Source organism: Candoia aspera, chromosome 11 (genome assembly GCF_035149785.1).
Source record: "Candoia aspera isolate rCanAsp1 chromosome 11, rCanAsp1.hap2, whole genome shotgun sequence".
In the NCBI taxonomy this organism is placed as follows: Eukaryota; Metazoa; Chordata; class Lepidosauria; order Squamata; family Boidae; genus Candoia; species Candoia aspera.
This window is the reverse complement of record NC_086163.1, coordinates 5855689-5996731: the sequence shown is the minus strand read 5'-3', so window position 1 is coordinate 5996731 and position 141043 is coordinate 5855689. Positions and strand designations below refer to the sequence as shown.

General features: G+C 45.0%; 6 protein-coding genes across 7 annotated transcripts; 3 read left to right on the top strand and 3 right to left on the bottom strand.

Annotated features, from left to right (window-relative positions):
* Positions 1 to 3541: 3541 nt before the first annotated feature.
* LOC134504004 (metallothionein-like) lies at positions 3542 to 6563 on the bottom strand. Its single transcript, XM_063313000.1, has 3 exons — positions 6458 to 6563; positions 4718 to 4783; positions 3542 to 3775 (listed from the first exon to the last, which is right to left on the bottom strand). The coding sequence occupies exons 1-3, from the start codon at positions 6486 to 6488 to the stop codon at positions 3681 to 3683; spliced, it is 192 nt and encodes a 63-aa protein (XP_063169070.1). The 5' UTR covers positions 6489 to 6563; the 3' UTR covers positions 3542 to 3680.
* An 11608-nt stretch (positions 6564 to 18171) lies between these two features.
* Positions 18172 to 22185, bottom strand: LOC134503871 (metallothionein-1). Its single transcript, XM_063312802.1, has 3 exons — positions 22106 to 22185; positions 21584 to 21649; positions 18172 to 18744 (listed from the first exon to the last, which is right to left on the bottom strand). The coding sequence occupies exons 1-3, from the start codon at positions 22134 to 22136 to the stop codon at positions 18650 to 18652; spliced, it is 192 nt and encodes a 63-aa protein (XP_063168872.1). The 5' UTR covers positions 22137 to 22185; the 3' UTR covers positions 18172 to 18649.
* A 22572-nt stretch (positions 22186 to 44757) lies between these two features.
* On the top strand, positions 44758 to 77034 carry BBS2 (Bardet-Biedl syndrome 2). 2 transcript variants are annotated; one of them, XM_063312960.1, is made up of 17 exons: positions 44758 to 44933; positions 47920 to 48147; positions 51248 to 51373; positions 53801 to 53863; positions 55460 to 55537; positions 61408 to 61512; positions 62711 to 62797; positions 64062 to 64197; positions 65567 to 65706; positions 67158 to 67305; positions 68463 to 68634; positions 70146 to 70275; positions 71416 to 71547; positions 72465 to 72602; positions 73509 to 73621; positions 74824 to 74972; positions 76430 to 77034. In XM_063312960.1, the coding sequence occupies exons 1-17, from the start codon at positions 44817 to 44819 to the stop codon at positions 76534 to 76536; spliced, it is 2169 nt and encodes a 722-aa protein (XP_063169030.1). In that variant the 5' UTR covers positions 44758 to 44816; the 3' UTR covers positions 76537 to 77034. The 2 variants fall into 2 exon arrangements, with proteins under 2 accessions (XP_063169030.1, XP_063169031.1); XM_063312961.1 differs by lacking the exon at positions 51248 to 51373 and having other exon boundaries at positions 44759 to 44933.
* A 108-nt stretch (positions 77035 to 77142) lies between these two features.
* Positions 77143 to 89062, bottom strand: OGFOD1 (2-oxoglutarate and iron dependent oxygenase domain containing 1). Its single transcript, XM_063312963.1, has 13 exons — positions 88870 to 89062; positions 88045 to 88190; positions 87344 to 87390; positions 86408 to 86508; positions 86058 to 86174; positions 84373 to 84464; positions 83363 to 83491; positions 82808 to 82921; positions 81612 to 81691; positions 80607 to 80872; positions 79441 to 79557; positions 78802 to 78860; positions 77143 to 77796 (listed from the first exon to the last, which is right to left on the bottom strand). Exons 1-13 carry the CDS (start codon positions 89045 to 89047, stop codon positions 77635 to 77637), a joined length of 1608 nt encoding a protein of 535 aa, XP_063169033.1. The 5' UTR covers positions 89048 to 89062; the 3' UTR covers positions 77143 to 77634.
* A 551-nt stretch (positions 89063 to 89613) lies between these two features.
* Positions 89614 to 103001, top strand: NUDT21 (nudix hydrolase 21). The gene is made up of 7 exons (XM_063312927.1): positions 89614 to 89843; positions 93002 to 93202; positions 97633 to 97696; positions 100344 to 100433; positions 100689 to 100764; positions 101616 to 101730; positions 102724 to 103001. Exons 1-7 carry the CDS (start codon positions 89728 to 89730, stop codon positions 102743 to 102745), a joined length of 684 nt encoding a protein of 227 aa, XP_063168997.1. The 5' UTR covers positions 89614 to 89727; the 3' UTR covers positions 102746 to 103001.
* A 5523-nt stretch (positions 103002 to 108524) lies between these two features.
* Positions 108525 to 140127, top strand: AMFR (autocrine motility factor receptor). The gene is made up of 14 exons (XM_063313234.1): positions 108525 to 108832; positions 117150 to 117242; positions 117588 to 117752; positions 119767 to 119919; positions 122284 to 122324; positions 124252 to 124384; positions 126065 to 126207; positions 126858 to 126968; positions 128890 to 129080; positions 131749 to 131852; positions 133793 to 133927; positions 134795 to 134878; positions 137438 to 137626; positions 138551 to 140127. Exons 1-14 carry the CDS (start codon positions 108614 to 108616, stop codon positions 138689 to 138691), a joined length of 1902 nt encoding a protein of 633 aa, XP_063169304.1. The 5' UTR covers positions 108525 to 108613; the 3' UTR covers positions 138692 to 140127.
* Positions 140128 to 141043: the final 916 nt, after the last annotated feature.

Genomic DNA, 141043 nt, shown 5'->3' with positions numbered 1-141043 from the left:
GGGGGTAGTTGAGAGGTCCAGGCATCATCCCAACCATTGAACTGAATAGAGATTATAGGTGGATAATAGTTGAGGTGCTGGGCTGGCATCAGAGGGAGCTTGGTTGAAGTCCACCTTCATCCATGGAAGCTCAGGGGAGGACTTCGGGCCAAAGAATTTCAGCCCAGACTAACTCACAGGGTTGTCAGAGAAAAACGTGAGGATGTAAGGCACCTTGGGCTTCTGAAGAGGAGGTGGGACATAAATCCAGTCAATGAATGCACACTTCCCTCTGCCCTGCGGGGGCCACGTTTCCCATGACAAGAGTTCTTTTTCAAGCTCATCATTTGTTCAAAGCAGAGCCAATATGCTGGAGAGTTTGGATATTTATTTATTTGTATTTTGAATTCCGTTACCACCCATCTCACTCAAAATGGATGCTAAGCTATTTGAGAGCCAGTTTGGTCTAGTGGTTAAGGCAACAGGCTAGAAACCAGGAGACTGTGAGTTCTAGTCCCGCCTTGGGCATGAAAGCCGGCTGGGTGACCTTGGGCCAGTCCCTCTCTCTCAGCCCAAGAGCCAATCAGGCGTAGTAGGAGAGTTCTAGTCCCGCCTTAGGCGTGAAAGCCGGCTGGGTGACCTTGGGCCAGTCCCTCTCTCTCAGCCCAAGAGCCAATCAGGCGTAGTAGGAGAGTTCTAGTCCCGCCGTAGGCGTGAAAGCCGGCTGGGTGACCTTGGGCCAGTCCCTCTCTCTCAGCCCAAGAGCCAATCAGGCGTAGTAGGAGAGTTCTAGTCCCGCCGTAGGCGTGAAAGCCGGCTGGGTGACCTTGGGCCAGTCCCTCTCTCTCAGCCCAAGAGCCAATCAGGCGTAGTAGGAGAGTTCTAGTCCCGCCTTAGGCGTGAAAGCCGGCTGGGTGACCTTGGGCCGGTCCCTCTCTCTCAGCCCAACCCACCTCACAGGGTTGTTGTTGTGGGGGGAAATAGGAGGAGGAAGGAGTATTAGGTATGTTCCCCGCCTTGAGTTATTTATAAAAATAATAAAGGCGGGATATAAAATAAATAAATTTGGTCTCCATCATGGAACAGAACGCCAACCTCTAGCTACCAGTAATTTTGCTGATACACAAAGGCTGTGGAATCTTTTAAAACATTTTTTTTTTAATCCGGTCAATCACATCTGATTCTCAGAGACTGCCTGGAAAAGTCCCTGCAGTTTTCTTGGCATGTTTTTTGGAAGTGGTTTGCCATTGCCTCCTTCCTAGGGCTGAGAGAGGGACTGGCCCAAGGAAACCCAGCTGGCTTCGTGCCTAAGGCAGAACTAGAATTCACGGTCTCCCGGTTTCTAGCCTGATGCCTTAACCACGACACCAAACTGGCTCTTAAAACATTTTAGGTTTTGTTTATCCTATTGGGTCGCTGGTCAATGACTGTAGTACTGTTTGAAGTTAATTTTTATTTGGTCTTGTGCAATTGAAAAGCCAAAGTTAAGCAGTCCAATCCCCAAGCAGCCATTTGGGAATCAGATGGTGGTCTCAGCAGAGCTAACAGTTTCACCAGAGTTGTTCACACTACTGGGATCTTCTTCACTTCTACAGATAGTCCTCACTTAATGACCACAATTGGGACCAGAATTTCAGTTGCCAAGTGAAACAGTCATTAAGTGAATCTGACCTGATTTTATGACCTTTCATGTGGTGGACTTTAAGTGAATCACCATGGTCATTAAGCAAACCATGTAGCCATTGCAAATCATGTGGTTCCCCATTGATTTTGCTTGCCAGAAGCCAGGCAGGCAGGTCAAAAATGGCAATCACGTGACCACAGCATGCTGCGACCTTCATAAATGCAAACCAGCTGCCAAGCACCCAAATTGTGATCACGTGACTGCAGGGACCCTGCGATGGTTCTAAGTGTGAGCACTGGTTGTAAGTCATTTTTTCAGCACCATCGTTCCAAACGGTCACTAAACAAATGGTTATTAAGTGAGGACTACCTGTTTTTCGGAGTCCCAGAATCTTCCCTCTAACCTATTTCCTCTGAATGCAATTTTTTCTCCCTTCCCCATCACCCCCTTTCTAGCAAAGCCATAACCTTTTTTATTTCAGCTGTTCAACCAAGAATGCAGTTCTGCTATTTCCCCAATTTCAGATCAGTTGCTTTATTTCAGCAAAAAAATCTGAAGGCCTCTGGTAGTGCCTTTTGTGACTAACAAATTGTATTGAAAGGTGTAAGGTTTCATGAGCTCAGCTCGCTTTATCAGATGCTTTGTTTCGGCAGAAATTTGCAAAGGGGGAAATGATGGCTTTCCCAAAAAGCTCTTCTCTGAGATGCTTCCTGAATTTTGAGACCCTAAAAATCATTTCCCCGCCTTCACAGGAAAGGGAAATAAAAAATACCATGGCTTGCTACCCCATAACAATTCTCTACTGGGGAAAGAAACCTAATCTGACAGAGGCAATGGGTGATTCCACAACTCACATTTGAACCGAGATGGGAAATTTAAATGTGTTTGCAAAGACGGGACAGTTATAATTACCAAAAAAAAGAAAGAAATGCTAGTGCACTAATTTATGGCTTTCAACTTTCCTTTTCAAACTGCAAAGAAAACTTCTATAACACTTGGCTGGCCTTATTTTCATAGATTAAGTCCACACGTGGTGTGGATTCAAAAGCAAGCAAGCCACTTTGCAAATGATCTAGGTCATAATGTTTAACAAACCCCCCATGATCTATTCTGAAGACTCTCCAGAGAGTTGTATTGCAGGGAATGACCTCCTTTGTCAGGGTCAGCCTCGCTCCGCAATAAGACACAGACTCACTTAATGGGTATTAAGGATTTCTGGTTTATTGGAAGGATAGCTGACAGAACGAAAAATGGGAACGGGGGTGGTGGTGCGGAGGTGCCCCTTTTATACCCTCTTGTAGTGCCCCGGGCTCCCCCACCCTGCATTGTCCCGATCCCTCTTGATGGGACCCTTGATGGCTGCCTGGGCGTTTTCCCGGTGTCTTCCTCTGTCTCCCAGCGTCGGTTGTGTCCTCCGGGGCACCAGGTGCGGCTTATCTTTGTTCCTCCGACGTCCTTCTTTTCAGCTGCCTATGGGTCCATGGGTGTGGGTGCTTTTGGGTGCTTGTGTTAATCCCTAGTTTGATTATCTCCTTCCTCTATTTCTTAATGATCATGATCTACGTTGTGAGGCTCTTTGTGCCTTGCAACGAGGTCATGACATCCTTTAGGTAAAGGTTTCCCTTGACGTAAAGTCCAGTCGTGTCCGACTCTAGGGGGCGGTGCTCATCTCCGTTTCTAAGCCTTGGAGCCGGCATTGTCATAGACACTTCCGGGTCATGTGGCCAGCATGACGACTCGGAACGCCGTTACCTTCCCGCCGAAGCGGTACCTATTGATCTACTCACATTTGCATGTTTTCGAACTGCTAGGTGAGCAGGAGCTGGGACTAGCAACGGGAGCTCACCCCGCCGCGCGGTTTCGAACCGCCAACCTTCCGATCGACAGCTCAGACCAGATTAATAACTTGGAGAAGCCCACTCCCACAATCAAAACCCAACAGGCTTTATTTGTCTGAAGTCAGCTTTATTTTCATGCTCTCTGGCTGGAAGCCATTACAAGAGATTCACTGTAGCCTGAACAATCATCTGTACTTAACAGCAGATTTAGCATATTTACAGGGAAGGGCTGCAAATGTTCAAGGACAGCAGCTGCATTTGTTCAAAGAAGGGTCTTTGCAGACACAGCCTTTACTGCATTTGCTGCAGCTCGCAGGGCAGCAGGAACAGCAGCCTGGAAGGATTCAGAATAATAGGAGGTTAAGTAATGGGAGAAAATGGGTAGAGCAAAATCTTAAGCAGGGCAGAGAAGAAATTGGCAAGGCACAGCGAGTCTGCACAAAGGCACAGGACAGCTTTGGGAATTGAGTTCCAATCATGAATAGCTTAGCAGATGGAAACCACTTGGAATACAAATCCACACTGTGAAAGAGGTTACTGTGGTTCACAAAAGCTTTCATGCCTGCAAACTTGGAATTACTTTGCATGGTTTTTAAAGATCTGTCAGAAGCCTTCCCACTTTATCTTTTGATGTCAGGCGCTTGCAAGCTTAGTACAGATTGCACGGGTGTGCAAAAACTCAAGCCTCTGAATTGGTTTTTCCAAATTGGGCAACCAGATAAAGATAGATGCTTCCAAATCAATTCAGATGCTTGGTGTAGGCATAGAATTGGTTTTCTAGATCAGACTGGAAGTCTGAAACTGAACTGATTTGGTTCTCACATCCAATCTGGATTAGACTGACTTTCCAACTGACAGCCAGATTTTGCCCCATTTACACACCCCAATAAAATGTTCAACCAAGAAATATTTTATTACAACGTCAATATCCATAAAACCTCCTTAGGTTGATCCAAGACAAGACATCATCCTTGCTCAGAATAACTCTGTAGAATAAATGCGTAGTATTAAACCTAAACTACACAGTAATTGCATATTCTAACTGAGTACTCCACAGATCAATTATATGAATTGAAACATTAACACCTTCAAGAGCACCCATGCTACCCAAACCCATGCACATTTATTCAGGATAGTCCCATTGACTCCATGGGAGTTGCTTGGGATTACATTGCAAGTCTTGTGTCAAATCAGATGACTTACAATGTCCCCTCTTTGCAAAATCGTGACCATTGGATTTTAATCCCAACCTGATTTTCTGGAAAATAAGACTTACTTTTTTTGCATGAAGTACATTTGCAATTTTTGCATTTGCAGGCTCCATCACATGAACAAGAGCCACCTGCAATGTAACAGGAAGGGGAAAGAAGAAATAAATGTCACTGCTTGAGGGGACACATCACTAACCCCCAAAACATGCCTGTGATTCAACCCCTTTCACTAAGAATGGGTTATCTCCATATACAGGAATGGTTTTTAAAACTCTTCCCAATGATCTTTTTTGCCAGCTTTCCAGGACAATTTTAACATTCCTCTTTCCCTTGGATGCTGCACATATATTAAGCATGCATTATCCATTCCCTTTGTCTTACAGATTAAAACCGAAATGAAATTTTCCTTCTGAATGTTAAGAATTAGCATTATGGAGTATGCTAAGCTCTTAAGACTTGTAACAGCTCAAGCTTGCCATTAAGATGTAGTGTGGATCACACCTCAGTAAAACAACGTGAGCTGCTTTGGGTTGGGGCAGGGGGAAGTTGCTAGTTTCATTCAAGGACCCAAGCTGACTTTCTAGGGAAGCCCCTGAGATTTCACCCAGCTTTCAGGAGACTAAGTCAGGGCGACCAGAGAAGTGGATAGACTTGTAGAAAATCAAGTTATTTCCTCAAAGGAATTATTTGGAAAGAGGACAGACAGATTCAGGGCAACCTCTCTTCATTTCCCAGTGAGTTTTAGTCATGCACTTGCAGAAAAGGCCAAGTTGCGGCTAACTTAGAAACAGGAAAACCAATTTCCCACCGAGAACAGCTGAACTGCAAGGAGACTAGGGAAATATGCATTGTTTTATCCTGCCTGGAGGCATCTGAGATTTTTTTTTCCTTTGAAAAATTAGAAATTTGAGTAAGTGTCCCTAACAAGATGGAGTTGCAAATAGCTCTTAAAGCAAAAACGTTTGAAGCCTTAGATTGTGTTAAAGGGCTGTAAATATTTTGGCAAGAAGTATGTAACGTTGCAGTGTAGAAAAGTGCCAGTTTGGTAAATGTAACTACAGCAGCGTGGTACAGAAAAAGGAAATTTCTGGGCACAGTAGCATCTTAAACCAGGACTGGGAAGCTTTTTTCTTTCTCTCCCTGGCTCTGGAGCTTCAACAGTGCACCCAAAGCAGCTTTTCAAAATTAGATCCGTGTGCCTGTCCCAGGAGCCAGAGAAACAGAGAGAAGGCCCCTTGTAGTTGCATAACTCAATGTTAAGCCATGATTTAACCATGGTTTAATATAGAGACTACCAATGGGTGGTAGCCAGAACTAAACACACTACAACACAGCTTATAGCGCGCATTGCCCGCCTAGTATCCGGCAGCTGCCCTGAATATACAAGCTCCTGCCCGTGAGTTGGGGGAGAGGGGGCTAAAACCCCAGTTCGAGACGGCAGCGACGCCCAGAAATCGTTCCCGGGCCCCTGGGAGAAGCGAATGGTCTCTCTTGGAGCGTGAAGGATGCTGAGAAACGTCAGTTCTTCCTTCCCACCCGGTGGCGGTCTGGCGAGGCTCATTCCCCGGGGCTTTCCAGCCAGAGCAAAGAAACCGCGGAGAAAAAGGGTTAGTTCCGCGGCATTAAGCGCGCATCGCCTGCGCTGAATCGTGGCTTACTCACTGAACCCAGCCGGTTCCCCTGCAAAACCTGGTTTCTAAACGGCGGTGACTAGTCCCAGGCAATGCAACCCCCCCGCCGCCCGCAGGCGCCCCGCATCGGGGTCCAGCGCTCGTGGGAAAGCAGGAGTCGGGAGCGAGGCTTACCGGTGGCGCAGCCGCAATCCTGAGGATCCATCCCGGGGAGAGAAAAGCGCGGGCAGCAGGAGGCAGAAGAGACACGGACGCTCCAGGGCTGCCCTGCCGCCGGCTTTTTATTCCGGCCGCGAGGTCAGCGAGGCGCGTGCAAAGCGCCCGCCCCCTCCCTCTCCCCTGCGCACGGGCCGCCGCGGGGGCGGGGAGATGGGCGCAAAGGGCCGTTCCGCGCCGCGCGCAAAGCCCGGAACTCGCCCCTTGCTTGCAAGCGGGCGCCCTTGGGCGCCCGCCTGCCCGCCGAGGAGCTGCGTGCCCCACGGGAAGCGACGGCGAACAGGTGGCCCCGGGCGACCCGCGGCCAAAGGCGGTGGGGGAAGCAGAGGCGGGCTGCCTTCGCACGCCACGCAGAGCCACCCCACAGCTAAAACCAGTTTACCCCAGTGGAGCGAATGTAGGCGCTGGGGGGGGGGTGTCACTGGTTCCGAGGGGGGTCTGAGCGACCTCCAGGCAGCCGTTGCGGGGTCGCGCCCCCACCCACGCCTGCCCTGGCTCCCCACTCTCCGCCGCTGGAAGGACACGGGTGGCCCGCGACTTGTGCGGCGTTGACTTGGGACCAGGTATCCTGGATTGGAAAAGCAGTACCCCGCGTGGGTGTTTCCTCCCGTGTAACCTCTCACCAGGTTGAATGGAGCCTTCTGCCAGGTCCATGGGGAAGATTCCTGCCCCCCCCCCCCCGCACCACATTGGGAATGTCCATCTCGCCCGGAGTTTTATGGCAGGATCCAGGCAGGAGGGCTTCCCTGTTCAGACCAGAGCAAAGTTTAAATTCATCTTATTTTATTTGTGGATTAAGATTATCAATCCTGGCTTTGTTCTTGAGGTCTCTGGTTTTTTTTCTTGATCGCAACAACCCTGTGAGGTAAGTTGGACCAAATCATTCAGGGAGCTTCCATGCTGAGCATGGATGAACCTCACTGCTCCTAGACAGTAATTTAATTTAATTAGGACTTGCTGGTTCCTAATTAAAATTAAATCTAATATTGCTTCTCTGCATCATGGATTTAATCATTTCCCCTCAGTACCCCACCTAAGCTAGCCAGCCTTAGATGGTCTCAAGAAAGCTGAGCAGGGTTGGACTTACAGTAATAAGGGCTTGGATGGGAGACCACCAGGGAATCTGAGGCTGTGGCCTCAGATTTTTAAAACATTTTTAAATTATTATTTTAGACCATTTAAACATTTAAAAAAAGAAATCCCGGAAAAAAACAGTGCCAAACCATGCCTGTGTTGCTTTTATTAATTGATTTATTTTACAAGTTTTTTAAAAAGAAGACATACACAAACAACATGGAAAAGAAACAAACAAAAAACCCTAAAAAGCCACAAGAGAAAGCAATATCAAACTAAATGAAAAGGGGAAAAAACAACATGACAAACTATCCATGCATTTTGCATACCCCTCGAATATGAAACAATAATTCAACGTTTCTAAATTAAAGAGCATAAATAATAATACTCTCTTGTTGAACCATGTCATGAAGTTGGTGCCAAACATACATAGTTTTTGACAAGTAGGTAAAGTTGCCTTTAAAAAAAAAAGGATAAATTATACGTCTTTTAAATCTAGTCGCTAATATCAGGAATAATACTACTTTGGTAGTTTCTCAAAGGAATTCAGCCCTGTCCCAGGATATTTTATCTCCCCAAAAGTTGGAATCTGATTAATTTTGAGGAGTTGGGGGTCTACTGGGCCTGGAGTATTTTTGCCAAGAAAAAGGAAAAAGCCTTGAGATGATGAATAGATGGACTGATTGATGAATTGATTTGGTTTGGTGACAGAAGAACTGACACCTCAGTCTTGCTGGCCAGAAATACAGTGTGCCCATTGCCATCTTTCCAGGTCATGCTGTTACATTACAGCAGGGTGCAAATATTCCCTTTTCTCATTCAAAGTGGATGCTGCAACCGGTAGAGCGGTGTGCAGCCTTTAAGCCCTCCCCTTTTTGCACATGACAATACAAACACACAACGCCCACCTCCGGAAACAGTGCAGTGTGCAAAAGAGCCACGTGGGTTGATGCTGAGTCAAGGGTGAGTCAGCAAACAAAACTGTAAGAAGTTGGAGCGAAGAACAACCGCACACAGGGCACGTTTGTTACAGACTAGGCGTCCTGAATTCCAGAAGGATATCGCTTTAATTTTCAGATTGGACTCCCTGTGTTTTACTTATTTTATTTACATGCCCCTCTTCCTTGGGGGAATCACTGAGCCGTGTGGGGAGATGAAATCACTCCATTTCATACGGCATTCAAAATGACAACACCAATAGTTAAACCGCTATTAAAACCTTAAGTGTGCTTGCACAGCACACTTAACTTGGTTACTGAGTTACCCCCTTTCTGGATTGGTGCAATAGTTATTGAAAGCATGCTGGGTCCTCACAATCTGCTAAGCCACTAAAGCAGGGTTTCTCAACCAGAGTTTCGTGGCACCCAGGGCCACAACTGGGGGGGCAACCGGGGCATGTGTCCCAGGCGCCGCGTTGGTGGGGAGCCAAAATGAGCGCTGGGGGGGGGGCGCCAAAATGGGCACGGAATCCATGTTTGCCCCGGGTGACACAGACCCTAGTTGCGGCCCTGACGGCACCCTCGGGTTCCGCGAGAGGTCCCTAAGGGTTCCCTGGGAGATCACGACTTATTTTAAAAAATATTTCAAATTCAGGCAACTTGACATTAAAGAGGTAAGTTTCATTCTTTATTTTTAGTTTAGGAACACTGTTAATGCATAGATATAGGCCTACCCATGAAACAAATATAATAATTTTGTAACTTCTGGCCTCTATTTGAGCCAGAATGTGCAGGGGTTCTGCGAGGCTTGAAAAATATTTCAAGGGTTCCTCCAGGGTCAAAAGGTTGAGAAAGGCTGCACTAAAGTATTAAGCAATGTTACAACTAACCAAACATAGTAAATTGTGTGAATGCAGCTGTTGGTCTTTAATTTGGTTAAGCACATTGCATAAACCCAGGATAAAACTTTATGGAAATTTGAATCGTTGTCCCTTAACAAATAAAATGATATTCAGGGTCTTTTTTTTACATGTTTTAGGACCAGATTGTCTATTTTCTCTTCTCACCCAGTCACAACTCTTACTTCCAACTCCAGGTTTAGTAGCTGGATATTATGCATTTATCTTAAGATGTGTTTTTTAATTTCGTGTCTGTGCCTTGCCTAACTTCCTTTTTATGCAAACTGCTCAGTATCGTTTGGTTTTATGCAAGAAAGGTGGGGAAAGGAGATAAGGGTTTACTTCAGCTCCTCTGAAAGCTAAGCAGAGTCAGACCTAGTTAGACCTCGGATGGGAAGGCAGAGCTATCCTGGAAAGTCAACACCAAAAACCTCAGGAAAAAATGGCAAACCATTTCTGTCCTGCTTCCAAGAGGACACATGGACCCCCAATTTCATTTAAAAGGCTACCTGACTTGTACTACCAATTCATAGTCTGCCTGTTGCATTGGGCCAAAGAACTGCCCCCCCCCCAGCACACATACATTAAAATGGAAAGTAACACTGTAATGGAATGTGGGAAAGCCCTTGGGAGACTGGGCCAAGAGATGCTGCCCAGGGAATGGTCAGATAAGAGACAGCACAGCCCACAGCTGCATACTGGGCAGGGCAAGAGGCTTAGGAGGGACCCTCCCTAGTTTCTCAGGCTGTAAAGGAGATGGGGGAGATGAGACTGAAGGGGAGGGTGATGTAATGGTACGTGGGAAAGACCTTGGGAGACTGGGCCAAGAGACGCTGCCAAGGGAACGGTCAGATAAGAGACAGCACAGCCCATGGCTAGACAGTGGGCAGGGCAAAAGGCTCAGAAGGGACCCTCCCTAGTTTCTCTGGCAGTAAAGGAGACGGGAGGATTGAACTTTCAGACTGGCAAGATTCTGTCAATGGAGCTTTACAATAAAGTAGAATTAGCTCATCTGGTTGTGATTTCTATCTGGTTTACCCCGCAAGGTGGACATCAGTCTTGCAAGTCTGAAAGTATAGTTCTCTCCTCCGTCTCCTTTACTGCTCAAGAAACTAGGGAGGGTCTCTTCTGAGCCTCTTTCTCTGCCCATTATGCAGCTGCGGGCTATGCTGACTCTTATCCAACCATTCCCTTGGCAGCGTCTCTTTGCTCCATCTCCCAAGGTCATTCCCACATACCATTACACACTTCCTGCAGCTGATACAAACTTTGGACATCATAATACAGTTGTTCACTGTCATTGTGCCATGAGCCAGGAGAGTTTTTAAGAGAGAAAAGAAAAAAGGTAGGGCCAGAGCAGGAATCCAGGAGGTCTCCTCCCTTTGTCTTCCAATTTGGCATCTCCATCCTGGAGCCCTTTTGTGGAAGTAAGAAAGATTGATTCAGCTCATTGGGGTTATCTTTATATGGGGCCCACCTGCATTGGGGCAATCAACCTCAGACTTCCTGGAGGTGATGGGGATTGTAGTCCAACGTGTGTGGAAGGCAACAGTTTGAGGAAGGTGGACTTCACAACATACAGTAAGCCCACAACCAACCAGCCAGACTGTGGTTTAGTCTAATGTGTGTAGAAGGGGCTGAGAATGTGAAGCTCTGACATTAGAAATTAGGGTTTAAAGAGAGAACCAGCACTGAAATAGGGGTGTCCATGGGGAGGAGGTCAGAAAAGGCAAGATGGCAGCCACAGCTGTGTGGCCAAAGCCACTTTTTATGCACGTAAAAAGGGGTGGGGCTTCCGTCGCACGGTTTTGGCCATCTGGATTATTTTGACTCCCACTCTATGGACACCCTTGAGTCTCCTGAAAATGCTTTCCATATTACGACAAGGATGATGAATCATATTTTAGGAAGAGGATTTTTTTGTGGCAAAGAGTTGTACCAAAGCTTTCAGAGGAAAGAGGATGGCTGTTAAATGCAGACACCTTGTCCTGAAATCAAAACTGCTTAGCAAAACCCTTGCTCCATGGCTTGCGGAACAAGCATGAAGAACATTGGCAGTAGTCAACCAACATGCTAAACCTGCAGCTTGAGGGGAATATTTTGGGGATAACTACTAGGAATTTGATTGTGCAATGGGTAGCTAGAATGTGCGGCATGTGCTGCTCCAGAAGGTACAGAAAGTTCTTGCAACTGATTCATAATTTGTTCAAGGAGAAGGTGGGAACAAGGAGTAGGCTGACCATACATCCCATTTTGAACGGGACAGTCCCGTTTTTTTAACCTTTCCAGACCATCCCGTCGTTTTAATATAAATGTCCATTTTGTCTTGTTTTCTTAAAAACCTTACTCAAAAATGTGAAAGTTTATTTATTTATTTATTATTCACATTTCTATCACAAGTTCCCACGAACCTGTCAGAAGGCAGTCTGACTTTGAGTGGAAGGAGGGGGAGCTCAGCAGAAATGGCGGGAAAAAAGCCGCAGAGCTCAACCCGGCAGGAAACCTAAAAAGAAAAAAGGATCAGCTGATAGGCGGTGATCAAAGGGCGAGCCGATTGGCTCCTGCCTTGAAACGGCGGGAAGAAAAGAATGTAAAAGCACGGCCAGAGGAGGAACGGCTTGTCGGAGACAACTGTTCACCAGACTCTCCAGCCCAGCCTTGCCTCTTGCAGACGAAGGAATCCAAAGATTCCCAGCCCGAGAAAACTGGAGAAGTTCCTGCCTGCCCATCCAGCCCGTCGCCCAGCCCTGTCCCGTTTTGCCATCCCAACGTCCCGTTTTGGTCTCAAGGAAATATGGTCAGCCTAACAAGGAGGGAGTGGGGACTCAGCCTCTTCTTATTAGGAAAGGACCACCAGCACAGAAAACTCTGGTATATCTGCTCTACAAGGATTAGATTCTGGCTTAAAAGTTTAGACCCTTTTTGGCAACCAAGAAAGGGAGGGAGGAAGAGGGAAGATGTGTGTGTGGATAGGAGAAGAACTTCCTGAATGAAAATCCAAACAAATCACCATTCCTGCATGGAGAGCTTACATTTTCCCCAAAGGTAACCCCACTGTCTTTCTCTCCTGGTGACCTCAAGCCCCCAAGATGACTTTAGGGTTCCCCGATCCCTATGTGTGAAATTGGAAGAGGGATGGTCTTTTAAAAAAAAAACACCTCCAAGCACAGGGGCAGATGTATTGCTTCTGGTGTGAAAAAAAACTTCAGAAAAAGAGTTGATTCTTTTCCACTGGGCGGAGGGGAGATCCAGCAGTTTGTGTTGACGAAGTCACATAGCTGAGCTGAAAAGACACACGCTGGCGCTCGGCGCCACTGGGTTTGCTCTGGAAAGGAATGATCCCCGCAGACTTGGGATTATCGGTGTTTTTCAAACTTGGCAACTTTAAGATGGGCGGACTTCAACTCCCAGAACTCCCTTAATAAAGGAATTATTAATTCTTAACATTATTATTAAGTAATATTAATAAATAATAATAATAAGGGACTTCTTAATAAGCGGAAGCAGGGGTTGGTTTAGTAGATTATGTGAAGCCAGCCACTTGGGTTTTATTTTAACAACCTTGTTTAAACAAACCGTGACTTAGGGCAGTGTTTCTCAACCTCGGTAACTTTATGAAGTGTGGACTTCAACTCCCAGAATTCCCCAGCCAGCAATTCTGGGAGTTGAAGTCCACATGTCTTAAAGTTGGCAAGGTTGAGAAACACTGACTTAGGGTGATGCATGAAGCAAATAGGAAACTGGAGGTGCGCAGTCTTCCATAACTTAGGCTGATTATAACAAGACGCAGAATTGGATGGATCAGGGTAGTGCTCAGGATAGTCCCATTCACACATATCTACAGCACGGTCTGGGTGGGGAAGATTCCAGATAAATTGCCTTTGCTCCAGACGGTGTCAGTTCTGCAGCAGGAAGGGAGCTGCTCCCCTGTTTATCATTAGGGCAGCCTTCTGCAAACTGGATCCCTCCAGGGCAGTGTTTCTCAACCTTGGTAGCTTGAAGATGGGTGGACTTCAACTCCCAGAATTCCCCGGCCAGCCAAACACTGCTCCAGGGAAATGGGACTGGTGCTTCCGTATGTAGCCGAGCCATTGAGGATGATGGAAATTAAATGTCCCTTGCATCTAGTAGGGAGCAGATAAAGAAAGGTTGCTGAGGTTGGATTAACTCCTTGTGCTAAGCCATGATCTAGTTTGTCGGTTCCGACGTGGTCTGTTTGGCCAACCCTACTGAAGGTGGTTGCTTCAATAGACAACATTTACACTGAGCAAGTGTAAACATTTACACTACATACTCTCTGGGGGTGGGTAGCAGAGATTATTGGAAAATGCATCTATTTTGGCTATGAGAAGGAGAGAAATACAAACTAATGTTCTCCCAGCTTTATCATTCAAAAGGCACTGGGTAGCAGTACTATTTTGTTCCTTTAGATTTTTTTTTCCTGATATGAAAAAAGACAAGCTAAGTGGTGAAAAACATAATAGAAAACACGAACATCTGTAAAAGTCCATGAATGTGGTGGGATACTTCCACAATAGCCCTTCACCTGAAAGAACCTCAAGCTGAGCCAGATATCTTTTGGATCACAGGTTAGATTTTTTCTCAATGTGGCAAATGTCCTAATTCAACAAGTTTCCCTTTGCAGGATGCCAGGAAAAGGGAAAAGCCTCAGTGAGAAATCTCTGCTTCTGCACAGTCTCTAACCACCCACCCACTTGGCCCACCAGGTTAAAACATGGCTTACTTCAGCACAAAGGCCACCTCTTAATAAGCAAATCTTCTCAGTATCTGAAAAAAAAAAGTGTGCCATTTTGAGATTAGGAAAGAATCTTCAGTGTCGTCTTTTCTGCAAAATCTATAGAAGTAATTCTGTTTTGAGAGGGAACTCCCCCTTGTTCTCTTTTCTTTGTTCTTGAGGGCATCAAAGCTAGGGCAGAAATCCTGCAAGATCTGATCGCTCGTATCAAGCTTTTCTGGCTAGGTAGGTCTTGCATGTGAAAGGTGAAAGGCTAAAGGTCCCCTGTGCAAGCACCGAGTCATGTCTGACCCTTTGGGGGGTCACTGCTTTGGTGACGTTTTCTTGGCAGACTATGGCGGGGTGATTTGCCGTTGCCTTCCCCGGTCGTCACCTTCCCCAGCAAGCCGGATACTCATTTTACCAACCTCGGAAGAATGGAAGGCTGAAGGGTGGAAGGTCTTGCATATCTTTCCTATATTTTAAGGGTTGTGATTCTCACATAAACAACACAGAGTTCTGTGGCACCTGAAAACCCAATAACTTTTATTGTACCATAAAACTCTGTGGTTTTGCTGCAAAAGCCTTACATGGTAATTTCACCAGAACCTTGATTTTCAGATGTTCATTCCGTCAGAAGCATCTGGGATGCAGCAGCCTGGGAATCAAATTTGAGGGATGCTGTATGGGGGTGGAGGTCTCCTCTGTGGTGAAGAATATCAAGGAAAAGATCTTTGAAGAGAATGCAAGACAGCAACTGTATGTTGTTAGAAACCCACGTTTGGGGAGGCTATACAGCCTGGCTGATACTTGGATGGGAGGCTACCCTGGAATCCCATGGCTGTAGAAACAGCACCTGGGAAGAAGGTAAGGCAAAGTACTTCTATACTGTTGCCATGAAAACTTCATGGACCTTTTCATGTCAAAGGAGACCTTGCTTTTCTACTTTCTAATCAAATTAGATGTATGGCATTTCTAAGCTCTGCCAGCTCAGAGGTGATTATTTCCAAAAAGCAGAGAGAAACCAACCAGGAGATTATGGTCCTGGAGCTGAAAGCAGAATGAACCTTATATGCTGAAAAAAAATAGTGATGATAGGAAAGAGGTGTTTTATGACACAGCAGATCACAAACTAGCCAGACATACTGGAATCTAGTAGCAGGCAAACCCAGCGTGCTTAACTTATAATTGGGTTGCACAGTGCACTTAATCAGGTTAGTTAAAGAAGTAATAGCTGAATTTGCACAACAGGTTGGTTAGTTTTTAGTGGCTTAGTTGATGTTATGCAAAATCCCACCCCCTCAAGTAAAGCTGGATTGTGGTTCAGTCTCTTGCGCAAACTCAGAAAATGGATCAGTTCAGTAACAAAGCAAAGTATGTTGTGTGACCACAACCTGTAAGTCATGTAAAGGCAAGAAACTGAGTTAAATTCATAAACCATGTATTTAACAAGCAAGGTCAGTATCGAAATTGAAAGACCATCTACCCCTTTATGAGGTTGCCCATCGGAAGGATTAAGCTATATTTGAGATTTACTCATTTGGTGGCCACCTGAAATGTTGAAGTGCAATTTGAGGATATTCAGTTGATTGTAATCTCATCTAATGAAATAAAAAAATAAATTCTGACTCTTTGTGACCAGATGGACATCATTTCTCCAGGAATGGCTATCACTGGTTATTTCTTTGAAGTCTTATAAGGTGCTGCTTGTATCATTAGTGATAGTATCTGGCCACCTTGTCTTCTGACATGCTCTTTTTTGTTTGCCTCCAATTTTTCCAAGTATCAAGGTCTTCTCCAGTAACTCTTGTCTTTTAGATTACAGTATGTGTCCCAAATATCTTAGTTTTAGCTCATTCTTAGTGTTTCCAGTGAGCAGTCTGATTTTACTTCATCTAAAACTGAATGATTTGTTCTTCTCGCAGTTCAGCATATCCTTAACAATTTTCTCAAGCATCACAATTCAGAGGCATCAGGTTTTCTTTGTTAGCCTTTCTGATGGTCCAGCTTTCACAGTTAGATGTTAAAAATAGTAAAGCCATTGCCTTGGCGATACGTACCTTTATTGATAGTGTGATGTCTCTGCATTTCCATATTTTACTTAGATTTGTCATAGTCCTTCACCTAAGTGGCAGACATCTCTTTATTTTATGGCTACAGTCACCATCCCTGCGAATGTTTATGCCTAGGAAGATAAAATCATTTACTATTTGAACTTTTCTCTGCCTGTTTACACTGGGTTGGCTTCCCCTGTTGACATAACCATTTTTTTTTCATATTGAGCACCAAGCCAGCTTTTGCACTCTTTTTTCACCTTAAACCAAAGATTTCTTAAATTTTTCTTGTCTGGCCATCCAAACATTTGTTTGTTTGTTTGTTTGTTTGAATTTATTAGCTGCCCAACTCCAATGCTAATATCATCAGCACTGCTGCTGTTACTGACATTTCCCCCTGCAATTTGAAGTGCTATTTCTATTTCTTCTTGTCCAGTATTTTTCAGTTAAATAAAGTTAAATGAATAAGGGGACAATATATTTTGAACCATTCAATTGCTCAATCTTCCATTCTAACTGATACTTCCTGGTTATCACAATTTTTTCAAGAGGCAGGTGAGATGTTTTGGTACACACCCGTATTTTCAAGGGCTATCCAAAATCTGTTGTGGTCTACACAATCAAAAGCCTTTGTACAACCAATATGCACCTTTTTAGAATTTCCCTGTCTTTTCTAGTATCCACTGGACATCAGCAATGTGATCTCAGGTGTTCCTATCTATTCTGAATCCACCTTGTAGACCTCATTCTATATATCATTGAAGTATGGCTTTCAAACACATGAGCATTTTTTTCCTAGTATGTGAAAATACATAAACTGTTTGGTATATAGAACATTCTTCAGCACTGCCCTTTTTCATATTGTAATGTTCTATCATTTGGGAGTTGGACATGACTGGGACCAGCGGAGGCAACACATTTGACTGAAAATTCAGAATTCAACCTTGGTTAGGCTTGTGTCTTCAGTCTGTTGTAGAAAATGTTCAATAATTTAAAAAAAAAACCCACGAAACTGGCATACTGGAAAATAGAGTGGAAGATTCTCACACTTTTCCCCACGCACACTTCTGGGCTGACGTACTGCTCACAGGCATTTTTAGGAGACAAAAAATGGGAGTTTGGAAGGGCAGCCCCTGACCTGGTTGGGGTGGGGGGGAAACCAAGATAAGCTGTGGGCCTCAAGGACTGTCTTGGAAATCCATTCACCAATTGACCTAATGGTGAATGGGGTTTTTAATGGGCATCCCTGTGATGGATTACAGTAATGTAGCTGGTTCTCAGGAAGAAGGGAGCACATTCCAAGGAAGAGGGCAAGATAAGAGAAAACAGCCCAGAGCTCAAACGTGGTAAGACTAAGAGGTTCAGAGAAGCCACGCCCTAGAGCCTTCCCAGGTTATTTCCCCTTCGGTTAGGTAGAGTAGCTTGAGTCTGGCAAGATTCTGTCTCTACGGTGTGAGCAAATAAAGAACTGAAGTTTGGCTGGATTGATCCTCTGTCATTCTTAGGCTGGGCATGACATCCCTGACATAAACAGGATCTGCAGGTAGGTAGGTCAAAAAAGTCCAGGTGGTGGCTACAACTGTGTGTTGGAAGCCCCACCCCTTTATGTGCATCACAACCCACATAAAAAAGGGGCAGAGCTTCGATCGCATGGCCATGACCACCATCTTGACTTTTCTGACCTCCCATGGACACCCTTGCCTGACACCAGCAGCCCAGTCCAGTTCTCAAAAGTCCAAACGTGCTCTAGCCCCAAAATATTGCACCCCCCTCCCATATCTGCATGGCTATGTACAGGTAGGAGCCTGCTAACTACTCCAGAGTCCTAAGACACCGTTTGGAAATTATTCGCTTTACATTTTTAGTAACAGCTCTTTCAATGCATCCCCCCCATATTTCTATCCATGAAGGCAGCTAAGCAACCAATTCACAGTGTGGTTTACTAGGAATGAAGCCAGTGGACACCTTTTAGGTATTTAAAATCATTTTATTTTTAGACTGGAGTTAGTATCTTGCAATCGGCTGCCTAAAATTCTGATATCTGAAATATAGCAATAATACAGAGTGGATTCTGTACTGGAGCTCAGCATCTTACACCCACCAGCGCCCCCTGCTGGTCACTTTGAGAAAGCAAATACCAAAACACCAACAATACTGCTTACATCAGTGTTGCTCAACCTCAGGAACTTGATGTGAAGACTTCAACTCCCAGAATTCCCCAGCCAGCCATGTTGGCTGGGGAATTCTGGGAGTTGAAGTCCACACATCTTCAAGTTCCCGAGGTTGAGAAACCCTGACCTATATACACACTTGGCTTTATTACTTTCAGCGTAGTTTATGTTCATAAGTATCAGTGAGTAGACACAATAGCAAAAATATAAAAGGACACGACAATTACATTTCTGCAGGCAAATATACAGATTTTCAAGGCTGCCAAAGCCAGCCCTGCTTCACTTGCAGCAGCTGCATTTCGTTGCAGGGGGCCCTTTGCAAATACAGCCCTGGGCACACTTGGCACAGCCCACCGGGCAGCAGGAGCAGCAACCTAAAAAGGGAATGGAAAATGTCAATATCCCATCCCAGCTCACCTGGAGGAAGAGATCTGAACGAAGAGGTGCAGATGCTGGATTCCCAGCCATGAAGCCCAAATTCCATGATGCTTGAACCAACATTGTACGATTTTGGCATCATGGGCTGTGAACCCGGGCACTACGGTTAGTCAAAACATGCTGGGGTGCAAAAGGTACGTCTCACAGACCAAAGGTAGACCACCAATGCTAAGCTTGTACAGGTCCCAGGATGAGTGGGGCAATACAAAAAATATTTAGGCGGCTTATGGGACAAAAGTGTGTCTTCGTGTGGAGTCCTTGGTGCTCTCTGAGCCTCGTTGTTTCCTTGCAGACGTTTCGTCGCCCGACTAGGCAACACCTTCAGTGTGGCATCTCCAGTGCCACTAGGCAACATCTTCCTAGTTGGGCAGTGAAAGATCTGCAGGTAAACCACCAAGCTCAGAGAGCACCAAGGACTCCACCGTTCAAACATGAGCTGCAGAGATTCTCTTTGAGTGTGTCTTACTGTTTGCAAAAGTGCTCTACACTGTTTGATCCCTTAACAAACCTGAAAGTGTTATCCCACTGGGATCCTAACCACACCTACCTACACACACACACACACACAATTTTATTAGAGTTTACAAATGCAAAGATGAGGGAATCGGAGACTTGTCTAGATGGCTCCGCTATTGAGGTGGATGGACTCATTCTCTCTCTGCTTGGGGTCTGTATCGATTTTAGTTTTAATTAATCTCTAGTTCAGTGCTGATTTTTATATTTTTAAACACCTGTTTTATATCTGCACTGCTTTTTACTGATTTTTGCATGCCGCCCAGAGTCCCTTCTTGTGAGATGGGCGGCTATCTAAATCTGATTAACAAAGAAATACAGTAAATAAAAGACTAATACAAACTAAAAAAGAAAATAGAAAGAAGAACAAGAAGAAAAAGAGAAGTGCAAAAAGGGAGAAAAAGAAAGAAAAAAGAAGAAAAGGGGGGAAAAGGATATATAAAAGATGACACAGCCCCTCCCTCCAGACAAGTATAAACCATTTCAGTAACTTAACACCTACTCTAGTATAAAAGAAGAAAAACCCTAATCCTAACCCCAACCACACCCACTTTTGGACTGTGGCCCTTGGCATGCCCTGAGGGGCCCAATGGGTGACCCTTACTCCAGGCGAAGGCTTGCATCTCTGGTGATATACAGCGTGGTATCTTACACAAGTCAATCCTGTTGTGGTTTACTCAAACCAAGTTTAGGCAAATCGTGGGGGGGTGTGATGTGCTCCCGTACCGTAAATCCGTCTCATGAAGTTTATGGTGTGTTGGATCTGGGAGGCTTCAATTTAAGTTCTACCAGAAGCACAGCCTTACCATAGAAATTAAGTAACGTGTAATTATCTCTGAGTTGACTTCGAGCAGTGTTTCTCAACTGTGGGAACTTGAAGATCTGTGGACTTCAGCTCCCAGAATTCCCCAGCCAGCCTGGCTGGCTGGGGAATTCTGGGAGCTGAAGTCCACAGATCTTCAAGTTCCCACGGTTGAGAAACACTGACTTAGAACAACCACATTCTGGCTCCGGGGTGGAAGAGGGTGAATTAATAGGACTGGACAACACTCTGAATGCAGCTGCCAAAAGGTGTTTCGGAGCATGAATAGAGCACCTTTTTCTGACTCTTTGAAAGAAGCCTTCAGGGGTTGAAGGCAGGTGTTCCATTACCCTGATCATGCTCTACAGCCCTGTTCTAGAATTGAATCTGAAGCATGGCAGAACCCTCAATTATTAAAACTGCATTGCATTCTTATTCCTTCTGCTATAGCTGGGTGTTATGTCCTCTACCCCTTTCCCACAGGAATGGGGTATTTTCGGTGCCTTCAGATCAGGGCTGACTCCTGCCAACTGCCTGGATGAGTCCCTGTAGTTTTCTTGGCAAGGTTTTTCAGAAGTGGTTTGCCCTTGCCTCCTTCCTGGGGCTGAGAAAGTGACCGGCCCAAGGTCACCCAGCTGGCTTCGTGCCCAAGGCAGGACTAGAACTCTCATACCACACCTGATTGGCTCTTGGGCTGAGAGAGAGTGACCGGCCCAAGGTCACCCAGCTGGCTTTGTGCCCAAGGTGGGACTAGAACTCCCAGTCTCCCGGTTTCTAGCCTGGTGACTTCAGCAGGACGCCAACCTGGCTCCCAGGAATGTCCTGTCTCATTAATTCTGGCAGCAAATCTTTTGAGTTCTGAACAGCAGAGCCACCCACTTCGTGGTAAAGAGAAGAGCAGAACTTTTGCCATCACAGTATGCACTCGCAGTTCACAGGACATTTAATCAGGAAAAAGCCAGCGCCTGCATTTGTGCCACGTCCTAGCCTGGTTTTAACTTCAGTTAGACTTTCAGCAGCTTGGCACGCTTAGCCCCCTTGGGTGAGTTTATGATTCTTCATATCCTGTGCTCTCCAAAACGGTTGCTTTAATTCAGGAACTAAATTAAGCAGATTGTCCACCACCAGCAATGAAAAGCTGACCGTTTTCTTAAGTAACAGGTGGTTACGAATCTGGGTGTCTGCGATAGACAACTTTGGAACATAACTAAGGCAAAAAGTCTTCTATGAGGAACGGAACAGTCGGACCTGTCTTTGACAGCCTGGTATGTTGTGGGAATTGTTCCGGGCACCATACAATGCAGGAGATTAAGTTAACTGAGTAAATGATGGTCAGCTGACCTACTGGTAAGTATGTTGTGTGAACGCAGCCGGCGCACACGTAAAAAACACAAGACCGCAGGCTGGGAGGAGGTGAGGAAACAAAGCATTTAGGAAGCCAACGGCAGTGCCGTACTCACTTTTTCTGCAGGACTTGCATTTGCAGTTTTTGCACTGGCAGTTGTTCCCGCACGAGCACACCCCACCTGCAAAAGGGGAAAGACACAGGATCAGCTGCCAAGCACACCAGCCCAGAGCAACGCGCTTGGCACCCACGGCGACCCCACGGCCTTCCAGCCTTGGCAAGCCGCGCCGCCAAGCCAACGCCAGGAGGATTCGACGGGAGGCTCCACGTCGCGCGAGCCAGGATCCCCGGGCGAACGCCACTTCTGCACGATCCCCCCAGCTCCAGCTCCGCTGCAGGGCCCCAACTTCTGGAAGGCGACCGAGGAAGCAGAGCAGGGGAGCGTCTTTGCGGGTCTCCCCTGGCTAAGAGCGCGGAGGAAAGCCACCAGCCGCCGAGCGCCCCATCGCCACGCGTCTTGAACGTGAGAACGCAGCCCCGGGAAGGAAAGGGGGGCCCGCGAGAAGAGGGAGGGGAGCCGGGGCCCCTCTCTCCGCAAGCGGGGGAAGGAGCGAGGGGAGGCGAGGCGGAGCCGCACCGCTGGAGCACGAGCAGTCTTGGGAATCCATGAGGGCGCCTTGGGCTCGGGTGCTGCGAAGGAGGAGGCTCAGGCGAAGGTAGGCAGTCAGTGAGCCGCGGAGCCGCGGCGGCCGCTATTTATGGCCCGCGGGGAGCGGGTGCAAAAGCCGCCCCGCCCGGTGCGCCCGGCGCCCGCCCCCGAAACGCAGCCGCCGCGGCTCGCCGGGCTGGGAGGCTGAGAGCGCTAGCCCTGCGGCGCCGGATGCACCTGCCGCGGACGGGCGCCGGGCAGAGTCTCCGCGCTTCCCAGCCCGAGCGCGAGGCCGGACGGGTGGGTGGGTGGGTGGGTGGGCGGGCAAAGCAGCAGGTCTTCCCGCCCCCCGCCCCCGCGCTTCTGGACCCTCGCAAAGGCGCGAGGAGGGCCCCCCGGGGATGCCAGACCGCGACGTCTTGAATTAGCCACGATCTGGCTCGTTAGGCAGTTCTGTTTCAGCTTGGAAGTTGGGTCGAATACTCTCTGGGCGCGTGCAGAGCGCTGTTGAAGTTAGACAGGCGGCTGGCATGAGGAAGACAGGGATTCTCAGCCCCGCTGGGCTTCCCCAGCCGCCCAGATCTGCTTTTCCTGTTATCGATCCGTTTTCCCCCAAGCCGAAAATACGCAGTATGTTTAGTTGGGGTTTAGCCATAAGTGAACTCAGCCACTGTGGTTTGTACACCGTTGTCTGAATCTAGCCACCGCAACTAATTCAAGAGATTATAGTGGGGGCTCAGGGATGATAAAGGCAGGAGGGCAGCCACCATCGTGGGACTGCCGACCTGCTCTTTTTCTGTGCATTGTGTGCAACACACCTAACAAGAAGTGGAGTCTGCTCACGTGGGTGCAGCCCCATCTTGATTTTTGGACCCACGGGAGGCCCCTGCAGTATAGTTCATTATAGCTGAGCTTGGGATCTTTATTTCTCTCAGGGTGATGGAGGGTGGGATGGGATACAGGACCATCCTTTACTGATTTCTTTTTAAAAAGACCTATCGGAGTCCTGAACAAGGAAATGATTGGAAAAGCCCTTGGAATAAAGATAGGGGACTATTTATTATTTTTTAAAATTCAGTCAATTGTGTCTGATTCTCGGAGACTGCCTGGACAAGTCCCTGCAGTTTTCTTAGCCAGGTTTTTCAGAAGTGGCTTGCCCTTGCCTCCTTCCTGGGGCTGATACTTGAACGTCATTTTCATCCATGTGGCTGTGGGGTTTAACAGAAAATATTTCCCAGCTCTAAAAGTAGCAAATCAGTCTGGAACTTCTGTATATGCCACTCTTCTCCACTTTATGCCCCCCAGAAGGGTTGGGACTACAGCTCCCCAAATTCCCAGCTTCTGTGGAAAACTATTGTGCTAGTTAGGAATTCTGGGTGTTAGACCAAGAAGTTTGCTCCTCACCCAGGACAGATAAGAGAAAGAAACCTGTAGCTGAGTTCACACAACATGTGAGAAGCCGCCTTTAAGCAAAAATGGATGAATTGAACTTTGAATCACCTGCTTGCATGTTAGCCAAGCTCCATGGCTTCTGTGTCATCACAGCCTGAAACATCTGGCTTTTTGGCAATTACAAGTCAAGGTTTCCAGAAACCAGACCAAATTGGGGTGGGGTGGGGGAGGGAAGGAATGTCATATGTGAAATCACTATGGCATATAATGAATGCCCATGCTGAGAGAGGGATGAATGGGCGGATGGATAGACTGATGGATAAACAGGGATGTTTTGAGAGGTTGTCTGAACTGACCTACAACTGGTCTGACTTAAAAAATTTGTGAGCAAGGCAGTGGTGGCTGGATTCCCGAATCTGAAAAATAGGATACACAAGAAATACTTTGAAGTTGGCTCCTGTAAGCTGAGTTGATCATTTTCCAGATAAATGAATATAAGATTGCTGGAAAGTCATTAGTTGCTATTAAATTATCTTAAGGGTTCAAAGAGGCAATGGCTTTAAACCTACAACATGCGAAGCTAAGGTTTCTTTAACAATGATTTGTTGGTTGAACAACTTACCATTGGCTGGGTTCATGCACATGTTAAAACTGAACTATGATTTACAACCACAAAGTCTAGGTTGGTACAACATTAGGCCAGAAAGAAGCAAAAGACATTTTAATTTAACATGTCTTGTAAATCCAGCTACAGATTCGGTTTTTCCCTGTGCCTGGTGACCTTGATCAGTGTGTACTGATGCCCACCTCACAAAAGATGAGCTAGTGATTGGGTTCATCCAACAGTCTAGCTTGGGCTAAAATTGGGTTGGATAGTTGTGGTCTAGAGGATTGTGGGAAATGTAGCCATTGTTCTAGCAGGTAGTGTGAACCAAGCTATCATGTTATACCATGGTTTAGTTGTTTGTGCATAACATGCTTCATCAGCCTGCATTGTGTGAAACCAGCCATTGGGGGAAAAAATGGCCTTGAACATCACCAGCAGCTTCAGAAACATCTGAGTAAGAAGTGTAGTAAATAATGAGTATCTACCTGAGACATTTGTCTTTAAAGATCCCCTTCTTTTGATGAGGCACTCTTATGCATAGTAGTAGTAGTAGTAGTAGTAATAATAATAATAACAACAATAATAATAATAATAGCAGCTTAGAACAGCTTACGTCCTGCAGAAGATTAATCTTATTAAAGAACAACACCTGCCAGTCCCAGGCCCTTGGGAAGAACTTGCTAGGTGGAGAGAAATGCTAAATCCAGTCTAAACATCTGGCTGACTGTGTGACCAACCGTAATAGCAATAACTTATTTTACTAGTGGAAATGTAAAACAAAGAGAGACAAAGCAGAGATGTGATGCCTGGGTCTCTTAGCGACTGTTTCCTTAAATGTACTGTATGTCTTTAACCTTCTGGATTCAGCAGTCCTGAAAATTAGGACAGCAAACTTTAGTAGGAGACTAAACTTCATGGCTCACCCAGTTTGGAGGTTGTGACTTAAGCCACAGAGTGAATGAATGGTCAGCCTGACATGAATCTCGGACATACATCTGGATTTTTTGCTTTCAGATCACAGGGCCTGAACTGGTGCGACTTCTGTGGTTTCCCTTTTGCGGGCAAAACCTGGAAGTCCTGCTAATTTATTTGTGTTAATTGCCAAGCGTTCTCAGTAGCAGGCTGGCCATTAGGACTTAGTAATTACCATTCAGTGGGCAAGGAGAAGTAACTCTTTGATAAGCTGAATAACTTCTGTGTCCCTTCTTCACAGCAGGGGTTTGGACCCCAGAGAAGGTCGGTGCACACAGGGCTGTCAGGGAATGATGTCATGTTATCATAGTAAAGGTAAAGGTTTCCCTTGACATTAAGTCCAGTCGTGTCTGGCTCTAGGGGGCGGTGCTCAACTCCGTTTCAAAGCCGAAGAGCCGGCGTTTGTCCGAAGACACTTCCATGGTCATGTGGCCGGCATGACTAAATGGAACACCATTACCTGCCCGCCAAAGCTGTACCTATTAATCTACTCACATTGGCATGTTTTCGAACTGCTAGGTGGGCAGGAGCTGGGACTAGCAATGGGAGCTCACCCCGTCACGTGGATTTGAACTGCCAACCTTTTGATCAGCAAGCTCAGCAGCTCAGCGGTGTAACCCGCAGCGCCACCGCGTCCCTTTCATGTTATCATATAAATTATGAAATTTGCATCATTGGTGGAATGATCTTATGACATGTATGATGTCATCATGGCTAATGATATACAGTCTTTTCTTTTGTATGTGTGTAAACTGCCCAGTAACTGTCATTCTCTTAGTGAGATAGATTAAAAGCATAAGCTACAAGTAAAAATGAATTTGATTGATTGATTGATTGATATAGCTGCCCATCCCACATATGTGATTTGTAGCAAACACCAGAAAACAGTACAGGAAAAAATCTGAATGGTTAATCAAGCTCAGGGTTCTAAAAGTCCTTGAACACTTTGCTAAAAGGTAAAGGAGGATGAATCACCAAGCTGCTTTTCATAACTCACTTTTCCTCCATGGTTCTCTCCCACATTTATTATCCACACAACAATCCTGAGATTTGGCAGTGGGGCAAGTCAGCGGGAAGAAAGTGACTAGCTAAAGTCAACCAGTGATTATCATGGTTGGGATGTGTGTGTGGAAGATAGCTCTTTCCAGTCTGTGGCCAGTGGTAATAGAAAATCTTGCCGGCTAGGGACTTCTGGGAGTTGAAGTCCACCCATCATAAAGGGGCCAAGGGTGAGACACATTGACCTAGACTGAGAAGTCAGAAGAAAATCTGGAAAAAGGCAGAGGCAAATCCAAGGGGGGTCTGCAGGATATGGTCAAGAAGGTGGTGGTGTGGTTGAAACAGCTGTTTTTCTTGACTTTTTGACCATACCCTACAGACACCCCTGGGTTTACCTCGGCCTCTTTCCAGATTTTCTTTCATCGAAAGAATGTTTTTCACCCCCAAAATTCATACAGTATCCAGGACGTTACCAGGAGCTGAGCATGAGACAATCTTTATTAATTCATTACATCTAGAAAGTGCCAAGTTGGGAAACATGATTAAAACAAGAGCCAGATGAAACTCTGCTTCTGATTCATGGGAAATTCAGGCTGTTAATTATCTTCTTGACTGCATAGTAATTAATAGTTAATTGTCATTGGTGCATCTCAGCACCTGCTTTGGGCCTGTCTTGGGCAGATTTCAAACGAGGACATGACCAAGGAAAATAACACCCATTCACTCAGCAATACAGTCCTTTCCAGTACAGATTGTAGGTTTACTGGGGCTTTCTCTGCACCGGCTTTCAGTTTTAACAGTCTCCAAAGAACCATCGTGGTTCCTTTGAGCCATATTAACTCTGGTGGATGCTGGACAGCTCCAAAGTCTCAAAGAAGTTGTTAACAATCTATTGAATTTGGCTGAAATTTTAAAAGAGGGCAGACAACCATTTTTAGCTGGTGGACACATTTGGAGTTTTAAGGAGATATTGTGGACACTCTCATAAAATAAGTACTGCAGCTGAACACTGCAGAAACTGGCTACAGTGGTGAACATGACCAGCTGCAAAAATCAATTGACCAAATTTTTCTTCAGCCCAAGGGCTAATTTCCTTCCTCCTTCCCCCTTCCCACCCTCCCCTTTCCTTCCTTTCCTCCCTCCCTCCCTCCCTCCCTCCTTTCCCCTTTGCATTTTCTTTTTCTGGGCAGATGGACATATTTCTGCACAAAGCACTGTGTTTTAACCATCCACCCTTTCTATTTTCTAAAATACTAGTGAGATGTCTTTGGAAATTTGATGGTAGAGCTAAAGCCTTGTTTTTTTTACTTTACTTTACTTTTTATTTTTATTTTTATAAATAATTCAAGGCAAGGTGGGGAACATACCTAATACTCCTTCCTTCTCCTATTTTCTCCACAACAACAACCCTGTGAGGTGAGTTGGGCTGAGAGAAAGTGACTGGCCCAGGATCACCCAGCCTGTTTTCATGCCTCAGGCGGGACTAGAACTCACAGACTCCTAGTTTCTAGCCCATTGCCTTAACCACTAGGCCAAACTGGCTCTTTTATTATCTGATATTTTTTATTATCTGATATTTTTTATTATCTGATATTCTGGTTTTGCAGAATATCAGCCTTTCATTCATTTTTTTTTTGACATTAATAAAAAAAAAGTCCTGTAGGATTTCAAGGAGGAACATCCCGACCTACAATTTATGGCATTTTGTAGCTTCCTGGTGGAGATCCAGCCTTCCCCACCAGATACATTGGAATTATAAATTCTAATAAATTTATTAAATAAATTTAATAAAGTTATTTATTAGAATAAATAACTAAATAAATTACCATTGAGAATGGTGACAAGGAATTCTGGGAATTAAAATTTAGCACATCCAGGCAGGATCAGGCTGGGAAAAGCTGCAGAAGGGTGAAAGTAACTGGGAAAGTTTTTCTCAAATTAAGAGAAAATTAATTTCTTGCTTGTTCACTTTGCCAGTGAAATTAATTAAGCAATCATGCCTCATTGGCAAATCTTCATACCAAAAACCTATTTTCCCACTGAAGTTTAGATTATGTAAACAGAGCCAATGGATGACTCACTAATTTGGGGCATGAAAACAATACTCCCTATATTTGGATCCCATTCTGTTCTAGAGGGCATGGGCTCCAGAAGAAAAATCAGGAGTATATTTATTCTCAGCTGTAGCATGGCCGCCTTACCCCATTTTGAAGGGGTACCAACCAAATACCCTAAGGTAAGGGTTAACCTTGATCACTGGGTGGAGTAGAAGCAACATAAATCTATACCTAAATCATTTCCGGAGTCTGCAGTTACCTAACCACATTAATGTGTCTTCCTTCTGCTGTTTGTTGTAATCTACTGGAGAGTTTCAGGCCATTTTTTTACTTGGGTTACCCCTTCAAAATTGTTCTTGGATGATTTTCCTTGGTTTAGGCTCTTCTCATTTTGAACTGCTGATTTAGGAACATAACTTCCTGTGTACCTGGATATTGTTCCCACCTCCAGTGGCTATAGCAGTGTTTCTCAACCTTGGCTACTTTCAGATATGTGGACTTCAGCTCCCAGAATTCCCCAGCCAGCCATGCTGGCTGGGGAATTCTGGGAGCTGAAGTCCACATATCTGAAAGTTGCCAAGGTTGAGAAACACTGGGCTCTAGGGACTGTGCTGTGGATCCTTGATTCGAATCTTGCCCCACTATGAACTCATTAACAGGCTTCAAGGAATAGGCCAATATGAGTTGGGTTGCAAATCCCAGATGGCCCCCCGATGGCCCCAAAGAGGTCCTGTTTCTCTCTGCTGCCATCTAACAGTCATCCTGCTTCCTTGCCAAGCAAGCCATTTTCTTTCAGCCTCAACCTGCCCATCTCCAAAGAGAACAATAATTACTTCCTTTCTTTGTGTATTTATATGTGCGAGATGTCCGTAAAACACCTTTTCTAGTGGTTGTGCGATTCCTCAAAGGCGATACAATCAAAATACAGAGATCTAAAAACCTGATAGTTCAAAAGATACTGTAGAACCAGAAATGCAAATACTTTGCATTAAAGACACAGCTTTATTTTAAAGGCTGTGTTAACCTCGAGAAGCATGCCAGGAGCCAGCCGTGCTGCAAAGAGGAACAAGGTTTAAGGCAAAAACTTGACTGGATTGAAACATAAAGTTAGGTAAACTGAAACAAAATATAGTTCATGTGCAGACAACCTTTCTCAAACTTGTGCCTTCCAGAGGTGCTGGATTTCAGTTCCCAGAACTAGCTATGGCAGGGCCATAGATTGGGGAAGATTGATCTGGAGTGTGACACACCTAATAAGCACGTGGTCTCAAGACCCTGGTTCAAACAATGGCAAGAGTGTTACTTTTGGCTTTCTACACCAATCTTTGCCAAGGCCCTGAGCAAGAGAGGGAAACCTGTGAATTCTCCGACATTGCTGAAGCAGCCTTCTCCAGAGGCGCCAGCATTAACCATGCTGGTTGGGATTGCTGGGAGCTATTGGACAGGAACATCTGAAAGTTGAGATGTTGGGAGTTATTGGACAGGAACATCTGAAAGTTGGAGGCTTCCACCCCTGAACAGGTGGCTGCAACATTTTGGAGGTGGCTTTCTTCAGGGCAGTGAGAGGAGATAACTGGAGCACCTCCGGCCCTTGGAAGTAGTCATTGTCAAGATCTCTGAAGCTGTGCCCTTGATGCTACAGTCAGGGAGTTTCATTTGAGAAAGTTGTTCTGCCCCAAGTCATACCTTGGAGGTATCTGTAGGTTTCCAGTCTCCTCACCAAGGCCATCAATGTGGGTAATTTCTCCGTTCATGATACACATGCTCAAGACAGTAGAGGAATGTTTGGCTGGGCCCTCCAGTAACGATCCCAACTGTAATTAGCAAGTCTGTGTTTGGGCCTGTCTGAAAGATGAAAGGGGTTTGCTTCCCTTTGATGTCAGTGGTAACTCTTCTAAATGTGAATATAAAGTACATCAATGGGATAAGACATGGGAAGGGATGTGGGGAGTCCAACTGTTGCCTCCCTTCCTCCCCTCCCATTGATTATAGAAGGAATGCCAACACTGAAAACAGGGCCGGATCCAGGCCAAGTGATGCCCTAAGTACAACCCAACAATGGTGCCCCTTGACAGAAGCGAAATTCTCATGCCATGAGATGGAAACAAAGGTGATACCTGAAGACACCTCCAGGCCAAACTTTTATACCTTAGTCACCCAGTTATGCCAAAGAAAATGTTTTTTTTAACAATGCAGATTAAAATTGAACAGGGCAGAGCAGGACAATTACAAAAAAATTGACTAAAGCCAAGTGTGGCAATGGAAGAGTTAAGGGCATGATAGTTAGGGAGAAGAAACTCCGTGGTGCCCCCCTTCCCTTGGTGCTCTAGTCACGGGCTTATTTTGCTTAATGTTTAATCCAGGGCTGACTGAAAAGTCCTCAAGTTGACAAAAGGAACCCAGATTTAATCAAAAGTTCCATCTTGGGGCCACTGTGTTCTTAACTCTGAAGGCAGCTGGCAGAATGTGTCAAGGAAACCATCTTAAGAATATCAGATGTTAAATAAGTTGGCATTTGGAAGGCATTGTTGAACGATATAACGATTCAGGAGTGGGGCAGGTTGAAGTATGTCACCGAATGATTTTTGGGTCAAGAACACAGAGCAGCTGTGACTAATCCATTTAGTAATAACCATTCCAAAGTGATTCCCAGTTGGACTGGTAACTGGATCAAATGGACATTGTTGTATAGCTGGGCAGATTTCAGGCCACTGACCTACTTTGTTCTTTTGAGAATCCCAGGATCGGATCCAGCACCTGGATATAAAAATTAGGCTGCGTTCATGCAATAAGTTAAGTCTGGGTTTACTGAATTTCTTGTGTTTGTGCAACACAATGAATTATAAATTCACCATTCTGGTGGGGTTCATGCAACAGAGAAGACTAGTCAATCACTTCTGAGTCTAATATGTTAAAACAGTTCCCTTTTTCCTCCGTCGGCTTGGAGCCCCCAGATAGGTTGAATTTCACATAAATTCCAGTGTGTGTTGACAACACTTCAGGGGGAGAAGGGGAACCCCAACTGTTCTCCCTGAAGTGTGGCTTTCTGCTGTCAGGGTCAGTCTTGCTTCGCAATAAGACACAGACTCACTTAATGGGTATGAAGGATTTCTGGTTTATTGGAATGATGGCTGACAGAACGAAAAACAGGAACGGGGTGTGTGGTGTGGAGGTGCCCATTTTATACCCTCTTGTATGACCCCGGGCTCCTCCACCCTTCATTGTCCCAATCCCTCTTGATGGGACCCTTGATTGCTGCCTGGGCGTTTTCCCGGTGTCTTCTCTTGTCTTCTCGATTCTGGTGTGTCCTCCAGGGCACCAGGTGCGGCTTATCTCTGTTCATCCGATGTCCTTCTTTTCAGCTGCATATGGGTCCATGGGTGTGGGTGCTTTGGGTGCTTGTTTTAATCCCTGTTTTGATTATCTTCTTCCTCTATTCCTTGATGATCATGATCTACGTTGTGAGGCTCTTTGTGCCTTGCAACGAGGTCATGACATGCTGCCCCCCAAAGATGTCTTTATGGTGCTGGTTTCTCTGGGTATGCCTCGTGGAATTGTCTAGTTAGTTGTCTCGCCATGACATGTTGTGCCTGGACCCACTCTGGGTGTGAGAAATGTTTCCATTTAACGAGGTATTGCAGCTTACCTCTTTGTTTTCTTGAGTCCAGTATCTCTTGTACTTCAAAATGTTGTTGGTTGTCTATCATTACGGGTGGAGGCGGAGGTTCTTCCGTATGCCATTTGGATGTGCTTGTTGGTTTCAGTAGTGCACAGTGGAATACTGGGTGGACCCGTCTCAAGTTGTGGGGCAGTTCCAGTTTGAAAGTAACTGGGTTGATTACCTGTGTGATTTTGAAGGGTCCAATGAATTTCGGTGCCAGTTTCTTCGAGGGTTGTGAGGTTTTTATGAACTTAGTGGAGAGGTAGACCCTATCTCCCACTTTGTAGTTCGGTGCCTCTGCCCTGTGGTTGTCCGCATATTTTTTGTACGTGGTTTGTGCGTCTGCTAGGGCCGTTTGGATGATTGGCCAGGTTGTTGCCAGCTGTGCCGCCCAGTCATCTGGTGAGCAGGGCGGGGTCTCTGGTTGCGGCAGTTCTGGTATCGGTACAAAGTCCCTTCTGTAGACCACCTTAAATGGGGTGTGGCCAGTGCTCTGATGTACCGCATTATTATAGGCCACCTCTGCAAAAGGTAGTAGGTCTACCCAGTTGTCCTGTTGATAATTTATGAATGCCCTCAGGAACTGTTCAAGTGTTGAGTTTAGGATCTCTGTAGATCCATCCGTGTGTGGATGCCACGCAGTGGACAGTGCTTGCTTAGTCCCGATTAGGTTTAAAAATTCCCGCCAAAACTTTGACGTGAATTGTGTGCCTCTGTTGGTCACCAACCTGCAGGGGCCGCCGTGGATCCTGTATATATGTGTTAGGAACAAGCGTGCCAGTTGTTGTGCGGAGGGGATTGTTGCACACGGGATGAAGTGTGCCTGCTTTGAGAAATAGTCTTTTACCACCCATATCACTGTTTTCCTTTGGCTGGGTGGGAGGTCCACAATAAAATCCATGGAAATTTCCTCCCATGGGCGGGAGGGGCTGGCTACTGGCTGTAACAGCCCTTGGGGTTTCCCCCCTTTCCGTTTGGTGGTGGCACATGTAGGGCAGTTGGCCACGTAGTCTTTCATGTCTTTTCTCAGGTTTGGCCACCAAAATTGCCTCCTCGTTAGGTGAAGGGTTTTTACGAACCCAAAATGTCCCGCAGTCTTGTCATCGTGCGATCTGTGTAAGATTTCCCCCCGCAGTGATTCTGGCACGTACAAGGCTTTCTCTTTCCAGGTGATGCTGTCCTTGACAGATACATGGTGTTGGTTGTTTTGCAACCATGTATCTGTTTGTAGTGCTTGTGTGAGTCTTTGTTGCCAGTTCAGTGAAATTGAACGCCGGCTCCGATCGTTCCCTGTCGTTCGTGCTGCCGTGCGCTGGTTCCTTGTCTGGCTGCGCGTGACCGCTGGGCAGCCCAGCTGTTTCTCGGTTCATACTGTCCCCACGATGTCGGAGGCTTGCGTGTCGTCCTGTGGCCGTCGGGAGAGGGCATCCGCCAGGAAGTTCTTCTTGCCCGGTATGAATTTCAGGATGAAATTGAACCGGCTGAAGAACTGAGCCCAACGCACCTGCTTCGGGCTGAGCCGTTTTGGCGTGCTGAGTGCCTCCAGGTTCTTGTGGTCCGTCCAGACCTCGAAGGGGCAGGTGGCCCCTTCCAGCAGGTGCCTCCACATTTCCAGAGCTGTCTTTACTGCGAACGCCTCCTTTTCTCATATGTGCCATCTCTGCTCTGTTTCGGAGAATTTGCGGGAAAGGTAGGCGCAGGGTTTTAGGTGGTTGTCTGAGTCCTTTTGAAGCAGGATGGCTCCGATGGAAAAGTCGGAGGCATCTGCCTGCACCACAAAAGGCTTGGTGGGGTCGGGGTGTTGTAGCACTGGCTCAGCTGTAAAGAGGTTTTTTAGTCTCTTGAATGCCGTTTGACAATCAGCTGTCCAGTTTAGCAGCGCCCCGGGTTTCTTGATTTGCGCGTGTCCCCCAAGCCCTTAGTCTTAAGTAGGTTAGTTAGGGGTAAAATAGTCTCTGCCAGCCTTGGCGTGAACCCCCTGTAGAAGTTAGTGAATCCGAGGAGGCTTTGAAGTTGTCCCCTCGTGCGTGGGCACTCCCACGCCAGTATGGCTTGGACCTTGCTTGGGTCCATTTCTATTCCTTTAGCTGAAATCCTATACCCTAGATAGTCAATTTGTTTCTTGTGAAACTCGCACTTGGAGAGCTTGGCAAACAGCTCTGCCTTGCGGAGTTTCCTGAGCACTTCTTTTACCAAGCGTTCGTGCTCACGTTCCGTTTCCATGTAGATTAATACATCGTCGAGGTAAACCAAAACCCCCTTAAAAAGGTGGTCACGCAGGACCTCATTAATTAACTACATAAATACCCCCGGTGCTCCTGCCAGTCCAAATGGGAGCACCTTATATTGAAACGCCCCCAATGGGCAGTTGAAAGCAGTTTTCCACTCATCCCCCTCCCGTATCCGAATGCGGTAATAGGCTTCCCTTATGTCCAGTTTAGAGAATACCTTACCCTTTGCCAGGTGGGACAAGATGTCCTTTATTAAGGGTAGGGGGTATTTATTTGAAATGCTTGCTGCGTTTAATCCGCGGTAGTCTGTACAGAGCCGCAGTGACCCATCCTTTTTCTCACGAAAGAGGACTGGCGCTCCCACTGGAGAGTTTGCAGGCTCGATAAAACCCCTTGCCAAGTTTTTGTCCACAAAGTCCCTTAATGCTGCCAGCTCCCGCTGGGTCATGGCATATATTTTGGGTTTGGGTAGGGGTACCCCCGGGACCAGTTCAATGGTACAGTCCGTTTTCCTGTGGGGGGGGAGTTTGTCCGCCTCTTTCTCGCCGAAGACGTCGGCGAAGTCCGCGTATTTGGTTGGCAGTCCCTCTGGCAGTGCCGTCTCTCTGTGCTCTGCAGTCGTCGTTGCCCCCCCCATGGCGGCTCGGGGGACCCGGTTCCCTGAAGGTGCTTGATAACGCCCGTCAGCAAACTTAATCTCTCTGGTTTTCCAGTTGATGACTGGGTTTTGCTGCACGAGCCATGGGATCCCTAGTATGAGTAGGGGTTGCCCCACCGGTGCCACGATGAAAGCCAATTTTTCCTCATGGCTGCCGAGCCTTAGCGCGGTTTCTCCGGTGTATTGGGTGACCGGGCCCCCTCCCGCTGCCGATCCGTCGAGCTGCGTGAACACCAAATGGTGCTGAAGTGGATAGCAGCGGAGGTTAAGTGCGGCTGCCAGGTCTGGGTGCATTAGGCTTTTGGAGCAGCCAGAGTCAATTAGTGCCCAGATCTTTTCAGTCTTATCCCCATGGGTGAGGGTGGCATGGACATAGAGGGTGGGGCATTCCTCACTCACCCCTTTGTCGTTGCGCCTGTCACTGTTCTCCACCTGTCCTTCGTCGCCCCTTAGGCCAGGTGGTTGTCGTTTCCCGTCGGCTTGTCGGGGTTGCTTCCCTCCTCCTCTGAGCTGTAGGGGAAGTGTCTGGCTCAGTACTCCCCCTTCGCTGCTGGTCGCTTTCTGGGTGCTGGGGTTGGTGCGGTTGGTGCCCTCCTCGTGCTCTCTCTGGGTGTCGCTTTGGGGCATGCTGCTGCCTTATGGTCTTCCTCGCCGCACATGAAGCACTGCCCTTTGGCGAAGCGCCGGTCCTGTTCCTCCTTCCATGGTTGGGGTCTCGGCTTCCCCTGCCTTGCAGCTGTGCGTGGGGGTCTTGCTGCCTCCATCTGCTGCGCTTCCTTCTTGGCATGGAGGAATGTGTCGTGGGTGTCCTCCGCTTCCCCCGCCAGCCAGATCCATTCGGTCAGGGAGTTGGGATTGTTGCGGCAGAGTGCCCACCGGAGAACGTTTAAGTTAAGTCCTTGTTTAAATTTCTCAATCAGAGTTGATTGAGACCAGGTGTCCACTTTTCCGGCTAGGGCTTGGAACTCCATGGCATACTCTGCCACGGAGCGCTGGCTTTGTCTGAGTGTTTTCAGCACCCTTTTAGCTCTTTCTTGCTCCAGGGGGTCCCTGAAGTGCAGCTCCAGCGCCTGCAGGAATTCTGTGCTGTCCTGCAGCGCCCGGGCGCCTGATTGGCACAGCTGGACATACCAATCGGCAGCCCGACCTTTTAACTTTATGGCCAAGGCATTCACTTTGCCCCTTTCAGTTCTGAAGCAGGGACCCCATTCTTCGAGGTAATACGTCGTGTTCGTCAGGAAAAATGAGAGTTTGGAGGGGTCCCCGTCAAACTTTATGCCAAGGTCCTTGGCAGCTGTTCTGGTTTGGTTCCCGGCCCCCTCTGAGCCGTGCAGCGTGCTCCCCGGGGGCTGATGCGGGTCGGATTGTCTCCAGTCCTCTTGCGGTATCCGTGTCTCTCTCTGGGTCTCCTCGCAAGTTAGTTGACCCGTCGCCCGGGGGGGGGGGTGGGACATTCTCGATCGGGTGGGCTCCTGGAGCCGGGCTCCGCTGTCGCCGCCGCCGAGGTCGTCCCGCCGTCTCTCGTCCGGATGTGCCTCCGACTGGCGGGTGAGCTCCTGGGGTCGGGCTCCGCCGTAGTCACCGCCGTCCGCTGGGTATCCGCTCCGTCTCTCGTCCAGGTGCGCCTCCGGTCGTCGGGTGGGCTCCTTGGGCCGGGCTCCCCCGTCGCCGCCGCCGCGCTCGCCCCGCCGTCTCTCATTCGGGTGTGCCTCCGCGCTGCTGCCGCCGCGGGGTCCCTGCGCTGCCGTCAGCTGTTGTAGCATCAGCCGTATCGCCTGCACCCCCTCCTCCAGCGCGTTGAGCCTCGCCGCTGTCTGCGGACCGCCGCTGGTGCGCTCGCCATTCTGCTTGCCCTCGCTGTTGGCCATCGTGGAGGACGGACCTTCCCTTGGTCCCTCCGGGGTGCCAGGCGCTTCCTCGGCTTCGTGCGCCCTGGTTGGCGGTTCGTCTCGCGCTTCCTCCGGGGTCGCCTGCGAGCCTGGAGAGGGTCCCCTCATCTCGCCCCTGGTGGCCCGCGGGCTCCGGGGTGGTTCCCTCCCCCTCCGCTTCCCCCGAGCTGGATCCCATACTTACTGGGGCGTTACACCGCCCTGACCTCAGCCACATCCCGCCCAAGGGGAGCGGGGCTTCGTCGCCAGGTGCCGAGGGGTTGTGCTGCCTCACTCCGTGAGTTTCCATACCTAGCTGGGTCCCTCACATGCTTGGTGGATAGGTGTTAGGTAAAAAAATTTTTGGGGGGTTCCCGTTTTTATGTCAGGGTCAGTCTCGCTTCACAATAAGACACAGACTCACTTAATGGGTATTAAGGATTTCTGGTTTATTGGAATGATGGCTGACAGAACGAAAAACGGGAACGGGGTGTGTGGTGTGGAGGTGCCCATTTTATACCCTCTTGTATGACCCCGGGCTCCTCCACCCTTCATTGTCCCAATCCCTCTTGATGGGACCCTTGATTGCTGCCTGGGCGTTTTCCCGGTGTCTTCTCTTGTCTTCTCGATTCTGGTGTGTCCTCCAGGGCACCAGGTGCGGCTTATCTCTGTTCATCCGATGTCCTTCTTTTCAGCTGCATATGGGTCCATGGGTGTGGGTGCTTTGGGTGCTTGTTTTAATCCCTGTTTTGATTATCTTCTTCCTCTATTCCTTGATGATCATGATCTACGTTGTGAGGCTCTTTGTGCCTTGCAATGAGGTCATGACATCTGCTCAGACTGAAAACCTTGCAGTAAAAAGATTAAATTGGTGCTACATGTTTTTTTTTTTACATTGCATGATATTTAATGTGTGACGGTCTTTGGAAGCTGTTGCCACATAAAAAATAAGGAACGCCAAATGAATTGGGACTCATTCAGGTAGGGCACGAATTGGCAACATGGGCTCTTGGGCACCAATGAACCAGTGGACATCTCCTTTGGTGCCTCCTAGGCTCCATGTTCCACCTTGTTATTGTTTGATTCTTATAATTAAACTTATAATTAAAACAAGAGCAGAGTACTAGCCTCCAATTGTCATCTCTTTTCAGGAAGATCTCTAGCCCTACAGAGTCCCATAGTTAGATCATAGAACTGGCAAATTGCTCCAAAACGCAGAGCGTTGTTTGGGAGTGTGCCCAGAAGAAAGACCAAGGTAGAGTCGCTCCTAAGGCGTAGCCTCACCATTTGGCCTCTAGGAAGTGGGTGCCTGTTGGCATGAAGAAGGTGAGCCTTCTTCCCAGAACAGCCATTTTGACAGAGTGCCCCTAACATGTTCCAAAAATTCCAGATGTGTCCACTGGGCCCAAAAGTTGGAGGGTCCCTAAGTAGAGTTTCATCAAGTTTAGCAGTCGTTTTCTTTTGGGAAGAGAGATTGGACCACAGCTGAGTACTGTCATGACTTTCCATCTTGATATTAAGGTTCTTGTGGTTTTAAGAGCCATTTCTTTGAGATCATGCTCTCTGTCAGGTGAGAAGAACCGAAACCCACAAAACCTCCTTTCTTCTGACTAATATCTGCCCTGAGGTTGCCAAGCCTTGCAGAACAGGAGATTGGTATTACATTTTTTGCTGCTTGGTAATTTTCTGAATTAGAGTCAAGCCTTTGACAGAGCCAACAAAATAAAAGTTCGTAGTGCTAAGCAGATGCTTGTCTGTGCTTGTAAGAGCCAGACACTTTTGTATCAAGAAGAAAAAACTCAAGACAGAGCGTGGAATAAACGATGTCTTAATAAGGGACACAGGTTGGGCTTTCACAACACACCACACTTGGTTACTAAATTGATTGACCTATTTTCTACGTTCAGACAAGCCACTGAAACATAAACTAGCCAGACAAGTGGGGATCGCCTCCATGCTATAAAACAGTAACCTTAACTGAGATTAAAAACGATCAGGTTCAGCTTGTTGTGTGCAAATGCAGCCCAGTAGATCTTTAACTAACCTGGTTAAACATGTTGGGCCACTGTATGAATAATACATACAAGCTGAAGGTTTTGACACAGAATAACCTTTTCACAAAATACCAACTGAAGCACAGTTCGTTCGTTCTCTTCATAATTGCGCTCCATCTTTCTTTGAAAGAGCTTGGAAAGAGGAACGATCGTTTTAAGCCAGTGTTTCTCAACCTAGGCAACTTCCAGGGGTGTGGACTTCAACTCCCAACTTTTTCAGCAGTGACCTTCTGGCTGGGGAATTCTGGGAAGTGAAGTCTGCATACCTGGAGGTTGCTCTGCTTGGGATAACACCACTTTAATCCATGTGCACTGATGCCGAGACTAAATCCAGTGTGTGTCCACCATTCTGTATTCTTATGTCTCCATTTTGCATCATTAGGTCCAACCAGGGAATGAGTTAGAGAAGATGGCTGTTCTGGTCCAAAAGTCTTTGGAAGTGATTCAGTTTTCTGGGTTTGTATAAGACATAGAGGCATACATTAACTAAATGTGTGTGTGTGTGAGAGAGAGAGAGAGAGAGATTAAAGCACTTAAGAAAATAATTAAGCTTAGTTTGTAATATGAATGCAACCACAAGGTTTGTAACTTATCTGGCTGAGCGTGGTGTGTGATCATGCAGCCAATAATCACTCCCTATTTGCAATTTTGGCACTGTCTGCTGTATAAGAATTAAGCCTATCACTTGTTGCTGGTACAGCAGAAGAAGGTTGGCAGGATACCAGCTTCTCATGTCAGTTATGTCAAACCTGCCCTGTCTGCTGCCCCCCTGCCCATCTCTGAGGAGAGATATCTGATGAGTGAAAGTTGATTGGTCTATAGGGCAATGATTTTATATGCTTTTAATTCCATGTGAATCCCCATTTTCCCTTTTATTTGAGCACTCTCCTCCTCCAGGTGAGGATTGAGAGGAAGTATATGCTATCTCTTTCGTGCACAGTGATTTTAGATTCTTAGATGGCTTGCAATTATGCGCTCCTGCAGGACCAAGGCTGTAGAATCATCCTGATGAACAGCTTACTATCTTAACCATTACATGCTGCCAGACCTCACTCAGAAGGGAGTGAAAAATCTCAGCAAGCAATCCCATGTTCTAGGCACCACAAACAAGCATTTCTTGTCTGGTATCTCTGCATGCGTCCTGGATGCTGCATCAGCCAGTTCGTGGGTCTGACCAGGAATGGAAAGCGGGAAGACTAGTCAGAGTTACATCCTGCGCACTGTGCTGTGCTCTATTGTTGCAGCACATCCCTTGAGGCCTAAAATTACTTTCTGTAAAAGTGGCCCCAAAACTTTGGTACGGAAAGCTGCATAAACACAAAAGGAGCTTTTTGCCAGGGAGTATTGGGTGGTCTTTAAATCTGTGATTGTTTTTATAGATCCTTTGGCTTGGTTTGGAAATCTCTTTGGTAAAGAAACCAAATGCTGGTAAACAAAAAAAATGTGAATAATGCCAGAAAACTTCACCCGTTTTAATGGGGAAACTAAAATGATGTGTTCCAGATATTGTGGCTTCATCACGCCCAAATGCTCTGAAGCATGGCGGGGTAACAGGAGTCTGCCTGGAATCAGAAGGGAGACGTTTCACTGTTTCTAATAGATGGTGGAACAAACAGACCATATGGTACATCAATTTTGTCTCAAAGGTGGGCTTTTGTGTTAAAACAACAGCAAAAGCAGAAAACCCTAAGTGGATTTTGGAGGAAAGTGCACTTGAGGAAAATGTGCATCATTAATTGTTACATCATCTTTGCTTAATCTCCTTTCTCCAGTAAAATGCCCGGGTGTCCATTTTATCATAGTACAGGAGTCTATCTTGTTGCTAGCAATATCTGATTTGTTGAGCTCAGTTAGCAGCACCAAAGTGATCCTGGCTGACCTTGTAAAGCTAAGCAAATTCGGTCCTGGTGAGTTCATGAACAAGAATCAGGAAATCCCAGGCTACCTGCAAGATGCAGACGTCAAAAAACAGTCCAGAACCCACTTCTGTGTCATGCCAAGAAAACTGCCTGGGGGAGTCACATTTGACTTGGCGTTCAACTTCAGAATTATGTATGTTTCATCAGACTTACCGAGTGACAAGGTATGGACTTCATGGGTGCCTGTTCTACTTATGGCATGGTGAAATGTCCACTTTCTAGCAGTTTGGGTGTAGGTCTTGGGCTCTCTGAGGCCTTAGGAAATGAGATTTACCCTGTTCTGTAGTACATCTGAAATGGTAACTTTTGTGGAAATGCGTGGGATTTCTGTTCATTCAGCTATTTCCAATGGAGTAGCAAAGTTAATTTTGCAGCAAAACCAGGAAAGAGCTTTATAAAGAGTTAAACCAACTTGTGTCCACCAGATAAGGTGGGATTACTAAATCTCATTTCCTTTTTCAGGAGAAAATGTGTGATGGTGGCAGATCTGGAATGGGTCTCATGCCCACTTTTGGCTGGCTGCTATTCACAGTACATGTCCTTGCATTCATAAGGCTGGAAACATCTATGTCAGTCCATTTCTTGGTACAGACAAAATGCACCTAAGAATATCCTTTCACTTGGTGTTTTTCCCACAATCAAGCTGGCTGGGAACTATGGAACAGATATCCCACACATCTGGAAGACATCACGTTCAGGAAGGCAGGTTTACAAGAGCACAGGATACCTTTCACAACAGAAGTCACTTTCTATGCTTACTATTGCAATTTAACAGTAAATTGCATCATTATTACTTGATGTTAGTGGCTGGAGTCATATTCTTCGACTACTCTTCACAGGGGGCCAGCTTTATACCCTTTAACTCTGATGTACATTCATGCGCGTATGTGTGAATACACAGACACATTATAATACACACATATAGGCTATAAGACTGTCATTTACATTATGACAAAAAATTAGGACTGTCATGACAATAATTACAGTCTACAGTCCTCAGAGATGGCAGCATCTAAATTACAACAATATGTTTGATTACAAAAAGCCAGTTTTGGCAAAGAAATGGAATATTTTATCACCTACTTTCCGCAGGAATTGTTGCAGACAAGCAGAACAAGAAATGCCACTGTGCCAAAGCTAGTGAAACTCGCTGTTGGGTTGTTTTATCTCCTGAAAAATCTCCATCATCTGGAGGGAAAAAAAAAAGACGATAAACAGGCTTCTCCAGAGGTAATCAAACTGAATTAAGTATGAAGAAAAATACTTGTTGGAGATACTAAGATGGAGAAGCATTTCCTGTGATGACCTTCACGTGGTCTAAATTAGGTCAATGTGGCTAGGAAATGAATTTTAAATTGTTCACCAAAGATGGTGAGGATGTTTTTTTTTCAGAGTTTTTTTTTAATTAACTAAATAAAAAAACAAAGAAAAAGAGTACACAAAATTATAAAAGGAAAAAAAAAGCTGAAAAAGAAACAAAACCATACAAGCGTACAAAATGTGTATACATTATATCATACAGTGTATGTATTATACTGCATATTATTATTATAACATACATCATAGCAATTCTCATATTGATGGTGGGGATCCAAATAGGAAGTCTGGCAGTGCACACACGCCTCTCAGAGTAAATTTTATGGAATAGTGTCGGAATTATTCAGAGTATAACTTAATGTTTCAGCTAAAGCAGAAGAGAATAAACCCAAGAGAGGTTTTCCTCATAAACCTCAGATTACTCTACGGCTGTTTTGGTGCATTATTCTATAAACTATAATGTTGTCTTTTTTAGTTGAGTTTAGCATGTTATGTGAATCTCAGCTCCCCTGGTTTTGGATTTAATGTGATGTATATATCTAGCCTGGTGTTTCTCAATCTTGGCAACTTTAAGAGGTGTGGACTTCAATTCCCAGAATTCCCCAGTGAGCATGGCTGGCTGGGGAATTCTGGGAGCTGAAGTCCACACCTTTTAACGTTGCCAAGGTTGAGAAACACTAACCTAGCCTATTAAACTATAGTTAAGCAAACTATGGCTTAGTATAACATGTAGTATAACATGTAAACCAGGCTAAGTTTCTAGTTGAGAAGGACTGAAGAAACTTCTTGATGGATGGTTCACAGTGCTAAAAATCAAACAGCAATTTGGATTTTTTTCCTTTGAGTGATTTTTTTTTCTATTATGAAAAGAACACAGAAGCAGCAGTGAAAAAGACAGGAGGTGTTGGGTTTTGTTGACCCCATTAACATTCTGCAAATGAGGTAACTGCATAATAAAAACCTCATTGAGAAGGGTTTTTGCTTCTGAGTAATGTTAAAAACATCAAGAGTCAACCCAAACTTAATTAATTCAGGGCTTAGATGCCATCACGACCAACCAGATGCTTCCAAGATGGCCACCAACAAGCCAGGAATGGGAGATCATCTTCCTGCGTGGGTTCCCGGGCAGGTGACATCACTTCTGATGCTGCAATTAATATGTATGCATCCTGAGTGTAGCTGCTAATAACTTTCTCCTCTACAAGACAATAATCTCCTTTTAAACTCCTCTGGCTTTGATGTTCCCATCTCTCAGAAACTGATGAGCAAGCCTCACCTTTAATTTAGCAGGCCTGCTCCCCATCGACATTTGCAAAACTTTAATGTAATGCTACCCTAGCTGCATCATGCTGTTTTAAGCCCTGTGGAGTAATGCATGGGGGGAATGGCTCAGGAATATTCACACTGCGCAAGCTGAAGGTTCTAGCTACAATTATTAACCCTTCTCTTCCATACAAGTTTAATTAATTATTATTATTAATAATTTCTTAAAAGACTAGGGAGGGAGGAATGGTAAGATCTCTGCTGGAGACTCTATAGCAGGAATAATACACCTTTATCTCCTTGTCCTACCCCAGAACCCTTAATTAGTGGTGATACTGGCTGGGGCTGCTGGGAGTTGCAGATCAAAAGCATCTGATGATGGGTCCTGTATTCCTTTCTTTCCCTTGAGCAGTGTTTCTCAAACTTGGCCGTTTTAAGATGCGTGAACTCAACTCCCAGAATTCCCCAGCCAGCATCACCAGTCTAGCCTGATCTCAAAGACCTGTTTAGCACTTGGATGGGGGACTATAATCCAGTGTTTCTCAACTTTGGCCACTTTAAGATGTGTGGGCTTCAATTCCCAGAATTCCCCAGCCAGCATGCTGGCTGGGGAATTCTGGGAGTTGAAGCCTACACATCTTAAAATGGCCAAGGTTGAGAAACACTGCCCCAAAGACTTTCTACTTATCAAAGGAAACAATGCTGGTCTAGGGTTAGCCTTCAGCTCTAGGATTCCATGGTGGTCTCCCATCCACATACTTACCAGCCTGATGCTGCTACTCCCATCTGCTGAATCTTTTGATACCCTTGAATTCTACACAGACATAACCATATAGCTTTTGGTAATAACACGTAACAATTGGCGATGTTTGCACTTCTTAGTCTGGCCTACAGTCCTTCAGTCCAAGCATCCACCATGCCTTACTCAACTCTAAATCAACCAGGGCTAGTTGAGTCCTGTCACTTTGGGGGCTCTCTGGGGGTCTTCCTGGATGCAACAATGTACTTTTCTTGGCAGCAGAACACAAGTGGCTTGCCATTGTCTTCTTCTGGGAGGTTTCTCCCAGTGCACCCTAGATCTGTAGAATTTCCTGGTGGTGCTCCATCGGAGTTCTATCCAGCTCTAGCCATGCTCAACTTTCTCAAGCTCAGCTACAGGCTGTCCTCTGGTGAGGACAGTGCAAAAGCTCTGGCTCAAAAGCTCCTGCAGGTGATGCACAGAGTGGGTTGACCTAGTATTTGGGAAAGGGGATTGCTGTGGGATTTCCATGTGGCCTCCTATCCCAGCAGCTCCCACGCTGGACCCTGCCCAATCAGGACGTTGCTCCCTGCAGAGAAACAACCCCAACCGGTGCCTTCAAAACGACAAATCAAGAGCAGACCAGTTAAATTCCCTGCACTGGGGATACTGAACTGTTTAAACGTGGAGGGTGGAGGGGGCTAAATCCATCTCCATCTTCTCTGGGCTGCGGTGGGGGAGCCGCCATGCCCGCGCCCGGACTACAGCGCCCATCCTCCTCGGCAGGCGCTGTAGTCGGGCGGGCGGCGGGTGGGTATTGTTTTCGTCCCCGCGCGCCCGCGAGGGAGGCCGCTTTCCTCCAGGCCTCGGCTTACGGCCTGCTACGGTTTCCGTAGCAACGGCTCCTTCCCTCGCTTGCGGGCCGCCCGAAGAGGCCCAGGCCGGCCTCCGCCGATTCCGCCATGCTGGTGCCGGTCTTCAGCCTGAAGCTCAGCCACAAGATCCTGCCCCGCGGCGTGGCGCTGGGCAGGTACGACGGGACCCACCCGTGCCTGACAGCGGCCACGCACGCCGGCAAGGTAGCCCGACTCGACCCGCGGGGCTGGGGCGCATGGGAGGGGGAGTCCCCGGCCTTTGGCGGGCGCCCGCGGGCCCGCCGCCGTTTCCCGGGCGGGGGACGCGCGTGGCGTTTCGGGGGGGTGTTATGTCGGGGGTAGCGCCCCCCCAGGTGGGTTTGTATTGACTACTCATTCCTGAATAAATAAATATAACTTCTATGGTTATGCAAATTACAGTATAAATTTTACCAAAGGCATACAGTATTGTTTTCATTTTTATGTATCTTTGTATTTTATAAAAGGCATAGATTGTTTTGTTTTTATTTTTTAATTTGTATGAAAAAATGCATGCATTGTATAAAATGCATGTTTCGGTTTTATTTTATATATTTTATTTAAAAGACATAGATTTGTTTTTATTATTGTTTGTTTAAATTTATCTTTGTATTTTATAAAAGACCCAGAGGAGGGGTTTTTGTTTGCCCAAATGTGCAAGGTGGCTGGGCTTTGAAAAATGCCAAACCTGGGTTCTCAAGGATGTGAATGCCCTGGCATCACGTTCCCATGTGCGTATTACACAGATGGGTGTCAGGGACCAGAGGTCCCGTGTCCCATTCAGAGATTTCCTCTCCAGAGAGGAGGAAGAGAGCTGGGGTAGTTCTTGGGGGTAAAACTTGGTGTCTGGCAGCATCTTTTCTGAGTAACAGATTTTATGAAAAGGTTGTCAGCTGATGCCTTTTAATAAAATGCATGAGTCGGAAAAGGTGCTATCAGATTCCTGCTGTTTTGCTCTCTGAACATGCTACGCATCCTTATGGGGTTGCACATTTTATCGATTGATTGATTTAAAAGGCTTATATGGCCACTCATCTTGGGAGACACAACTCTGGGAGGCCAACAGCAATAATAAAAACACAATAAAACAATCTAGCAAACAAAAAACCCGGGGCTAGTCAACAACACGTGTCCAACTATACAGTCCCCTGGACTCCAACATTATTTAGCCTTTTAACAAAGCATCCTTAAGAGGCAAAAACATTAATGATCCCTTAAAATAGGGACTATCTCCATTAAATAGGGCCAGCTGAAATGCACGTCCTTGTGTAAAGGAAGAATGTCTCGGGATATGGGCATGGTCTATTCCCTGACCTGAGTAAGTTTCTTTTGCAAAGAGTCCAGCATGTGGCAAACCAGAAGTATCTTGGCCCAACTGCTTTCTGTGAAGTGCTTGTATGTGATGGGGTGGGTTGACCCTGATGAATGACTGTGTGTCGGTGTTGACTCTTAGTGACCACATAAAGCTTTTCTCCATGTTGATCTGTCCCTGACCTGGGCCTTGTCTTCCAACAGTACTGTAACTGAGTCCATGCACCTTGCTGCTGCTTCTGTTCGTCGTCTTCTTTTTCCTTCCACCTTTCCCAGCATTATAGACTTCTCCAGAGAGCTGAGTCTTTGTATTATGTATCCGAGATGGATGGATGGATGTACCATCAATAGGAGATTGCATGGATAGACCTCTTTCATGATGATCTGTCTCCATCCTGGCCCTTCCGGTCTTCCAGTGGTGCACCCATTGCTATTGTAATTAAGTCCGTCCCCCTTGTCCTCTTCTCTTCCCTTCCACCTTTCCCAGCATTAGAGCCTTCTCCAGAGAGCTGGGTCTTTGCATAATGTGTTTGAACTAGGATAATTTGAGCCTGGTTGACCCTGTTATGCACGTATTAATGCTTACATGCTTCCTTCAGGTGTCGATGCAGCAGCGATGCCTTTGGACCCCAGTCACTCTAGCATAGAGTGTTTTGTGCTTGTGGACTTCCCACTGAGCCATCTGGTTGAGCATCTTAGGAAAGAGAATGCCAGATCACAAAGGCCTTTGATCTGATTCAGCTTGAAAAAGCACAGAAACCCTAGATGATCATGAATCGGGGACCAGAATTTTCCAAAAAAGATACAGCTCATAATCCAGTCCCACTGAAATTCTTGGTGTAAACCTGCCTTCCCATGGTAGTGATGGCAGATCACATACATGCAAGGAACCCATTGCATATAATTCAGAAATATATGTGAAATGTAGGTGATGGAGACTGGAAAGTTACTCATCTAGTCCTAAGAGTTTTTATCTTTTATGGCCTGTGTGGAGATCTGAGTAATCTAATGCCTGATTTGCTGGTGATCCCACCAAAGATTCCTGTTAGGTGTTCCCAGAATTGGCTACATTGGGAGGCTACGCTGGGGGAATTAAAGCCTTCCTTCTCTCTGAGTAAGTGTGATCAAGATAGAGTCTCCGATGTTTGTCCCCGGTTCTCCAGCTGATGGCTAATCAGGAAATTGATGAGAGATGTGGGTTGTGGTCAGCCTTCTCCAGTTTCAGTTTCCAGAATTCTCAGGGATGGCCATGCTGCTTGAGGAATTTTGGGAGATGAAGTCCACACATCTGGAGAGTACCCCTGTTGGCAAAGGCTGCTGCTTTTTAAAATTCACATTAAAGGTGTTTGCGGGGATGGTCAACCGTGTCAAGACAGTGCCAGTGGGCAATGACTCTTTCCTCTCTCTTCCATGTGTCTGAGGCAGGCAAGAAACATTTCAAAGGGGCAAAGCTTTGATTGGTTGTACCTGCCATCTTGACCTGTTGACTGCAGAAACCCCTGGTTCTCATATCACCTGCATCTTTGTCATCTGCTGTGGGCCTCAGTGATGCCCACAGAGGTAGACAGTATTCCTCAAAGAGAAGTTATCTACTGAATACTCCTTTGACCTGCAACCCAACCCTTCATCCCAGTAGATGAAGCCATACCTATGGACACCGAGAGATTGTCCTCCTCCGGAGGATTTCTCCTACAAGGATCAGCAGTTTGCTACACAGCCACTGGCAGGTGGGGATACCTGATGTATAGGAATAAATTGGAGTCCAAATTATTTTGGAATTATTTGTGATTTGTGGATCTTACCATGAAAGACTTTTACTGATGCTGTTGCTATCATCCAATGCTTTGCTTAATATTGACAGGTTTTTATTCACAATCCTCATGGACGTGACCAGCGCGTCAATACAAACCGCTTGGTACTTAGTACCCAGGATGCGGATATTTCTTTGCTGAACATCAATGAGGCTATCAGCTGTTTGACTGCAGGGATGCTGAACCCTGGTCTTGGCTGTGATTCCCTCCTGGTTGGCACACGGACCAGTTTGTTGGCATATGACGTACACAACAATGCTGACTTGTTTTATACGGGGGTAAGTTCATTTTTCTTCTTTTTCCCCATGATTGCACCTCAACAGCTGATTTTTTAAACTAATGGGATGGAGCTCAAATACACCATAACTGACTTCTTCCTTAAAGTTTCCTTCTTTCCATCCCACATAACTTGTATACGGGAAATCCCTGATGTTTTGCAAAAGATGTGGAGACTTCACAGAGGTATCCACCAGTATTTATTAGTGAAATGACTTCTGTATGGTGCCACTTGAGCCAATGAAACGACATTTTCATTGTCTCACACAGCATCGTTCTGAAATCCTTTCACCAATATGGGGACATGTTTCTCAATGTAGACTTTGTTCTTGAAAGCCACCTTCTAAAATGAGAACAGATCTTCACCTAAAATGTTCCTCACCGATCGTTGTAGGAAAACAATGAATCATGGGCAAACCAATTCAAAAGAGACATCCAGCATTATTGGTTGCCCTACTGAGAAGCTTCAGAATATTGTAGTCTTTCTCCTGTGAAACCAGCCTACAGTCTCTCCTTCAGAATATAAAACCCTCTGAAGTCCTTGGTGCTCTCTGAGCTTGGCAGTTTGCTTGCAGACGTTTCACGGCCCGAATAGGGAACATCATCAGTGCTGGTGAGTGTGGGGTTTGCTGCCTGTTTATATACAGTGGCTTGCCCTGCCAGTGTTGGTGGGGGAGTGGTTTTCTCCTTGGTAGTTCCTTGATTGGGGTATTGTTTTCTGCCTGATTGTTTGCCTGGTGTTAATCCTTGCTTATCTGCTTGTTGCCTGCTGGAGAGCATGGTCTTTTTGTTTCCTTCTTAGCCTTTTTATTATGTCCTTTGAATGGTGTGCAAATATGGTTTATCTCTACGTGCCTATTGATGATTGATTTGTCTGAATGCCAGGCTTCCAGGAATTCCCTAGCGTTTTTGGATTTAGCTTGGTCTGGCAGGGCAAGCTACTGTATATAAACAGGCAGCAAACTCCGCACTCCTTCACACTGATGATGTTAGCTATTTGGGTCATGAAATGTCTGCAAGCCACCCACCAAGCTCAGAGAGCACCAAGGACTCCACAGTTCATCCCTGAGCTCCCGAGATTCTCTTCTATTGGATAAAACTCTCTGTCCTGTGAAACCAGCCTACGTTGCAGGCAATGTAAGATTGAGTCCCTTACTCGTTCAGTGGTGGAATTTGTTATGAATTGGCTAAGTTCTGCAACTATACTAAAATAGATTCTTGGATCAGAATTAGAGACTCTATCACGGCTCTTGCCTGCTTGGAGGTGCCCAGTTAATAGCATGGAACTCCTTGTGAACTAATTTTAGTTCTCTTTTAGCGATGTGAAATAGCTTTTGAGCGCTATTGGAGAACTAAGGGAAGGACTGATACCCTGATTACAATGTTTTATAGCTCCATCCACAACATACCTGGAATTGTGAGCTTTGCAAACGGAACACGTATTTCCCTCGACTCGATAATATCCCTCCCCAGACGTAACATGGCAATAGCTGTGTTTTCAACTATTCTTAATATAGCAGAGATCAGGAATGACACTACATTCACACAATGAAAAGTCCATGAGAGTTTTTCTCTATTTTTTTGGGTGAGCAGGTACTATGGCTGCCTTCTTGGCTTAAACAATTCATCATTGTTTTTTATGTTAAAGCAGTAAACAGCCAATATGTTTTAGATGTTTAAAGACCCTAAAGATTCAGCTTTTATTATACATGGCTAACTATAATCTAGATGTTACAATTTTCTTTGAAATTTATTATTGCCGTGTTCTAGATGAAAGTTTTATCTGTGTTTGGAGGAACTAGCAATCTATCTATTATGTGTTCTAATTACTTATATTTGGGATGCCCTAATATTACTTTATGGAACAAAATCTGAAGTGGCATGGTACAATCCCAAGTTTATATGATACATATTTTCTGTCCTGAAAATGTTCCACATGACTTTGGTTGGAATCAGGGAAGTTAGGATTTGTTTTTATCTTTTCAATTTATAATTTAATGTTAAGTGCACACCAGTTGATTTGGCATCATTAGTAGAGGACAACTTTAAATCAACTTGGAATAAGTCACCGGAAGACTTTTTGTCTGAGTTTGTTTTTGATTTGGGCTTTGCATTGCTCAAAGAGCCATTAAGCGTTTGATCCGGGATTGTGTCTTCAGAGGGACAACAGCTAATTTTCTAGTCCCTTACATGAAAGAAACATTAATGATAGTTTTGTTCCTGCCAATTTCTTCTCCCATATTACAGTGGCAAAATACCGTTGAGCTTTTATTTTGGCCTGATTAAATGCCTTACCGCCAGCCTTGCTAATAGGCAATTATCAAACTTTTGACCAGTTTGTGTGAGAGTAAAGGTGGAAATGATATGTTACATTCTTTTCCCATTCCTGTTTTACAATATTTTTGCCTTTGTAAAGAAATCTTCCAGGCAGGGCAATAGAATGTAACATGTTTAACCTTCTTCCAGACCCAAGCCTGAGCATTTCCTGTAGCATAGCTATGTGATTAACTTCCATCCACAGACTGATGGTCTGTAAGCAGTAAGAAATAACGTGCTACATAGTAGGCTTTGGAAAGGTGAAGGTGTTTGTTTATTTGCTACATTATGTTATGTTTATTTTCAAAAATAGTCTCTGAAGCATTCTGCTCTAGTAAATGTGGAGAAAGTCTGAATGCTCCAATTTATCCCACAGTTTTTTTTTTCCCCTGGGTACATTTATTTGCAGGGACGTGGTGGCGCTGCGGGTTAAACCGCTGAGCTTGCCGATAGGAAGGTCGGCGGTTCGAATCCGCGTGACGGGGTGAGCTCCCGTTGCTAGTCCCAGCTCCTGCCCACCTAGCAGTTCGAAAACATGCAAATGTGAGTAGATTAATAGGTACCGCTTCGGCGGGCAGGTAACAGCGTTCCGTTTAGTCATGCCCGCCACATGACCACGGAGGAAGTGTCTTCGGACAAACGCCGGCTCTTTGGCTTTGAAACAGAGATGAGCACCGCCCCCTAGAGTCGGACACGACTGGACTTAATGTCAAGGGAAACCTCTACCTTTACCTACATTTGTTTGAAGGTAAGGAGTTACTTGATTTCTCTGTTGTCTCCCTGTAGGTTCCTGATGGAGCAAACTCCGTAGTCCTAGGAACACTGGGAGACATTTCCTCCCCCCTTGCAATTATTGGCGGAAACTGTTCCCTGCAGGGCTTTAATTATGAAGGAAAAGACCTGTTCTGGACGGTGAGAGTGCATATATTATAGGGTACTTTTTGTACCCATAGTTTTATTTATCTTCTTAACAAAACCTATAATTATTTCAGTATTATAAATGGAGCTCACTGATCATTTCAAGATTGTACATGGAGTGCTGTGGCTAAAAAAACTTGCCAGGGCTTGTGGGATTTTATAGCCAGGCAGGGTGGAGGGTTGCTTTGATAGTCCTTGCCCATCCAGGGCTCCCGATCTTTGGAGTCTTAGTCTTGTGAAGGGCGTTTTGCTCAGGGTTTTCTCTGTAGAGCAAGGACAGGAGAGACAGAGAGACAGGTGTCAAAGATACGTTGAGAGGTTCAGTGTTATGTGAGTCTTTAGACTTTTTCTGAATGAATTGCATCTTCAAAAGGACACAGGTATAATAATACTTTGTATTCCTCAAAGGTAGTGGTCTTGCAGTAGTCAATTTTTTAACTGCTGGAGAACACACACACAAAATGATGGGCCCAGGCCACAACAGGATAGAGCAGGAATGTAATCAAATTAAGACTTTCAGCCTACTTCTAAGGTTTTGTTTTCTCCTCAGTCCACCTGAGGTTTAACACATGAAAAATCTGATGCCAAAAGAGACCTCTGGAGCTTTGTCAAAAAAAGATGCTCGGAAGCTAAGGCTGGTTACTCTTACTGTGTTACATGGTGCTCCTTCCTGACTTCCTGAATTATTCCCTAGCCAAAGAGTGCTCTGATCTACTTGTCCTAGGATACCCAGTGATGGGGTTCACACAGCATGCGAGGCTAGGCTAAAATGGGGTTGGAAATGTGCAGTCCAGTGGAAAACCCAGCCATTGCTTTAGCAGTTTTGTGTACCAGGACATCGCATTAAGCCGTATCATGGGTTATTTGCTTGTTATGAGAGCACAAAAATTAATGGAGGTTTGGTATGTGGCGTGAACCTAAACAGATTTTGCCCTGGAAGTATTGAGTTTGGCAGCCCCTTGTAGTTGGGCTGCAAGAAACTCCCTAGAGCAGTGTTCCTCAACCTTGGCAACTCTAAGCTGTGCGGACTTCAACTCCCAGAATTCCCCAGCCAGCTTTGCTGTTTGAGATGAGGCCCTCTTCTTTTGAGGTACTCACTGTGGGTTTATTTATCAATCAAATTTATAAGGCCACCTGCTTCTGTAGCAACTCTGGGTGATGTTTGGGAAAGAGAAAGTAACATTCAATAGAATACTTACAGCATACTAAAGTATATAAAAAGGCTTGGGGCCACAGACTGGGTATGTTTTCAGATTCTGTTCTCTAGTTACAGATAACATTACTCAGGTTATGATCATGTTTTTCTGCACAAATCACAGATTTGAAGGAGCCTTCTAGCCCCAGAGTGGGGAAGACGTACTTCCTGTGCTGATGAATTTGTGTTCTGAACCCTTTTGTTTCCAGTTTGGGCACAACAGCATTGGAAGCTTCTCTGTGAATGCCCGTTCAGTACAGCTGATGGGTTGCTTGTGAATTTTACAAGAGGGCTCAACAACTAGAGTTCAGGGAGGGGGTCACAAATCCAACCCTCCCTGAATAGCCTTCACCTTCTTCCTTTGTGCTCAGCTGCTTTCAGTAGATAAAGAGTTGTTTGAGAAGCTTTATTTAAGCACTACTCCCTTATGTGTTTCCCTTGATGCATTTCAGTATTTGGCCTTCCTTGCGTCTTTGCACAAATTTTCTTGAACTGCTGAAGAGTAAAACCTTAAGACCACCTCAGTAGCTATGAATCTGAGTGTGGTTAACCAAGACTTTTTCTGCATCTTGGAATCAGAAGCTCCATTTGAGAATTGCCTCGGAGAGGGAGTGTTAGGCTTGTGGGGGTTTCCAGATGGAAAGCCCTTCCCATCGAGAATCAAAAGACAGTGTTAGGGTTAAACCAGCAAATGTTCATCCTTGTATGATAGCCAGAGTACATTACAAGTGATGAAAAGATTTATTTATATACATACATACATACATACATACATATATATATTGGCTGAAAGGCAACTTAATAAAGTGCACTCTAAGACAAAAAAAAAAGAATCAAAAGAAAGGGGAGCTATTCCATTTTTCCTCCTTAGCAGATTTTTGCAGGCAGAAGAGGCAGCATTGGGAAAGCACAGGAGAGTTTCACAGGCAGGATATCATCTCCTGGGCCCGATTTAAAATTTTTTGAAGAACCAGAATGATTTTCATTTTAAAGATTGACCTAGAGTCACCCTTCGTTTATGCATTTTTAAAGCCCTTGCTTAGTTTGAAATATGGATTCAGTCGCAAATTAGTTGTTGACCAAGGCATGGAATTATCTTGATAGTGTATACCAAATACTTAGCATCATTTAAAAATGTTCTGATAAATTATTTCTCTTTTAGTTATTATAAACAATTCCTGTGAGGTTAAACTAAGAAATGCTGATTAAAAAAAATATAATTACAGGTCACTGGCGACAATGTTCGTGCTCTAGCCCTCTGTGACTTCGATGGTGATGGGAAAAAAGAGGTATGTCTTTGGCAAGTGGTATCTGTGTGAGCTTATATTTCCGTTGCACACACACACACACACTTATATTTCCATTAGCAGTGATCTTGATAATTTAAGGACTATGATTACTGGACTTAGAGCATGGTACGGTACACCTGTAGTAGATCTTGAATCTGGTTTGAGTTTCTCCTGTCTTTTTTTTCCCCCCCTTCCAAGTGACCTGTGGGAATTGCTAGCTATTCTCTGAACATGCTGAAAATTACAAAGAGGTGTTCCAGATTTGTAATGTCCTCGAATAGCGATTGCTAATAAACAGGAGAAGGGTATCTTTGTGCTCACGTCCTGCTTGGGGCTAACGATGTGCACCTTGTTGGCTGCTCTTGGACAAAATTGCGGGTCAGAGACCTTCAGTTGGAGCCCTCACAGTTTTTATTGAATTCCATTTTAGACACTCCAGGGCTTACTGGTGGGAACTGTTTGGGCTTGAAGATGGGCTTGGAAAATATATGCGCCCGTATTGGAGCAGATGAGTTTTTGGAGGATACATTTATTAATGCTTTTACATTTTCAACAAAAGAAAATATCAAAGTGCCGAAGTCATTAGAAGAAGCTCCCTGAATGGAAACCCGTAAGGTCTTCTAAGTTCAGTCCAAGCATAGAGCCTCCTTGGCTTTGGCTTCAGCCCATGTGTGCAATCCCTCCTTTCTTTGAGGAGCCAGAGCGAATTCTGAAGTTCCCCTTTCATGTATGTCCCTGGAGACATTCCTGGTTGGGCTACTTTGGATGACATGTCTTAAGGGCTTTCCCAGCCCAGCCTCCTCCCAAAGCAGGAATGCAAGGCAACTTGCTGGAAGGGCCATGCATGTAAGGGCAAAGAACTGCTCTCATGTGCCCCGAGGCAAGGGGTGCTGATCCTTTTAATCCAAAACCATATGCTGCATACCCTAAACCAGCGTTTCTCAACCTTGGCAACTTTAAGATGTCTGGACCAACACCCAGAATTCCCTAGCTAGCATGCTGACTGGGGAATTCTGGGAGTTGAAGTCCACATGTTCTAAAGTTGCCAAGGTTGAGAAACACTGCCCTAAGTTATATTTACTCTTGTGATGTGCAACTTGGAAGTTAGAACTGAAATTTCATTTGGGATATACTTCAACAATTGTTGAACTTGAAGGATAGGTCAACCAAGACGGTTTCCCTTGGTTTCCTAAATCATAAATTGGGCTGCCAAATAACCTAATCATGAGGTAACAACTTCTTGACTTTATCTTCAGCACTTTGTAAAATGTATTTTAGTGTGCTGAATTGAAGCTGTGAGCTAGGCAGCCTTCTTCTCCTGATGCTCTCCAAGTGGTTTTGGCTTCAAGTGCCATCATTCCTGGCCATAAATGACTGGTACGTCTAGAGATCGACAAGCGAGATCATGTTAACATTTCTTCTGTTAGTGAAAGTAAAAGGCCCACTGAAGAAAAAGGGCTGAATGTGGTCTTCATTTGGTCAGATTTCTTGACATGGGCTCTAGGACTATTTTGGCAGCTAGAAAGCAAATGAATGGAAATAAAATATGGTCTGTTAGATGTTTGATGGCCTCTCTCTCCCCCTTCTCCCCAACAGCTTCTCGTCGGGTCCGAGGATTTTGATATTAGGGTTTTTAAAGAAGATGAGATTGTGGCAGAAATGTCTGAGACTGAGGTAAGGGGGAAGATTAAATACTAAAATTATCTTTATGCGGTGCAGTGATTCAATTTAGATAGAAAGGTTGGAGAAACATGAAGTTCTGATGTTTTGGAATCTTTTTGACCACACAACAGACTTCAGATAGATGAAAACCACATTTTGTCACTCAGCATATTCTAAAGTTTCCTCTAGGCCTGCTTTGCTGTTCTCTTTTTTTCCTGGTAGCCAAACTCCTTTTGACAGGTTTAGGGAAACTGGACGTAAATCAAATAGTTTCACTCCATGCCAAATGAGGTGCGTGGGAAAGTGGGTTCAGAAGAAAGAGATGATAATGGCGGCAATAACCCTTTTGATGTACACCGGAGTGCAGTGATGCCGCCTTGTCCAGAAGATCTTCTGCCTTCCTCCAGTCTGTTAAGGCTCACCCAAAAGGAGTTCTGAAAAGGGAATAACTAGTTTTACAGAGGAAATGCAGAGAACAACTTCAAAATGGAGCAGAGTGAAATTCAGGGAGAAAACATCTAGAGTTTGCTTTCTTTGTTGTGACATTGAGTGGCCCTAATAAAGGAATATAGAAACGAACTTTCTTTTTACAATCATCCTTGTTTTAGTGATGGGTTTTTCCATCCAGTGTTAGGGAGTGGGAACAGTATTTGGCTATTATTATTATTATTATTATTATTATTAATATAATAACTAGATTTACCATATCCACCCATTCCAGTGAACTCTAGGCAGCTTACAAAATCTAATTAATAATTAAAACAATTAAAAATATGAACAAAATGGAACAAGACAGTCCGGACTAAGAATGGCCATTAAAACCAAGCACGTTCCCCGCCCCCCCCCCAGCGCATTAACTTCACACCAGGCTAGATATATTAGGGGTAATGCAGCTGCTGGGTTGGCCACAGCTGTCTCAGTGCCCTTCAAGATGTTGTGAAGGGAAGGTGTATACCAAAGACCTGAACTGGAGGCCCAGGAGATAAGGCTTATTAGGGCATGCCCCTGAGTCCCACAGCTCGAGGGTTGGTTCCTCACCCAACACCTGCAACCCTGAATTCTTTTGGCACATCAAGGCAAAAGACTCCGGTGGGTCAGAAACGAAGACTATGGCGGTAGGCTGTTAAACGTTGCCCTCTTGGGTGGCAGAACCCCAAGAGCATCTCTAAGGAGATATAATGCAGGAAGCCCCTTGCACCAATTGCTGCCCAAGCTCTGCTCTGCTCTGCTGTCTCTTTGCCGAGCAGAGAGATCATTCCTTTGGTCTTTCCCTCATTTACTTTTGCTCCTGTTCTCCATCCCTGCCTGGTGCAGTCCCTTCTTCCTTCTCCTGCCTTGCGCAGAGGCTGGCTTCCTTGTTCACTGCCCTCCCTCCTCTTCACCTTTATTTATTTTTATTTTATTTTTTAAATTTCTATCACCGCCCATCTCTCCCGAATAGGGGACTCTGGGTGGTTTACAATAAAATCACAATTAAAACATATAAATTACAAATTACAATATAAATAGATTATATTTATATTGTAAAGCAGGGTGGCCAGACTCTTCCGTCCTCCTCAGCTGCCCTCTTTCCTCCCCCCTTAGACAACCCCAGCCTCCTGGCACATCTTGCCAGGCAGCCTCCTTAGCACCTCAACCTGCTGTTGTGGGCCACAGAAAATACCTTGGAGACCACAAGTTTGGGACCCCAGGTTTAGAGCCGCAGCGTTCAACATTTTGGGGGCCAAGGGCTGTGCTGGGCTTTCTGTAGCGTGATGGGAAGAGTACTCCAGAGAGAGGCAGGGCCAGTTCAGCCATTAAATTGGATTTAACTGAATTACATTAAGCTTGATTAAAATTAATTTAGGTGAATTATGTATTGTCAGTGTGATTACTCATTTTCTTTTCTGTGACATTCAAATTTACAGTTTGGTAGCAACTTTGGAGGGCCTCCGCGAGCTGCACCGAGGGCTTTAGGGCTGTGTGTGGCCTGGGGCCTCAGATTGTGCATCCTTGGTTTAGAGATTCAACCTGCTATTCATATTCTGCAGGTTTATTAGGACAGACAGTGATGTAGCAGCACGATGTGCTATTGCTACAGAGAGACAGCTCTTATGACAAAGGGCAAAGGAGTCTAAATGGTCCAGTTCTGATCCTGCCACAAACTGTATTTAGAATGAGGATGGGGGCTTAAGGTGATTCAAGAAGTCCGCTATGGGAAAAAGTCTGCTATTGGAAGTGGGGTAGCTGCGGGTTAAACTGCTGAGCTGCTGAGCTTGCCGATCGGAAGGTCGTTGGTTCGAATCTGCGTGACGGGGTGAGCTCCTGTGGCTAGTCCCAGCTCCTGCCAACCTAGCAGTTTGAAAACATGCAAATGTGAGTAGATTAATAGGCACCGCTTCGGCGGGCAGGTAACGGCGTTCCGTGTAGTCATGCCGGCCACATGACCACGGAAGTGTCTTCGGACAAATGCTGGCTCTTCGGCTTTGAAACGGAGATGAGCACCGCCCTCTAGAGTCGGACACGACTGGACTTCATGTCAAGGGAAACCTTTACCTTAAAAGTATTTTAACTCTTTAAAACAACTTTAAAAGCAGTTAGGAAAACTCGGAGATGACATTACTATGCAGTGGTGGGAAAATCATGCCCTATTTCCTATCCAGTTAGTAACAGGGTGACTGTATGGGCAGCATAATGGCCAAAATCTGCTGGAGGTCTCTGCTGGCTGGGCCTATTAGAGTCACTGAAAGAGGACTTGCGTTCCTTGTCTTAGGGTTTGGGCTGGAGAAGGGCCAGATGGATTCTGTCCAGCGTCCTTGGCAGGGAAGAAGGCTCTGTTATTTATTGATGTACATTTTATAGACCATCCTGTATTAACAGTCCTCTGTACAAATTCCTTGTAAAATGTGAAAACCATAAATCATGAAAATAAAATGTAAAGTCAGCAGCCAAGGGGAATGCTGGTGCAATGTGTCTAAATAGTACTAAATATGTAGGGAAAATGGGAAATAAGCTTTCTGTTTAATGCTGAAAAGAACGTAACGGAGCGCCAGTGAAGTTCTTTGAGCTGCAGTCAAGATGCCCATTCTGGAAAGATTGTCTCTTGGACCTATTGTGAGCAGAGCTGGCAAAGGCCCCAGGAGAGAATATAGGGATCGAGAGACGTGTTCTGTCTGTACGGGAGGAGAGGCAGTCTTAAAAACGAATACCTCCATGAGCTGGTAAACCACTGTCCTCTCTTTGTATTGTGGATTGGAGAATTTTCCAGACTATCTTCAAAAGCATCCTCTGCGGCTCACCAGAACAATCCAAGTGAGAGGTTATCAGAATGTGGATAACTGCAGCTCTCCCTCTCTAGATGGGATCATGGTTGTTAACTCAGTCTAACATAATGAGATGCTGGGAGGTGAGACCCTCCAACTGGTAACCTGGGAGGAGCAGGAGGCAGATTTCTCCACAATCGGCTTCCCATCTGGGAGACACGCCACACACTGAATCCCAGGTTCATGGACTTTTCTTATGCAACCTGTTACTATATCCAGTCACTGACTGCAAAGAAGTTGCATTCCTCCATCTCTGTCTCTTAGCAAAGGCCATTCCCCAAGGTGACTAAGACAGTGTCTGCTCCAAGACCAAGGAAAACCATTCATTCATTCATTCATTCATTTTTCAAATTTCTATCACCGCCCGTCTCTCCCGAAAAGGGGACTCTGGGCGGTTTACAATAAAAGCAAAATAGATGTAGAATCCGTTTTATTTAACAATGTTTACAGTAGAGGGGTTCAGTTCAGGGATTGTTGATGTGCAGGTTCCTCAGCACGATGCAAAAGTGGGATAAGGCAAACCTCTTGGGCAGTTTCTGCAGAAGAAGCTTCTGAAGACTGCTTGCTCCAAACTTCAACATCCATCATCCTCACTCACTTGGTCATGGGGCTTGTGTGCCAAAGCTAATCAGAAACATGCGGGGTGTACATAATTTCCCCTCTCTGGCATCCACACGCTGCAGATCTTAGCATCCTCTATGTTCCACTTTTTTCAACAGGTATTCAGGTATCTAGAAACATTGATATGGTGCTTGGTGACATATTTAGCATCATGTGTGAATAGGAAACACGTCGTTTCTCGGATTGAACATTGTTTGCAGTTCTTACTGAGTTTACTTTTACTACGACTGTCCCCAGTCTCAGCCATAAAAGCTGGTGGTCAGCCTTGCCAATGAGACCATAATGATGCAGGTTCACAGAAAATATGGCTTGCTCGGTGCCTCGCATGTGTTTGAATTAGGGATGACCTGTAAAAGAGCGAGAGAGGAAGAACCAATTCATTAAAAGCTTTCCCACCTGATACCAGGACCCACAGGGATCTTCTGCATGCAAGTAGGGTCCCCCTTTTCGGGGGAGATGGGCAGTGATAAAATTTGAAAAAATAAAGTAAAACCATCTTTGCTAACCTGACGCTTTCTGGTTGTTGTGGGCCTGCAGTGCCAGGAGTTCCCAGCCGCAGCTGTGACTGAAGTAGAGATGAGAACAAATCTGTTCATTGATGGAATCTTGGCTTTAAACACACTATGGTAGAAATAGTGCCTTTCTGGGAATCATTTGGCTCTGTTGTTATTATTTAATTACAGCATGGAATATCATTCCTGTCCCAACATGCTCTTTTGATGCCAACTCCAATCACTTTGCCAGAGGTATTTTTTTCCAGGGGGAAAAATATTATTTTTGGGGAGGGGAGAATTCCCACCATTACTTTTATGGGTTCCATTTTATTCCCTGAGAAACAGTTTGAGTACGTTTGATAATGCTCGTAATACTTTTCCTCACGCATGAAAGAGGGCTTGGCACATGTGCTTTATTTTATTTTTTGTTGACATTCTGAGATCCACCCATTGGTGCCTAGGGCAAAAAGTATATTCCTGAGGTACGTTAATTACATAGTACTGAGGCTAGGAATTAGTTCTATGTATCAGATCTAAATAGACTTTGCAGTCTTTCTCAGTGACCCCAAACTTATAGCTGTAATATATTTTAGGACAAAAAAGTTACCTTGTCCTTAAACAGTTGAGACTCAAGAAGTTGGGCTGATTTGTTTCGAACCAGAAGATCCAGATTAGTCTTTTCACCTCTCAGCTAAAAATCCTCTTAAAAAGAAAAGGGTTAGATGCATTATTTTCTTACCAGGAAGACCGTTTTCTTGCCAGGAAGACCATGCAAAAGCAGCTGAGTATAGCTTTTCTTGAAAGTAAAAATAGATCTCAGAGTTTTCTGTGCATCTTAGATGAGAGCAGGCAGACAGCTGGATTTGGCCCAGGGCTCACCTCTGCCCAGCAGGCACCTCAAAAACTTCCCTCTTCTGGGCTGCCCCTCCTCAGCTGCTCCCGGTTGCATTGGTTCTTGTGCAGCCACTTCCTGGCAATTGAAATGTGGAAGAAAATCTTGGGCTGCTTCCAGATTGGGGGCTTTTAGTGCTATCAAAAAAGATTAGGCAGTGTTCTCACTCCCCCCTGCCCCTTTTCCATGGATTTTTGTAGGTAAGAAAAATAGGGGAGAAGGCAGTGGGGAAAACATTGGTGCAAAATGAATGGAGACCTCAACACCTGGAGCCCCTGTAAAGTTTTGTGGATGAGGCCAGGTGAGCTGTGCCATAAAAAATTCATCTCAGAGTCTTCCCCATCCTTAGCTGGATATGGCATCAGCCAAGTCTTTTTGGTCCAGGAGTTGATACTGGTATGGTGGATGTTATTGAGACTGGGCACTTGCCAAACCAGGCCTATTTAATGGGCATGGATACTGTACTGCCAGTATCTGTCTGATTTAGCCGAAGGCAGTTTTATTCCATAGAAATAGTTTGGTTTATTATTTAGTTTGACAATGGTTGTTAACCTTTCTTCCTTCCTTTTCTAGACCATCACTGCACTGACTCCAATGAGGACCACTCACTTTGGCTATGCCCTTGCTAACGGCACAGTGGGCATTTATAACCAGGCGGCGCGCTACTGGAGAATCAAAGTTAGTATGATCCAGTTGAAGATGTCAGGACAGCCTGGAATATCCAGCACCAAGAAACATACAGTATATTTGGCTTTGCTGGGTGTCTGCAGAGGGGGGCCAAAAGTGTCCAGACGGCAGCCACAACCATGGAATTGGAAGTCTCGCCCCCCCCTCCTTTACATGCATCATAGAACTTTGATCACCTGGTTATAGTTGCCATCTACCTCTTTTTTAGCATTCCGGTAACGTGGAGCTGCCACTGTTTCATCTCCTCCTCCTCCTCCTCCATTCAACTTCGATACTGCCCAATTCCACTCGGGCAATGCTGTATAGATAGACCAGTGTTTCTCAACCTTGGCAACTTGAAGGTGGTGGACTTCAACGCCCAGAATTCCCCAGCCAGCCATGCTGGCTGGGGAATTCTGGGCGTTGAAGTCCACCACCTTCAAGTTGCCAAGGTTGAGAAACACTGATATAGACACAGAGACCTCGAATGTGTGTGCTGGAAAGGATCTTTTAGTCCATCTAGTTCATCCTTCACATTGATTAGACCAAAAGGTTGCTTCTTCCTGGGCCTTTCAAGCACAGGTGGTCTAACGTCCACCTGTCCACTTCTAGACCACGTTGGCACAATGTGCTTAATTTGGCTGCCAGATCAACCCATTTTCCAAGTTCAGTGCAGGTACGTTTTACACTGAGCTCTACAACACTCTATTCAAGGTTACAATTAATCAGGCATTGCATGTTAGGCAGATGTAGCCCTGTGCTCTTCAACCGACTTGGTTAAGTGTTGTGTAAACCCCAGCCATTGTCTTGTTCCACGTAACATCCTAGACTTGTTTTCTTTGCTGAGAACTTGGTCGTCTTTTGTCGGACAACCGGTAGCTATGAACAAGCTGAATATCCGACTCGAGTGGTACAGGATATCCATTTGAGACAAAAACCTCATCTGTTGGGGGAAAATAAGAGCCACTTTTTCATGTTTTTCCTAGTGTCCAAGGTACTTCATTCTTGCTGCAACTCTATAGGACAGCTGCTGTTAACAAGGAGAGGTTCTTTAACTCATGGTTAGCGTCAAGACTAAATCTAGAGTCATACAGTTTATCATCTTGATCAGGCTCCTGTGTCAGCATCGCTCCACTAGATGTGGGAAAGGGCTAGGGTTAGCACCAAGAAAGGACCTGCCTGCTACTCATAGATGCACTTTTCTCCCCAGTCTAAAAATCAGGCGATGAGCATCCATGCCTTTGATATCAACTCTGACGGCGTCTGTGAGCTCATAACTGGCTGGTCCAGCGGGAAGGTAAGAATTAAGAAGAAGGCACTTAACCCTCTCCCCTACTCTCTCTCATCAGGGTTACGCTGCTGGCCTGGTTTAGAATTCTGCTCTTGGAATAAATCAGTGGCTGCCACCAGAACAAATGAACCACGTTAGACACGCTTAGCTTGGATATTTTCTTAAAATTGCTTTGTCTTTTTTCAGAGTTTGCATGTGTGTGTTACAGATCATGTAAAAGCAGCTGTTGAAATAAATAGAAGGAAAAGAAGGATTAGGTTGTGAACTAGCTGATGTTCCGGATGGCTCACAGCTTGGCCTGACTTAGAAGTTTTACATAAAACGTATTTTCTTTTAAAGTATTTTTTTTCTCCGCAAATTAATAAAAGGATATTTCTTAAAGGCTGTACTTTGTTGAAGTGCAGGTGGTCCTCATGTAATGTCCACTCATTCGGTGACTATTCAGAGTTATGATGGAGCTGAACGAGGGGTACTTACGACCAGTCCTCGTAGTTGCAGCGGTCACAGCATCCCACAGTCACACGATTGCCATTTGTAACCTTAACTGCCGGCTTCTGACAGTGTCAGTGGGGAAGCCAGCAGGAGGTTGCAGATGGTGATAACGTGACTGTGGGATGCTGTGACTGTGCGGGATTCGCCTAACTATGGCAGCTTGGAGTGCCGGAGCGGCTATTGTAAATTGGCGCAGTCACGTGATCTCTTCGCTGTGGCGTTCGCGGTCCCAATGACCATCGTTAAGCCAGGACTACCTACATATATGTATACGTATACGTATAAATATTTGTGCCTTTGAGTCAGTGTTGACTCCTGGCAACCGCCTGGACAAGTCTCTGCAGTTTTTCTTGGCAAGATTCTGGAAGTGGTTTGCCCTTGCCGCCTCCTTCCGAGGGCTCAGAGAGGGACAAGGTCACCCGGCTGGCTTCATGCCTAAGGCGGGACTAGAACTCGCAGTCTCTTGGTTTCTGGCCTGATGCCTTAACCACTACACCCGCTGGCTCTCATTTTGTGGAAGTAAGCCTATTTAATTCAGGAGGGCTTTTTTTCTGAGTAATCCTATATAGGTGTAGCATGCCCTCTGTTGAACTAGGACGAGGGCAATCCAAGTCCAATCCATCATCAGCCATGCTTGCTTTCCTAGCCCACCCTGCCCCACGGGGATAAAGAGCGTATCCCTGTGTGAGCTGCCTTGAGTTCCTGGAGGAAAATCATTGCAGTTGAACTTTGGCCTTTCCCCCTTTTAACGCTCTCTTGGGGAACGTCCGTGTTGCAGATCGATGCACGCAGCGATCGAACTGGAGAAGTGATTTTCAAGGACAACTTTGCTTCTTCGGTGGCGGGAATTGTGCAGGGAGATTACAGAATGGATGGAAATACACAGTTAATCTGCTGCTCGGTGGATGGTGAAGGTATGGTCATCAAAACTCCTTTGCAAGTTCAAGGCCTTTCATGAGTGGGAACAGTGTGAGTGGCTGAATGAAAGCAGAAATATTCTGCTGCTCCTGCAGCCCTCGCTTATCAAGGCTGATCTTTCAAGCCCTGCCTAACACAGGCATCTAGGGGTGAAATCAAATAGATGAAGGGGTATGAAAAATTTCCAGAATGGGACATACCAACTCAGATAGTCCTAACTTCAGAATCAACAGTTCTGTGTGTTCCAGAAGCAGCCCAGTCTTGAAAGAGGCCCATTCTGACTCTTCTGGAATAGTCAGAATGAGCCAGTTTTGATGTCATCAAAACATTTTGAGGTTGGAACGTTCGGTGATAAAGCGTTTTCCACACTCCTAAAACAGAATTAATTCCAGACCTGGCCAAATGTTGCTCTTCTATAAGCCATCAGCCATGTTTTCTGGATTCCATATATTTTTATACCTCCGGCACAGAGCTGCAGAGTGTAGTGTGTCCAACCTGGCCAAGGCAAAAGCCCGACAAAATTTCAGAATTGGAATTGAAGTGAGATAAGCATTCAGTGGTGTTTATGTCCAAGTGGAGATGGCTCTGTGGAATCCCTAAGCCAGATGTTCCCTTGCTGCTCTCTCTCTAGGGAATCAAGGAAGGTATATATTTATCCCATTCTACAGGACTACCCTGGTAGAGAGCACAATGTCTGTCTGTCACTTCAGGACCGACATCTCTTTCCAGCTTGCCTGATTTTGGGCTACCGTTTGTTGTATCCACCCTACCTACGGTTGACATTTAGCACAAATTTTGGTGATTGCCACTGCTATTTGTACTACAGTTACTGTAATAATGTATTTTATGTAATTTTATTGCATTTTTAAAATGTTATTAATAATTACAGGTCTGTGTATTTTATTGTTATGCTTTCTGGCCCAAATTAATCCACAGTTCCCATTGCAGTCGAAGTGGCTTTTATCACTACTTCTCCCCCTGATTTCAATCAGATCTAAATTCAGATAACGCTGTCTGACTCTATCCCAACGTGCTTAAGAAGGCAAGCATTTAAAATAAAATACATTACCAAGTTGAGGGTGACTTGCTTGGATTTTGTCTTTTAACTGGTGTCTTTCTGTTTCTCTGTGTGTGTCCGTGTACACAAGTGTTTATTATATATTAGAGTTCTTGTTGAACTTCAGCAGGATGAATAATAATCTGGAAGTCAAACTGTAGAACTGGCCTTTAATCTCACAAGACCAACACTTTGCTTCATTGGTTTGGATTGGACCGGTATATCCTACAAACGGTTGCTATTGTGTGCTTAGACCAGGCTAAATTTGGTGTCCCAAGAGCATACTTCTGGGCTTTGTTTTTATACAGTGCGAGGATACCTGCCGGGCAGCCAAGAGATGAAGGGAAAGCTGATGGACACAAGTGTGGAGCAAGATCTGATTCGAGAGCTTAGTCAGAAGAAACAAAACTTGCTACTTGAATTACGCAACTATGAAGAAAATTCAAAGGTAATTTATATAAAGCTGGAGAATCTAGAATTGATCTTGGCCTATGGTGAAGCGAGCAAGTCAAGCTTCAACGGTTGGGTTTTAGAAGTTCAGGAGTTAAAGAAAACATTGCTTCCTGCTTTATTTTGTCCTTATTCTATTTTGCAGATGAAGAATTAAGGTTAAACAAAAAAGATAGACTAAGCAGTAATTTCTTAGCTGATTGGGACAATTGCTTTGCTGGGATATGCATCTTAAACTTGGATTGACATTTTGTGAAAGAAAGGAAGTAAAAAACATGATCCATATGATCCAGCAATAAAGGGCTTCAGAACTAATAACAATAACAAGAGACAGATCTATACAACTGACCCCACCATCTTTTAACAGATGCTAACATTGAGTCCTTCCAGGATGTTTTACAGATCACCATACAGGTAGTTCTCGCTTAACAACCGTTCGTTTAGTGACCATCTGGAGTTATGATGGCACTGAAAAAACCGACTTATGACCATTCCTCACATTTATGACTGTGGCAGTGTCCCTGTGGTCACATGATTTGAGTGCTTGGCAACCAACATGCATTTACAACAGTTGCAACGTCCCACAGTCATGTGATCGCCATTTTTGACTGTCCCAGCTGGCTTCTGATAAGCAAAATCAATAGGGAACTGCGTGATTCGCTTAACAACCACACGGTTTGCTTAATGACCATGTGATTCACTTAATGGCCGCCGCAAAAATGGTCGTAAAATTGGGTCCGGATTCGCTTAATGACCTCAGCTTAGGGACCTACATTCTGGTCCCAGTTGTGGTCATTAAGCGAGGACTACCCGTACAAGATCTCATGAAGGAGTCAATTTCCCTTTGGAAAAGCTTCCTCAGTTATTTTGCCTTCTGGGAATTTGGAGTGATCTTAGATCCTGGTTATTGTGTGTGTTTATGGACATTACGTTTTATCTGTGCTTGGAAACGCAGTGTAATAAAAAAGGAGATTGTTCATTCAGTCTAATTGGGAGGGGAGAAGACAGAAGAGTCCCAGGAGAGAGAGTGTATTTTAAAAAACCAAGACTCTTGTTACTCCCATTGCTGTCTGGGGGCATTACAACGAAAGGGGTTGGGGGTGGAGTGGGGAGACCCTTCCCTTTCCAATAGTCAGCTGACCCTATTTGACTGGTTGGCATCCGAGTCACAAGTGAAAATGGAACAATTTTTTCTTTCTCTGTAAAATAGGAATATTGATAGAGAAGAGCAATTTACATCATGCATTAAGAAATGCACATATGGGTATCTTTGGTAGGTAACAAGAATAAACATTTGGGCCTGAATTCAGAACTTCCTGTCTCAGTGAAAGCGAAGTACAAAAACATTTTGCCAGTGCTAATGGAAAGCTTTTACGATTAGCGGACCCAATTTTATTTTACGTATGCATCGTCCATGATTTCGAATAAGGTCTGAATTTTGTTGTACAGCAGGTGGAGTTGAACACTCAGGTGAATGAGATGGATGGGCAGAGGGGTGTGATCCCAGCGAACACGCAGCTCCAGACGACAATGTCGGTCAGCCTGGGGTCGGAAACTGAATCTGCTCACGTGGAACTGTGCATTTCCACATCCAATGGTAAGTCAGGATGAGCAGCAAAAGTTCTTGTAGTCCTTGACTTATGACCATTTGTTTAGCGACCGTTCAAAGTTACAATGGTGCTGAAGAAAGTGACTTATGAACGGTCCTTGTACTTATGACCATTGCAGCATCCCTGCGGTCACGTGATCAAAATTCAGGAGCTTTGCAACCGGCATGTATTTATGACAGTTGCAGTGTCCCAAGGCCATGTGATTGCCATTTACGACCTTCCCAGCTGGCTTCTGACAAGCAAAGTCAATGGTGAACTGTGTGATTCACTTAACAGCCGTGTGATTCACTTAATGACTGTGGCAAAAAAGGTTGTCAAATTGGGTTTGGTCACATGATGCCTTGCTTAATGACCACACTGCTTAGCGATGAATTTTCTGGTCCCTATTGTGGTCATAAGTTGAGGACTATCTTTATAATCTCTGTACCTCTTGGCTGTGAGCGCCTGAGGAAGATGTTTCCTTTGATGTGAATCAGGCATTTGCTTCCTCCACTGAGCTTTCTGCCTGATCTTTTTAAGAACCTGAGCATTTCACTGGCCAGAGGAATGCAGCTGGGCCAGGGGGACTTCTGTTATTTAGTTATCATATGCGAAGAATAGTCCACACGTCAAATATAAGGGTCAGCATCTCATGGCAAAATACCTGAGCAGATCCATAGCACACTTGAGGCCGCAAGTGAAATGTCAGGTTGGTTTCCTCCGGTGGTGGCGGCGGTGATGATTTTGGCTTCTTTCCTGTCCTGTCTGAGCCCTTTGCAGTCCCGGAGAAAAGTTCTTTAAATGAAGAAACACCTTCATCTCTAAAGTGCTGTGATTGCTTCTCCTCGGTGCTCGCCACGAACCTTCGGTATGGCGGCTCCCACCTGGTACGGTGCGTGTCCTTCTGGCCGTCCTCTCTAGCCAGCCTCTGGGTCATGGCATCAGAGTGGTCCGGGGAGCTTTACAGTGGTCAAACATTACGCCTTCGTGACATCCAAATATTCCATCAGGTTCTAATGGACGGTTGCCGTTGGCGGAATTTCCTCCGTCGGTGCTGGGCTGTCAAGGTTGCCGTAAACTTTTGTCCTCCGCTTCAGTGGATTTTGAAAGCCATATGAGAAACTCAGTGAAGCTCGTGAAGAGGGAATGTCTTTTTTTGTTTAAGATACCATTATCCGGGCGGTGCTGATCTTTGCTGAGGGCATCTTTGAAGGCGAGAGTCACGTGATCCATCCCAGTCCTCAGCATCTCTCAAGCAACGTCAAAGTCCCACTCTCTCCCCCGAAAGACGTTCCAGTTGAGCTGAACATCAAAGCGTTTGTGGGATACAAGAATAGGTAAGGGCTTGGCAGGTTTCCCATAAATGGCCCTGTTCCCAGGCCCTTTGATGGGCTGAGGCACGTTTCCTCCTGGGCTTTATTTTAGAAGCAGGGATCCTGAATTATGGGGGAGAAGTTGGGAGAAAGAGAATGCGTCGAGAACTAGATGGTATTCGATAACCTCTAAGCCCTTGGGCCTTTTTTCGAGTCAGCAAGTGCCAGCATTTTGCATTCAGCAGTTTTTTCATGTTTTGAAGAAACAGACCTATTTCTGTGTTTGTAGATACTGCGGAGCCAGGATCCTCAGGCTGTTCATTGTGTGCGAATGGGTTGAAATTTCATATTTGGCTTGCAGTGGTACAGGAAATGAACACATCTGTGCATACAGCTAAATTATGCGGTAGGCTGTTTTTTCCAACCTGGGTGCCTTCCATATGTACAGAGGTCAATTCTTGGATGTCTCAGGAAGCAGAGTGGGTCTATAGCGGTAGGCAGAAATGCTGGTACTTAGTTGGAAGGATCTTGGAGGGAAAATTCCTCCAGATCTAGAACAGGGTTTCTCAACCGTAGCGACTTTTAAGAGATGTGGACTTCAATTCCCAGAATTCCCCAGCCAGCAAGCTGGGAATTCTGGGAGTTGAAGTCCACACCTCTTAAAAGTTGTCAAGATTGGGAAACACTGATCTAGAATATTATACTCCTCATCCCAGATGGATGGACGGTTAAAAGTTGAAACCAGCAGCTTTAGTTGAGTCTGCCTAGCACATTTCTCCTTCCCTTCCACTACCTGTCATTTCCAAAATCTTTTGCATTCTGGGGAGTCCAGGTAAGTACATTTAAAAACCCTTCCACAGTTAAAATAGTAGTCTCATTTGAAATACTGTCTTTAAATGAGAACCTAATTTGAACTTAATAGCCTTTAATGAAGAGATATAAAATGTTTTGCTTGGTCTTTCCATTTGCATGTGTGCATTTTTTTTTAGCACAATCTTGGCGGTAGAAGGAAGAATCAGGCATACAGAATATTGGGAAATTTATAGGAGTTGGAAGAAACTTTTTAGGAAGGTAGATAAAGAGCTGCAAAAGGAATGAAACCAGGTTCTCCCATCTGCATCTGGAAACTGCTAGCTGCTCTGGGCCTTGAATGTACCCATCTATTGTACTTTTAAGCATCTGCAGTCACTCATGAGGCCCAGAAACATGCTTTATTTTTAAACAAGAGCTCAAGTTTCCAGAGACATCTTTTTTAAAAAAATTACTTGATAGCATTAAGCCATCTGTGGCTGTGTGTGCATGAGGGATGTTTTGCATAGTAATGTGAAGATGGGTAGAACACTAAAAAGGAGAAAATAAAATGGAGGTGATTTTTTTTTTCATTTTTTTCCCCACTCTGTGAATGCAAAATGATTGATAGGACCAGGACGTCATAGAAGGAATCATGGCTTGCTTAGATAACCTTAACATGAATGCAGATGATTAAGGATGCATCCGTTAAGCTGCCTTGATTATTTTGTTTGATGCCTTCCCAGCACGCAGTTCCATGTTTTTGAGCTGTCGCGGCAACTCCCTCGCTTCTCCATGTATTCAGTGTGCAGCCCAGACTCTGTGGCCAGGCCTCTGAGCTTTGTGAAGTTCACTCTTGGCGAGAGGGTGCAGATGGTAAGTCTTTGGCTCTCTCCTCTCTTTTTTATCTTGGTTGTAGCAAAGGTTTCATTTGGTAATTCCATCGGAGGAGAGCAGCCAGCAATGTAGCATCTGATGCTTGCTCTTTAACACAAGGGCAGTATTTGTGTGCCTGGTGTCTCTATTAACCAGGAGTTGTTTCAGTGAATTAGTAGAGGCTTCTGCTGCCTGTTAACCAAAGCTTTGAGCTTATAGTTGGTAGCAGAGGGAGAAATGCAGAAGGGGGCAGAAATAGAAGCAGGCCTAAGGAGAAGGACATGGGGTGGAGGTGAGCTAACTTTGAATGTAAATCCTATATATTCTTGTAATAAATACAAGAACAAATGAAAGCAATAGGCAAGGAGGGAGAACAACCCTTCTTTTTGTTGCCTACTATTTACTCCTTCCTTACTCTGAAGGGAAACATTAGGTTTTGCTTGGCTATGGTAGTGAGGAGGCACCAAAATGCAGTGCATGGCAGGCATTGAGCCCCCTCCAAAGGAATGTGCTGCCTATTTCTCCTTAAACCAGAGCCAACTCCATCCTTGCTTCTACCACTCCACAGCTGGCAAGGTGGAAAAACTGTACATCTGGCTCTTAATATCAGAGGTGGCCCATGGGCAGCAGTTGTCCTCAGTGGACAAGCATCAAACTTGCTGGATCTGTTTTTTTTTAATTAGAATCCTATGTTCACCAGCTAGAATACTCGAATCATGGTTTACCAGCTATAGATAGGAGCTGTTACAACAATAGTACCTCCTGTCTCTCAGACTTCTTAAACCCAGGATACAGGTACTCCTCATTTAGTGACTGCCTCATTTAATGACTGTTCACAGTTACAACAGTAATGAATAAGTAATTTTATGACCAATCCTTGCATTTATGACCTTCGCAGGTCTGTAAAGCAAAGGAAAACTGAACTGAGATCTTAAGCATAGTTGCGGTTTCACTTAGTGACCGCTTCACTTAATGACTGAGTTGCCATTCCCAATTGTGGTCACTAAACGAGGACTGCCTGTGGTTGCATGTGTGTTTCCTATATGTGTTTGTGTAGGGCATCAGCTGCAGATCACCAAAGATTTATCAGGGCGTTGCAACCTGTTCTCAAAACTCACCCTTGTGAATTTATGCTTCAAGGTCATCATGTGGCTAAAACAAAGCTTCCTGTTACCAGAGGATGTGGAGATACAGAATGAGTCCTTTGAAGTCTGCTTTACCTCCCTGCGTGACACAGGGCAGCTGCGCATCCAAATGCATTCCGGTGGAGAGGTACTGCTTTCTTGTGTCATTACCTTGCAATTAGGCTGGGAATGGGCCTTTTCTTGGTCTCCTTGGGGGAATCAGAATTCACCCAGGAGACCAGGCAAGAAAGGTTTGCTGGCAAGACGGCCATTTCCATTCTGGCATACCGATTTGCCACAAACGATGAGTGCAGAGGTTGCAAAGTTGTTGTGGTTATTTTGATTAAGGTGTCACTCTGCTTGGAGGCATTGGCTCGGATATATACTTTTACAAGTTACGGCCTCTTCCTTTTATGTAACTCTTTGGATTTTTGAAGCGCGTTCTTGGAATAATGCAAGAAGGATTTAAGTTAGAGGCAGGCTGGTCCTCATCCAAGGTGACTTTCAGTGGATGAGTTTCCTTGCTTGTGAAAACCTCTAGCCTTTCTCACTCTGTTTTTTGAAACTCTTTTAAGTAATCCATATCCCAATCTCTTGATTCTAAAGGCAGCTTACAAGAGATTTGCTCTCATATATACACATACTCCAGTCCTTAGTCTCCTGTCCTATGAGCAGGAACAGAGTATGGTTCTCTTAGAGCAGTGTTTCTCAACCCTGGCAACTTGAAGAGGTGTGGACTTCAACTCCCAGAATTCCCCAGCCAGCATGGCATTGCCAAGGTTGAGAAACACTGTCTTAGAGGAAGGAAGCTGTTCCTAATGGCACCAAATGGCATGGCTGATAGCAGTGAACAGTCTCTGCTTCTCATCAGCCTTGTAGGCCCAGGGCTGCTGCTGTAAGCCATTACATGCTAGTTTCCTCACAACAGATTCTCATTCCAGGTTAGCTCTTGGGCTGTCCTAGCTTGGCTTCAGGAGTGTTAAGGCTCTTTAAACATCAACTTCTGCCGTTGTCATGAGTTTGGGGAAAATCTGAGGCTTATTTTTTGTCTTTTCTGGCTATTAGATCTCCATTAACACTGATAACATTGACCTGGCTGGTGACATCATCCAGTCAATGGCCTCATTTTGGGCAATTGAAGACTTGCAGGTTGAAGCAGATTTCCCTGTGTATTTTGAGGAGGTGCGCCAGGCCTTGGCTGTGGTAAGTGAGCGAGCAAGGCTTCTCAAACGTATCTGGGGTACCGATAGAAGAGAGTATCTGTAGCTCAGGGTTGAATTGTGGAGTTCTTGGTGCTCTCTGAGCTTGGTGGGTGGCTTGCAGATGTTTATATACTGTATAGTAACTTGGCCTGCCAGGCAGCAAACCGCACACTCCCTCGCACTGATAATGATACCTAGTTGGGCCATGAAATGCCCGCAAGCAGCAGCCAAGCTCAGAGAGCACCAAGGACTCCCTATCTGGGATACCTCAGTGTGATGGACTGGCATTACCTAGATAGATGGAAATGAGCAGGAGCAAAGGAGATCCATGAATTTGGTGGGCCACAGGCAAGAGATCTTTTCGGGGGCTTTGAAATAGTGAACTATGACCAACTGGTCTGTCTAGGACTTTCCTAAAAAAGCACCACTCTCAGATTATTTCTCTTTCAGCAGATCAGGCCATCTTCTCTTGGAAGAGATTCCTTCTTTCAGGGCTGCACAGGCTAATTGTCTCTCCGCTGATGGAATTTATGCTGCGTTTCAGACGAACTTGTAACAGGAGAACCGAGTTGTCAACAACAGTGCTTTTAAGCTAGAGATCCATTCAACAAAATTACTTTTTTTGTTTGGATCCGAATTACCCAGCCATGGGGTTTGGAGTGCTAATGATTTTGGAAATGGATGTCTGTGGTGACAGGTGGAGTCCCGGACCCACAAAATCTCAAGGGAATATTAGGCCAGGAGGTCCTTTTAATGTTCCAAGGAGTGACTCCGTAACGTTAGGACTTCAGGGATCCCAGGCAGTTCAGGGACTCCCTTTGGTTTCCAGGAAACCAAATGTGTAAGTCCCGGGTCTGCCCAGCACTTATTATGGGTGTCTTAAATTGTGGATGTTTCTCCTACATAGGTGGACAGTTCTCATGCGGTTTGTCAGAAGCTCACAGCCACCCTGGCTGACAGCTCCGGTCTCATCCGCAGCATGTTGGTTCAAGCAGAAGATTCACGCCTCATGGGAGACTGGTGAGTGTTTTCAGAGAATAATACTGATTGGCCAGAACAAAACTGCTACTTGATCAAAACAAAACGAGACTAGAAGCCAGGCTTCAGATGCACTATGGGGAAAGCTCCTGAACTGAATTGCAGCGGGACAGATACTTGACACCTAGTACAGGTAGTCCTCGTTTAGCTACTGCCTTGTTTAGTGACCGTTTGCAGTTATGACGGGGATAAAAAAATAACTTTAGGACCAATCCTCGCATTTATGACCTTCGCAGGTCTGTAAAGCAAAGGAAAGCTGAAGTAAGATCATAAACACACATGTGGTTTCACTTAGTGATCGCTTCACTGAATGACCGAGTTGCCAGTCCCAATTGTTGTTGCTGAATGACGACTACCTGCATTGTATTAAAAAGCAGCATTTATTAGTCTATGGTTAGTGCCCAAGATATTTATGTTTTTTTGTATTCTCCTACAAATAAATCTATTGCTGTGAAACATTTGCCAGCGTTAGAGATGGGATGGGATAGTTCTTTTAGGAAGGGCAAAATAGGCACCTAGAACGATGGTCGCACTCTCAGAGACACATTTGAATCAGATCTCTGGATGCATCTGTGTGAAAATGTAATGTAATGATTAATTATCCTAATATATTTTCAAGATGAAGCAAATCCCTGATCCAGGATGCTGTCGCAGACTGGCAGTTAGGTGCAGGTACAGTTGTGTTACAGTTATACAAACAAGTTGCTCTGAGCGAGATGGGGGGTGACGAAATATGAAATATCAACCAACCAACCAACCAACCAACCAGCCTCCAAATATAAGAATTCTTGTCACATAATCCTGTCCTCGGCCCATAATTACTTTTTCATTGTGACAGCAAGCACTTTTGTGCTAGTTACTCGAAACTCTGCAAGATGTTGGAAAGGAAATCATGACTCCCCTTAAGAAGTTCTCTTTCCTTCAGAAAGCCCAAAATGAAGGCCAGTAAAGAGGGGAGGGAGAAGATGCAGGACCCAGGAAGTTGCGAAGAGCCTCACATACTAAAATGCCAAGAGATGCAAGCGTCCAGCAGCAGGCTGTGCTGCCCTTCCATCTCCTTCTCCAGAACATCCAGATTTTGTGACTAACAGGAGCCTGAGGAATGCTCGTCTTGGATCCGTTGCATGCCAAGTCACAACGAAATAGCTTTTGACGTCGTTCTTCATTTTTGTTTACCCCTACAGGAGAAATATGAAGAAGCGGTATATGGAATTGTATGACCTCAACAGGGATTTGTTGTCTCAGTACAAGATTCGCTGTACCAATCACACCAAGCTCTTAAATAACCTCAAAGCAATAAATCAGGCCATCCAACGAGCAGGAAATCTCCGAGGTAGGTCCTGAGGGAGGGATGCAGAGGATTATTTGTCACTTAAATATCATGCCACTTTGAGGTTTAAAAAGAAGCGTATGCTTAAGGGAATTATAACTTGGAAAGAGATAGGTGTGTGAATTTTGAGTGTGGATGCTCAGTTCTTGGGCTTTTGCAAGCATTCAGCTGAATGCAGAGAAATCTTTATACCAGGTAGAAAATATACTCTCCCGGTCATTTGGCTGGAGGTCTAAAGGGGAGTTAGGCCTGCATTTCCTTGAACTTGGGGAAAGCTCTCTGCGTGATCAGTTCCCAGATAAAGGCCAGTGGTCCTGTGGAAAGCTCTACTCACATGCTTATGTTGAGTCCAAATGCAGGAGGTGCTGCTTCCTACGTTATTAAAACCTTAACAGGAGAATGAAGATGTGCTGGCAGTTCTAATTATTTTGAGTTGCCGCTGATGGGAAAAAGCGGTCCAGCTGAAAGCTGCCAATAAAATCATTGCTTTGGTTTGGGGAAGAGTAAATGAGCATTCATTTGGCACGGATTCCTTAGAGAAGTAATATTTTGGAAAGCAGGAGCTTTTCTCCTAAGGCACAGTCCTGTAGGACAGGGTTCCTCGACCTTGGCAACTCTAAGCTGTGTGGACTTCAACTACATGGCTGGGGAATTCTGGGAGTTGAAGTCCGCACAGCTTGGAGTTGCCAAGGTCGAGGAACCCTGCTGTAGGAGAAACAAAAACTGCCACAAGAAAGAAAATGGTTCTGCTGCGCTGGGCCTTTCTTATAGGGAAGGGAGGCAGTTTGAGGATCCTGTTGCCGAGAGAGGCCTTTGTATTACACGCTACGAATCACAATCTGGACTACTTTGGTCCCAATTTGCAGCTCAGCAGAGTTCAGTCCTCCCCCTCCTAGCAGGACATAAAAGCAGTGCTCCCAAAGAGGCAAGTGTTGGTCCACTCTTTCTCCAGATTTGTTGAAGTGGGAGGCCTCTTTACACAGAAGAATCTCATTTGCTTTTATCGGCTTCATCAATAAGATTAACCAAAAGCACAAATAGGATTTTGGAGAATGTGCTGTTCTTCTTCACATTAGTCACATCTGGAGTGGGAACGGCCTTTTCTTTTTCTCAGGGCTTTATTTTTACTCCAGCCTCAAATCCCCAATTTGTTTTCCTCTTGCATGGTTTCGAGCATGCCTTTGATTCTCCTTTTAGACTGCTGGGGTAGGAGATGCTGGCACATGACCGCTGGCATGGCATTCCTAACAGGTAAAACGGGCCAAGAGGCCCATCAGCCTTCATAGTAAATTCAAAATACGCAAACAGGGAGAAGCAGGAATGGCTTTGTTCTGCACAGGCTGTTCCCTCTAAGCCCTCAGCTGCTTGGGGGAACGCTTCCCCTTCTGAACAAAAGAGGCTTCTTCATTTGAATTCTTAGAACACGACAGACTTGGTTAACTTTGCTTTTCTTTCCCCAGTTGGGAAACCCAAGATGCAAGTGATTGCTGCCTGCCGGGATGCTATTAAGAACAACAGCATTAATGTGCTTATCAAAATAATGCGTCTGGGGACAACTTCCTCTTGATCGGTGAAGCTTGGAGGTGATCCAAGTGCCAGCCCAGGGAGACAATCAGGAAGATCTAGCAGCAGATAGACAGTAGATTATGCTGTCAGACGAGTGCCCGGTGGAGTTCAGTATGGAGACTTTACTAGGACTGAACAGTCTAGTGCCTGGGGTAGAAGAGAGGAGGCCAGTATGCTTGCTCTATATGAATATCATGCTAGCTGAGAGATGCCTAAGCTTTTATGGACATAAGCTGGGAATTTCAGAAGCTGAAACCACCCTGGAGGGTGTTTCTTAAAATAGCAATTTTTGATTCTTCAATAAAACTGACAGACCTCAGTCCATCTGTATGGTTTAGTCCATTCTAGAGGAGGAGAAAATGTAATCTAGCTTTGTATGAAGCAAGACGCTGAAAGCTTAAGGTAATACCGAACCTTTTTTACTATTATAAACTAATGTGAGGTCTGGAGATGATTAAAAATAAAGTTTAAAAAGTGTCATCGCCCTTTTCAAATTTAAGTTTCTGGCTCAGAATTTTGTCTGGTTTTTAAATTGGCTCCAACTATTATAATGCAGTTAGGATTGGCCCTTTAGTGCAGCTAAAAGTAATCAATTTAGTCTTACACATTGCAATGGCAGGCTTGATTTATGGCTTAACAAGGTCTGTGAATCCAACCAGTGTGGGCTCACTCAGCAAACCATAACTTCCACAATTATTATCCAACCTACAAAATACCACATAATTAGACCAACGGGAAACTCCCTCCTCTTGTCATCTGTTTATAGTGCTGAGCTTTGGAGAACATAGCAAACATTGGTTTCTTCCACACGGCCTTGTTTTCTGAGGCTGCCGAGGTCGAGCCGTAACCAAGGTCCTGCCTTGGCCCAAACAGCGTGATTCTTGCATTGCTGACCAGGAAGTTTTGTGGCCTCCACCGCGGTTCAGACCACGGTGTCCACTCGACTTTCCTGAAGGGCCCCCAGGGAAGAAGGGGTGTTAAGTTTTGCAGGGGCATGAGAGTAAAGCAGATTGCGCAACTTTTATCTTTGCCTGTAAGAGAAACTGCCCTCTTATTTAACGAGGAGAAATGATTCGCCATCACACGCTCACACCAGCTCTCATTCGTAGTAAACAAAGGAGAAGTCCCAGAATCCTGCTTGCTCAGCTGGCATTGGTGCCTGCTCCAAACTACGCTGGTTAATGTACTTCACAAATTTCAGTGTCTCTTGATCTCTGTACACCAAGGCCAAGCAATTGGCCTCTGGATTAACTGTCAGCAGCTTGAAAAGAGAATAAAACAAGAATGGTTAAGAAAACAACTAGTATTATTTACTTCTGAGGACGGTGCAGGAAAGCCTCACCTTCATGAATGCATCCCTGCAGACCTGTCCATATTATGGGCTTCAATAAAATCCCAATTCCTCTGCTAGGAACATGCTGGCTGCATGCTCAGAATAACTGAATGTAAGCAACTATAACTGCCCATAAAATGTACATTAAGGAGGCTTCACTGCAGCAAGGAAAGCAAGGCTACTCATTATGAGGTGTTACATTCACGAAGCTTGTGTTCAGATTCAGAGGCATCCGACTGGCTACTGCGGGAACAAAATGTTCTCCTGTCCGGCCAGCTCCAGCTCTTTTGAAACTGCACAAAAAGGCAAATTCTTTGCTCGAAACAATTAGGGAAATTGAAAGTAGAACTTGGCAATAACATAATGGTGTTAACACAAATCTATGATGGAGTATTCTCTACAGATCTGTCACTGTGTCTTGAAAGAAAGATTCTGCACAATAAAAAGAAAAAAAGAAAAAGGTGGGGGGTGCCAAAATGATCAGTGGATTGAATCAGCTCCCTCACAGGGAAAAAACTAACAATTGGGGTATATTATATTGGAATAAAGTAGGGCAAGGGAAGGGATAATAGAAGATCACGCATGGCACAGAACATTTGGACTGTTAAACCCCTGCGCCCCAATTCTGCAGTTTCCCTGATCCAACACAATTCTGGGTATTAAGCTTCCTTCTTTTTCTTCACTATGTGGAGAAAAACCATAGTGGTGTTAGGCCAAGGCCACAAGGAAACTCTGTTTTTCAAGTGGCATGCAATGTTTGGTCACATGCAGGTGATGCAGTTCACTAGAATTTTAAGAAGCCACAAGCTACTTCCCAAGGCCGAACGTCTAGAAAGGGAGGGAAGGATGAATGTATGATAAGTTTCAAGACAACCTGTGGTCTGAGCAAGTTCATCTGTGCCCCTGGAAAAAAGGGGGGAAAAAGACGCTTACCTCTTCATCTTCACCTTTTGCAACGTATGAAGTGAAGCCTCCCGATTCGACGTCCCAGTCTGAAAAGGGAAAGGAATGAGCATCACGCTTCGGTTTTAAAGCGACTGGCCACACACAGATCCATTTGCTCGAGCGCAAGAGGTAACTTTGGTTCTAAGCAGATTTTAAAATTTGTTTTTTGAGGAGGGTTGGCCAATTCAATTCAAAAGATCTAGTGATGGCTTCTGATTTTCAGGACAGGTATTCAACATCTCCGAGGCTAGAAATACAAGCAATTTCCAAGGGGATATTGTATGTAGTTATTTAGGTGTGAAAGATTTTTCCCTTCCATGGTTGTCTGAGAATTAAGATCGTCTTGCATTAATGGATAAAAACAAGCTGCTGAAAACAAAGGAATGGGAAAGAGACCACAAACTTCACTGGTGTGGACACCTTTGGAGATTAGTGAGTGGATGACCTGTTGCTGGGGAGGGGCTGCTTGCGTGGTGAGTTCAAATCCTTTTTGCAGTGCTTCCACAGAGCTCCCTCCCCCCTTCGCCTCTCCGTCCTGTTCTTCCTCCTCCTTTGCCGTTTCTGCCAGGAGGAGGGAAGGAAGAGGCCTCTGCATGGACATCCCAGATGGCTTCAAACAGAACCAACCTTTACAACCACAGAAGAGCAGCAGATCGAGGGCAAAGTCTGTCGTTTGGGCATCATGGAGCAGGGTGTAGCAACCTTTTCTCCAGCGTCTCAGTTCTCCTGCACAAAGAGGGGCTCCTGAAGGAGGAGAGAAGACCAGGCGTTCTTGGGCTTCAGGCTGGCTAATACCATTCTAAGGAATTGGGCTGGGGTGGAAGGGGGAGAGAAAACCCATCCTTAGATTTCCCCAGTGTAACTTCTGATCCCCTGAAATTTCACATCACTGTGACGTATTCCGCAACCTTCTTTCAAGCTGATATTGAAACAAATAGTTCTTCAGTATGGACAGGAGGAGGTCAGGATTAGAGAACAATCTCCTTAATTGTGCCTCTGTTAAGACACCCCACCCCCAAGCAAAGGCTATGGAGAAGCGGCTACAGGGGGAGCTGATGCTCAAGAGATGCCCTTCTCTTGCCGTTTTCTCCAGAGGGAGAAGGGGATAAAAGGGCCTTTGTTTCCATCTCAACGTGTGTGGGAGGAACAGACCGAAAGAAATCTGTATAACATGGAACCAGATCAATAAACAGCCACAGTGATGGGAGAACAAAAGCTCTGGGTCTCGGTATTAGATGGTAAATCGCGCTAATTTTGTGCCCTGGCAGGGCAAGCATGTAACCAGGGAGAGTGGAACCCCTCAACATTTTGAAAATATGTCCATTAAGAAATGCCCAGCTGCTCTCATTCTGAATCATCCTGGACAGAATTAAATGTGACAATCAGGTAGTCTTTGGACTTTGCAGATTTCAGAAATGGTTGCTCAGGCCCTTTTCACATTTCATCACAGGCATGAAAGCTGGAAACCACAGCAAAATGAAACGGCTCAACTCGCAATTCTGTGCTCCCAAGGAATTGCAGCAAAAATGTACAGCAGGAATAATTAAAAAAAAAAAAAAAGCTCAATCAGATTCTGCCCAAATTCTAACTATATGAACTTACAACCTTCATTTGGCTTAGATCAAGAGTTTAGGACAAACGGTAAGGAGCTGGTCTTGTGGGTTCTCAAAATGCCCACATCAAAGTGGAACTGAAGAGATGTAATGTATATGGACTACTAGGCATTTTGGGCACATCGTAGGATGGGCTGCACTGACAGATAGACTGCAACTAGATCTGGAAGCTCAACATACCCTTCTCTTGGTCATCCTCATTTTCAGAGAGGCTCCCTGGCCCCTCTGTAGACTCTCTATTGCCAGCTTCCTCTTGGCTGCTCGGTCCTTGTGAGCTTTCAGAAGACCCCCCTCCTCCTCCTCCGTCCTCTTCTCCTGGGGCTAGAAAATGCAGCTTCAGGCCCGTGAAATTGGAAAGCAGCAGGAACAAGGCCTCAGACCGAAAGAGCTCCAAGCACTCTTTCAGAGTGGCTGGTAAGCTCTTCTCATCTGCTTTCTCGTAATGTCTTAAAAAAAAAAAAAAAGCTTTATGAACAGGACCTTTCTTGTTCTTTCTTTGTGCCTCTTCAAAATACTTTGCTGAAAGGCTCTGCTAACACAACACAACTTATATAGACAGGAAAGATGAAAACATACAAACATTAGCTTATGTGTAGAACTGCATCCTACATTTTGACTCCCTTCTAGTTTCTTCTCACAACGAATCTTTGAAATAGACCAGGTTAAGAGCCGTGACTGGATAAAGACAAGCAGGGACTGTAGTTCCGAATGACTTCTCTGGCAAAAAGAACTGCACAGGACCTATAATATGGGCCTGTTGTGAAAACGGCACCCACATTCTGGGCTCTGTCTCCAAAGTGCAGAAATGGCTACTCATGTCATCCCAGACATTCACCAGGCACATGATGCCGGCTTTCTTTTTAAAGGCAGGATGAAAGAAATCCCTAGCAAACCAGGAAGGGATGTGAACAGCCTAGGATTTTGAACCTTCCCTTCCTGACCGCAGCAAGTCCTGCTCAGCTCCTCTGCCCTTTGGAATGTTGAGCCCCAACACTCACACCTACTAGCGTAAAGCCCACCAGTTGGATTAACTGAAATTCCCAAGACGATCCGCTTTCACAGGAGAGCCTCACATTACCGTCACAGGTTATCTTTGAGTAATAGCCAAGCACAGCCGGCGCAGGTCAGTGGCTGGACAGGGCACAACTACTCACCTGGGAATGATGCAGCCTGCAGCAGCCTTACCTTTTGTTTGGGGGCCCTCTGCTGTTCCAGCTGAGCTCTTCCAACTCCAGAGCTTTGCAAACCAGCTGATACTTGTCTCTCTAGGAACCAAGCACAAGGAAAGCCCATTGGAAGCACGGACTTGGAAGCAGGGAGCTTGCAAAAGCAGTTGTAAACGGACAAACCGGGTGGAATTAATTCCTCGGTCCTGGAGAGTTGGGAGCAACCAAACTACTGTGTAGTTCGAAGTGGCATCAGCTTCCCTGCTTTGGCTTGTCAATTTGGGATTTGGGAAAAAGCAAGAACAGCAGTGGAGATCCCCTGAAATCAGGATGCCTCATCTGCATCGGGCATTCTGATGGCTGCTCCTAAATTATGGGGCTTCCTCTCTCCAACCATTCCTCTGTGCTAAGTTGGATGCTTTTTACGTGCCAGGTAAAAATGGTGTTGGTTTCCTCAGGCTTGGCATGGCTGTTCCACTGGCGGGTAGCTGCTTAGTGTCTCAATTGCTTTAAAAACGGGGATTCTGTTTCAGGAGTGTTAATTACAAACTTGTTTTGAACAATGGGCACATTCACTTTTCCATCAAACTCTTCTTATAGATACGTATCACTCACTGCAACTATCTGAATTCCAAGCAGAGAAAATCTGCATAAGTTAAGTTGGCAAGAAGAACCAAACTGTTCAGAAATGGCTGAATTCCAGTTTCTTAACACCTGCCTGCTTCATCTTTATAGTGGTGAAAAAGCAGGCAAAAATGTATAACATAAATCTCCCGGAATGTTATTAGGCTTGCTTTCTTTTTTTTCAATTTATCTACTGGCATTCCTCTTTTCTCTAAAGAGAAAGCCTAACAAAATTTGCATAGAATGAAATTGTTTGGATACCCTTCAGTATTCTTCAAAAGATAATGTAACAATTTCTATCTGAATAGCCATTTCCCCTCTCCCCTTACTCTTAAATGAAAGATTTAAAAATATTGGGCTAATTTTTAACAGAAAAATTCTTGTTACTGCCGTGCTGACATTGAGTTATATATACAAACAATTCTAAGCTGGGAAATGGTCACCAATTTTAGAAGGTTCTTTTTTGAGATTAGTACTTCACACCTCTCAACCTGCCCTGTAAAGCTCAAAGGAATATGAGAATAAAGATGACACCTGTTGCACTGTCTCCTATTACCCACGGAGATGGATGTTGCTAAGTTTGGGACTCACCTTGAGAAAGTCTTTCAGCAAGATCTCAGACCGATCCTCAAATTCTTCCTGGATCTGTGCTTGGGAATCCACGCCTAGATAAACCGGGTTGATCCAGTCATACAAGATTTCATGCTGGAAAAATGGAGGAGGGGGAGACAAGCCCAAAATTTATGTTAAAGCACCAAAAATCAACTTGCCCAAAAGAAACCACCTTTGTTCTCTGCTGTTACTACGCTAACGGCAGGAGTACTGGTATCTTGTCACACACAGTCCAGCTTGTACACTCATACTGCTTTGCACTCAGTAGTAAACGCTTCATCCCCACACCCAGGCTGAAGGGCACACCAGACGCGCAGCACAAAATCAGCACAGCACAGCTTCTACCCGGTGAAATGGCTATCCCCAGCCTGACACCCACCAGATGTTAGGCTATAACTCTGAAAGATGGAACATGAGAGTAAAGGCAGAGCTGGCCTTTCCAGAGAAAACGTGAGGGTTTCTCCTTGGTAGGTCAGGCTAAGGATCAGAAGTATTGTAGAACAATGCCAATAGTGCAGGTAGCAAGGAGCCTACATCACGAGGGATGTGGGGAGTTCGTGGAATCCGTGGTTCGACGTGACGTGCCGGCCGTGCAACCGGAGGGCCGTGAAACCAGCCGCTCACAGACAAGCGGCAGTTCTCTTTGGAAACAACTTCAGACACCTGGAACAGAGGAGAAGCCAAAAGAACACTGTTAGCACTGATTTCCCAGACAAAGGTGCTGCTTAAGTTTATTGAAGTGCCTGGGGCTGCTGGATCCATTTCCTATTTTTGTCCTGCTCCATCTAGTGGCTACGTGGCTATGCCGGAACATCTGCTTAGCCGATAGAAAGCCCCAGATTCAACCCCAACATCTCCAGGGTGGTCTGAAAAAATTCTTGCCTGAAACTATGGAGAGCGGTTGCCAGTCAAGGTTGACAACACTGAGCTAATATTTCAACTCGGCAGAGGGCAGCAGCTTCCCAGATTTGTATCGCCAGAAAAACTGGACCACGCAGCAACATTTGAAAAGTAACATCAGCTGTGAAATACCAGCTGGAGAGCATGAACCACCTCAGCCCAAGGCTAAAAAAGGTAAGCCGGTCTTTGGGTGGCCATGTGGTGGCATAAGGATGATTCAGGAGATGGGGCCTGGATGGAAGCGCAGAATCAACAGACCTGCAGAAGATGGAGAGTCTGGGACGGACCCTTGCTAATTTTGCTGCTGTGGGTTCCTCGGATGAAGATAAAATCCAACTCAAAGCGAGAAGAAGCTGGGTGGGTGGGTGGGGGGGTGTTGCATATGGATACTCAGAGCCCTGTTGATGCCAGTTCATGAAGAGGAACTACAAGTGGAGAGCCAGCAGTTAAACCTGGGCAGGGAGTTCATTGTGTTTGCTGGAAAGTGGAGTTGAGGAACATCAAGATCAGAGGGACGGTTTCTGGCTCTGGGCAAATGCTGGTCCACATACGAGACCTTGAATGGTCCTTCTGGCTTTGAAGGATGCACGGGCTGCCCATCCTAGCAGCAAACTGCTGGTCAAGAAGAAGAGGAAATAGCTTACCTGGTGGAAAGAGACTGGCGATACTTCAAAGAAAATGAGCGAGTTCCAGGAAGGGACCAAAGACTTGACGATCTGCAGAGGCTGGAAATGATCTGCCAGAGAAAAAGTCCACAAGGCATATACCAGTAAGCACAACATGCTGGAATTCTCCCACCGTCTCCTCTGCATTTCACAACCCTCTGGCTTTGTTTGCCCTCTGAATGAAGAGAGGAACAGTGACCCTTGCCGAGAGATGGAACAGAAGAATCAGGCTTACAGACAAGACTTAATCTAGGAGGATCCAAGCCTCAGCCTTGCCCTAGTACTGCAAGCACCACACTGTATATGGCTCCAATACACAGCAGCCTACTTGGTAGTAAGCAAGCACGGGTCTAACGTGGGGGAGCATGCAGTACAAGAAAATAAGACAAAAAGCCCACTAATGCATAAAGAGGACTTCTGTGGTTAGGAACATTTGAAATTGCCCGCTGGATTGTCAAGCACAGCACTGTGGCTGAACCCGACTCACCAAAACTTCAGAGGCCTCTCTCAGCTTTGGCCCTAAAAAGCCTTTAATGAGGAAGTACCAGGGATTCACCTGTATTTTATGAATGAAATAATCAGTTTCATTCCTGAGTAACGCTTCCTCCCTTATTCAGATGATGCAAATAAGCTTTGGCCAAAATGGAACTTGGAATACAGGAACAGTCTACCCCATCCTGCGGAAGAGACCACCACGCAGGCACCTCGACAGCAGTCAGCAGTCAACTTTTTTAGGAAGCAAAACTTAAACAACACCCCAAGTCTCTTAAGCTCTCGCCTAAAATCTCACCTGAATGTCAAAAACTCTTGAGATTGTGCCATTCTCTCCTGAAACCTCAAGAGGTGTCATGCGAAAATGTGAAAAAATGTGAGACACTGGCCAGGAAATTTTGCACACGCACACACACACGTCCATTTATATTCTATATAAGGAATTTGGCACCCCTGGATACCTAATTTCTATCCCTTGTGATACAATATTCAAAGTGCTGCTGTGTGTCAATGTTCCAGGACCTTCTTTTTGAAAATAGGGTTAACAATGGCCAGAGGCTGCCCCTCACTTGAAAAGCTCACCGGCCACTGAGTTGCTGCAACACCATGGAACATGGTTAACATCCCACAGGACCCTAACATACCATAGTTGAAGCAGGGGTTGGAGGGAAAAATCCGAAGCCAAGGGAGATTTATAGAAAAGAAATAGAAAACTCTCAAATACAGAGAAGCTGCAGAGAACACATTATAGGTGCAGCCTGTTGGTTTTGTCACACAGCTTTGTTTTGGCACACAGGCAGCTATACAGAGAGCATCTTTAGCAGCAGCTAGATGTAGAATTTTAAAAAAATCAATGTTTAATTAAAAATTAACTGAAGCTACCATCATTTGTTGAAACTGTAAGCCAGCCCATCCTTCTGCAGTGCTAAATTTGCTCCAAATAAAATTGCTGGACGGTTACAGAAATCAAAGTGCTAGCAAGGAAAGTATTGCAGAGGAAGGAGCAGACTTATAATTTCCAAACGATCAGGTCATATAAGGGGTTAGGTGTTGGACTGGCACCTCAATCAATCAAAGAGTTATGATGGGGTGGGGGGAACGGAAGGATGGAGCACTATGTAGCTGCTCTGGGATATAAAATCTAACAAGCAGGTAAAATAACTAAACCCTACCATCTGTAGAGAAGAGATCCAAAGTGCCCCCATCGTGCTTATCCCAGGGGGGTACAAGATAAAGGATGAACGCAATCCGCCGCCCCTCCAACTCATCATCGTGGCACAGCAGGGTATCTGGAACAATTCACGATTTGGGTTGTGTTAGACAGGTCACGACAGTGTGGCTCACACAAGGCAGAGCTGTCAAGCTGATCACGTGCCATCAAGTCAGTCTTGATTCTTTGCGGCCAAGTCCCAATCTACTGCTTGAATCCCAATTAAACAGTATCTCTCCCACGCTTCAAACAGTGTCTTCTAGCAACACAATGGGTTCGTACCCACAAGGTGGTTCTTCATTTTTGTCTTACCTGTATATTCATATTTAGCACAAGACAGATCAATGGTTGGTTCCAGCTCTACCTGGACCACATCGGAAAGCCAAGACCGGAATTCTTCAAAAATAACTTTTCTAAATGAGAAAGAACACAGGCGGGCTTGCAAAATCTCAGCCCTGCCTATTACCTGAGCAAGGAAGCATTTTGTCATTTGCTTTCACAGGACAGAGGCACCATTTACTGTTTTTTTAGAAGGAAAAGTCCCATGTGGCCAGGGTAATGATACAATGTAAGTAGAGCTAGAGGGGTTTTTGTGTGTGTGTGATTTCCCCCTCCCACCCAAATGTTGGTTATGGGACCTTTGGGAAATCTTTAATTAATTTTTGAAAATATGTTAGGGTTATTTCAGACCCTCTGTTACAGCTTTGTACAGTTCTCAATTCAACCATAGCAAGAAACTCTGCTCTCAATTTTCAGCAATTGGATGTTTTGGGAGTCTCAATTGTCTCCACATTTAAAACGTGCAATCTATGATTGTGGACTCAGAAGAAATTGCGTAGCTAAATAGGGCCCAGTTCCTCATAAATGGGCATGTTCGTAGTTCAAGTTGAATAAACTAGAAGTGGGGTGGGCTATATGTATAGCTAAATTATTTTTTTATTTAAATACGTGCAATCCGCAAGCTGACCTGTTTGGACAATGAGTGAAACTGGCACAATTGCTCTAAATGAGAAAATAAGGTGCCAAGAACTGCTTCAGTTTTAGAAGATATGCCGGCTGCATCTTCACATAAAGCTAAATCTGTATTTCTTAAACCATGATTGGCTGAACAAACCACAGCGGCCTATTTCATAAAAAATACTAAGCCTAAATGTGTAGATTCCCACTATATCAAGTCAGGAACAAGCATAAGGTGTAAATTAGGCCTATTGCTTTGATTTGGCCATCAAGTATGATCAGCAAATTTACCTTAATGCTGCAATGTGGGACCCTCCTCTCTTCTTTAGGTCATCCGACTTTGCAACAAGAAAGACACATTAGATTATTCAGGGATGGAAGCTCTTGCAGAAGAAAACCATACAGGTAGTCCTCATTTAGCGACCACAATTGGGATCGGCAGCTCTGTCATTAAGTGAAGAGGTCACTAAGTGGGAAATCATGTGACCACAACTGTGCTTTCCTTTTCCCCTACTCCCCCACCCTTTGGAATGCTCACCCCGGTGCTGGGATAATTAGCAAGGGAATTAGTGTCTGCATTTACATCCATTGGCGAGGAAGGGATTATAAGAGAGTAAGAAGCACACAATGGAGAATACACATTGAGAGCAATGTGCTGGCAGTCCCGAGTGTGCTGTGCAAACAGCTGGTGTATTCTCCATTGTGTACCTGCTTACTCTCTTATAATCCCTTCCTCTCCAATCTCTGCTCTACAAGGGGTGGGGAGGGAGAAAAACAACAGGCCAGGCACAGAACATGTACTGACTGCAATGGTGATCACCTGGCCAAGGGACGCAGCGAAGGTCGTAAATGCAGGCATTGGTCGTAAAATTAATTTTTTTCAGCACTGTCATAACTTCGAACGGTCACTGAACGAGGCAGTCGGTAAGTGAGGTCTACCTGTATTTGGGATACTGGTGCCCCTCGGTAGAGTGTTAATTTGGAACACTCACCTGTTTGAACTTGTACAGGTCATTGCATTTTTCATGGAAATCCAGGCTCAGGAGCTCCTTTTGCAGCTCTTCCAAGAAATCCTCGTTGGGGATGAAACCTGGGATGACACAGTGGGGGAAAGGAGCCGGGTCCAGAGCGAGGGCCTCTGGGGGAAACACAGCCCGCCGGGCGGCTTTTAGAGCCGGGGCGCGTGGCGAGTAACACCGCACGGTTATACGAGCGTCTCTCCCCTAGGCTTTACCTTAGCCTTAACTTCCATAGTAATTAAATATTATACAATTAAAATGTAGCCATTACTTAATTATATATATTGAATTACATGATAACGATATAATTACTATATAATACATAATATATACATATGAAATAGTTTAATTATATAATGGAACATGAATTTTAATATCCAATTCTGGTTTGGCTGCCTCAACCTTCCCAAGCTGGGCGACTTTCAGGGCCCATCATGGCCAAGATGACAAACAAGAACTGGAAAATAGGAGGCAGGAATAGTAGGCACGTATTGAATATATTGCGTTGAATGTATTCAACTTAATATATACATACACACAAACACTATATTTAACTCAATACGTTAACTTAAATATAATACTATTTTATGTTTGTGTATCACATGCATATACAAATAATGGCTGGATAAAAATATAATAATAATAATAATAATACCAACGGCACTTTGCAACACATCTGGAAAACATCCGGTGGGTTAAGGCCGAGCTGCGCCCCCTGCCTGTCGAGCCCAGACAGGATTGCCCCATACCTCAATGAGGACTAGCCCCTTGGAACCCCCAGCGCCTCCTGCCCCCTACCGTGCTCCAGCGGCTCCTGGCGGGCCCAAGCCGCGGCCACTTTCTCCTTCAAGGCTCGCTCCCTCACGGCGGCAGAGAACTCCACGCGGAGCTCCCGCTTCACGCGCTTCTTGGTGGCTTTTCCCGGCACGGGCGGAGGGGAAGCGCCCGCCGGCAGCGGCCGCCGTCGCCCGCTCATGCCTCCCCTCGCACGCGCTCCCAGCGGGGAACTACGACTCCCGACAGGGCCCGCGGCGGGCCGCGCGGCTGGGAGGCGGGTCTAAAGCCTGGCTATCCAATCAGAGCGAGGAGAGTAGGGAAAGCTTCGAAAGGAGCGGCCTCGAGGAGGCGCGGGACTTCCTGCGAAAGGAAATGGAGTCCCCCTACCGCCACCAACATAAATGAACGTTACTACATGAGTAAACATGGACGTTCATGGAAGAAACGTGCAACTAACATTTATAGGAGACTTCCTTTTCTTGAAAGAGGTACAGATATGGTACTCTATGGTCGTCTTACCAGCAACGATAACCGCTAAGTGAGGGGCGGGGCCTGAGGAGAGCCAATGAGCATTCACAGGCGCCTTCTGACACCCAATAGGCAGAGCTCGTCGCCTCGTTCCTATTGGCCACAGCCCTCCACCGCTGTCGACGACAGAAGGACGCTTCTTTGGTCCCGCCTTCCTGTGGCATTCCCGGTGGGCTGGCGGGCGGAGCCGCTCGGCGCCTCTGCGGACTCTATGGCTACCGGAAGTGCGGCCTGGTGGTTCCGGTGCGCCCTTTGGCGGGTGTAAGACGAGCGCGGCGTGAGGGACGGCGCCTTGGAGCATCCGCGCGGCCGGGGAATGCTGGTGGCCTTGTGAGCCGCCCCGCCTCCGCGATGTCCGTCGTGCCGCCCAACCGCTCCCAGACCGGCTGGCCCCGCGGGGTCAACCAGTTCGGGAACAAATACATCCAGCAGAGCAAGCCCCTCACCCTCGAGCGGACCATCAACCTGTGAGTGGGCGCCGGTCCTCCTCCGCAGCCGCACGCTTGGCCCGGGCTGGCCTCGCTCTCGGGGGCTGAGCCCGTTGGGTCAGTTGAGGGCCCGGCGTATTGTGTGAAACCAGAACATGGGTCGAGTCGGGGTCCTGGGGGGCGAACACAGCCTGGCAGCGGCGCCTGGCTCCCTCGTGAGCAGGGGCTGCCCTTTTCTCGCTCTGCCGCTTGGGACGAGCCCCGCGGGATCTGCCTTAATGCGAATTTAACGATCCCGGCACGATCCAAGGGCTCCTTTGAGCCCAACTCCTGGTCATTTCAGGAATGCGCGTCCAGCTCGCTTCCTTGACCACGCGGAAGGGGTTTGCCACCGCCCCCCTAGACTGCAGCCTTGGTATTCCCTGGTGGTCTCCCATCCGGGGGAGATCGGAATATCTGATGTCTGTGGCTCTGGGATTTCCTAGTGGTCTCCCATCCAAATTCTTAACAGATCCCTGTTAATATTTTTAAGATCGCTCGTGTGCTGCTCCATGAACTGGGCAAAATATAGACTCCTTTCTCCTGAGTTTGACTGGGCATGGATATAGCCATGAAGTTTTTTGGCAAGAGTATGGAAGTAGTTTGTCGTCCTTCTCCCAGGAATTTTAACTTCCCAGTCTGCTCTATGGTCCTAAAATACCTGGTGGCCTCCTTTAAATAACTCATGATTTAATTTAATAACTCGTTAAATAATTCATGGTTTAGTGTTTTATGAGACACCCCTTCTCCCCAAATGGGTTATTTCAGTAACCAAGTTCGTGGCTTGTGTGAATGCAGCTGAAAACCAGGAGCTTTCTGGTTGATGAACAGACCATGAAAATTGAAATTGTGGCTCTGGGGAATGCCTGTTTTACTGTGGTCTTTTGATAGTGGGTTTGCTCTCTTCTCAGCTGTCCTTGGCACCCCTTCTATGATGTTAAAAAAAAAAAAGATGAAAGCTCATTCACACATGTGCTTCTAATTACCTTTTGCATGGTTTGCACCCAGTTCATTTGCTGGACACTTTCTGAGAACACATTTACCTAGTCCATGTGTGTGATATTTTTGTGCTGCGGTTCCTGATCCAAACCTGTAGGCACACTATATAGTTTTGCAGCACGTGATTCACGAGAAGTGTGTGTACTTTCTTGGTGTTTGGTTTGCACTCATAATTTGTGCCGTAGTTTGGTAGTGATTCATAACTGAGTGTGCAAATTGCCTGTTAAGGTGCAACATGCTTAAGACGATGTGGAAATTTTCTTAAGCGTCGAGGTTAACCTCTGCCCGATATCTTTGCTGCAAAACAATACTAAACATTTTTAGGTAAAGGTAAAGGTTTCCCTTGACGTAAAGTCCAGTCGTGTCCGACTCTAGGGGGCGGTGCTCATCTCCGTTTTTAAGCCTTGGAGCCGGCGTTGTCCATAGGACACTTCCGGGTCATGTGGCCAGCATGACGACTCGGAACGCCGTTACCTTCCCGCCGAAGCGGTACCTATTGATCTACTCACATTTGCATGTTTTCGAACTGCTAGGTGCTGGGATTAACAACGGGAGCTCACCCCGCCACGCGGTTTCGAACCGCCGACCTTCCGATCGACAGCTCAGCGGTTTAACCCGCAGCGCCACCGTGTCCCTATAATGTATTAGGACACAATAAAAGTACAATCTTTGATTTGGGAGGTTTTTTCACTAAGTGCTGGAATGGTATAGCTATGATAGAGATTTGTATCTCTCAACCTTGGGAACATTAAGATGTGTGGACTTCAACTCCCATGCTGGCTGAAGAATTCTGGGAGCTGAAGTCCACACATCTTCAAGTTGCCAAGGTTGAAAAACACTGATATAGACGTTTTGGTGAACACACTTTTGAAACTTGCCATGAAACAGACTGATTCTCCTAAACCAGCTGACCCTTATCATTAGTAACTTCCAGTTTTAAGTGAGGCTTTTCTAACTTGGAGCTCCAGTAGTCTTATAACTGAAGGCAACCTCCCTTCTTCAACCTGACACTTCCTAATGTGTCCCAAAGAGCCCAGTATATCTTTGAGTGGATTGTCAGCTATAACGCTGGGATATTTTATTTCTATTTATCTCCATCCTCCAGATTAGGGAAAATGTAGTAAATAAAGATGCATTTTGAGATTGGTGTAGCAGCGGGTTGTGAATTGATGGCCATCCTCATCAGAAATACCCTGTCTCAAACGGTTTACTGAATTACATCAATCTCTTAAGAACCATCAATCTCTTGGGTGTTCAGAAAAACTCTCTCTCTATTCTCCAGAGCTGGCAAGGTGTAAATCTTATGCTGCAATGGTAGTAGAGGCCCATGATAGCTGACAGAAATGTGCTGACTTCTTTTACCTGGTGCAGCCTAGAATTATTCGTAGCTGCATGGAAAAGCCATTGTTCTTGTGTTACATTCTGTAGATCAGTTTGTGAAAAAGAATTAGAACTCCAGTTCAGGAGCCCTCCCCTTCCCATCTCTCCATCAGGCTCCTTAACACCACTTTTTCTGAGTTAGAATTTGCTTGAAAGTTAGAGATACAGCTACATCATCTTCTTCTAGCTTAGGACCAGGGAGAAAGGAGGAAGAAGTAGATGTTGATTCTTTACTAGCAGGTAGGAAGTGCAGCGCTAAAACAAATTCTGGTTTCCGTCCACAACCGAGACTGAGGACTATTGTCTTTGGGTCCCCAGCAGTGAAAGGAAACATTGGGCTTTTGAGGTTTGCCTGATTCTCTTGTGACAAGAAGGGGAGGGGAGCAGTCAAAGCCTTTTCCCTGACATTCTCTCCTTCAAATTATCTGCCCAATAATACATTTATACAGGAGAGTCAGAGGCTGCTGCTTCAAGGTGCCCAGCAGAGCTGAAAAAACTTTTGTTGTGCACTGTGGAAAACCCAAGTTTTTCCCCCAAATACTTTAATTTCCATACAAGAGGTTCACCTTAGATTTATCCAGAATGTGGTAATGGAGGTAGATAAATACTTCTATCTTGTCTTGTTTCAGCTGAAGAGGTGTCTTAAATTCAGGAGTGTGTTCCTTTTGGAAGGAGGCAGCAGTAACGAGCTAAAATACAATACTGTGTTCTAGAGAGCTGTGATAAAAGCCTGAAATAGTTGGCCTGAAATTGTGTGCTTAAGGTGTCCTTCCTTCCAGATATCCACTGACAAATTACACCTTTGGGACCAAGGAACCCCTCTATGAGAAAGACAGTTCTGTAGCTGCCCGATTCCAGCGCATGAGGGAAGAATTCGACAAGATTGGAATGCGGCGGACAGTTGAGGGGGTCCTCATCGTACATGAACATCGGCTGCCTCACGTGCTGCTGTTGCAGCTGGGCACAACCTTCTTCAAATTGTAAGTGAATGCCCCCTTCGTGAGCATCGGGAGGCGATGGGAGTTTCTTAAGCAGAGGCTGCGCAGCTGTTTGCCAAGGACGGCATCAGCGTCTCGTGTTGCAGTACTAGGTCTTCAGCAGGGAGCTGGACTAGGTGAACTGATTGATTTGGGAGGCCACAAAAAGAGAAACAAGCTTATGGGAGGTTATCTGAATGGTAGTAGTGGCAGGTAGGGAAAAGATAGGAATGCCATTCCTTCTTGTACCTCTTCTCCCTCCAGGCCTTCTTTGCTCTGGCAGGAAGCAATTACTATTCAGTGCCTACCTTTCAAGCTTCCTCAGATGAACTTTCTTCCCGATTATTACAGGCAGTCCTCGATTTACGACCACAATCGGGACTGGAACTTCAGTCGCTAAGCGATACGGTTGTTAAGTGAGGCATCATGTGACTGCACTTGATTTTACAACCTTTTTTGCTGCAGTCGTTAAGCGAATCACTGTGGTTGTTAAGCTAATCATGTGGTTGTTAAGTGAATCTGGCTTCACTTAACAATTGATTTTGCTTGTCAGAAGCCGTCTGGGAAGGTTGCAAATAGTGATCATGTGATCCTGGGCTGCTGCAGCTGTCATAAATACATGTCGGTTGCCAAGCACCTGAATTTTGATCATGTGGCTGCAGGGATGCTGTGATGGTCGTAAATGCGAGAACTGGTCGTAAGTCACTTTTTCAGCGCCTTCATAATTTCGCATGGTCGCTAAATGAATGGTCACAAGTCAGGGACTACCTGTATGTAGGGTTAAGAAAAACACAGGACTTACAGTTGCTTATTTCTCTTCTCTTTATTTTCATATGGTCTCTCTCATGTTACAAAGCCCCCTGTGTGTTTTGGGAAAGATTGATACAGAAATGCAGGGTTGTCTGCAGGGAGGGGGGCAAAAAGGTCCAGGTGGCAACCACAACCATGTGACCAAACCCTGCCTCTTTTTAGTGCATCATGATGCACTAAAGAGGGGGTGGGGCTTTGATCACATGGCTGTGGGCACCATCTTGACCGTTTTTTTTTCCTCCCTCCCTGTGGATACCCTCGCACAAAGGCATTTAAACGTTTGTCTGTTGGTATCCCCAAGTTTTAGAAGGTTGTGGCTTGCTGTTGGCTCAAAAAAGATTGGATGTTTTTATCAAAACTTTGTCAAGGACTGCCGCAGATGACCAAGCTAACGGCGTTTCTCATCCATTTTAAACTGAGCAGCTTATTATCTTTAGATGTCAGATCTGATACTGAATGATGAATTCTTAGAAAGGTGGCTTTTCACAAAGGCAGCTGTGCTATTTCTACTACGACAATGCTTTTATTGCTTATTTAGTATTTTTAAGCTAAGGTGGGCTTCAGTTTTCATGCCAAAAAAGGTTTTGTCTGGGTTTGTTTTCCCAGTAATTTAATCAGTGAATCATTATTTTACCAATCGAAGCGAATATTTGTAGCTCAGGGTTGAACTGTGGAGTCCTGGGTGCTCTCTGAGCCTTGTTGTTTTCCTGCAGACGTTTCATTGCCGGACTAGGCAACATCTTCAGTGCGAGGAGGGAGTGGGCCTTGCTCTCAGTTTATATACTGTGGCTTGCCCTGCTTGTGTTGGTAGGGGTCTTGTTTCTCCTTGGGAGTCCCTTGATTGGGCTGTTGTTTGCTGCTTGGTTGATTGCCTGAGTTAATAGTTCCTTGATTAGGGTGTATTGTGCTGTTTGATTGTTCGTCTGGTGTTAATCCTGGTGTTAATCTTTGCATATCTGGGTGTTGATTGCTGGACAATTGCTGGACTACAACACAAACTGGACAATCCACGGTATATAAACTGAGAGCAAGGCCCACTCCCTCCTTGCACTGAAGAAGTTGCCTAGCCTGGCAATGAAACGTCTGCAAGAAAACAACCAGGCTCAGAGAGCACCCAGGACTCCACAATAATTATTTTATTGATCAGTGTGATCCAGCTTGGGTTGTAAACCCTGTCTTTTTTTAAATTGCCTTCTGGTTTAATATCTATATCTCTATATCTCTCTCTCTCTAGTTTTAGTTACCCAGTTTGTCCCCGCCCATCTCCTCCCATCAGGGGACTCTGGGCGGTTTACAATAATCAATTAAAACAACCATCATAAAATATACAGTATAAAATTACAATATTAAATAATGTAAATAAGAGTAAAGATTAAAAGTCCAAGTGGCGAAAGAATCTAAAACAGTCCAAGTGTGGGAGGAGTGGTCTATAGCAGCCATCCCCATTTAGATCTGTTCCCCTCTCCACCCCAAGGGAGGCGGCAGAACCAGGTCTTCAGACTCTGCCGAAAGGCCAGGAGCGATGGGGCCAACCTCACCTCCGGGGGCAGCGTGTTCCACAGGGCGGGCGCCACTGCAGAGAAGGCCTGCCTCCTGGACCCCACCAACCGAAGTTGTCTTAGCGACGGGCTCCGCAGCATGCCCTCTCTGGACGATCGGGTGGGACAGGCTGATGTAGCGGGGAAGAGGCGGTCCCTTGGGTAACCTGGCTCCATGCCTGTGTGTGTTTGTGTGTGTGTATTTATTAAAAACAGGCTTATTCTAACAACGTGATAGTTTTTATTTATGCTACAGTTCTACTTTTACAATTTACCACTGAACTACCTTGGGGGAGTAAACTTTCTGATTTGGTATTCCTGCATTCTTGGGCAGTATGATAGCTCAAATACACATAGATTTTGGTAATATTTAATAGATTATTGATCTGAAAATTACTTAATGGCCTGTTGTCTATAATTTCTCCAGCACTTTTCATTTTTATTTTTTCCACGGCAGTCTTGTGAAGTAGGTTAGGCTGAAAGGTATTACTGCATATTTTATTCTGGGTATTTCAGATCTAAGCCCCAAGTTTCTGTTTGAATGGGAGGGTCACAGCTGGTTGCTGAATATGTATTTTGTACCAGGAAGCCCAAATTCAATCATTTCTTTAAAAAGGGAGAATTAATCGAAAGTTGTTACAAAATATTCAAGTGGAGGAATAGTTTCTAGCCAGACATGTTTTATGATTGCTCTCTTATAACTTCTCATCTTTTCAACTGGTATTTGGTTATCTTGGAATGGAAAAAATGAATCCTAATTTCCACAGAATATTAAAGAAATAAACTGCACTAAAAGCTCCATTTTTAAAAAGTGTATTATCCTAAGAGCAAACATCTGTATGTAGATATTTAAATACATGAAAATTTTCATGTCAACATGATCCTTGCCCTAAATTCAAAACTAAACTGATACATGTAGAATGTCTTCGCTTGACACTGAACTTTCATGGAATTCCAAGCTCTCGAAGAGGTTGGACGTAACTGACCTGGGCAGACTGTGTGCCTACCAGCAACATCTATTCTGGATTTCACGTAAAGCTATTAGCCCTCATCCAGTCCATTTACCTGCTCAGGTACTGATTCAGGATATCCACGGCCTGAACTGGATGAAATGAAAACTGGGTGTCATCTTCAAATCAATGACACTTCAGCCCACATCTTTGGATAATTTCCCCCGGCATCTTGAGGTATGTTACATGCCAGATGTTCAGTCATTCAGGGTTAAAATTTGGGCCCTGAGAAATGATGCATCTAGTAGTTACGGCTGTGAAGCAGAGCAGTCATTCTTCAGCATCCCTTTTTGGTAATGTCTAGGTAGGAAAGAGATCACTTTAAAATAATGTTGTTAAGTGAAGACTACTGGACCATAAGATACCTTAATTTGTTGTATTGAAAGAGCTTCTGAGTAGTTCAAGAGAACAAGCATTCTCTTGGGAAGTTATCTCAAAGATATTTCTGTACCAAAACTGAGTTTAAAGCTAGATAATTAATTTTGTCCAAGATTACTTTATGGATGGCCATAATTTAAAAGGTATGCAATACAGGAGCATAAGGAAGGCTGAGCGAAGGAAGATCGATGCTTTGGAACTGTGGTGTTGGAGGAAAATCCTGAGAGCGCCTTGGATGGCAAGAAGATCAAACCAGTCCATCCTCCAGGAAATAAAGCCAGACTGCTCACTTGAGGGAATGATATGAAAGGCAAAACTGAAATACTTTGGCCACATAATGAGAAGACAGGACACCCTGGAGAAGATGCTGATGCTAGGGAGAGTGGAGGGCAAAAGGAAGAGGGGCCGACCAAGGGCAAGGTGGATGGATGATATTCTAGAGGTGACGGACTCGTCCCTGGGGGAGCTGGGGGTGTTGAGGACCGACAGGAAGCTCTGGTGTGGGCTGGTCCATGAAGTCACGAAGAGTCGGAAGCGACTGAACGAATAAACAAAAAAGTGTGTTAGTGCCTCTGTCTCTTGGCTTAATGTGAATATCTGATTTCTTTATGGTTTAGGTTAGATATTAGTTTCATATTTTTTGCCTCTATAAAATATTATGACCATACTTAAAACACATCTTTTATGTTTTCAACAGGCCAGGTGGTGAACTTAATCCAGGAGAAGATGAGGTAGAAGGTCTTAAACGTTTAATGACAGAGGTAGATACTACATTTATTAGAATGCTTATTCTGAGAAACCAAGGATCATTTAGGGAAGGGGCAGCCTGGAGAGGTTTCTCCATTTTTCTCTGCAAGACATTTTGTATTTTACCCAAATATAGGAAAAAATGAATACATGTTTTGCCTTAGAAGTAAGAATTAACCTTTTAAAACGAGACATCCCTTTGCTCAGAGAGCACCAAGGACTTCACGTTCCTTTGCATCAGGCCTTCACTTTCTCAGAATGACTTCTAAAAACTATACTTCTAAAAACTAGACTGAAGACTGTTATGTAAAATGATGTTTAATATTGGTTCATTATCATTCCTGTATTTTGAGGGCAAGCAATATACTGCAATTCTCAAATATGAGACCAGGAATAATCTTTCCAATGGGCTCTGTTGTATTTCGAAGAGATTCAAAAGAGCAGATACCACATTTACATATGGCTTCCTCCAGATGTTTAAGACCACACTTCCCCATGGCCAGTTTTACCACCTCGTCTTTGATTGAGTGGTTGGTGAACCTGTTTTTGTTCATCCAGTCAGGCCTGTGTCTGCTGGATATTGTGAGGAGTCCAAGGTCAAATACATAATAATTGGCTTTATTTTACTATTAAGGTTGAAAGCATTGTGTTTTTAATTTTAACTGTTTTCCTGGTTCTCAGGTAGTAATTTAGAAATGATAGAGCTCAGAAACCATAGCCCATTTGGAACAAGTTCATCAAAAACATTTACAGATTAATTCTATCAGTAAATTTGAACTCAATTGTCCAACCATTGCAAAGTTTTCGCAGGTAATGTAAGAATGTTATTTAGGTGCAAATAAACTTATATTTAACACATTTTATGTTCTTAAAGTAATAAAGTGATTTTGAACCTGAAAAAAGATGCTGAATAAACTTGGATTTTTTCTATTTTTTTCCAGTATATCATTTTTTCCAAGTGTGGGGGAAGGGAGATCTAAACCACCCCTTTTCAGGTTCAAGATTTTTTTTTATTTTTTGAAGTTACATTACTACATGGATTTAAAAAAGTGGTTTAGAGTTAATAAAATCGTTCTTGGAAGTATGATTCAGGAAAATCCATTAAATATGTATTTTGAGTTTTGAGCTGTTTCAGTTTTCCTCATAAGAATTTACTGGAAGGAGTGGTTGTAGAGATTTGGGGAAAGCACATCCTTCGTGGCAATGAAAAATAACTCTTTAGGATCAGCAGGAACTCTTTCAACACAGCTTCTATTTCCTGCTTGGTCGAATAATCAAAGCAAAAAATTCCTGAGAATTTGCCAGAGGAACTGCTATGAAAGTATTATAGTTAACCTGGAGTTCAGTGGCTTCCTCTGTCAATGGAATGTTGTGGACTTTACACTTGAAATAGAATGCTCTAGTCTGCATCTTCCATCGACCACAGGGGGTAAATCCCCCCATTGACACCTGAGGTTTGTTCCAGGGGTTTGGGGATTTTGCCACAGTTTTTGAGAAAGTGGGGTGGCTAAGGGAGGAGGGGGGACAGAGGTCTTGATCCAAAAAGAGACCCCTGCTGTTGTGACACCGGATCGTGTCCTCTGCTTCCTGCTCTCTCCGGTGAGCGAGCAAAGCACAGTGATCCAAAATAGAGAGGCAGCATTGAACTGTCTAGGGCAGCCTTTCTCAACCTTTTGACCCTGGAGGAAACCTTGAAATATTTTTCAGGCCTCAGGGAACCCCTGCACATTCAGGCTCAAATATCGGCCAGAAGTTGCAAAATTATTACATTCGTTTCATGGGTAGGCCTGTAACTATGCATTCACAGTGTTCTTGAACTAAAACTAAAGAATGAAACTTACCTCTTTCATGTGAAGTTGCCTGAATTTGAAATGATTTTTTAAATAAATTGTGATCTTCCAGGGAGCCCCTAGGGACCTCTTGTGGAACCCGAGGGTGCCACAGAGCCCTGGCTGAGAAGCCCTGGTCTAGGGTGATCCTTGAGCCCAGCTGTGTCTGAGTGGAAGAGGTTTGTGCACTCATCACTGCTGGATGATACTAGGAAGGGAAGGGAGTAAGAAGGTGTCACAGCACATAAAAGGAGTCGATACAGTGCTGTGCCTTTAATATTAAACATATTGCGTAGTCTTTTGCTGGCAGATTGAACATATTTTGTGTGCTTCTTGGAAGCCATGCAACTTTTGCTAGAAGCACAAAGCTGCCCTTAAGAAGCCCTTGGCTATTCCTGTAATATGCTTTTTAAAATGCATGCTGCAGGAATACTTTTTTCCAGGAACATGCAAATACATTTTCCATTAGAAGTCTTACAGGCACATCAAAGTCGTGTGAATTTGATTTGTCATCTTAAATGGATTTTTTTACTCAAAGAATAGACCTTAGTTTATAATAGTGTCACCTGATTATTTCTTAAACTAGTAAGACAATTAAAACTCATTATATCTTTTAAAAATGTGTGTTCGGTTTTCCCAGGTATAATTATTGTAAAATATACGTTATTAAATAGGAAGTGTGTGTTCTTAATAAACAAGGCTATAGCTCTTGGCAAACCGCTGAATACGTCTTAATCAATTGTTGATATAAAAGATGCTGACAGTTGGCCTTAACACTCAGTGAAATGCCTGGAAATACCTTAAGATTTTACGTATAACTGTATTTTGACAGATACTGGGTCGTCAAGATGGCGTACTTCAAGACTGGGTCATCGATGATTGCATTGGTAACTGGTGGCGACCCAATTTTGAACCCCCCCAGGTGAGAATTGAAGTCAACTCATTAATTTAAATCAGTGTTTTTCAGATTTGGCCACTTTAAGATGTGTGGACTTCAACTCCCAGAATTCCCCAGCCACCCATGCTGGAAGTTGAAATCCACACATCTTCAAGTGGCCAAGTTTGAGAAACACTGATTTAAATGATACTTGCATGGCCCATTCTCTTCCAAAAGTGGGTTAATTAACTGTCGATCCCAAGATATCAAGTAAATAACCCTTTTTATTGTTTCCCACAGTACCCATATATTCCAGCTCATATTACGAAACCGAAAGAGCACAAGAAACTCTTTTTGGTTCAGCTTCAAGAAAAAGGTAAGCAGCAGTGTCTTAATGGCTGTATTTCACTGAGATGGGAGACCAGAGTTCAGAGTAAGTTTCAAGGAGACGACCGGTACCCTGTAGCCCAGCCACTATCCAGTTGATACTCGCCAGTGCCAGATCTCTCAATGACATCGTCTCATTCCTGGTCAACCTTCTAGGGCCTCCAGAGGGAACAGGAACCTGAATATTTTTCCCAGAAGCTTTTTGTGAAACTTAATAGGCATTGGTACAAAGCGGTTCTGCTTTATTTTTTCACACAATACATGGACAGTGGCGGTGGCTTTACCTCCAGCATCTTTGTGAGATTTTAATCAGATGGTTTTCATCGCAGAAACTCCAACCATGCATACTTTCAGAGGCTTGACTTCAAATATCATCAGCCCCAGCTTGCTCATTCTGTAGGATAGGTGATTAGGTAGGCAGTCCAACAATAATGGGAAAATTGTGCCCTTTCTGGTCCTACCCAGCAGTCTTACCCTGATGTTACACCAGTTCTGCTTAACTATAACTACTTTACGTATTTATCAATACTACTCTAAGAAGCACATTCCGCAGTGTGGCCACACACTCCAGTTGAGTTTAGCATTTAGCTAACTTTTGCTGCTTTCCTGAAGATCGGTTCAGCCAGTATTCGATGTGACACGTTGAGCATCTTCCTAAATAATTGTGCACTGAATACAGTAGGCTTAAAATTATTTAGCGTAATGGAGCTTTACCCTTTCATTACGCTTTCTGAACTGTGTACGAGTTGTGACGGGCATAGTACAAAGCCGATAATTTTATTCTGCATGTGCTGTGAATTGGGTCGAAGAAAACTAAGCCAGCTCTTCACCTTGTTCTAGCTTTGTTTGCGGTCCCCAAAAACTACAAGCTAGTAGCTGCTCCTTTATTTGAGCTTTATGACAACGCACCCGGCTACGGTCCTATAATTTCCAGCCTTCCCCAGCTTCTGAGCAGGTAGAGTATGGTCGCAGTTGGGTGTTTTGTGGGAAAGGGGGGGGCTTTCTTGGACCTCTTCTGGGAGAGGGGCTGGCTGACAATTTCAAGGATGGGGAGCTTGTATGGGAACAGTGGCTTGGATCAAGTTAACTTAGTCAGGAAGGAAAGGTGACCACCTCTCCTTCTGTGCAGCTGGGATTGTGAGAAAAAAGGGATTTTCTGGAGCAAAGGAGCAGGAATCTTCTTCTCTGGCCATATTAAAGTGAATTTAGGATCCATATCAGGGTATCTGTTAACTTGCTCCAGAGTAATAAGCACTAGATTCTGTTAATGAAGAACTTCAAATCCTTCATGCATTCTCTTGCATTATTTTTGTGTGCGGAGGGGACATTTTGTTACACACGACTGCACTGTATCGTCACTAGTGATGTATTCTATATGTCTGGCAGTGTTACTGTTGGGTGATGGTGATGGTGTGATGATATAGATACAACTTGAGGTTCTGGAATTTTGTTCTTACGCAACTTCTAGTTCTTTGGCTAGTAAAGTGCCACTTTATACGTGTGTTATGCAAATGGCTCGTCCTTCATCTCATTCACTGAGGTTTGAAACCTGAGAATGCGGAAACTTTTTCAGGAGCTCTCATTAATGGGCACACCCAGGGGGAGCTGAATGGCAGCAACATTGCTGGGGAGATCAGAGCAGAACAAGTAAAAAAGTCTCGCCATCCAGAATTTGCAATTTGCGGCCAGATTTCGAAAGTGCTGTCTTGCAGGGGTTCAGGGGGCCACAAACACCAAGCAAAGGCTGCCTGTGTCCTCAGTATGGAATGAGACCAAAGTCCCCAAGTGCTGTGAACCAAGCATGCAGCCTAAATCTTGCTCCAGAGTCTTTTATGGTACAGAGGGATAACCATTATGCAAACAATTTCCCAGAAATTTAAAAAAAAAACCCTTTCTAATTGAGAATACAAGATGTTCGGTTTATTGTTTTTTTTCCTCTCTTTGGTAGGTTCAATTTTATTTACAACTGAATTTCCTGAAGTGTGAGTAGAAGCCGTCTCTGTGAGAACAGCTTTAAAATGTAGAAGAGAAAATGTGACGCAAGGATTTTTTTTATGTCTCCCTCCTTTCAGTTTTTCCCCCTCCCCAACTTTCTACCATCTGAATAGGAAAGTGAATCTTGACTGTTTGGACAGTGGAATAAGAAGTGTAATGGCATTTTAATCACCTATGTTGTGATAGTCACCTGATTTTTTTTAAAAATAACATTAAACAAAAATGGATTCAGCTGTGTGTTCAAGCGTGGCTCCTTTTCAAACAAATGCCCACGAGAGAGATTTCTACCTCATGGTGCTGATTGGCACCATGGTATTCTGTGGGGGACTTCAGCCCTTTGACCATATCTTGGGAAATAAAAAAATGTCAAGAACTGGTGATAGGCGGTATGTCTTGGGGCTGCCCCAAAGATTACATGGCTGAAATTTGAGGTGTAGTTTTTCACCAGCAGATTGGCTTCTCTAGTTTTGTCTAGAAAAGGTGGCAAGGGCATTGAATTGGGGCATGGGATAGATACCAGGTAGTTTGATGTAGTGGTTAAGGCATCAGGCTAGAAACCGGCAGACCAGGCGCTCTAGTCCCACTTTAGGCACGAAGCCAGCTGGGTGACCTTGGGCCAGTCCCTCTCTCTCAGTCCTAGGAAGGAGGCAGTGGCAAGTCACCTCTGAAAAATCTTGCCACGAAAACTGCAGGGGTCAGTCCAGGCAGTCGCCAGGAATCAAAAACTGACTTGAAGGCAGAAAAGAGAAAAGAGAAAAGGAAAGGACTCAAGGTATGTCCCATTGCATGGAACTTGATCCTGCTTGATTGGCAGCTCTCACAATGCTATTTATTTTTATCTCTGCCTTTCTTACATAGTTTAAGAGGATGTTTGAGGTGGACTAAATATACAGGAGTTCATATTTCAGTTATTGAAAACACTGAGGAAATAACAGCTAAGTTTCAAATTGTGTCATGCCTCGTACCAGCTGAGGCCAGCAAATTTGTTCTACAGGCTTCTGTGCAAAAATGCTGATTTCTGGCTTGCATGTTTTTGCTGCATTGCAGAGAAGTAATTTTCACTTTTAATACTTGGCCTCTGAATGTTCACAAGCAACTTTGCCAATTTGGTTTCCAGTGGTGGGTGATTTTGTTATTTTAAGGCTTCTTTTTACTGCAGGATAAGTATGTCTGAATAATGGCAATTCCCTTCCAAGTTTAAATTTTATTTTGGTTTGTTACAATGCTACTGCATTTTTTAAAAAGCCTTCATCCTGACTCCTTGAAAAAAGCCAGTTGTATATACATTCCTCAGTTAGGCTAAGCTCATACATAGTTTGTTGAACAAACCACAGTATAGAGGTATAAAAAAATTAGCCTTGTTTATTCCTAAGGGTTAGATAGGAAAGCGGATCTGTATTAGGAAATCGGACATGCATATAATTTGGCCAAAAAAAATTCCACTTAGCTCTTCCCCAAGGAGAGACTGCAAATAAATTAAATCACTTTCCTTTTTCTAACAATCTTCCCTATTTTAACTCAAAGACAATTGGTATAACTTTTATTAAGAATACTCCCTAAAGGTCTTCAGGAGGGTGGGTTGTGATAAGAGAAAGGTCAGGACAGCAAATGACTCAGGATTAGAATTAGCTGCCTTGGTTGGGAAAAGTAGCATTATTGTGGCTCTCGGAGTGCGGCGTATTTCTTGCAGTCCTTTCAAGACATCACTCAGTAATAATTATAGCAACCTCATAACAATCCAGCTCTGAGCTACATCTGTTCTCCACAGCCGCACAAGTAGCATCACCTTGGAAGGATTGGTTTGCGTTATTCCTGTAAGTCCACGTACAAGAAGACCTTCTGTTCCCAATTTTAAGATCCAAATTGCCTATACCTTAAGCGCTACTTGTCTTAGTAACTGAAGTGCACTTGAAAGGGTTTTGGAAATGACAGCTATTGCAAAATACAGGGGTTAGATTTGTGTCAGGAATGGTTTTTGGAAACCACATTACCCCGCTTGTTGACAGATTTCTCTGGCTCCTGGTTATCTCTATGTACAATTACAAAGCGGGCCACCAAATTGTAATTTTATGGGACTGGACGGAAGGATTGAAGATGTGAGAGGTATTTGTGTTTATTGCATTGGTTTAAACGCAACTTAAACTAGAATAATTTTTGTCTTGCCCTGCCTCTTTTAAATTTGGCTTTTGGCATACCTCTCACCAGCTGTGATGCTTCTGAAAAAGGTTTACCCCACCTTACAAGGTTCAGGGGCAGCGTATCGGAAAGACCCTCTTCTTCCTTGTGAGATCCTTCCTTTTATGGCCCTCAATCAGACAGATTAAGATGTATCCTCCTCATTGTTTTCATTTCATTTCCAATGCTCTATTTGAACAAAAAAGCCAAATCATCAATCATGCTTGTAACACTAATAACCGAAACTGTAATTACTGTAATACTGATAGAATATCCACTTTCCCCCCCCTCTTACCTACATTCAATTTTTAAGGCATCTAAATAATACAGGATGAAGAATCTATTACATAAACGTCATTGTACTGAAATAGGTTGTATCAAAACTGAGAAGGCAGAGCAACAGATGGTCCATATGGCTAGATTTAATAATATGTTAAAGAATTGAGCTAGTTCTATATTAACACTTCATGGATATATTTTTACCTCATACAAATGTCACTCATTTAATCACTATTCTTTATATTCCTCTTTGATTTTATTAGCACTGTTATATTTTTGGTTGTACTTCATATCCACCAATAACAAATGCAGGCAGGAACAGCATACACTGAACAGCTTAGCCCGGTAGCTGGCATTGTGTACAGGAACATCTGCGCAGTGTACGGGCTAGACCAGGGTCCCGTGGCACCCTCAGGTTCCGCGAGAGGTCACAAGGGGTTCCCTGAGAGATCACGATTTATTTAAAAAATTATTTCAAATTCAGGCAACTTCACATTCAAGAAGCAAGCTTCATTTTTTAGTTTTAGTTTCAGAGCACTGTTCATGCATGCATGCATGCATGCAAATATATATATATAGAGAGAGAGAGAGCGGGGGGGCTACCCAGGAAACAAATATAATTTTGTAACTTCTGGCCTACAATTGCACCTGAGTGTGCAGGGTTCCCCATGGCCTGAAAAATATTTCAAAGTTTCCTCCAGGGTCAAAAAGTTGAGAAAGGCTGGGCCAGACCCTCCCAAGTCCAGATGGGAGGTTCCACAGAAGGTTGTGGAGAATGACAGGGCTAAGATCCTGTGGGACTTCCAGATCCAGATGGACAAGCAGGTCCTGGCCAGTCAACCAGACCTTGTGGTAGTAGACAAGGACCAGAAGAGTGGTGGATTGTCAGATTGTCCTGGTTCCCCAACATCTGTCGTGGACCTTGTTAATCTGGGCAACATCCAAACCGGTATGACTCTTAGTTCATGTCACTCTCATATTCGAGGTAGGCAGGTGGAGTGTTAGAGGGTCTTTGCCCAAGGATTCCTACTGGTAAGGTAGCCAGGATTCAAACCTGTCTCCTGCATCAAAGGGCTGCACTCTAACCACTATGCTATCCTGCCACTCATAATGGCAAAGTGTAAGAGGCAGGCAGGAACAGCATACACTGAATGGCACAACCAAATAGCTGGCACTGTGTACTAGAACATCTGCACAGTGTATGGGCCAGACCCCCCCCCCAAGTCCAGACAGAAGATTCCACAGAAGGTCGTGGAGAATGACAGGACTAAGATCCTGTGGGACTTCCAGATCCAGATGGACAGGTGGGTACTGGCCAATCAGCCAGACATCGTGGTAGTAGACAAGGACCGGAAGACAGGGGTGCTGATAGATGTAGTGGTGTCCTGTGACAGTAACATCAGGAAGAAGGAGTATGAGAAGCTGGAGAAGGGCCAGGGCCTGGAGGAGGAACCGGAGAGGATGTGGAACGGGAAGGCCAAGGTGGTCCCAGTGGTGGTGGGAGCACTCGGGGCTGTGACCCCCAAGCTGGGAGAGGGGCTCCAACCGATCCCAGGAGCCACATCAGAGCTCTCTGTCCGGAAGAGTGCCGGGCTAGGAACAGCTGAGATCCTGTGCAGAACCCTCAAACTCCCAGGCCTCTGGGGGAGGACCCGAGGTTGAGGAAGACACATGCCACCCCTAGGGGAGAGAAGGGAATTTTTTTAATTAAAAAGACAGATTCAGTTGCTCGACTGTCAGCATAGCCAGGAATCATGGAGGCTGTCATCTAAAAAAACATCTGGAATCCCACAGCTGCTGCTAAAGCTGGTTCATTAAACAGTGATAAAGATAATCAGGCACAGGTTGGTACGGAAGGTTACCGGTCCAGAGTGGCCACTGAACGCCACGCAAGAACTGCTGTGACGCAGATGACTCCTGATCAAAGTCTAGAGGTTACCCTTGTGATGGATGATGTTTCTGAGCCCTGCCCTACTGTGGCCTGAATGAAGATTTAAGGGATGAATCACCAAGGCAGGATGTAACTCTCCCAAGGCAGGGCCCCGCTGCCATGAAGAAAGTATTTTGCTTATAAATTTGTATTTCAGGAGTTCAAAGCTGCTTAGGGGGCCCTCCCTCTTCTGCAGTGTTTCTTTGCTAGGTAGGCTGTGCTCAGAGGGACTGGTCCAAAATCCCCCAGGGAACCTGCAGGGGGGAGCATGGCCTCAAAGACGCTCTCCTGTCCCCCTTTTCATCACCTGAAGTACCTCTCCACACAACCCCCCTTCCCAATTTTGGTGCCCTTGCCGTCTGCCTCCCCTTCACCTCTGCTAAGTCTTCAGAGTACCGAAAAGGGAAGGCTTCTCACGCCTTGTCCTTTTTTTTTTAAAATAAAAAACTTATTTTTTATTGAAAGTTTTCAGAACCCTAGCAAAAGAAAATACAAACGAATCTCAGAAAGGAGACACGGCAGAGGGAATTAAAGGCATGCAGGAAGGAAAAGAAAAGAAAAACGGAAAAATATTGAAAGAAGTAATATCCGATCTTCACCACCACAAATACAAAACGTCCCCCACATAACGCATTACATGCAAGTCTGTCTGTCTGTCTGTCTATTGTATATCTATATCTCCCCCAAGTGGGTCCCCCGAGTGGGGGAGATGGGCGGTCATAAAAATATGATAAATAAAAAATATTTTATATAGCCGCCCCCCTTACAGAAAAGTGACTCTTCTCCCCACGACCCACCCCTCATCCGCGCGCAAATCCCTCCACCTCCAATGCCGCGAACCCTAACCCTAACCCACGGGCCCTTCGGGGGTCCGGCGCCCCGGCCCGCTTGCCCCCCCCCCGCTCCCTCGGCGACTCCGGGCCACCCCACCCGCGGGGGCGGCTCCTTCGGGAGCCTTTTCCCCAGCCCCGCTCTGCGGCCGGGCCGGCGGGGAGAGCCAGGCCGGGGCCCCGCGGAGCAGGGCGCCGGGAGCGCGCGGGGGCGCAGCGCCCTCCCCGCCCGGACGGGGAGCCGCCCCGGCGACAGTGTAGCGAGGCCTCGCGGGGGCGGGGGGCTGACCCGGGGCGCACGCGCACGCGCCCCGCCGTTCCTGCCCGCTCTCCGCGCCGCCGCCTCCCGCGCGCCCGGTCCGGCCGAGGGGGCACCGCGAGCGGGCGGGCGCGCGAGCGGCGGACGGGCGTCCAGGCCCGGCCCGGCTCCTCCTTCTCCGCCCCCGCCCCCGCCCCCGCCTCCTGGGCCGCCAGGCAGCCAGGCGGGCAGGCGGGCAGGCAGCCAGGCAGCCAGGCAGCCAGCGCAGCCCTCGGCCCGGGCCGGTCCGGAGAGAGACCCCGGGCGCCGCGGCGCGTGTGGCCGCCCGCTGTTGCCGGGACACCCGCCGCGCCGCGCCGCCGCCCTCGCCATGCCGCTGCTCTTCCTGGAGCGCTTCCCGTGGCCCAGCCTGCGCGTCTACGCGGCGCTCAGCGCCCTGGCCCTGCTGGGCTGTCTGCTCAGCGCCTACAGCGCCCTCCGCCAGGCCGAGCCGCCGCCGCCGCCGCCGCGGCCGCCGCTGCCGCCGGGCCACGGCCCCGCCGCGCTGGACTTCGCCTACTACCTGCTCTCCGACGGCCTCTGCGTCTGGGTGAGCCCCGGGGACGCGCGCCGCGGCCGGGGGTCCTGGGGAGGGCGGACTCCGGGTCCCATCGTCCCGGGCAGAGAGCGTGCGCTTTCTGGGGATTCCCCTGCCAGGCGCCTGTGCCCGCCTAGCCCGACTGGGCTGACTCTGACTCCCATGGTCCCCAGCTAAGAAGACTGGGCGATAGGAGGGGCGATTCGAGAGCCTTAGGGGTGGACTCTGACTCCCATGATCCCCCAGTTAGCAGGACTGGGGCAGGGGTGGGATGGGCTCTCCCACTGCCTCCCCCCCCCCAGCTAGTCAGGAGGATGCTGCTTCTGGCGGTGCCTGGCTAGCATGGGACTCCAGATCCCATGATCCCCACCTGGGAAGGTTGGGCGGTAGGAGGAGTGATTCAAGAACCTTAGGCGGTGGACTCCAACTCCCATGTTCCCTAGCTGCTAGGAGTGGGTGATGGGAAGGAGGTTTCATCAACTATTGGGGACCCCTTTGCCCTCCTACGGGGGAGTGTTCCATTCCTCTGGCTTTCTGTCGGCTTCTCCACTGGTCAACATCTGCAGGGAGGATGGGCATGGCAGTCCCATCCTTAACCAACCTGACTGGCAGAAAGGACTGATTGAAGCTGCTGCTTAGTGGCATTGTTCTTAATCCGTGTGATGGAGAGATGGGGCTTAGGGGCATTGTTGGCCATCAGCATTTGGAGAGCTCCATTGTTCTCTGCTATCAGAGTTTTGGGGAGTTGTAGTCAAAAGCAGTGTTTCTCAATCTTGGCCATTTTAAGGTGTGTGGACTTCAACTCCTAGTATTCCCCAGCCAGCATGGCTGGCTGCAGAATTCTGGGAGTTGAAGTCCACACACCTTAAAATGGCCAAGGTTGAGAAATAGTGGTCAAAAGCATTAGATGGGCCCACCTAGTGGAGGGGGCCCGTGTCTCCTCTTCTTTCCCATCTGCATGAGAAATGGCCAGGGTGATGGCAGTTGTAGTCCAGTCCCCTTTTGGGAGCCCTATCATCTGAGGCCAGCATCATCCCAATGGACAGTGTCCCAGTGGACAGTGAAGATGGGACTTGTCCAATAATGCCCCCTCCCCCTGGCCATGTTGGGAAAAGTGGGCCAGTGGGTCAGCCAGGAGGTAGTATTATGGCAAAGGGGCAGGGGAAAGATGTGAGATGGTGGGACCATTCCTGATAGCAACCCTGTGGTGCAGGTTGGGCTGAGAGGGAGAGTTTGGCACAAACTCCCCCAGGAAGCTTTGAGACTGAGAAGAACTGTAGTCTTTACATCTGAAATTATCCATGGCATCCTCTGTAGTCTCCATTCTTTGTATGATGGGCAAATTCTTGAATCTGCTTCAGAAAGAGATCTCGGATTTCAAGGCAGATCAGTTTGGGCTTCTGCCTCTCAACAGGCTGCTTTAAAAGGGCCTTTATAGTGAGATTTGGGACCCATCCTAGAATAGTCTTCTGTGTAATCTAGAAATGCCAGAGGGGGAAAAAACCTCGACTTTCTGCATGGAGAGCATTAGAATCTTGAAATATGAGGGTTGGAAGGGATCTTGAAGAACATCTAGTCCACCCTCCCCTGCGCAGTGCCAAGGTTCAGTACTACAGTGGTTGGAAACAGCTACAATTTTCTCTTTTTCCATTATTCCTGTCCCTGTTGCTCAGTTTTACAAGGTGAATGTATGGACTTGGGTTCACACAGCACGCTGAATCTAAAGGCAGGTTAACTGAGTTAAAAACTCAGTTGTTTTCTTCCTATAATGTGGTCTGTTGATTCATATACTCAAATAGGTCATCCCTTCCTTCCTTCCTTCCTTCCTTCCTTCCTTCCTTCCTTCCTTCCTTCCTTCCTTCCTTCCTTCCTTCATTTTTCAATATTTGTGCGCTGCCTACCTTACAGGTAGCTGCTTCACACAACGTAGTAAGTAATACACAAGATCAGAATTCTGCTTTTGTTTAGTTGAATGTATTGTGCAAAACCACACTGTTGCATGAAGTTGCGTGTGTAAAGGATCACTGAACTTGTGATTAGCTTTCCGACAACTCTTGCAGACAGTGGGTGAGGATTCTTGGCACATTATGTCTGGGTTAGGTTTCCTTTATATTCTTTAGTGAATAAGTTTAATATCTTGCTACGTGCCCAGGTAGCTCATAATGCCAGTTTCACATTTTTAAAACAACAGTTACTCAGTGTAAAAGAGTGGCCAATGTAAAATGGAATTATTTGTAATATCAGATAAAGTAATAAAAGCAAAACATAGCAGCGTGAGATTTTAAAAAGTTTATAAATGGCTCCCAAGAAAAAAACTGGGAGCCATTTTCCATTAAAAACTGGAATTAGAAACTGGTTTTTCTGTTTTTAGTTTTACGGCTGTTGGTTTTATATTGTTTTCTTGGTTGTCCGCCGCCTAGAGTTGTTTTAAGAAGGGTGGCTATCCAAATGTTTTCGAAAGAAATAATTTTTTTTTTAAAAAAGAAGAGGTTTGTAGGGTTCTTTTAACGTTATATAGCTGTCACTTGGAGGAGAGCCTTGAAGGGGCCATCGCAGAAAATATCCTGTTCCTGCTATTCACCAGCCCAGTAATTCTTGGTGAAGAATCAAAGGGGAGGCACTTTGGGGAGGCTGATACGAATGCAGGAACTTTTCCTGGTGACTTGATCCCAAACCAGTAGGGCTTTCGAGGCTAAAACTAGCACTATAATCTGCACCTTAACTTGGGCTCAAGAGTAAATGAGCAACTCAGCAACTCTTAAAACTGGCAGAGAGCTAGAACTTTGCCAGAGGCCCAGCCCAGCCCAGGCCTAGGAGTTGGCAATCTACCATGCAGGAAATGAAGCAAATCACCTGGGGAGGGGGTGTGTGGCAGCAGGTAAATGCCTGATTTCTCAGCATCTGGGGAACAAACCAAGCCCTTCTTCAGCTGGGACAAGCGGTTGCTTGGAAGCTTCTTTCCAAAAAAGAAAGAAAAAGAAAGAAAGAAAGAAAGAAAGAAAGAAAGAAAGGAAAGAAAGAAAGAAAGAAAGAAAGAAAGAAAGAAAGAAAGAAAGAAAGAAAGAAAGACAGACCCCTAAATCTAAAATCTAAATGCCGTGTCTTTAAGAAACTCCCATTTTTGCTTGCTGAGATCAAGGCTAAACTTTTCTGTTTGTTTGTTTGCATTTATTTTCATTTGTTACTTGTTTTCCTTTCCGAATTCAGACATTTTGTTTCGTCTTGCTGTTTTTGTTTATTCCGTTTGTTTATTCATTTATTTAAATTGGAGCAGCCTTTCTCAACTTTTTGACCCTGGAGGACCCCTTGAAATATTTTTTCAGGCCTCGGGGAACCCGTGCCCATTCAGGCTCAAATACGGGCCAGACGTTACAAAATTATTATTCTTTCATGAGTAGGCAGTGACAGTGTTCTTAAACTGAAAATAAAGAATAAAACTTACCTCTTGAATGTGAAGTTGCCCGAATTTGAAAATAATTTTTTAAATAAATTGTGATCTCCCAGGGAACCCCTGGTGACCTCTTGTGGAACCCTGGTTGAGAAACCCTGAATTAGAGGTTGGGCCCGCTGGCTTGACCGTTCCCATGACCATCTCCAGCACTTCCAGGGACAGTCCAGGACCTTATTCTGTCCATCCATCTCTCTTTCCTGTTCTGTTCTTCATTTTCTCTTGGCTTTGCCAAACCAAGTTGTTTTTTCCTTGCCCATATTTCACTTGTATTGCACACCCAAATAGGGTGAAAATAAAGCCGCTATAGGTCACTTTCATGTATATTTCCCTAGAAGCGAGTTTGCTGGGTGTATTTTCCAATAAGTGTTCATGGGAGTGCATCCTGATTTCTCAGCTGCCCCAGGGATCGCTTTTTGTTGACACTGGCCTGAATTACATATGCTTTCACGTTTCAGATGGAAATGCTGGAAACCGGTCTGGGATCTAGCTGGGCCAGGTTTGGGAATTGTATACCTGTTTGAAAGATAATACTGTACTGTCTTTGGTGACACGTGAGTCTTACAGACAGGCCTTTAATTCCATTCATTTTTTTCCTGGTTGTACAAAACCCACATCTGAACAAAGCCAACAGTAAAATGTTCCTTTAGAGATTACTACTAGAATTCTTGAATTACGCTCTTGCTGATTCTTCTCTGTAATGTTTGTGGCAAATTACAGACATTATGGAGTGTTTTTAAGAAGTAAGGTGATACTTCATTTTATTTCATGTTCAAAAGTCTTGCCAATATGTCAGGATTTACGGGATTTATGAAAGAGGATTGCTAACAGAAGTCCCTTTGTTTGCAGAATCATTTTCTTTATGATGGTTTAGACCCTTTGGTGAATGTCAGCTATAGAGCTCTTTTTAAACTGTCCTCTGCAAGCATCTGTGTGAGAGTTCTTGGGTTGCAAGAAATAGGATGAATGAGTTGCTTATCTATAGCTGAACTAGTCAGATCTGCTTAAAAGTCTACTGCTGGCTTGTATTCAGATTTTTCATTATATGACTTCTGTGGTTTAACATTTATATGGAATTAAAACATCGAGTTGTGTCATGTTTTTAAACTCAAAATTATATTGCTGTAATAATTAAAACCTAGATGATTTGAATCTCCAGCTCTGTTAAGCTGGTTATTTCATCCACCATTAATGTGCTTTTAACAATTAGAGGTGTCTGATTTACCCAGTTTTATCTATTTGGTTAGGATTCTGTCTTATTCCAGAGGATGTTGCTTGAGGATTGTTCAGAGACAAGCATCCAAGTTAGAGAAAGAATGTCTAGGTTTTCTCACTGTCCACAAGATTTTTACAGGTTGTCCTCGTTTAGCAACTGCCTCATTTAGTAACCATTCAAGTTACAATGGTGATGAAAAAGTAACTTTGTGACCAATCCTCGCATTGACAACTTTTGCAGGTCTGTAAAGCAAAGGAAAGCTAAGTCAGGTCACAAGCACCGTTGCAGTTTCACTTAGCAACCACTTTGCTTAAGGGCCAATTGTGGTCGCTAAATGAGGACCACTGTGGTTAATTGCAGTAAGCAATTAGCAACCACTTCAGTCTGCCTTTTCTTCATTCCTAAGGCTCAGGGCTCAAAGCTGTGATCTCACCTGGGTTATTTCTTTCTGTGGCAATCTTCATTAGCCTGATTACTGCCTTGAATGCTTGGTTGAATGACCCAGCAGACTTCAGAGCTCATTGATGGCGGTGACTGAAACAACAGAGGTGTATCAACATGGTAGGAGATGGGGAGCAGAAGAGGCATGGAAAGACAATTGGAGCACCTCAGCGGCCTTTTGTTGTAGAACGTGTGATCAGTCAGTGGTGGCCATTTCCAGGTCAATGTGTAGAACACATAGGCAGATAGGAGAGAAACTGGAGCAAAATCCTGTACTGAGATGTTTACAGGATGAATGCAGATAATGGTGGGTTTTTTTGTTCTGAATTTGGTGTACAGCACAACCCCTTGGGACTTGGAATGACAAGCCAAGGATGTATGTGCATAACCTATCTTCAGCTTCACCTCTAAGTAGCTTGTGATAAGCCACTTCAAGACCCCTGATGGAGTGGTTTCCATAAAAACTTAGGGCAAGATTTCCCAAACATGTTGGGCAAGCAGGCACCCTTGGCATGTTGAAAGTATGCATTCACACACAATGGCAATGACATAGAACTGTCCTGCGAAAAACATCCAACAGCAGGAAAGAAACCAAAGGAGTTGCGGGCCGTCAGGGGCATCGGAGGGATGTGTCAAAAAGGTCAAGCCAGCAGTTGCACGATCAAAGCTGGCCTATCTTTTTCCTCCCACCTGCAGACATTCCTGCTGGCCATCACCATCTCCAGCACCCCCAGATTCACTGCTATTCCAGTTTACCTATGATATTTTTTTTCCTAAGTATTTCCATACTCCCACAGGGCTAGGCTCCGCCGTCTGCTATTTTTATGGCCTAAGGAAGCTTTAGAGCTGTTGTGGGCCCCAGAGGCATCTTTGTGGGGGGTGGATAATATATATATATATATATATATAAATATATATATATAAATATATATATATATATATATATATAAATATATGTGTGTGTGTGTGTGTGTGTGTATGTATATGTGTATGTATGTATGTATATGTATATGTATATGTATATATTCGTTCATTCATTCATTCATATTCAGGTTGTGCGACAAGTTTGATAGGCACCAAGATTAAGGAGTCATTTGTGAGTAAACAGGTTGCCCAAGAGCGCTCCTGGATATATGCTGCAGTTTTAAAGATGCCTTCAGGGAATTGTTTAAACTTCAAGTCCTGTTCTTCTGGTTAGATGGTCTGGATGTCCAGGACTTAGAATGGTGTATCCTGATTTGTGCAACACCTGATATCCAAAATAGAGAGACCTGGCTTTGAATGTTTTCGAGATGCCATTCTCTCCCAACCTAGCCCAGGTAATAGGATTATGATAAGAATGAAATAAGTAGGGGAATTAATCAGGTAGGCCACCTTGAACTTCTTGGCAGAAGGGTGGGATGAGAGTGTAATAAATGAAAAGGTAGGTATTCTCTCCATAATCTTTATTCCGGGGCACTATGCAAGAAAGAGTAGTTCTGAGATCCAGGTGTGTAAAAAGAAACATTCACGCTCTGATATTTTCTTCTTGTTAGTTAAACTTGGAACTTGCACACTTAGTTACTATTGCCAGTATATCCAGACCCTTTAATTCAAAGATCTTACATGGTTTGGGTTAAGGCAGCAGGTCATTTTATAACTGCAATTTTTTGAAAAAGAGTTTCTGTAGGTATTTACTCACAGCCAGAGGACAATTCCTGAGTTTTCCAGGAATCACTAGCATAGCTTAATAAAAATAACCCTATTGGCTGCTTGCAGAAGTGGAAAAGCCCCTCAAGCTGTTCAGCACTTTGGATTCAAAGAGATAAAAATATAGTTAAAAAGCAAGTAGAAAAACTTGGCTTTTCCAGAAAATCTTTGGGGACTGGCTGTAGAGACACAGGGATGGGTGGGTGGGCACACATCTGTCTGTCTATCTACACACACATCCACACATCCTTTTGTAACTGAAGTTTACAAGTGCATTTTTAAATTGTCATTACTATAATAAGCTCTGTGACCTGCCTTCAGAGCACTGAGGTGGTAGATAAGTTGCATGAATAAAATAATACTGTAAGTAACTGTTCCAATGGAAGAGAATATATGTAGTACAGGGTTGAACTGTGGAGTCCTTGGTGCTCTCTGAGCTTGGTGGTTGGCTTGCAGACGTTTCATGACCCAGCTAGGGAACATCATCAGTACTCAATCAGGAGCTCAATCAGTGCTCAATCAGGAGCACTGATGATGTTACCTAGTGGGGTCATGAAACGTCTGCAAGCCAACCACCAAGCACAGAGAGCACCAAGGACTCCATAAATAACTGTGCTTTGGAGATACACCTCTCAGCAACTGTTGACCAAGAACTCTTTTCCATGATCACAGAAACTAGAATAGCAGGCCCATGGCAACAAGATTTCATAGAAATATAAGGAAAAACTTTCTGATGGTAAGATCCGTGGAACAGTGTACCTACAGAGGTTATGGGCTCCCCATCTCTGGAAGTTTTTAAGAAGAGACTAGGCAGCTATTTCTTAGGAATGGTTTCATTGGTTTTGCTGCCTGTTGCAAAGAGTTGGGCCAGATGATCCTTGTGGCCCCTTCCAACTCTACAATGCTATGACTTGGTCAACACCTTAAAAGCAGCTGTGTCTGTCTTGGGATCACCCAGCTGCTCTCTGCAGTTGCAATGCAATCTCAGGAAATAAACTTTTGGTTGCAGGAGTTTCCAGCAGATGTTCTGTGCAGACCCAGGTGTATTCCAAACCACCTTTCACTTTTTGTCTCCAAAGTGCCGCAAGAGCATCTTCCAGAACACGTAAAACTGACAAGGGAGAAACATTATCTAGCAGCCTTTCCCCAGATATGTTGGATGTATCTTATTAACTTGACCATCTAACTTGTTTGAAATATTCTGAATTTGAAACATGACAAGGTTGTATTAATATGTCTTTGACTGTTTTTATGCATTTCTTCTTTTGTTGCACATCATTTTGGTGATAAATTTTGAAGAGATGCTATATTAACAGTAGCTGTGGATTCCCATCTTTCACGGCTGGCGTGGCTGTTGGCTGTCCTAACTGGGTATAACATTTTGTCCCCAGTGTCTGAAAGGAAATAATTTGGCAAGTAGATCTGAGTTTTGGGAGTTTTGCTGCTGCTGTTGTTCTTAAGATTCAAGTAGGCAGATGGGCTAAACTTTCAAACTTGTTCTGTTCTTTTATTCTTTTCTTTTCTTTTTTCCCCAGGTGCTGGTGAATACAGCTTGTTGCATTCTAATGCTAATTGCAAAGCTAATACAGACCATTGTTTTTGGTCCTCTCCGTGTTAGTGAAAGGCAGGTAAGAAATCCTTGTTTGGAATGACCATTAACTTTGTCATATTTCACAAACGGGTGAACGATGTTCATTAGATTCTTGCTCTTTAATGTGCATTTTCACCTATTTTTATTACCTGAGCCACCAGACAAGATGATTAATTTTAAGGTGGAATTCCAAAAACATGAAAGGTTATGCAAAAATGCCTTGGCAGTATGCATTTTAGTTTTAGAATAAACCTTAAGTAAATTATGTATGACCAGATCATATGTAAGCTAATTATAGTTTATCTTACTGCATAATAATTCACAATGTGTAGCATGACTTTTAAAAACAAGAGTAATAATAATATGTGCACATCTTTTTCAGCATCTCAAGGATAAGTTTTGGAACTTCATCTTCTACAAGTTTATTTTTATTTTTGGTGTGTTAAATGTCCAGACAGTAGAAGAAGTGGTCATGTGGTGCCTCTGGTTTTCTGGGCTTGTGTTTTTACATCTGATGGTGCAGCTGTGCAAGGACAGGTTTGAATATGTAAGTTTCCCCCCCCCTCAGGGATCTGGGCCAAGGGATGGGGGATTTCATGTACACAGGACCCTATCACCAACCTGTCACCAGGGCATCTAAGTTTGATATTTGAGGTGCAAGAATCACTTTCCACTTTTATTTTTTGCATGAAATGGTCCACAAATTTGGATGCCTTGCCAAAAAGCTAGATGGGAGTAATGGAGTAATTGGATTACAGACAGTCCTCACTTAACAATCATTCATTTAGAGATGGTTCAGACTTACAACAGTGTTGAAAAGAACAACTTATGACCGGTTCTCCCACTTATGACTGTTGCAGAGTCCCCACGGGTCACATGTTCACAATTTCACCGGTTTGCATTTATGACTGTTGCATTTATGACGTCACCGTGGTCACGTGATCACCATTTTTGACCTTCCGGGTTGGCTTCTGGCAAGCAAAATGAATGGGGAACTGCATGATTTGCTTAACGACCACATGGTTCGCTTAATGGCCATGGTGATTCGCTTAATGACTGCCGCAAAAAAAGGTAGAAGTGGGTTGCTTCACTTAGCAGCCGAAATCCTGGTCTCAATTGTGGTCGTTAAGCGAGGACTACCTGTAGTGCAAACCCTTCCAAAATTCCTTTTGATCTCCTGTTCTGGTTGCACTTGTGAGTTAATTCTTTTCTGGGGGTACAGACTGTGTCACATATAGGCTCAGGGCCCTTGTCACCAAATGGTAGCTTTTAAAGAGAGAGAAGGTTATTAAATGCATTGGGAGTGTCATAATAATGAATAATAAACCTGGAGCTGCCCAGAGTCACTTTAGTGTGATGGTTGCCCATATAAATTGGAATGAGTGAATGAATGGTTATTTTGACCACTCTCAATGCACTTGCTAATTTAAATTTAAATTTAATTCATTCAAATGTGTTTTTGGTCTTTGTTTTGCCCACTTTTTTTTTTTATGTGGGTTTGCTAGCAACTTTTTGGAGCACAGCTTTGGCCCATAAATAATACTGGAAGTGCCCTTGTTTTCGCTCTGGCGAGCGCCCCATCCAAAAGAAGGAAGTGCTTCTGTATAAGACAAGTGTAAAGTGATGTTTGAAGGATTATATTTGAAATCCTTACGATGGGCATTAAAAGTGGAACTGCTGATATAGTGAATGGCCTTACAGATACCTGGGTTGAAATCACCCGTGGAGTATTGTGTAGAGTTTGTGGTCATCCCCTCCTTAAAAACTCATATTATAAAAGGTGACAAAAGGTGACAACGTAATTAAGGGGTGTGGCAGTTTCCCTGTAAAAGGGTATTCTTTCTTCCTGTTTTACAAGGTTAGGATTTGAGGTCACCCTCTGAAACTAAATGCACGGGGATTCAGGGTGAATAGCAGGAAATAACTTTTTCACGCAGCACATAATTAAATTGTGGAATTTGAAGCAACAGGGGAAGGGGGCTGTGGCCATCCTGTCCTGTCCTGTGAGCTTCTCAGATAGGTATCCAGATGGCCACTGGGTGACCCAGAATGCTGGACTCAGTGGGCTTAGGGCCAGATCCAGCTTGGCTCTTCTTGCAGGAACCTCCGTAAGGACAGTGAATCTGCCAGGAGCTGCTAATTCAGCCTTTCTCAACCTGTTGACCCTGGAGGAACCCTTGAAATATTTTTCAGGCCTTGGGGAAGCCCTGCACATTCAGGCTCAAATACAGGCCAGAAGTTATGAAATTATGATATTCGTATAGGTGCATTAACAGTGTTCCTAAACTAAAAATGAAGAATGAAACTTACCTCTTTCATGTGAAGTTGCCCGGATTTGAAATAACTTCTTAAATAAATCGTGATCTCCCAGGGAATCCCTAGCGTGCCACAGAACCCTGGTTGAGAAACCCTGGGCCAATCTGAAACTGTTCGTCGGATCTCCTTAAAGGCAAGCTATGGAGGTGTTCTTCTGGCAGATCTTCTGAATGGTCTTCACTGGGAACACCGGTGGTCAAAGTGGGCAGTGGGTATCTTCTGACCCGTTTGTTTGTGTTTTTCAGCTGTCTTTTTCTCCCACCACTCCACTGAACAGCCACATTCGAGTCCTGGCCCTCCTGGTTGCCCTGTTGCTTTCCTGCTGTGGCCTTGCAGTGATGTGTGGCGTCATTGGCTATGCTCATGGAATGCACACGCTGTCTTTTATGGCTGCGGAGGTGAGATTTCTGGTCAAATCACACAGCAGTGCTTTTTAGGCTTTCAAGCTTCGTTGTGCGTGGGGCGGTGGTGGTGGTTATATTTCTGTTACGTCGTTAGCCGGAATATACTGGAAATGGCTTCTCCTATTGGTGAGTAGCCAGTGAATTGCTGTCATGACTGTATTCTGCTCAACGTTTGTATGATTTCTGCTGGACTCAACACTCAGTCTGCTGAGCAAGTAACGCTCTGTTGGGCGAAGCCTGAACGAGAGGGGCGAATCATTGGAAGATGTAGCCCGTTTTCAATAACATCTTTGCCCATTAAGTTTCTTAACTTCGTTTATATGTAGTTCAGGATTACCGCATTTGGGAGCCAGGAACGCCCCTCTTCCAGCCTCTCATGGATAAACACAGGAGGCGTACAATTCAAAGTTTCAACTCACGTTGTTATAATTATGTAATTATACTTTAAATGAATATCCAAACCTTGGTACTGGCCTTCCTCAGTCTGTTGCTTTCCGAATAGGTGTGATCGTAGCTCCCACATCTGGCCTACATGTTCTTTAGAACGGCCTTCAGTACATTCCCAGGATATTAGCTTGGCCTTCTTTTCCACAAGCTACGTGGTTCCAGTTCTTTGACTCTTGATTTGCCACGTATCAAAAATCTATAAACGGTTTGGGTTGCATGCACTGGATTTCCGCCTCCAGCCTGTCGTGTCCCTGAAAGTTGGCTTTGAGTGCTACAGGCAGTTCTCCAGCTAAGCTTTACCAGTTGACTGGAGATCTTGTCTGTTTTGGCCTGTCAGCTTGATTGATGGAACCCCTTAAATACCTGCATCCTTCTGCAGTGGCATCACATTCCATCCTTGTGTTCATCCTATCATCTCTGATGACCTTCAGCTCTTTTTTGGCATCAGGATAGGCATGGCAGATGTCCTAAATAGCAATTTTGCCGTTGGGTTGTTCTGAATGGCACTCTGTTAAATGTAATCTGTCTTATTTTTCAAAATGTTTTTTTAGCAGTTGTTTAGTTTTTATTTTGAGCTTATCCTCCATAGGATTTGCAAGCTTTTCCTGTTTAGCAGAGTTAGAAATAGAGATTCCGTTTCCTCTTTCAAGTTACTTAATATAATAGTCATTTCCTGTTACGTATTACTGATCTTTTTTATCCTTTACTTTCCTCTGTCAATCATCCATGGACTCAGCATTAGGTTTTTCTCTAGAACAGGCTGAATTAAGAAGTTTTCTGCAAACTGTCCTGCTGCTGTAAACTGATAAAAATCTAAATCTAAACATACTGTTTAAATAGGCTTTTTAAACAGAATTGAAACTTTCCTTTGAAACAACTGAACAGTGTGTACTTTCTATCCTAACCTTATATTGAACTCGTGGCTTTTTCCCTTGCCACACAAACTTAGGTATATCTTTTTGCCATTGTTTAAATGGTACATCAGTTGTCAAAACAGGTCTTGTCTGAAACAAAAACACCGTTCTAGGCAAAACGTTCATTTTTATCACAGAGATTCTCCCTAATAGTGAGAATTGCAGTTTCTGCCATCTTAGCATGTCCTTTTTAATTTCATTCCATGTCTTAACAAAACTGTTTTGAAATAACATACAATTCATATTTGTCTAGTGATAACCAAATATTTTACTTTTTTCTCAGCCTTAAAACCAGTTTTCTCCATCAGTTCTGTTTGATCCTCTGTTTTCATATTTTTTGTTAACATCTTCGTCTTCCTATTATTAATCTTAAAACCTGCTAGCCTACCAAATTCTTCTAATTTTCCCATTAATATTTCTATTCCCTTTAACTAATCCTCCAAAACCAGCACCAAATCGTAAGTAAATGCCCTTAGCTTACTGTATAAATTTCTCTTTTCATCTTTACTCCCACAATTCTGTCATGTTGTCTTATATATCTGTTCAATGCTTCAAGAACCAAAATAAACAGGAGACAACAGGCATCTTTGTCTTGCCCCTTTTGGTATCTCCTAGGGTTTTGTTAAAAGTTTTGTTAGTCCTCCATTAATGATTATTTGTGCTTTCTGAGAGGTGTCAATCAATCTTACCCATTTAATAAAATTATCTCCAGAGTTCATATCTTCCAAAACTTTAAATTGCTCTGACCATTTTTTTGTGCAGGTGAAAAGCTGCGAGTGTCCCATTGGTCTGAGATCAGTATCTATGTGCCCAGGGAGTCACATAATTTATGTAGCTCTTTATGTAGCTCCAAGATCTCTTTCTGATCTTGGCCATAGGTGGTTGTGGTGTGTAGAAAGAGTATTATAACTTGTGGGACTGGAAAAGCAGTCTGCTTGTTTTCCTGGCACCTGCTCAAGGTTCAGAGATGATCAGTGATTTCTCTTGTCCCCTACAGTCCCTGCTTGTCACCGTAAGAACTGTGCACGTGATTTTACGGTAAGTAAGATAGCCAAGTTCAGGCAGGTATGAAAAACTTGCGTAGGATTTTCTTAACAAAATGTGCATGAGAGGACTCAAGGCGTGACTACAACGTCAGATTTTCATTCATTGAACCAATGGGCGAGGGTGCATTTTTCTGCTTTGCTTTTCCTCTTTTTGAGTTTGGAAGTAATTATCAACACCTTCCAGAAATGCAACAAAATGTGAGTTTTGCTATCTAAAAGGGAGTCACCCAAATACAAATATATTAAAACCGTGACTAATGGCATTTGGAAACACTGTAAGTTTGATCATATCTGCAAAATGGACCTGGATGCAGATTCAATGGACTGGAGATTGGAGCATCAGCCTTTCCCAATCAGCTGCCATCCAGCCATTGGGAAATGGAAGCACCAGAATTCTCAGCCATGCCAGCCCGTGACTAGGAATTCTGGGAATTGTAGTCTCAAAGCAGTTGAAGGACACTGGGTTGGGAAGGACTGGTTTACATTATACCTTAAGGGTTACAGTCAAATGAATGAGGTGGAAGACTAGGGTCTGTTCACATGTAGCCTTGTAACTAAATCTGGAAGTCTCTGTGAGTAGTAAAAAAAAATGAATGGATAGTCTTTATTGTGGTCACCGACCTGTGCATTTTTTTTTTTAATGTAAAAGACAACTTGTTGCAAAAATATGTATGGGTGAATACTACAATTGTGGCATAGTTGTTGCATTCATGCAGTACATAAAGAACTAGCAGCTACATGCACGTAATATGCCAAGTCTGGTTAGTACTGCATTTGTAAAGGGTTTTGGAGAGTGGTGTGTTAAAAGCCAGCCCAGTCGGCTAGTTTATGGTTTAATGCAGTGTTTCTCAACTTCGACAACTTTAAGATGTGTGGACTTCAACTCCCAGAATTCTGGGAGTTGAGGTCCACACATCTTAAAGTTGCTAAGGTCGAGGAACACTGGTTTAATGTGTTGCGGAAACCCGAGAAATGGCTTATTTTAGCAACCAGGTTAAGTCTGTTGTAGAGATAAAACCAGTGGGGTGAATGGGATCATAACAGTTGAACATGGATCTAATACCTGGGGGACTCTGATGGTAGATTAGCACCCTTGCACGATGTCAAGACCACAAAATTTAGCTCATAGGTGGGTTTGCTGCAGCTGGGACCAGCACTGTCTGGAAGGTATTTGCATTACCTCTGATTTAGGGAGGTATAAAGATCGGCCCATTAACTCTCCCCCCAACTTTACCCGTACAGTACTTCTACCCTTGCTTCAGAAGGAATGGAAGTATAACCATCACAGATGGGCAATGCTGCCTTCTCCAGGTTCATTTTCCACCCCATTGATCAGGGCACTCATGACATCCCTTCCTAACTTACATCTGCTCTCCGCACATTGGATTTGTATTCCCACTTTGGCTGAGGGGGAGGGGAGGCGGGAGGAAATGGCCCCCTGAATTTCTGGCCGGATCTGTATTTTGAGATTAATACAGGTAGTCCTCACATAACAACTATTCATTTAGTGATGATTCGGACTTACAACGGTGCTGAAAAAAACAACTGAACAACCGGTCCTCACACTTAATTACAGTCGCAGCATCCCGTAATCATGTGATTGCCATTTTCTACCTTCCTGGCCAGCTTCGCAAGCAAAATCAATGGGGAACCACGTGATTTGTTTAACGACCATGTGGTTTGCTTAATGCCTGTGGTTTGCTTAACGACCGCCACAAAAAAGGTCATAAAATTGGGTTGGATTTGCTTAATGATTGCTTCGCTTAGCAACTGAAATTCCGGTCCCGGTTGTGATCATTAAGTGAGGACTACCTATAGGTGTGTCTATTAGCATCTGTTAGGAATAAAACTTTTGTTACTCTGTTCCATCTAGAACTGGCCAGGAGAATCATTCAGAGATTTCTCTTTTCTTCACGTAGTTACATCATTCATCTCTGGGATCTCAACCACGAAGGCACCTGGGAAAGCAAAGGCACCTATGTTTATTACACTGATTTCATCATGGAGTTAATGCTTCTGTCCCTGGATTTGATGCACCACATTCATATGCTGGTATCAATGTTTAATAAATCGTTTCGTGAATCCTGTGTTGGGCAGATGGGATGCAGAGCTAGCCTTCATGAAACCATGCCGAACGGGTCATCGTTTAGGGTTGCTGCCACTTGTACAAAACACAAAGAAGGCTGTAGGGAGGGGAGACCCAGGCTTAAAGCTTCAGCTTCGCTTGCTCTTTCGGGTTACGGCATGGCCACTGCAGAAGAGTCAAGCCACCGCCTTGACTGGGCTGCCACTTGTCTCTACAGCAGTGGGACGATGTTGCAGCAGAAACATCGACCGTATCAAATGCAGCACTTTCTAGATAAGGACCAACATAGTTCTTAGTGATTTTGTGCTTTGTGTACCTGCTTTAAACTGAAATGCATTTGAGTAATATCAAACAGAAATGTCCAAGATTTTTTTCTCCCTGGGGGCCGAGATAAGTAGTGGTTAAAATCTTTCCTGCTGATGTTGTTGCCTGAAACTGAATTTTGGTACACTGCGGATGTTACCAAAAGACCTTCGCTCTCCCTGTCCTTTGCTCTTTATGGACCACCGTATGCTTCAGTGTGTGAGCAAATGAAGTTATGGCCTTCAGGTTGTAATTTGTAAATGCTGGAACCTTTCTCACATTCTCCTGGGGAATAGTAGTGGCTATATACATTTGGCTTTGGTTCAATGGATTGTCAGTATTGTAAGAAATAGCTGCTATCTACTTTCTAGGTGCAGGACAGATATCTTAAAATATGGAACCCATGTTCCCCTTTCCCTTTTCTGACTCAAGCTGAGGTGGACAACCTGCACCTTGCAGGAGCTGTTGAACTACAGTTCCCAGCATCCCTCACTGTTGGCTGCTGGGAGTTGGAGTTCAGCAGCAGGAGAACCACAGGCTGCCAACCCTGGTCTGACTCTTGCGAACAAAGGTTCAGGAGATAACTGCATACGAATTTTCCTTTTTCCTTGATTTATCTCCCCAGCCCTCTAGAGTATCGTTTCTCACCATCTCAAGGGCTTTATATCCCACTTGTTTCTCCAGAAGCAGAGAGGACCCTGTGGTAGGAGGGAGTAAACATTTATCTAGCCCTTGTATAAAGCTCTCCTTTCATTTTAATGCTGCAGACAACTGGTGGATGTGCTGTGCCCATAGACAGGCCTTTCTCTGTTTTCTTTTGTGTTAGGACAAAAAAGCAAAGGCTTTCTTTTGGGAAGCGTCTACTAAACAATAATCTGAAAGAGAATCCCTGAGATGTTTATTTCTGGTAAGGCCAGAAAGGGGGAGAAAAAGTTTCCTGAAAGTTGGAGCTTCCAAGAGAGAACCATGTTACCAACAGAAGAGGAGAGGAGAGGAGAGAAGAGAAGAATATCTCTAGCTCAGGGTTGAACTGTGGACTCCTTGGTGCTCTCTGAGCTTGGCGGCTGGCTCGCAGTCGTTTCCTTGCCCAGCTAGGCAACATCTTCTGCATCTTCAGCATCTTCGACTGAAGCTGTTGCCTAGCTGGGCAAGGAAACGTCTGCCAGCCAGCCGCCAAGCTCAGAGAGCACCAAGGACTCCACAGAGAACTGCGCACCAAACAGGACAATCACTTCTTTGAAGAAGTTTTTGCAGGGCGTTGGCAAATAATTCTCTTTTCTTTCTTTCGCGTTCTTTCTCTTGCAATGGTGATTTGCTTTCACACTCTCCTTGGGAAAAAATATATTTGGAAGCTGTTTGGCAACATTTGGCTGTCGATGGCCAGCCTGGTGATCTTTATGCAGCTGCGCTACCTGTTCCATGAGGTTCAGCGCCGACTTCGCCGCCATAAGAACTACCTGAGGGTGGTTGGAAACATGGAAGCAAGGTGAGCAAGCTCCTTTGATTCAGGAGCAAGACACTTGAACCCCAGCCTAGGGCCATATGTGCCTCACACTCGCTCTTTTGGTGGTGGGGGGGTGACCTCCAGGATAGTTGCAAAATAATTACAGGTAGTCCTCGACTTACGACTGTTCATTTAATGACAGTCCAAAATTATGACGGCCTCCGAATGGGTGCTTTATGGCCTGTTGAGCACTTCTGAGTGTCACAAAATGCTGCACCCTCCCGTGGTCACAGGATTGCGTTTTGGGCACTTGGCAACTGGCTCCCGTTTATGACCAGTTGCAGTGTCCCCTGGTCACGTGATTGCATTTTGTGACTTTTTTGCCATTTTCTGGCAAAAAATGCTCACTGGGAAAGCTGGACTCGCTTAACAGCCTGTGATTCGCTTAATGACCTGTGATTCGCTTAATGGTTGCCATAAAAATGGTCATAAAATTGGGTCTAGTCACATGGTGACTTGCCTTATGACCTCAATGACTTACAGTGGAAATCCTGGTCCCTATTGTGGTCGTAAGTCGAGGACTACCTGCAGCATGATTTGCCCACCATGTATATATTGAACGAATGAGCTGTGTACTCCTCACCTGATGACTGCTGCTCACCCCGGCGTCCCATTCCTCTTTGCTTTTCTAGGTTTGCAGTGGCAACTCCTGAAGAACTGGCCACCAACAACGATGACTGTGCCATCTGCTGGGATTCCATGCAGGCCGCCCGGAAGCTCCCTTGCGGCCACCTCTTCCACAAGTAAGCATTGGGGTGGGGGCAGGGCAGGGCAGGGCAGAATAAGTTGCCTGCTCCCCTCACAAATGGCTCTTTGACCATAGTTTCATCCGTCAGATAAAAACCCTGCTTCAGATCTTTCCCTCCCTCCCTCCCTCCCTTTCTTTCTTTCTTTCTCTTGTATTCTTTCACTTTCTTTTCCTACTTTTTCTTTCAGGTTTCTGTAGTTTTTTAACTGTAAAATCTTCTCATGATAAAAATTATTTTTTTTAAAAAAAGGAAGTAAGACTTACATTCTCTCTCTTTATGTTCTGGAAGCTGCTGAAGATGGAACCTTTCCCTGGAGTATTTAGTGACCAATTAATTGTTGCCATTTTAAAATTTCAATTTAACTGTTTTTTTCCACTACTGTCTTGGAGTTTCTTTCCCTCCCTCCCTCCCTCCCTCCCTCCCTCCCTTTCTTTCTTTCTTTCTTTCTTTCTTTCTTTCTTTCTTTCTTTCTTTCTTTCTTTCTTTCTTTCTTGTTACTGCTCTTCTATGCTGGTTACAATTTTGATTTTAATTATGCTTATTCTGGACATTTTATTGGATTGCTATTAACTGCTATGAGTCTTGATCAATTTAATGGTATACACTGAATATAAATAAATCAAGAATGCAATCTTGCATGATGGCATTGGTGCCCCCAGACACCTCCAAAACCATTTATTGTATTGGGAAACATCACCAGATTTCAAGCATACTCACCCCCAAACATTTGCAAAATTTCAGTCTTCTCAACGGAAATCTTACAGGAGGTTGATATTTTAGGCTGAAACGTCGCAAGGTTTTGTCGATTTTTAACCTGAAATATTGCAAAAGTTTGGGCGGGAACATTGGTACGAGATTTGACCACTTCATAATGTATTTTCACGGGACTCCTGCCAGAAGAGAAAGTCAGTGTTTCTGGAGACGTTTTGTGTGACATGGCCCAAATTGCTGATCCCTGGTTTAGTGGTTGTGCGACCCCAGCCGTAGGTTTCATTGTCACTAAGAGGGTGTGATTTTGATAGATGCATCTGCTGTTTTTCTCATTCCGGTCCCAAGACCAGTTTGTTATCATCCGTTGCAAGCTGTGCCATAAATATTTGCCAGTGTTTCAAGCAGGATCTAATAAGATAATTAGTCCCTACTTGCAAGCGTTTTTGTTCCCCTGAGCAGCCTGGGCACAGCCCTCCAGAGCTGCTTTTCCATATACCCTGGGAGGAATCATTTCTTTCCTCTGAGATAGACTGAAGGCATCATTTCTGTCTTTGGCACCATGAATCAAGTGTGATGTTTAGGCCTTATGAAGTCACTAGGTCTCCTAAGAGCTGGTCAGGGTGGAGAATACCCACAGTATTAGAGGATCATTTAGCTTCAAATCCTTCTTGAAACACAGAACTCCTTCACCCAGACTTTGGGCCTTCTTCATCTTCTCAGCCGGATGTTGCAGGGATAGATGGAAGAAGTGAAGTAAAGTAATTAGCTTTGAAAAAAGCTGCTGTGGAAATGGGATAACATGCTGCTGCTGTCTGTGAATGTCAGAAGCTGCAATCCAGCATTTCAGACGCGTGGCTAGGGTTTCTGGTAATTCTTGAGTGCAGGGGGACACCCCCCCCGGCAAAAAAAGTGCAGTTCATAAGCCAGAGCTGGAAATGGTACCCACTTCATTACTTACTTACTGATCTCTGTAGCTATAGACTGGTTTCCAACCAAAAAAAAGATTTTGGTTTTGACTTTTAAATATCTACAGCAGAAATGGACAATCTTTGACCATCCAAGGAAGGATGTCATGCGCAGAGTGATGATGATGATGATGAGGGAATGTTTACATAATTGGTTGCTTCCTTGGTGATGACAAAAACAAACATCCCTTTAATTTCCTTTTTAGGAAATCCACATAAGTTTCTCTGTTTATTCTTAGCTCATGCCTGCGCTCCTGGCTCGAGCAAGACACCTCCTGCCCAACCTGTAGAATGTCGCTGAATATTGTGGACAACCACCATGCTCAGGAGGATCACCAGAGAGAGAACCTAGATGAAAACCTGCCCCCTGTGGCAGCAGCTGAAGGCAGACCTCACCTGAACCAGCACAATCACTTCTTCCATTTTGATGGTGAGTTCATTTCCTCTGGCATCTTTGCTTGACCAAAATATCTGGGCTACTGAGAAGATTCAGCAGCTTGCACTGTTTTGCTTAACATGTCTGTTGCAGACATGTTGGAGACATGTTGAAGATGTCTGTTGAAGACATGTTGAACACATGTCTATTGAGGACATGCTGAACACATGCTGAACACATCTCTACTGAAGACATGTTGACATGCTGAAGACATGTCTGTTGAAGATGTCTGCTGAAGACATGTTGAAGAGATGTCTGTGAAGACATGTTGAGAGCCAGTTTGGTCTACTGGTTAACGCAGCGGGCTAGAGACCAGGAAGCTGTGAGTTCTAGTCCCACCTTAGGCATGAAAGCCGGCTGGGAGACCGTGGGCCAGTCCCTCTCTCTCAGCCCAGCTCACCTCGCAGGGTGGTTGTTGTTGAACAACGTATAAATTATCCCTGAAAGAGAAAGTCACCCAGCCCATGTGCTCACCTGCTTGTAAAACCCCCATCCATGTGGCTTATGGAATAGTGGCCAGGAAGTGGGACTTCTCAATGGTGTCACTTTAATTGTAGCATGGAATTCTGTCCTGGGGAAGCACAGCTGCCAAAACCGCCCCCCCACACTACTTCTAACGCTTCAGCAGCTTTAGAAATGCCTCTTTATCGGGGCATTTGCAAATAATTGTTGGGGCAGGACTGTCCAGCTTTTCAGATTAAAAGCTTGCAACTGAAACTTTGTTTTAATTTTTGCACAGCCAGATTCTGCCCTTTCATTTTTTTTGTTTTGTTTTTTCATGCGGATTCTTTTATTTTAATTTGGTTTATTCGATTTTCAGGGAAGATTTTTTTTGTTTGTTTATTGCTGATGTGTACCGCTTTGGGTTCCCTCAGGTGAGAGTATGGTAAATCTAGTCCTCGCTTAACAACCATTCATTTAGTGATGGTTCAGACTTACAATGGTGCTGGAAAAACCGAGCAGTCACTCATGCCCTAGTCATCTCCCGCCTAGACTACTGCAACATGCTCTACATGGGGCTACCCTCTAACAGTATCCGGAAGCTACAGCTGGTTCAGAATGCGGCCACGCGAGCAGTTTTAGGAGCCCCAAAGATGGCACATGTAACACCTTTGCTGCGCGAGCTGCATTGGGTGCCAGTCTGTTTCCAGGTCCAGTTTAAGGTGTTGGTTATCACCTTTAAAGCCCTACGTGGCATGGGGCCAGGCTACCTGAAGGGCTACCTCACCCCCATCACATCGACCCATCCCATCCGGTCAGGCAGAGAGGGCACGCTACGGACCCCGTCCATGAGAAATTGCTGATTGGCAGGGTCCAGGAGGGGGGTCCTTCTCTGCCGTGGACCCCACCCTCAGGAATAATTTACGCCCAGAGGAGAGGCAAGCCTCCACTCTCTCAGCCTTCAGAAATGGAGTTAAGACTTGGCCATGCCATCTTGCTTGGGGCGAGAGGTGGGATAGTCGATCATGAGGGTGGTTGGTTCCTTGATGTGGCCCCAGGAATTTTACTAAGACCGTCTTGGATTTTTTATTTTATATTCTTATATTTATGTATATTTATAATGAACCTTTTATTCTTTTATGCACTTGTAAACCACCCAGAGTCATCGCAACACAAGATGGGCAGTGCAGAAATATGATAAATAAATAAATTTACGACCGGTCCTCACACTTACAACCACCACAGCATCTCCCTGGATACATGATCACGATTTGGGCACTTGGTGATCAGTTTGCATTTGTGACTGTCACAGTGTCCTTCCCAGCCGGCTTCTGGCAAGCAAAATCAGTTGGGAACCGTGTGATTCGCTTAATGACCACATGGTTCCCTTAACACCTGCAGTGACTCGCTTAACAACTGCCACAAAACAGGTCGTAAAATTGGGTCAGATTAATTTAATGACTGCTTCACTTAGCAACTGAAATTCTGGTCCCAATTGTGGTTGTTAAGTGAGGACTACCTGTATATAGCACATGGAAAATAAAATAAGCAATCAGGAAAAGCAGTTGCAGGGGAAAAGCAGCTTAAAGGAGTAAGGAAGACTTGCCAACTGTTCCTGCCAGCTTCTGTTCCTGTCCCTTGAGCAGCACTTTTTTTTTTCATTAAATAAAGTGTTGCCTCCTTTAAAGCCTAGCAGATAAAGCACAAGAACTTAAATGATGGAATCAACAGAGGGAGTTGGAATTTTCATCACCCCTCGGTCACCCAGAACGCGTTGTATTACCACTACTGTTTTACCTTCTCAGCGTATTTTTTTATCTACTTAAAACATTTATACGGCTGCCCAATTCAACCAAAGCAATGCTGAGCAGCTTGCCGAAAAATTCCGTGGAACCGAACAGAAAGAATAGGAAACTGCAACACATAAACCAGTAACCAATAATGAAGTGATAAAATGGTGATCCAAACAGAAATGCACCATCATCCAATTAAGGCTGGGGAATCTGGGGGCTGGGGAAAGGGCCAGATTAGATAGGCCTTCTAAAGGTCAGCAGAGTTGGGGCCAACCATTTGTTTTACATTGAACTCCTTGACCATTGATTGGACTCGACCAAAATAAATGTTGGCGCTCCGTACATGAGCCTATGTAGAAAACTGTAGCAAAGAAAAATGAATTGGAAGGGCCCCTCTGGCATCTTAACTTCCAATTTCTCTTCTCCAGGGTCCCGCATTGCTAGCTGGCTACCGAGCTTTTCGGTTGAGGTGATGCACACCACCAACATCCTTGGTATCGCGCAGGCCAGCAACTCTCAGCTCAATGCCATGGTGAGCCCCACTGTTCATATTTTGCACACTGTCATTTGTATAAAGAAATTATCTCTGTATCATTGTCCGGTTTTGGAGCCTCCAAAGGGTAACCCCTCTCTTATAGCATAAGCATTCACAAACTGTAGTCCACTCCTGGGGAATAAATGTACCCAAACAGCAACAAAGATGAATCGAAGCAAATATTTGTAGCTCAGGGTTGAACTGTGGAGTCCTGGGTGCTCTCCGAGCCTTGTTGTTTTCTTGCAGACGTTTCATAGTTTGCACTGAAGATGTTGCCTAGTCTGGCAATGAAACGTCTGCAAGAAAACAACAAGGCTCGGAGAGCACCCAGGACTCCAAAGACGAATCTGCTATTTTGTTGTTGTTGTTAGATTTCAGTATTTTAACATTTTGGTGACAAATTTAAGCGGGATTGGCATATTGGGGGGAATATGGTTGGTCCCCTCTGAAATTTACCAGATGGAGAGCTTGTGATTTGTTCGTCTCCGACCAAGCCAGAATCACGGGGCCTGGTTTCTCCCTAGAGTTACGTAATACAGCGGGTCCCCAGTTTAAGAACATCCTGGTTTACAGATGACTCCTAGTTAAGAACGGACTGCCATAAAGCCTAGTACATTAAAAATTTGAGTTAAGCACAATGTTTCGGGTGAAATACACAATACTACTTTGTGTACTATTATGCTTAAGATGTTTCAGCGTACTTGGAAGTGTTTCTTAAGTGTTTTATTTGCATAGAAAGGTAAAATGTATACTATATATTAAGACAAAGATTTGACTAACTGATGCTAAATAATGGTTCCAACTTACATACAAATTCGACTTAAGGACAGACTTAGGAACGGAACGTGTTCCTAAACCGGGGACCTGCTGTATTCATATCTTTTAGATTCCAGCTTCCTTTCAGGAGTTCAGAGTAGTGTTCATAGAGTTCCCTCATTGTCAGCCCCACTAGGTAGGCCAGACCAAGAAATCAATTCCACAGGAAGGCTAGAATCTGGGTCTTCCTACTGCTAATCCAGCATCTTAACCACCACCCCACACTGGCACTTGGTTCCCAGTGCCTATAGAGAACGCTAGTGATCCGCCCTGGTTTGTGAAGTCATTCCTGCTGGCAGAAGGAGTCCAAGTAGAAGCTGTTAAGCTGCAGGTAGCTTCACGCTCTTAGTTCCCAACTGAGGCAGAATTCTAAAATTCCTTGCACCGAAGTCAAATTCCTTGTATGTCTAATCATACTTGGCCAATAAAGTATTCTATTCTATTCTATTCTATTCTATTCTATTCTATTCTATTCTATTCTATTCTATTCTATTCTATTCTATTCTATTCTATTCTATTCTATTCTATTCTATTCTAAACGGTTCCATCATAATACAACATCTGAGCGTGGTCCTTCTGTTCATAAGATTTCTGATTTCCATTCATTCATGTCGATCAGGAAGGCATAACCTAAGGTTGGTGGGCTTCCCATGGTCACCATAAGCCCTGGCTACAGCCCTAAGCCCCTGCAAAAGATAGCAATATATTATGTTTCTTAATGGGCTAGAACAGGGTTTACATACCTGCTTTCAGATGCTGGCTGGGGAATGCTGGGAGTTGAAGTCCATCCACACACCTGTTAAGGTAGCTAAGATTGAGAAACATGGGGCTAGAAAGAGAAAAGAGTACCAAAGAGTAGGGACAATAATCTTTGGTAACGCATGATTCTTTCCCCAGGCCCCTGCAGTGTTTTGGAGCGGAATGTCAAACAAAATTGACTGCCACTCGAAATTCATGCACCACTTAGCCCCAATGTGTCTGTGTCCCTACTTTTTGTGTGTGTGCCCAACTTGCATTTCTATTTCATAAAAAAAAACAGTATGGATGCTTGGAGTTTTTATAACTAAAGGTTGCCATTTTTGAATTCCTGAATAATAACCATTTAAGCATTGTTTTCCTAGGCCCATCAAATCCAGGAGATGTTTCCCCAGGTTCCTTACCACCTCATTCTGCAGGACCTGCAGCTGACCCGCTCGGTAGAAATAACCACGGACAATATTTTAGAGGGACGCATCCAGGTGCCTTTCCCAACGCAGGTGGGTCAAATGCAACAGACCGTGAATTGCCAAAATACTTATATTCTGTATATATAAGGTTCAGGAACACTGTGTGCCTTCTGCAGCACTGATAGTTGAAAGAGCAGCTGCATTTTTGCACATTCTGAATCCTCAGTTCCTTTTGTGAGGGTTGGTTAGCAAGCACATGAAAGGCTCCACCCCACAGGCTCTTAAAGGGGACGTTCTGTGCACAAAATATTGTAAAACTTGGCTGGGATGAGCTGTGTGGCGTCTCCTCCTCTCTGCCCAGGCAACCTTGAACCTTGTTGGCTTTAAATTAAAGAACCACAGGGTTTGCCTTTTGGGGGTAGCAAGTTTAATAGGCAGCTTACTTTTCAAATTATTCTAGAGTCAAGAGCCTTGCCCAAAGAATAGGTTACTGTTTACTTCCCATCGTCAAGGACACAAAACTGAATTTATAAGGTGGTGGCTTTAAGACAATACATTTGTCATCAGAAAGACAAAGAGAGCAGAATTGTTGGATTACTGCCAGTTAATTCTTCTGAAAGGAAGACGCTTTTGTGGATTCATCTCTTCATGGTTTTTTAAATTAAAATTTCATATGAAGCTTGATATGTCCGTGTGTCTATAAGTACTTGTGTTACCTGGTTTAATTGGCAGATGGATCGGGATAATAACCACGTAAGAGGCTAACATATTGTTGTGGCATAAGAAGAGATCTTGGAATCCCGTCTAGTTGATCCAAGCCCCCGCTCTCCCCACGGTCTTGGGGTGGGAGCTTCATGCAGGATCTATAATACAGGATATGCTGCAACTTAGAGCTGTCAAAAAAGTTCCATGTTTTCCATATCAGTTAATTCTGTTTTTTTTTTTAAACATGCACAGCGCTCTGACAGTATTCGACCAGCGTTGAATAGCCCTTTAGAAAGGCATAGTACTGATCAAGAAGATGCTGAAGAGGTCATTCAGGTAATGTGGCAAAGGAAGAAAAAGGAGGGTGTAATAGCGACACCGGCTTTCTTTGAGCTCAAGCTGAGCAGGGTTGGGATGGGTTAGTTCTTGAATGGGAGACCCCCAGGGTATTCCAGGCTGGGGTCTAGTCCAGAAAAGCCAGTTTGATCTAGTGGTTAAGGCTCCAACATAGAAACCAGGAGTCTGTGAGTTCTAGTCCCGCCTTAGGCATGACAGCCGGCTGGGTGCCCTTGGGCCAGTCCCTCTCTCTCAGCCCAAGAGCCAATCAGGTGTGGTAGGAGAGTTCTAGTCCCGCCTTAGGCATGAGAGCTGGCTGGGTGACTTTGGGCCAGTCTCTCTCTCTCTCAGCCCAACTCACCTCACAGGGTTGTTGTTGTGGGGAAAAGAGGAGGAAGAAGGAGTATTGGGTATGTTCCCCACCTTGAGTTATTTATAAAAATAATAAAGGTGGGATTAAAAAAAATCTAAAAATACCCTCAGATCCTGGAACAAAGCAGGATTGAACCACTCCTGTATTGCTCTGAAGACAACTGCAAGGATGGGTGGAGCTTGACTCAGCAGAGATAATACTTTATTGCAGCAGAGGAGAACTGAAGAGTAAATTGACTGCTAAGATCTGCACCAAGTTAATTTTCTCTGTAGGGAGTTACTTATTCTGGGCAAGGAAGTCTTTGGGGGAGTGGGGTCAAAAAAATCAAAATGGTGGTCACGACAGCATGATCAAAGCCCTTCCCTTTTTAATGTAAAAATGCATGTTAAATGGGGGGCAGGAATCATGCAGTCCCAGCTACCATCTTGACTCTTAACACCCCCTTCCCCCCCACCCCCAAATCTCTGCTTCTGGGTAAAGATATGAAGAAGATTTATAATTGTCTGTTCTGAAGCTACTTTCCTTCATTTATTTTTGCAGGAGAAAGGAGTGGGATTTCCCTATAGTAAAAAAAAAGAGTTTTTTTGTTTAATCCTAAATTCTTGAACAAGGAGATTTGGCTCTTGGGTATTAAAAAGGGATGCTGGAAAACTCTTTTATTAGATGGTTACCTGTCAGTGAGAGCAAGTATTAAACTTCTGGAGCCTCACCAGGAAATCTGATTTCCTCTGGCAGCCCTAAACAGCCCTGCCAGTAGGGAGGGAATGATACCTTCACAACTTCTACAGGGCTTACGTCTACAGCTTCTGTCTCTCTTTCCTTGATCTTTAAATTTACACATTTAAAAAAAATGCTAAAGAGCTTAAAAACGGAAAGAAAACATAAGATCATGTAGAGGGGGAGATCCATCAGGCATTCAGGACCACAACTATATAGAGCACACACCCCAAGGTGCATGGGGCCTCTGAAAAACATAAGTACAACCCCCAAGGTATCTCCAGAAGTTATTAGGTAAAGGTAAAGGTTTCCCTTGACGTAAAGTCCAGTCGTGTCCGACTCTAGGGGGCGGTGCTCATCTCCGTTTCTAAGCCATGGAGCCGGCGTTGTCATAGACACTTCTGGGTCATGTGGCCAGCATGACGACACGGAACGCCGTTACCTTCCCGCCGAAGCGGTACCTATTGATCTACTCAAATTTGCATGTTTTCGAACTGCTAGGTGAGCAGGAGCTGGGACTAGCAACGAGAGCTCACCCCGCCGCACGGTTTCGAACCGCCGACCTTCCGATCGGCAGCTCAGCTGTTTAACCCGCAGCGCCACCGCATCCCCAGAAGTTATTACCAGGTTATAATTTGGAATGCATCAGGAGAGAGTTACTCAATAACAAATGCAGAGTAATATTATTTGTATTTGATGTCAGTGGAATGTAAATGGAATGAAATGTAGTTTTTCTGCTCACATGTTGCTCAGCCCTGACATGCTGCCAGTGAGGGTTCTTGTGTCAACAGAGGCACCATGAACTTAGCTTGAAATCTACCTGCAGCCAGTCTTTTTTTTTAATCCGTTCAGTCGTGTCCCATTCTCGGAGACTGCCTGGACAAGTCCCTGCGGTTTTCTTGGCAAGGTTTTTCGGAAGTGGTTTGCCATTGCCTCCTTCCTAGGGCTGAGAGAGTGACCGGCCCAAGGTCACCCACTTGGCTTCGTGCCCAAGGCGGGACTAGAATTCACAGTCTCCCAGTTTCTAGCCTGGTGCCTTCATCACTGCACCAAACTGACTCTCGCAGCCAGTTTAGCTTGTTCTTAAGTGGCAGAGGGTGTTCCTGGTTAGCTGGCCCTTTCTACATCCTTGTCACCCGCAGCATCTGGGGCAGCCCTGGCAGGGATCTGGAATGGAGTGAAATAATCAATGAGAAGTTTCCATCTGTTAGCAGTCGGGTGTCTACCTTTGCTGTGCTTTCTTTTAAGCTTAGACATTTTAAAGCTTTCCACTGTAGGGCTGCTTCCACCTTCGCTGTTTTCTCACCTGCTTTTTCTTCGCTGAATCTTTTTTGTGTGCATTTTATTACTGTTACCAACCTCCTCCTCTCGTGCTCCGTTGGATTCACGGTAATAAATGTATTGGCTGAATTAATGAATGAATGCAACCGAGCGTTTCTTCTCTTTTCCACTTTCCTCCTGCGCGGTAGGCCGAAAGAATCCCGCTTGAGCTTGGCTCCAGGCTGGACGAGATGGCGGAATTCAACGAAACGGACGTAGAAGCCGCCGAGACGGAGGACTTTGAAGTGAGAGGCAGCCGCTTCTCCAAGTCGGCTGATGAAAGGCAGCGGATGTTGGTCCAGAGGAAGGACGAGCTGCTGCAACAAGCACGCAGGTGCGTCTCTGGGGCGGCCGTGGTCCTTCCTGTCCCACGATCGTAAGCGAGGCCTAATTGAATGAGAGAGCAAATAGTGAGGTTGTGCTCAGCAGTACAAAGCCTTTCCTGGAAGATCTTTCCACACAAAGAGGTTTCCAGGGGCACCTGCTGTGGGGTTCGGTCTTTGGAGGCAGAACTTGTATTATTTTGATACAGGGCATGAATTGGTGGCAAGTGTGTGTTTTCAGGCTGAGATATTTAAGGAAGAGGCTGGCTAACCCTAACTCCCTCCCTGAAGTGTTAAGGTTTGCATAGCTCTACAGTGGTGGTGTTTCTCAGCCTCGGCAGCTTTCAGATGGGTGGACTCCAACTCCCAGACTTCCTCAGCCACCCTTGCTGACTGGGGAATTCTGGGAGTTGGAGTCCACCCATCTGAAACCTGCCGAGGTTGAGAAACACTGCTCTAGAAGCACTGATAATCCTGCTTGGATTTGTCTCATCCCCTTTTTAAAACATCTAAAATCTTGGTTTTCTTTTCCTTTTCATCCCCCCACCCCCAAAGAGCAGCAAACTCCTGTTCCTCACGGCTAAGGAGCTAGGCTTGAAAACATTTGCATAGGGCTTAATGAAAATCTCCGAAGTTAAGATGCCCCTCAGGAAGACTTGGGTGTGCCCGGCTGCCAGACCAGATGGATTATGCCAACTAGCACCAGTTGCTCTTAAAAACACGCCAATGTTCTCTGTTTACAGACTTGGGTGGGCCCTTTCCAGCATTTGTGGGGCATAGAATTTTGGGGTGTGTGAAATCTGACTCAGTATTTGCAGATGAATGGATTTAGCGTAGCTGAAACAGACCTTGTAGAAGCCCAGACGGGTACCTAGAATCAGCAGAAATAACTCTCTCTCTCTCTCTCTCTCTCTCTCTTTCGGTGTTTTTTCCAGGCAGTACCTTAACAAAACCTTTGATGATCCTGCCCCAGACCTTTCTCCTCCGGCTGAAGGTGCGGCCTCCGACCCCATCGCATTGCGCCGCCGGATGTTGGCAGCCGCTGCGGAGCGAAGATTGCAGAAACAGCATCCCTCCTAACGCTTCTGGTCTGCTGTTCCTTTCCCACGTGCAACCTTGATGTCATCCTGAGCTCTCCCTCCCTGCTGGTGATGGGGGTGGGTGGGTGGTCTCTTCCAAGCTCGGCAGACGGTGCCGAGGACAAGGGATCGGGTCGGCTGCATCTTCACCGTAGAAAAGCATGTGATATCTAATAAGTGTTTGGGCGGCTGACAACTTAACCTTTCTTGGGTTCAATTGTTTTCCTTGAGGTTGGATTTTCTCATTTCTTTTTTAAGGGGTATCTGTTTCCCCCCTTCGTGACCCCATGTGCAACTCTTACTAAAGCTTACTGTGTGCTGCAAGGGGGGGAAATGGGGGGCAACATGTTTGTGGACTGTGATTGAAGATTACCATGCCAATAGGACAGACCCCCCCCACCCATGAAGCTGTTTCGAGAAGTAGTAAAATAAGTGACAAATGAAGGGTTATGATTTAAAAAAAAAAAAACCACCGTCATCCCGCCCTCCTCTCCTCTGGGAAAGGAAGGTTTTTCCATGTGAAATGTACAGAGAATCATTTGGACAAAGGTGACGTTTCTACAGGGTTGGGGCAGGGAAGCAGAGCCTGCTGTCTACAGGAGCCACACGGGAGCAGAAGTTTTGCTGCAGTTTTGAAGTGGCTCAAAGAGAGATTAAAACTCCCCCCTGCCCTCCTTTCATGGAAGGCTTTGAACATTTCTGGATTCTTTTCCCGAGAGGCTGGCAAGGATGTTTGATTCGGTGGGTGCCAGTGTTAGGCGGCCAAGGAGAAAACCCAGGGATAAGGAGTCAGGAGGAAGCTCTAAGGCGCTTTTTTAATGCAGCATTTCAGTTAAGTGAGTGGATGGGGCAAGAGAATTAAAACTGGAGGCAAAGCGCAGAGAAGCCTCTGCTGACATTTGGAAGGTGGCATTTATTTACGAGAGGTGGGCAGCATGCAGAGATCTATTTTTTTAATTGTACATTTCGCATTAACATTAGCTTGATAAGATGTACAGGTTCAAAAGACCGGAGGGCTATTTGATATATTGTTAGGTATGTTCCAGCATTTCTCAAATACTTAAAATGCTAGTAGGCATGTTGGAGGTTCCTAAGGTCTTAGGCTTCCTAAATATGTTTACAGTGGAAGGCAAGCAGTTTTTAAGTGTTTAAGGAGTATCACCCAATATCCAGAAGGAGCCCCGTATTAATAAAAAAAAATGGAAATAATCTGTTTTACGGCTAGGTTTTTAGGACATTTAAAGGTGAATATAAGGAAACTGGACAGTGTTTAAGTGAAGATAATTTATTCCGATACACCCTTTGCAAAGCCTTACTTTTCAGTGCTGTTTAAACTTTGGAGGGAAAAAAACACTCTTTTGTGATTCAGTTTTGCTCAGAACTCAGCTCTTTGTTTTTATTGTTTTAAAAAATGGAAATAAAAACTCTTGATCAGTGTTGGAAACGTTTCAGCCGTCTTTTCTGTAAACGTGAATGCCTGCCTCTCCTGATCAATTTTATCTCAGGAGGTTGTCTGCGTTCTATAGGTGAGCATGTGAACATTCTGTTGCAAAGCATGTGCAGCTGTTCCTTCAGAGATTTTAGTTCTTTACTGAAAGCAGAACATACCCCTAAATTTCATAGCTTGATCTGGTGGCATTTCTATATGAAGCAGTGCAGCAGTTCAGCACAAATTATGCTGATTTTTTTTTTTTGATCTTCATCTAGCATGGTTCCACCAACTTGGGAGTCACCAGCCCACCCATTGTGACCTTTGCCCTCCTAAAACCAGGGTTGCCTCTCATCATGGAAAGCTTGTCCATCTCTTGGTGATACAGGTAGTCCTCACTTAACAACCATTTGTTTAGTGATGGTTCGGACTTATGACAGTGCTGGAAAAACTGACTTGCAACTGGTCCTCACATTTAATGGCCGTCTCAGTGTCCCTGTGGTCATGTGATCACAATTTGCGTGCTTGGCAACTGGTTCACATTTATGACTATCGCAGCATCCCATGGTCATGTGATAGCCATTTTTGACCTTTCTGCCCTACTTCTGGCAAGTGAAATCAATGGGGGACCACATTATTTGCTTAATAACCACATGGTTCGCTTAATGCCTGCTGTGTTTCACTTAATGACTGCTCCAAAAAAAGTTGTAAAATCAAGTTAGATTCACTTAATGACTGCTTTGCTTAGCAATCAAAGGTCTGGTCTCAATTGTGGTCGTTAAGTGAGGACTACCTGTACAGTCCTTCAAAAATAGCCCTAAAATTCACCCGTTTTCTAAAGGGTTTTTTTTCTTCCAGAGAAGCCCTTTATGTCAGCTACCACTAGATGGCACCATTACCATTGGATCATTCATCACAGTGACC

Excerpts from the sequence above, each read along its gene's own strand:
- LOC134504004 (XM_063313000.1), bottom strand. The coding sequence starts at position 6,488 with ATGGATCCTCAGGATTGCGGCTGCGCCACCG. Across the intron at positions 4,784-6,457 it reads GGATTGCGGCTGCGCCACCG|GTGGCTCTTGTTCATGTGAT; the intron begins GTAAGCCTCGCT and ends GTTACATTGCAG. Across the intron at positions 3,776-4,717 it reads ATGTACTTCATGCAAAAAAA|GCTGCTGTTCCTGCTGCCCT; the intron begins GTAAGTCTTATT and ends GAATCCTTCCAG.
- LOC134503871 (XM_063312802.1), bottom strand. The coding sequence starts at position 22,136 with ATGGATTCCCAAGACTGCTCGTGCTCCAGCG. Across the intron at positions 21,650-22,105 it reads AGACTGCTCGTGCTCCAGCG|GTGGGGTGTGCTCGTGCGGG; the intron begins GTGCGGCTCCGC and ends CCCCTTTTGCAG. Across the intron at positions 18,745-21,583 it reads ATGCAAGTCCTGCAGAAAAA|GTTGCTGCTCCTGCTGCCCG; the intron begins GTGAGTACGGCA and ends TTCCCTTTTTAG.
- BBS2 (XM_063312960.1), top strand. The coding sequence starts at position 44,817 with ATGCTGGTGCCGGTCTTCAGCCTGAAGCTCAGCCACAAGATCCTGCCC. Across the intron at positions 61,513-62,710 it reads CGCGCTACTGGAGAATCAAA|TCTAAAAATCAGGCGATGAG; the intron begins GTTAGTATGATC and ends TTTTCTCCCCAG. Across the intron at positions 64,198-65,566 it reads CTGCTCGGTGGATGGTGAAG|TGCGAGGATACCTGCCGGGC; the intron begins GTATGGTCATCA and ends GTTTTTATACAG.
- OGFOD1 (XM_063312963.1), bottom strand. The coding sequence starts at position 89,047 with ATGAGCGGGCGACGGCGGCCGCTGCCGGCGGGCGCTTCCCCTCCGCCC. Across the intron at positions 86,175-86,407 it reads TGCTAAATATGAATATACAG|ATACCCTGCTGTGCCACGAT; the intron begins GTAAGACAAAAA and ends GAATTGTTCCAG. Across the intron at positions 78,861-79,440 it reads GCTCTTCTGTGGTTGTAAAG|ACTGGGACGTCGAATCGGGA; the intron begins GTTGGTTCTGTT and ends TTCCCTTTTCAG.
- NUDT21 (XM_063312927.1), top strand. The coding sequence starts at position 89,728 with ATGTCCGTCGTGCCGCCCAACCGCTCCCAGACCGGCTGGCCCCGCGGG. Across the intron at positions 100,765-101,615 it reads GGTTCAGCTTCAAGAAAAAG|CTTTGTTTGCGGTCCCCAAA; the intron begins GTAAGCAGCAGT and ends ACCTTGTTCTAG. Across the intron at positions 101,731-102,723 it reads CTTCCCCAGCTTCTGAGCAG|GTTCAATTTTATTTACAACT; the intron begins GTAGAGTATGGT and ends TCTCTTTGGTAG.
- AMFR (XM_063313234.1), top strand. The coding sequence starts at position 108,614 with ATGCCGCTGCTCTTCCTGGAGCGCTTCCCGTGGCCCAGCCTGCGCGTC. Across the intron at positions 122,325-124,251 it reads ACTGTGCACGTGATTTTACG|TTACATCATTCATCTCTGGG; the intron begins GTAAGTAAGATA and ends TTCTTCACGTAG. Across the intron at positions 124,385-126,064 it reads TGCACCACATTCATATGCTG|ATTTGGAAGCTGTTTGGCAA; the intron begins GTATCAATGTTT and ends GGGAAAAAATAT.